Source organism: Phyllostomus hastatus, unplaced genomic scaffold, assembly GCF_019186645.2.
Source record: "Phyllostomus hastatus isolate PE091 unplaced genomic scaffold, TTU_PhHast_1.1 phas_scaffold_501, whole genome shotgun sequence".
In the NCBI taxonomy this organism is placed as follows: Eukaryota; Metazoa; Chordata; class Mammalia; order Chiroptera; family Phyllostomidae; genus Phyllostomus; species Phyllostomus hastatus.
This window is the reverse complement of record NW_025334033.1, coordinates 47947518-48054679: the sequence shown is the minus strand read 5'-3', so window position 1 is coordinate 48054679 and position 107162 is coordinate 47947518. Positions and strand designations below refer to the sequence as shown.

General features: G+C 46.8%; 2 protein-coding genes across 3 annotated transcripts; one reads left to right on the top strand and one right to left on the bottom strand.

Annotated features, from left to right (window-relative positions):
- Window positions 1–2047: 2047 nt before the first annotated feature.
- On the top strand, window positions 2048–79654 carry MAP3K9 (mitogen-activated protein kinase kinase kinase 9). 2 transcript variants are annotated; one of them, XM_045822557.1, is made up of 12 exons: window positions 2048–2801; window positions 8434–8847; window positions 47369–47549; window positions 55680–55828; window positions 56989–57164; window positions 60881–61121; window positions 63004–63126; window positions 64497–64650; window positions 67083–67151; window positions 68556–68668; window positions 69623–70426; window positions 71801–79654. In XM_045822557.1, exons 1-12 carry the CDS (start codon window positions 2402–2404, stop codon window positions 72283–72285), a joined length of 3309 nt encoding a protein of 1102 aa, XP_045678513.1. In that variant the 5' UTR covers window positions 2048–2401; the 3' UTR covers window positions 72286–79654. The 2 variants fall into 2 exon arrangements, with proteins under 2 accessions (XP_045678513.1, XP_045678514.1); XM_045822558.1 differs by lacking the exon at window positions 67083–67151.
- Window positions 79655–87657: 8003 nt separating this feature from the next.
- LOC123807901 lies at window positions 87658–99898 on the bottom strand. The gene is given in 6 exon segments (XM_045821955.1): window positions 87658–88733; window positions 90064–90267; window positions 90790–90992; window positions 91969–92103; window positions 99560–99859; window positions 99862–99898. Coding segments are annotated over 6 exon segments (1026 nt in total). The 3' UTR covers window positions 87658–88586.
- Between the last annotated feature and the right edge of the window lie 7264 nt (window positions 99899–107162).

Here is a 107162-nt window from a genome sequence, read left to right as displayed (position 1 = left end):
AAATTTTTCTCTATATCTTTCTAGTGGTTCTTTTTGTTTCTCTCTGTGTATGTCTACACCATTTTGTAAAATTCCTTTTACCTCCAAAATAAATTTTTATTAAGAAGTACTTTTCCTTATGGTCTTTTTAAAAGCACAAAAGACCTCTATCTCCATTATCTTCTTCTGTTCTTCTGGGGGTAGAAGAGTTTGTCTTAAACAAAACCTAGAGAATTGATTCAAAGACTCATCCATATCTTTCAGTTCACCAAACCTATGAGCAAGAAAAATTTAAACATTGTTTTAGGGCATCTACTCCGAGGTCCTTTCTCAAGACCTACTCTGGACACGTTTCAGGACAGCACTCAAACCTCTCTTCTTCAAGACCTCACATGTGTGGATATACAGTGCAGCCATACTCATGTGCAAACTGCAGAATGTCAGGCCTACAAGGACGCAGCAGACCTTCCAATCCACTCACTCACTCACTCGCTCTGTGGATGAGCACACTGCACTGTAACCTTAGTACTTCCCCAAGATCATGCTGCTGCTGACAGAGGAGCCAAAGACGCCAGCCCTGCTATCTCTATCTTTTCAAATCACCCCACTGTCTCCACAGTTTGTCCAAGAATTAACCCAAACTATTGATAACATTAAACAAAAAAATACTCGGTGAAGCACTAAATCTTGCTAAATAAATTGTATCTATTCTTACCACTAAAGGGGAAAGGGTAGGGCAGTTTGGCAGAGATTGGGCTAGATCCTGCAGCACTGAGTTGTTTTGAAATGCCAGAAAAGCCTTCTCATTGGAAACCTTCATGGTTATGATGGGACTAAAGCGCGGAAGAAATAGTAGGGACCACCTATCTCATTCTTTCTTAATGTTTGAGAAACGGAGGGTCACAAGAGGATGGAGAAAATGGTCAGCCCTCGCTCACGAACCGCAGCATTGTCTTGAACAGCAGTATCATCTTGTATGTATGTTCTACTTTGGTTCTTCTCCTTCACCTCCTTCTTCTTTTTTGTCTACTTTGGTTCTTAACCTGATTTCTATATAGGTCACCATGACCGGAGGTGCAGTTTACCCAGGTGAAAGAAACCCACGACTGTAAAATAGTTGTCTCTTCAGAGAGATCAAGGCGATTTCGCCATCGTTTTTCCGGCCTCAGTTTGAAGTCCCTGTAAGGTGGTGTCTCGTCTTTCTGAATTCTAAAAATCATTGTATTGGAATCTCTTCTTACAGGCACCCAGGAAAGGGAGGGCTGTGTGCCCTCTTCATAAAGGCGAGAACTGTGGTTTTAAGAGCTTCTAAAGAACATTCCAATGGGCCTTAAACTAGGAAATGAAAGGTTAAGGAGATGGGGTGGAAGGATGTAACTCAGTCCGGTGGGAGCTGAAGCTGATTCACCTGGGTGGACTAGGGCAAAGACAGATCCAAGAGGGAAGAATCCAACTGCAAGAGAGGGAGGTGGAAAACAAGCTCTCCCATGGGGTGCAGCTCAGCTCCCTTCTCTTTTGCTCACGTTCAAAAACTCAATGTAGGATGAAAAACACCGGTGCCGCCTAACAGCCCGTATCTGTCCACCGCAAACAAAGGGAAGAAGATTCTTCAGCCTTTTTGGAATGAATGAAGTCTTGGCTTTACCTTTTAGGATCCACCCATCCCTCCCATGCACCCAATGAGGCTGCAGCCTCTTCCAGCGAGGTGTTGAACTCTCCCAGGAAATGGACAGGTACATCGGGCCAATGGTTGGAGCTGCAGCTGTCCAATGGGAGAGAGAACTGCATGCCCTGGGATTTGAGAATGAGGGGGCCCGCAAAAGAGGGCGGAACGAGGGGGGCGGCCTACGTAGGCGCAGGGGGTGGAGAAGGGTGGGCCGGGTGGCTAGAGTGCGTGCTCCAACCACCGCGGGAGGGGCGGGGGGGGGAACCTTCGGACTGGTCGGCGGGCGGCCAACGGGAAGGCGGGTTGGAGCAGGGGCGGGTCCGGGTTCTGGGAAGCTCCGCCCTTGGGTTCCGCAGGGCTGAGGCGGAGCCAGGCCCGCGTCAGGTGGTCCTGGGCGGGTGGCCGGCTCTGGGGGCGGGGCGCGGCGCGGAGAGGGGAGCGGCCGCTGGCAGGCGGCGGGCACCAGCTGCGGGAGCAGGTAGTCTACGCGGAGGTGGGCAGGTGGCCCCCAGCGGGTGAGCGCGCAGGCCGGGGCTCCGACCCGCTGCTCCCCGATGCTGCGGTGAGCACACGCGCTGGTTGCACTTGCCGCGCTAGCCCCAGGCAGCCCACTCTCTCCGAGCAGCCATCCCGGGCCCTACCTGCGGCCGCCGTCGGGGGAGGGGGTCCCCCCAGCTCTGCGGAGCCGCATGAACAATAGGCGGCGGCGGCTCCTGCGGGCGGCGGCAGCCCCGCACCCTATGGATCGGCCGCTCCATGGAGCCCTCCAGAGCGCTTCTCGGCTGCCTGGCAAGCGCCGCCGCTGCCGCCCCGCCGGGGGAGGATGGAGCGGGGGCCGGGGCCGAGGAGGAGGAGGAAGAGGAGGAGGAAGCTACGGTGGCCCCCCGGGAGCTGGGCTCCGACGCGCCGCTGCCCTACTGGACCGCCGTGTTCGAGTACGAGGCGGCGGGCGAGGACGAACTGACCCTGCGGTTGGGCGACGTGGTGGAGGTGCTGTCCAAGGACTCGCAGGTGTCCGGCGACGAAGGCTGGTGGACGGGGCAGCTGAACCAGCGGGTGGGCATCTTCCCCAGCAACTATGTGACCCCGCGCAGCGCCTTCTCCAGCCGCTGCCAGCCCGGCGGCGAGGACCCCAGTTGCTACCCGCCCATTCAGTGTAAGGCGAAGGCGGGGCCCGGGACCCCGGCGGGGAGGAGGGAATGATTGAGGCCTGGGGGTGGGCGCAAAGAGATGGGAGCCTTCCTCAAGGGTTAGGTTGAGAGTGGAGAATGGTTCACCTGGGGGGTAGGTATGTGAGCGCGTGCGCTGGGGCCACAGGGGCTTTGGTGGGTGCTATGGGTAACAGAGGCGCCGCAGGCCTCGCCTGCAACCTCAAGCCCTTGGGCTTCTTAACCTTGATATGACCACCTCGGCAGCAACTGCTGATTCCACTTCCTGAAGCTCCAGCATGAGAATCTCCCCATTTCGCATCCCCCCGCCCACCCCCCCTCCCCACCCCGGCCCCGAAAAAAATCTGGAAGGATTTCAGGCTAGCTGGTAGTTTCTGTTGTAACCTTAGTCCCCAAGTCTGGGACCTCCCGGCCTCTTCTGTCGGCTGTCCCCGCCTCTTAAAGGCATTTGCTTTGAAGGAGATGGGGGTTGTCTCCCGCTGGGCTGGGTTGGCTCACAAGTCCCGGAAGCCTGTGTGAACTCAGGGCCGAAGTGTCTTTGAAATGTCGTGTGGATTTCTTGGATCCTAATCTTGTAACTCAGAAGTTGTACCTTCAGGAGTCTCACTGAATAATGTGCTAAAAAGGGTGTGTGTTGTGTGGAGGGGCAGGTGATGGGAGGAGAAATGATTAGAGAGGGAAAACTGTGTCATTCTCCCACGAGAGATCTGGAGGTCAGGATACAGTGGCTAAATCCTAGTCCCTTGGCACCCAGCATGTTAAGACAACACATTTCCCTTTTTCTTCTCACCCTAGATCCTTGCCTATATTTGGTATTTGCTAAATCCCGGGGGACCCATGCCCAGAGGTCCCTTCCAGGGCCTTTCTTGCAGTGTCCTGGTTTTCACGGATTTCCCAGGAGTCCCCCGTTCCACACCCTGTAATGAAATTTCCTTTGTTTTTTTTCAAAGGAGTTAAGTTGCTATTAAAGTCCCTTAACCAGTGATGCTAAGTGGTTTTAGCAGAAGGATGTAGACATCTCGTGGTACAGTTTGTACTATTTTGTATTTGAGGGTTTCTGTAATTTCTGTTAAAAAAGTATTGTTAATACATATTTATCTTTATTCCATATTCTGTACATTTTACATCTCAGTTGATTAAGAAACCATCACCAATGTCCAGCTTCAAACATTTAGTTTTAAAATTTCATTTCTGACAGTTAACCTTCTGGCCTTGTAACTTATTTTCACCTGAACAATCGTGTTATTATCTTACAGTATTTATTAAGTACTATCACTTAATATCAAATTCCTAATCGCTTACCCTGTTTTTCTACTCTTTTTTTATCAGCATTTTGACTGTCAAATTGATGTTCAAATTTTTAATTCTTTTCTTTTCTCTCTCCCTCTCATCCAGTTAAAAACTTTGTTTCTACATTTGGTAGTGCGTGGAGGCAACAGATCACTTTAAGTTGTTTCTGGGCGTTATATCCTTTCGGCACTAGTACCGGGAAGATGAAGACCAAGGGTCCCAGCATAATGTCTGAAATAGTGTTGAAGATGAACTTGGTCACCCATTGGAAGAAATGCTGGAAGGATGGCCTGGTGTGTTAGAAAACAGTGTAGTTTTAAACACAAGTCTGATTTTCAGGCGCTTTGTGAGCAAAGTTTGTGATTTCTTTTTGTTTTTCAGGAACAGCTAATGTCAGAGCAGAAGGCTGTGTGAGGCTCATGAGCAGGCATCAGTTCCCTTCCTGTCTGGGGCTCCCTGCTGTCAGAGCAGTCAGGAGTGAATACCATGTAGGCTGCAAGAACCCAGCCACAGAAAGCCAGACACGTCCAGTGTGCTACATTAGACGCTCCTCCTCCTTTAGGTGCCCAGGACTTAATCTTTGTGCCCAGGAACAAAAGTTACCTTTTGTAGATTCCTATACCTAGAACAGAGATGGTGAGAAAGTAGGAAGTACCTTGTGCTTATTGAAAGAACTGACTTGATGAACATACGGCTTTTGAAGGTTCTGAGAAGTTATTTAGCGTCACCAGGAGCTCTGATCTTGACTGGAATGAATTCTTGATAATTCAGAAAATGTAGTTCCAGTCAAAAACCAATCAGAGGGCCTAGTGAAAAGTGGAGACTGTTAATTACCCAGGGATAAAGAAATGAAAAGGTACGGAGGTGGTTATAAGTTACACATGAGGGAGGTTGGTGGTGTGAATATATACTTTCAGTGCAGCGCTTTGATAAAGATGAACGCTGGAAGTTGCTGACTGGTGTGTTTCTGATCTGTGTGCTGTGTCCGCCAGTTCGGTTAGTGTCACCGAGAAATTAAAGGTGATCGACAACCTTTCTCCAAAGATTTGGAATGAAAATGAGCCACTGGTAGCTTTTCCCCAGTTACCCTTTTGAACTTCCCCTCTGGGGCGTGAATAGTGATCTTAGATTGTGAACAGAAAACATTGAGTAATAATGTTCTGTTTTAGTTTTAAATACTGCTTTCAAAGTGAAAATTTTGTTTCACACTTTATTCAAAACGGAAGAGGAGGAAATGATTAAATCTTATGACAAAGAACAATAGTGATATTATAAATCAGCTGACATTAATATTATGCTTTTATCCCCTCCAAAGTAGGTATTAGAGTATAGCTCTCCATGAAGCTGGCAAATAAAAATAGCCCACGAGGTGCCCTGGCTCATGGGGTTCAGTTGTTAGGCGTCATCCTGCAAACCAAAAGGCTGCTGGTTCGATTCCCTGTCAGGACACATGTCTGGGTTGTGGGCCAGGACCCTGACTGGGGGTGAGCAAGAGGCAACTGATGGGTGTTTCTCTCACATATTGATGTTTCTCTCCTCCTTCCCTTCCTCTCTCTCTAGAAATAAATAAAATCATTTTTAAAAATAGCCTAGGAGCTCCCTCATCTTCCTTATTTTAGAAAAAGATAAAAAATATAATTCCAAATTTATCATCTTGGGAGATACATGCATAGTTTTAAAAGTTTCTCCTGTAGGAGAGTTGTATCTATTTTCAAGCAGAGCATGTGTTAAGGTTAACACAAATTTACTTTTTTTCTTGCACCCACTAGAAATATAAGGGTGCGTTTTCAGATGTACTTAAGATTTTTAAATGAATAAGATATGTACCACTTGCTAAAACCCACCAGAATATGCCTATACATTTCCAAGGATACTATTGAGAGGGAATAACATCCTGACTCCGAAAATGAAAGAAATAAGATTTTGTTCCGGATATTCCTGGAAATGTCCTTCCATAGAAACTGAGAAATCTGATGAATGCAACTTGACCTGATTCTTACTGAAAACCAGGTCTTGACTGGAGCAGGGAAGGGAAGGAGGGCCCCACATCCTGTCAGGTGCAGCTGAAGGTCTAGTTTGCACTCCAAGGGACTTCTTAGCAGGGAAGGGAAAAGAAAGAGCCGACCTTCCTTGCCCACATCCCCCTCTGTTCTGTGTTCTATCTGCTTGTAAGCTGTGTTGCACACTTTTCTTGAAGTCTGGTCATAATATTTTCTTAACTAAATAGCAAAAACCTGAGCATTTATGTTCTACCCAGAGCAAGACTATTGCTTCGCCTTCCCCACAGACGTTTTCCATCTTCTGCAAAATGCCGCCAGAGGAGCTGTCCTTTCAGCACCCTAGTTCAGAATCCCATCTTTGAAATCCTTATACATATAAATAAATATTTAATACCTCCTGTGTGTTCACAACTATGCTTGAGACCAAAGGGAAGAAGGCAGGGCATGAGAGAAAATACAACAGTTCATTCCCTTAAGAAGAATTCAGATACTTAGTTAAAGAAATAAGATGTATAAAAATTTTTAGAAAAAATGAATATTCCTTCCCTCCATGACCTAAGAGACTCCTAATGTAATGTATATTTCTTCAAGAGGGTTTCTAATCTCTCTTTAGTATAGGCATAGTTTTTTCTCATTCATATAGTTGCAATAAGGCAAATATCAGTAGTGTCGGATTTCATTTTAGGACCTAGAAACACTCAAGCTCTTTTAGCAGAAAGTGCTGGAGCTCAGGAAATTAGGAGTTTACAGAATTATTGGAAGGGTAGGAAGAAGGGAGGATCAGGTGGGTAAAACTCCCAGAACCTTGCAGACCTGGCTCACCGGGCAAGCTTCTACTTCTCTCATTGGGAAGGTACAGATCAGGAGTTGCCATTAAAGCTGTTGACTTCAAGAACACTCGGCTGTTGTTGCCGTCCAAGATGAGGCAACCGCTTGGCCTTGCAGCGTGCCTCTCCACATCGACAGAGCTAATGACTGGGCACGGGCGTGCTGCTGCGGAAAAACCCCACTTCCCCACAGCCATGCTTGCCAGGAGAAGCAGCAAGAAGATGGTCTCCATCTCAGTTCTGCCTTATAATCTTCTGCATCTAATTGGCAGAACCTAATCTGCATCCAGAAAGAACTCCAGCTGTCAGGGAGTCTGGGAAATGTAGTTTTCCGCTTTCTGGCATTTGTAGTCCTGAAAGGCATGCCAGAAGCATTTTCAAAAGGCTGCTGATTGCTAGTCTGCAGGACCTGCCATACCCGTATATCCTTAGGAAAAGTGCTGGATGGGGTGATATGCTTGAACACTTAGAACTTTTGGAGTCAGGATGGGCTATACTTTTTATATACCGGAAGACAGTCCAACTAACTTTTCCTAAGAGTTTTCTTCGTACAGACTGCCAGTCGCATTACAAAATACAAATGAATGTCAACCCTCGATAGGACAGAAGCACTGTAATTAAGCAAGAACGTAGTTTGGGGCACCACCAGCTGCCAAGTGGAGAATGGAATCATCATGCGGCTGGCTGTGGAAAGAAGCAGTGAGCAGTTCCTCTTTTGGTCTCGCCTAAAGTTCAGAAACATGTTTTTGTTTTCTCAGTTTTTTAGAAAGGTTTTTTTTTTTTTTTTTTGCTTTGTTTTGTATGTATGTGTGTGTGTTGCCAAAGTACATACTATTCTCTGTACTTGTTTTAGGAGGTCCAGTTTAATTTTTTCTTTCAGATCTAAGTTTGGTTTATTTCCTACTGAGGCATATAACCCTGCCTCCCCAACATCCATTTTACTTTACCTGCTGAATATTCAGCATGATGAGTATGGGGGTGAATAAGGCAGACAGAATCCACCCTTGTGGATCTCGCAATCTAGCGGCACAGCGGGCATTGAACAAGTAATTGTAACTGTGTTGAGTGTTGCCAAATAGAGACTGCTATAGAAGTGTTTGATGGGGCCTGATCTCATGTAGTTGGGGGTTAGGAAAAGGTCCTCTAGGGAAATGGACATTGAAGCTGAGACCTGAGAGATGCGCATGAGTCAGTCGGGTAAAGAGAGTGAGACTAAGAAGACAGAAAACAGGGTTTTCATGAGAAAAACATACAATCACACTTTGCTCACATGGCAGCACCATATGTAGCCCAAGGTTTATGTGCTAGTTACTGCGGATAACGCCACAGAGAGTAAGTTTATCTCACTTCCTGCCCACAGGAGTTTACCTTGTAGTGGGAAGACAGAAAAGCCACAGGAACAGACCACTTGCCATGTTTACTTGTCTGGGTAAATTGGTGATTAGACGGTGTTTTCAGAATGTTTTTGATTTGCTTTTTTTTTTTCTTCTTCTCTTTCTCAGTGTTAGAGATTGATTTTGCGGAGCTAACCCTGGAAGAGATTATTGGCATCGGGGGCTTTGGGAAAGTCTATCGTGCTTTCTGGGTAGGGGACGAGGTCGCCGTGAAAGCAGCTCGCCACGACCCCGACGAGGACATCAGCCAGACCATAGAGAACGTTCGCCAGGAGGCCAAGCTCTTCGCCATGCTGAAGCACCCCAACATCATTGCTCTTAGGGGGGTGTGTCTGAAGGAACCCAACCTCTGCTTGGTCATGGAGTTTGCTCGTGGAGGACCTTTGAATAGAGTGTTATCTGGGAAGAGGATCCCCCCAGACATCCTGGTGAACTGGGCTGTGCAGATTGCCAGAGGCATGAACTACTTACATGATGAGGCGATTGTCCCCATCATCCACCGCGACCTTAAGTCCAGCAACAGTGAGTATGGAGGGAGGGGGCTGGGGGGCTTCAGGGCACATTCCGACTCAGGCTGTGGTTTCAGCTGGAGTGGATTCCTAAAGGAATCTTAGTGGACAGTGAAACTCCTTGCTTAAAACCAATCCATCCTTGAGCTGAGATGTGGGGCTGGAGTGAGTGCCGGGAAAATTGGTTTAGGGAGAGAAGAACCAGACGCCTGAGGGGTTGGGGTAATTCTGAGCTCACATTAGCAGGCAGGTTCGGCAGTGTGTACTTCTGATGTGGTGTGCAAAAACACCGCACGACAGCATAGCTTTATTTTTCCCCTTCAGGGAGGTGTGTCTGTAATCACAAAAGGGGTTTTCCTCTTTCATGGAACATCAGGTGAAGCACACCTGTGCCACCTGTTTGCGTTTCTGTCCAAACACCCAACCCGAGGTGCCCACCAGAGAAGGGGCACTAGGGAAGAGGAGGCGTGTAGTTTAAGCTGCAAGGCCGAGTCAGGTGGCAGTGTCTGACTTGGAGAGCATGACCTGGCTGGTAGTATTACAGACTTCCTGATAGCCTAGGGGTAGTATTAATTAATTGTCATAATTACCCAGAGTTTAATAGCAGGGCACGGAGAAGGAACTGTTTATTAAACATCCATAATCCATCAAATGGGTTGTAAAGCGAGTGTTAGACATAATTAAGTGGTGAGTTGGTAGACACTTCCGTCTCTTTCCTTGGCTGAATCAGCAGGAACTGGAAATAGGCTTCTTTCGTGCAGCCATTTGTGTTTTCTCCTCATTATGCTGTGTGGTAAATGGTATATACTGAGAGCACCCTGTGCGGGGGTGTTAGGGGGGTGTTAGGACTGTGGGGGTTGCGTGGGCCCGGGAACTTCACTGTCTGTACCCCTTCAGCTTTGAACCCAGAAATCCTTCAGGCTTCGTTTTATTCTGGGCTATTCCAGGCTAAAGTCTTACTTTTCTGCTGATGCTAATGTGAATCTGTTTAAGGAAATGAGTTTAAAATTATGTAAGTAGTAAGTGTTTTTGTTGTACGAAAATTAGAAAGTGTAGATGAACAGAAAGGAAAGAAAAATAACCTGGAAGGTTTTCCCTCAGAGAGTACAATTTACATTTGGCATTTTTAGAGCATATATGGTTTTTAGGTATATAGATATACTTTCCAATTTAGTTTAAGTGGCTTTTGTTACCCTTGCCTCTTCCACCTGCACCCTCTTCCCCTTTAATTCATTCTTGAGAGAATACGGAACGTTAGGTGTGTATTTTAGATGTAATGCATGTGAAGGATTTAAGTTCCATAAAATAAAACCTGGTTTCTCTTTTCCTTCCATCGTTATTCTCTTTACCCTAGGATTACTCTCACATGGTTAAATGTATTAGGTAGATTAAAACTTTGGTGACCCCTTTTCAAAGTAATTTCTACCTAGAGATTGCTTTGGATGATGGGGTAATAATAAGATGTATTGTTACAAAAATGATATGGAAGCTGAATTGTCTTTATTTTCTTTTGTCTTACATCCTTATCATGCTGGGAGAACTGAGTCAAGTGCTTTAACCTTGTATATCGAGCCCCTAGAGACTTGGGCTAGGATGATGGAATTGTCATGGAGGAAACTTAATAATTTCCTCCATGAAGTTTTAAATTTAGGTGTAATTTCAAGCTATGAATACAAGGTTTTCCCTTTTATGAGATTTGTGTTTGAAAGCCTAAGCTCCTCTGAAGGAAACGCTAACTTGTCAAGGTTCTGCTGTCAGCAGGAGATGGCAAGAAATCTGAACGTCATTTTGTCACCCAGGAAACAAAGCCCTGATCCTTTCCGCATCCTTAAGTGAGTTTCAGGATTGCCAAGGGGGAAGCTTCAGGTGTGCCTTGTGGCGGGTGTTGGACTTACACATAGAGCGGTATTTTAAAGGACCTCATCAAGATCATTGATGTCCAGCAGCGTGTTGGAGCCACTGGGCAGCATGGTCAGTGTTGCTGGTGATGCCAGCTGTGAGTCTCACCCCGGGGGGGTGGGGGCCTCCTTGGCAGTTGTCTGTGGGTGGCTGTTCGCCTGGGATTGTATACAGCACGGCCAGTGTGAGCCTGGATGGCGCTGTTATGCTTATTTCATGGCTGCATGTACATGGCTTAGAAGTCATTTCAAAGATGTTATGGCTCTTTGTTGCCTCCAGTTGGAGAGTCATAACTTCGTTGTGCTTTGCAGACCTGGGGATACGGTCCTGTCTCCCTCAGTTTTGTTAGGGGGCTCCAGGGAGTTGGATTTTGGTCAGTATCATGTGAGGGCAGAATTCTGTGAATTACATGTATTAGCCGATTTTGAACCCCAAGAAAAGAGTATGTATATATGGGGGATGACTTTGTTGGAAAAAAAGTAGTCAGTGATAAACATCTAGCAGTTACAAAAGGTTCAATAAAAAAGCAATATTTTAAAAGATTTTATTTATTTATTTTTAGAGAGGGAAAGGAGGGAGAAAGAGAGAGACATCAATGTGCAGTTGCTGGGGGCCATGGCTTGCAACCCAGGCATGTGCCCTGACTGGGAATTGAACCTGTGATGCTTTGGTTCGCAGCCTGCACTCAATCCACTGAGCTACACCAGCCAGGGCAGTAAAAAAGCAATTTATTAAAATATTTTATCATCCTGGTCACCTACTTTAAAAAAGTTATATGTTGTTTAGTGGCAGTGAAATCTGTATAGCATATGGCATCCTATGTTGATATATAATCTGCAGTGTTTAGGTTTGACTGTACATAACCTAAAAAAAACCCCAAAATAACACTAGTGAAAACAAGGTACATGTTCATTTGTCTTTGAAAAGAAGTCTGGAGGTTTCGGGGCATCTCCACAGTGTTGTCAGGGACCCAGGTCCCTATTTTGCACTTTGTCATCCCAATCCATTGCTCGTATCCTTGGGGGTCACCTTACAGTCCAAGATGCTATTCTTTGGTCTAAGTCACGGGCCTGGAGGAAGAGGCGAGCAGACCTCAGAGGTGCTCCTGTAGCCGAGTTCTCTCCCACTAACTTCCCAGAAGTTCAGCACAGCACAGCTGCCTACATCGATTGGTCCGAATGTAATTGATCACATAGCTGTAGCTAGTGCAGAAGAGGCCTGGGAGATGGGGATTTTGTTCTGGGGGCAGTGGGTGCAGCTGATAATCAGGTCTGTTACCAAGAAAGGGGGAGAGAGTGGCTGGTGGGGAAGCAGCGTACCATGGAACCTCAGTGCAGGGCACGCATTGGGAAGAACCGTTGTGTTGGATACTTCGCCTCAGACAGCCAAACAAGGTGAGCCAGGCCCCGGGATGTGTGGCTCAGACCGGTGATCTAGCTAATGGTTTATACCGCTTTACCACGTTGCATCATTAACTTAAACATCACTTCTTGAAATGACCTGTTAAAGCGCTGGCTATAAAAATGGATTTATGTGTCCTTGCTCCATCAGACTGGGGAAAACCAGCTGCTTGGTTGTTAGCAACAGTATTAGTGAAAGATAGTCTCTTAGAGGAAAGACTTCCTTTATGGGGGTAGGTGGATGGATTTCAGGGTTTTGACTTACAGACATTTGGCAGAAGAGCAGTTGAAGAGTGGCCATTAAAAGTTACATTAGTGTAAAAACGAGATCATATGAAAAAGCTTTGGAAAATGGAAAGGCCTGCCCAAAGTGAAAGTAGTGTTATACTTTTATTTTATCATTAAATAACTTTTTTCCTCCTCTTAGGAAACAAAAAAACATAGAGGTGAAAGAGTGTGTTTTTTTCAGTTTTTGCATTTGTGCATATTTGTTTTCACTCCCAAATCATGCACCAGAAAGCTTGTTTAAAAGATTTTATTTATTTATTTTTAGAGTGAGGGGAAGGGAGGGAGAAAGAGAGGGAGAGAAACATGGATCTGTTGCCTCTAGTATGCGCCCGACTGTGGACCAAACCCACAACTTAGGCATGTCCTCCATTCAACTGGGAATCGAACGGAGACCTTCCGGCTTGCCGGACAACACCCAACCAACAGCCACGCCACTCAGGGCCTGCATAGGAAGTCTTAGTAAACATTGCTCATAGCATGCTTTCCCCTCTCCCACTTGTCAGTGTATTGTCGCCACTTTCTTATATAAGTAAATAATCTTTCACATTTACAGGTTGCCCAGTATTCCACTATTTAGATACAGTATTTTGTATCAACAAAGTTAAATCCCTATATAATAATAATAATATTAACAACAACAGCTAATGCATATTGAGTGCCCTCTCTGGGTCAGGCACTGTCTGAGCATTTTATGTGGATTCTCGTTTAATTCTCACAGCAAACGTACAGAGTAAAGACTGTGAGTGTCTTTACAGATGAGGAAAGTGAGGCTGAGAAGAGGTCAGCCATTTCTCTAGGCTGTCACTGCCAGTCCTACCACCAGACTTTGAGCCCAAGTCTGACTCCTCCGCTCGTGTTCCTAATCACCACGCCGTTGTGGGCACACTGCTCTTGGGCAGCTGGGGTGTTCCACTGCGTTATCCCATGCGGCCCTTCAGTACTTCAGTTTTACATACTTAGAGGTGATATTACTCTGCTCATAGAGCCAAACACCCACATTTCATTACTGTATGATTGCTGTGTCCTTAATTTCATGGTTGAAAGAACAGAGGTGAGCCGTGAACTGTATTTGGTTTGGGACCAGCCACACCTGCCTTCCTGTTTTTGGACGTCAGCTTAGTCTTGTCATGAGGTTTTTGTTGCCTTATTTCCCTCTTTTCCTCAAAGGTACTTTCACCTTAAGCCAGGCTGGTTCCCCTTTTCCCTGGAAAGTGTATCTCCTATACTTTCCAGCCACTAGGCTCTTATCACTCTGACCCCTGCTGTGGGAATAGCCATGCTTTCAGGATGCCTTCACCTCATCTCTCTGCCTTTTTAAGCCCTACCCATTTTTTTGTGCTCAGCTCAAAACTGGCTGCTGCTTCTTCCTGACAGCCCAACACTATCGTCAATGCTAAGTAGTTGTTTGGTGCTAAACACATATTACCTGACAGCTGTAGAAGAACATTAAGGTGACAGGGGACTGGAGCTGCTAGTCCAGTGGTTGGAAGCTCAGATGCCTTCCAGTCAAGATCAGTAAATTTGTGAAGCAGCTGGTGTGAAGATGTAGGGCTTGGTGGGAGTGATGGTGAAGTGAGTGTCTGCTCCACCCAACACAGGCCGTTGCAAAACAAAGCAAAACACTGTGCCGGCCTGCAGCTAGCTGGCTGCCAAACTGCATCCCTGGCCTCCTGTTTTTGGTGGATCTGACCTCAGGAGCACCCCCTATGTCTCTAAATAGATTTTGTGTCTTTAGGTCCCAGGCACTTGAATGAATGGGTGAATGAATGAAGTATCACTTCAACTGGCCTATTTGCAGGATCTCAAAATGTAAAAATTCCCCTTCTCTTGTTGGAGAAGGTTCCTCATGCCTCACTTGCATGGAATTTGCTTTTTATCCTCGTTATAATCTCAAGGTCCTTGATCCTCACTGACATCTGAGTTCATCAGCCTGTTCTGGGTGTCATGTGTGGCATTTTTATAGCATATTCGTTACCAACCTCCAATGCTTTGCCCTCTTCTTTCTGTGTGCGCCTCCCAGGTGCTAGCCCTGAGTAACTCTCACTGGCCGATGTCTCTGCTGCAGCCAGTTGCAGCCTGCCAGGCACTGCTGGAACAGGCCACTGTTCTGCACTGCCTGGATCCGCTGCCAGCCTGTCTTGTCCAACCTCAGCATTCCTTTTGTTTCCAACTTGTGACTTCCCTGTCATGTTCCTCACAGTGCCCGGTCCAGTTTTGTTGAGTCGTTTGATTGGCAGGTCCTCTTGCAACTGGAGGCCTACAAGGCATCCCCTGCCTCGTAGTTCTTTGCTCACAAGTGCTTTGTGCCCATCTCAGACCTTCTCTCGGTGCCCACAAGGCAAGGAAGAGGAAGACCTGCTTTCTCGCTGTGTGAGGAGGTTCCAGCTTGCCCTTGGCCTCTGGTCGGCTGTAATGTTCTATCCCTAGTGTGCATCTGGTTTGGAAACTGGCTTTAGCCCCCGCCTGAGGCCTGTGTAGGATTTCTTCACTCTGCGAGCTTGCTGGCTGCAAGGCTCGTGGAACCCATGACCCACTCACTGGATTCCACTTTCTATGTCCTTGTTTTTGCACACATTGCTTCTGAGGTAGAGTACATTTCTGACTCAGGGATGAAGCCACTGAGGCACAGGCATCCTGGCCAGCAGCAATGTGGCACAGACTTGCCTAGAAAACGGTGAGGAGTAGCCATAATAGTAGCCTTCCTATAGAAACCATAGCCCTGGCTGGTGTGTCTCAGTGGGTTGAGCATGGGCCTGTGAACCAAAAGGTCACCAGTTCGATTCCCAGTCAGGGCACATGCCTGGGTTGCGGGCCAGGTCCCCAGTTGGGGGCATGTGAAAGGCAGCTGATTGATGTATCTTTCGCACATCAATTTTTCTCTCCCTCTCTTCCTCCCTCCCTTCTTCCTTCTAAAAATAAATAAATAAAATCTTAAAAACAAAATAAAACCATAGAATATTCCCAGTGTGGATGGTGGGGGTGGGGGGCAGTCAGGTATCAGCTAGAGAACCCAATTCTTTGTCTTTTTGAGAGATTCATAAAATGACTTTCTATGCCCCATGAACACATCCCCAAATGAGATACTTCCAACAGTTCCTGGCTCTGGTATTTCTGAATTTTCTCTCTGTTATTCTTTCCATTTCTGGCCTTGAGGTTCTTTGCTACAAGTTCCCTCTTACAGAGAGTTTGAGGATGACAGATGTGTTTTTGAGGACTTTTCCTGATGAAAGCATACAAATGCTCAACGAATTGGATTTCTCGTTCAGTTGCAGGAGACTATACTTAACCGTCAGCTAGCAGCCACCAGCCCTGTCCCAGAGGATTGTGTTCAACTGACGGGTAGCATTTTCCGTGAATACAGAGACATGTTCTGCAAGTGAAAAGAAATGTGTAAGTGAATAAAGCTAAAATGAAGCAAGCAGCCAGCCAAGTGACATAATTCAACAGAAGGGGCCAAGAGGTCTGGCCTGCAGGTCACAGTGTGTCTTCAGTTCTTTACCTTTGTCCGGGAACCTTGCTTTTCCCTTTTCCCTTGGGTGTGACGATCTTCTGCACAATGGTGGTCCTCGTCTGTGTGTCCGTTTGAGCGCGTGGGTTTGGAATATAACAGTGAGCTACACCAGACACAGTCGTGAGGCTGGTGCGTGCAGTGGAGGGAAGATGTTGGTGCCATGAGAATGACTAATAGAGGGGCCTGCTGGGGGCTTTGCTGAGAGGGGACCTGAACCGGACAGAAGGAGTTAATGAGACAGAGTGTTGACGGTAGGTGGGGCGAGGAGCTTGGTCCCCGGGGACTCCATTCCCTGTGGAGTCTCCTGCCTCAATCCTTTCCTGTGGTTGGAGGGGCTTCATTAGGGAAATTGATCTCTTTGCGGGATGTTTTTCTTTATTTTCCCCAAGTTTGCTTGGGAGTGCCACCCGCTTTCCCTTCCTCTTTGCTAACTCTGTATGTAGCTCACTCAGTGGGGCAGGGGTGGCATGGGGCCCTGGGCTACGTTTAGGCACTTGTAAAGCCTGTGTCAGAGTTGGAGCAGAACACTGTGTTGTGTGGAGAATCTTAGTAGATATTCCTGGACTATGACTGAGCCATTAGCTTGGGGGAAATAGGCTCAGTGAAGGCTCAGGTCGGCTCAGAGTGAGCAGTGTGGGCTCTGATTTCTAAATATGGGGTGGGGCAAATGTAGGTTTATAATTGTTCATATGGAAAATAATATAGTAGTTAACAAACAATAATAATACAAGAATAAACTCTGTTTCATGTACTTACAACGGTAAGCCTAATTTTGCCCCACCCTCTATTTCTTTAGTCTCATCTCCTTGACCTCTGATTCTACTGATTCGAGCCATTGTTGCCTTGAGAATCAAATAAACTATTATGTCTTCCCTTCCTTGGCTCTCTTTCCAAGCAAACCTGGTAATAGCTAGGTAGTGACCTCCACCTTTCACAGGTGGCCTGTGGCGCTGCCATTGCTCACGGACAAGATCTGTGCTTTATGATTGCTAAGGAGACAAGACAGGAACCTGCCTGTCTCTCCTGACTTGGCGCTTTACCTCGTTTCCGAGAGGTGGCACAGGATCACTGTGGACAGGGAGCCTGAGACATAAAGTGGTGACGTCAGCAGTCTGGTTGAGACAAGAGAAAAATGTAGCTCTTCCCCCAGATTGCTTGTCTCTTTATATTGGACTCCCCTTCAGTACTCCCACCAGCTTCTTGGAGAATCACCATTGTTCTTTTTATTAAGGAAGGGTCGTTAACCTGGAGTCCGCTGGAATCTAGACAAAATGTGTGTTGGTTCATTTGGGGGGATAGGGTTAGAGCCTTTACCAGTCCAAGACTCAGATAAAGTTACGAACCAACACTGTTAGAAGGGTCTTTAACTGAGCACCTAGGTAGGAGGGTTGCTGCGGTGGAAGGGACAGAGGCCTGGGGCTGCCCTTGGCACTGACTGGCTGGGTGGCCCCAGGCATATCTTGTGCTTTCTCTGGGCCTCAGGTTCCTCATTTGTGAAATGAGAGGTTTGGATGGGATGGTCTCTGTCCCTCCCAGGACTGACATTATGTGACTGAAGTGTGAATGTGTGTGTTTTGGGAGTAGGTGACGACCACCTGGCCTTTCTGAATCTGTGTGCCCAGGCTCCCCCATTTCGTAGCTTCTTGTTGCAGGAGCAAAGCTCCTGGTGGGGAATCTTTGCCTAGTGAGAAAACAGTTGACAGGAGCCCACAGGTGCTCCCTTTCCCCTTTGCTGCCCAGGGCACGACAGATGGCCTTGCTGAGAGAAGATGCTCCGGTCACATGAATCTTAATGGGGATTCAGAATAAACCAAGGGCAGCCTGCATCTGCAATCAGGACGTAGTCAGACACCTCCACTGTCCTTGGCGCTGAGCGATGGGCATCCTCGTGTCTCAGGGCTTTGCTTCCTGGCCTCCCACCCACTTTTCTGAATGGACATAAGGCTTTTTCAGATGGGTCGCAAGACCCTTTAGGTATTATGTACCTCTCTGCTCTCTCACCAGTACACTTGTAGGGAGACTTTGCTCTGCAGGCCTTTGGGCTGTGACAGTGAGATACAGACATGAGAAATACTAAAGCTGTGGATTGCACATCCCTTTCCTTCCTACCTTCCTGGGGGCTTTTCATTCTCTGCAGGAATTTGAAGGTTTTGATTTCAGAAGAAAGCATTTCCCCCTTAAGCTTGATTTTTGGAACCAGTGTGCTCTAATGGAAGGGACACTGCCTTGGGTGTCAGAGAGACATGAATTTAAGCTATTTCTTGAGCCCCTGGCATTGGGCATGTGGCTAGGACTCTCATCTGTAAAATGTGGACAGTGCAGAAAAGAGCAGGGCTGTTTCAAGACGGTGCGTCCCCCAGGAACCACAGTCAGCAGTGGGGCTGTGTGCACTTTTTTCCTCTTTCCATGGAGCAGTAGAAACTTCTTTCTATGCCCTGTTGTTTTAGGTATATGCAGGACATAATGGGTTTTCCTTTTTAAAGCTGCATGAGGATTTTAGGTAGCCCCAAACTGCTGTCTTTCAAGTCAGCCAGGTGTAGTTTTACCACTTCCACTGAAATAGGCAGATTTATTTTCGCTGAAGCCACAGAAAGGTACTGATCCCACCAGCCCCTTCCAACTGTGCCTGGGCCTCTTGTGGACCCAGCTTAACTCGTGGTGGTTGGCCCCCTGAGAAATGCTGTCTCCTCTTGTTATGGCCTCTGGCCTGATTGAATGGGACAGCTGGCCAATTTTATGGCTCTGCTGGCCTCTCAGCTGATAATTAAAATGCTTTTGCCTCAGGAGAAAGGCCATATATTTCTCTCTCTCTCTCTCTCTCTCTCTCTCTCCCTCTCTCTCCCTCCCTCTCCCTCTTTCCCCCTTCTCTGCTGCCGAGGTCAAAGGGAATGTCATTTTTCAAACCATCCTGGCCTTCCCAAATCAAGTTAGCATTCTTGTTGCAGTCTCTTTTAAGCCTGGAATATTCAGGGAGGGTAGAAGAGATTTGGAGAATCAGGGTCTTCTTCTGGAAGGAAAATGGCGTGTGATTACCCCCTTTTTGTCTCTGTATAGCAACTCTTTACTTCCTACTGCTATTCCAAATCTGGTTGTGTCCAGTGCCTAGTGCGCCCTCAAGAAAGGTTTTTGGTTTTAATCATCACAGGTTCCAGTGCTGCGCCTTCTCCCATATATTAACTATGCCCCTCAAGACATTCTGCAAACAATGCCAGAACCCCCCTCCTTCAGATCCCCCTCCTTTAGTATGTGAACCCCCTACCCATTGGAGAGGAGCCCACGTGAGCTCTGGGTAAGACTGGGTTTGAGCCCTGGCTCTGCTCCTTGTTAGCTGGGACCTTGAACAAATGATAAACTCTGTGCCTTAGCTCCTGCAGATGTGAAATGGGAATAATTATAATCCCGTCTATCTCATTTTACAGGGTAAAGTGAGGATTACATAAAATAATCTAGGTGAAGCTCTTAGCTGTGCCTGGCATGTGGTAAAAACTCCATATATTGATCATTGTTATTGTAAGTCCAGCGCCTACATTTCTTCCCTCAGTATTTAGATCCACAATTTGTGATCTTGTACTTTTGAGTACACTGTGTCTTGTACCTGCATTTTCAGTGTTTGAGTCATACATATTCTTTCCAATTGCACTATGGATTTTTAAAATTCAAAATGTAATTAATACATGTACATGGTCAAAAATAGAGCAAAATTGAAATACAAAGAAAAGTCAGTCTTCTTCCTACCCCGGAGTTTACTTCTTAGAAGCAAATGGAGTTAAGGTTCTTAGAAGCAAATGGAGTTGGGTCTCCTTTGGTGGTTTTTTTCTATGAAAACAGGAATCCCAATAGGATTCTTGACAGCAGACGTACTGTGTTTTCTTCTTCCATCTTCCCCTGCTCCCTGTCTCCCCCTGCCTTGAATCATGCCTAATGTAGGACTTTGCATATGGCAGTCCAGATGCTTAGCCCCAATTCCAATTTTGCTATGAAATCTTGCTTTTCCTGTGCCTAGTCCTTTTTTGGATCGACTCAAAATCCTTTATTGAGTGAGCTGCGTTTGCTTCTGTCAAGTCCTTGCTTTTATGAGGTCTGTTCAGAAGGTATCCAGCTATGCACTATGAAAAATAGAGACATTTACTAAAGAAGATACCAGATACAAGAAACATTGTGTGTAGGACAATGATGCCTCAGTCCCCTTCAAAGTAGGCACCTTGGGACCTCACACAGTTCTCCTGACATCTCTTCCACTGTTCAGAACACTCTGCAAAATCCTTTGCTGGAATGCCATTGGCTGTCCCATTGTATTTTCCTGAATCTCATTGAAGGTCTGAAATCTTTTCCCCTTTTGGGAAAAGCCAGAAATCACAGGGCACCAAATCTGGGCCATAAGGGGGCTGAGTCACCTGGGTAATCGATGTTTTGCCAGAAACTCTGCACAAGACTTGATGCATGAGTGGGTGCATTGTTGTGATGAAACTGCCAATCACCAGTCGCCCATAGCTGCAGCTGTTTTTTGTCATATTGCATCTTTCACCTGATGAAAAACATAGAGGTAGTACTCCTTATTATTTGTTTGGCTCAGAGAGGCATTCTCAGGATGGACAACCCCTTCCTAGTCAAAAAACACAGTTAATATGGTCTTGATCTTGCTGTGACTTTGCTGCACCTTCTTCAGGTGGAGAACCAGGCGACTTCCATTGGGATGACTGGGTCTTTGTTTCCGAATCATACTCATAGCCATAGACCCATGATTCATCTCTGGTGATGACCTTGTTGAGGGAATTTGGTTCATTTGTAGCGGTTTGAATCAAGTCATTAGCAACTGCAGCACAGTGTTCCTTCTGCAGAAGGAACATTCACTCTGTAGCAGAAGGTGCAGAGTGAATTTTGCCATGGCACGTTTCATGCCAAGATCCTGCGTCAAAATCTCAGACATAGTAGTTTTTGGAATCCCCAGGTCAGCTTCTAGTTCTTGCACTGCCAGTCACTGATCCTTGTTGATTGCAGCCCATACACGTTCAACATTCTCAGGTGTTCTGCTTGTTGCAGCCCTTGTAGAACGTGGGTCACTTTCAATAGATTCTCGACCACCTTCAAAGTCTTTGTATCACACTTTTTTTTGCACTGCATTGTCCCTAAAAGCCTTCTGAATCATCTGAATAATTTCCATGGAGGAATGTTCAAGCTTAACACAAAATTTGATGCAGATTTATTGTTTTCTTCACTCAGCCATTTTGAATGTGATGGCCACACAGTACACATACTTACTCAACGGCGTCTACCGCCCCCACTGACTAGTACAGTGAAGTCGTCATTGTTCACACACGTGCATTCCAGTCCACTCGCCTTTGCTGCCAGGTTATATCAATATGGCACTAGCCATTCTCAGTATATTAACAATGGCTGGACTTTTTCTGGACAGACCTCACCATTTCATAAACTTTGCAGAAGGTTGGGACCCTGAAGGAAGGTGTTCCTTGGAATTGCTCAGAGAATTAAAAGCCTAATCTTTGTCTCTGGAGTTGCCTACCTGTAAAGGCTCTTGCTTCCCATCTCTGGGAGTGCGTTGGGGTCGGGTAGGGGTAGAGGTCAGGGCTGTCTCTATACCTGTGCAGCTGTGGGGTCCTGGCAGTGATGGATGTTGTATCTAAGACCTTTCCCTGCAATTTCTTGTGACTCTTTGCAACCTGATGTACCTTATGAGGCAATGTAACAGGAAAAATTGGCATTGAAAAATGAGAAAAATCATCCCAGATTTCACTGTGCAAATGTGACCATTTTTATTGTTATGTATGATTTGCCTATTCTTGTCTATATTCCTCATCATCTGCCATTTTAGTCATAATGTACATGCTGTCTGGACACATTATATGATTTTGTTTCTGCATCCTGTTAACCTTCAAAATCCAAGTGGAAGGAGAAAAGCTCGGTGGCTGGGGGAAATAGTGATAGTCTTCAATTTCCAGTCATTCTTAACTTTCTTTTGTGTTTATCGATAAGGTTAGAGCTTAAAGAAGCCTTGGAGTGGTGACCTGAGAGAGCTATGTGACTTGCCTAAAGCCGTGCCGTTGACAATTCTGAGTCTCAGGGCAGTGTTCTTTCTCCCAGCCACCCCCAGCCCCTGACTGTGGGGCCTGTGACTCTGCCAGGCTTTCCAGCCACGTCCAGCACATACTGTGGACGATGGTGGAATGAGGACGTGTACAGCGTCCGAGGAATGGGGATGGCCTGTGTAAAAGGCCCCGGGGTCAAAGCTTGGGAGTGAAGTCTGCCTCTTTCCTGCTCACCAACAGGAGTTCGGTCATTTTCTTCTCTGTGTTAGGCAGAAGAATAAGAGTGTCCTATGCTCTTCTAGGTGGGTTAATTTTCAGGAAGAAAAAAACCCAGTAAAAGCATTTAATTTTTCCCCCCCCAGCTGTATGGAGATGTAATCAACACATAACATTGTACAAATATAAGGTATACCAGGTGATGATTTGACAGACATATGTATTGCAAAATGATCGCCACAATAGGGCCAACCCCTCCATTGCCTCATAATTACCTTTCTTGTGTGGTGAGAATGTGCAAGGTCTGTTCTCTTAGCAACTTTCCAATACGTGGTGCAGTATTGGTAACTATAGTCCCCATGCTGTACCTTGGCCCCCGGAACTCACTCACTGTACAACTGGACATCTGTTCCCTCTGACCAATGTCTCCCCACTCCCCCACCCGCGGCCCTTGGCCACCACCACTCCATTCTCTGTCTCCGTGAGCTTGGCATTTTTAGCTCCCACATATACGTGATATCATACAGGTCTTGTCTCTTCTGCATCATGCCCTCAGGGTTCTCCCTGTTGTGGCAAATGGCAGGGTTTTCTTTTCGTGGCTGACTAATACTGCACGGTATATGTTTACATACCACATCTTCTTTATCCATTCCTCTGTAGATAACGCTTAGATTGTTGCTTTATCTGAACTATGCGAATGATGCTGCAGTGAACATGGGGGTGCAGATACTGCTTCCAGATAGTGATTTTATTTCCTCTGGGCGTGTACTCAGAAGTGGAACTGCTGGGTCATGTGCTAGTTCTCTTTGTTTTCCAGGGCTATCGCACTGATTCACATTCCCATCAACAGCATGCAAGGGTTTTCTTTTTCTCCCCATCCTGGACAACCTTGTTATTGCTTGACTTTGTTGACAATAGCCACTCTGACAGGTGTGAGGTGATTGCGCATTGTGGTCTTAATTGCATCTCCCGGATGATTAGTGATGTTGAGCATCTTTTCACATACCTGTTGACACTTTGTGTATCTCCTTTAGAAAAATGTTTATTTTGGTCTTCTGCCCATTTTTTAAGTAGGATTGAAAAACATTTTTATTTCTTAAGTAGTCAAGTCCTGGTACCTGTTCTTAGGGATAGGAATTCCGGGGTGGATCAGGAACAATCTCTCTGCCATTGGTATTTCTCTTTTCCCCTCCATAGAGAGCTACCCATTCTAATTATTTGGATTAAATTAATAATAAAATGAGCTCTTCTATCCCAAGTGTGTAGCAGCTGGTGACAAGGAAAGAGGCACCATCAAGGCCCATGGATGGCAGTGGGAAACCATCTTAAATTTTTCCCACAAGCTTTTTTCAGATGATTTAAGATTAGTCGTGTATTGTGACATTATCTGTTTTTTTTTTTCCCTTAGCCTGTTACGCACGGTGACAGCAAGAAATGAGCCTTCATCCCTCCCCACCCCCTATGCCATATTTCTAGAGATGGGACAAAGAATAATCACATTTTGGTTTTGGTACTATAGAATTTATTTGAAACAATATCTGTCTAATGTATTCCAGGCAGAGGTGATGCTAGCCCCATTTTACATTAGAGGAAACCAAGGCTCAGAGAGGTTTAGTGCCTTGCCCAGGAACCTGTAGCTAGAGAATGGTGGAGCCGGAACTTGAATCCCAGGCTGTCGAGTGCTTGTGTGCTGTTCTTTCTGCTCTGTTCCTTGGCAACAAGCTGTGGTAGGAGATTCTCTTCCAGCAGCTTGCCCTGTGGGGTGGCCCCTGAGACTCACCAGAGCCTGGGTGTGATGAGCTACTCCCTGACTTTAAACCTGGTCTTGGGGCCTTTGTGGGGCAGATCATCCCTGCATGGAACTGCAGGGGGCATAGCGTTCACTGCTCCAGCCAGGGCCTCTAACACCTCTGGACCCGATGGTCCTAAAATGCACAGGAGCTGAGGGCCAGTTTCTCATTTTCTCCTTCCCCAGAGACCCTCCCAAAGCACCACATGAACCTTAGCTTTCCTCCCGTAGCCTCAGCTCTGCTCTGTTCATGTTGGCCCTGAACCACCGTGGTGCTTACACACAGCCGTCCAGAAGTTGGGCCATACAGAAGTTTCCCTTTTATTGGACTCGTGTTTTCATTTGTGTTTGTGTTGTGGTTTTTTTTTTTGTTTTGTTTTTTTTTTAAAAAGGGAAGTATGTATAGATTTTAAAGTCATAGATGCTCCTTAATGGCATTTAAAAATTCTTAACCAGAAGAGTAATGTGAACATTCAAAAACGTTCGGACACATCTGTTAGTGGCAGAGCCCCATGTGGTTGTTCAGATCCCGTGGCTTTTAGCTCCCTTTCCTCTAGGAGGTGAGCAGGCCCCTGGGTATTTGCAACCAGAAGAACCATGTTGGACCAGCGTAGCGATTCCATTCCCTTGGAGGAGAGCTAGGCATGCTCTGTGGTGCCTCCTTACAGTTTCAGGTGAATATTATCAAAGAGAAAGTTGAAAGTTGATTTTTCACCATTCATTCTTTAACGCTTTAACTTGGATTGATCGCTGGTGGAACAGCCCCCAAACTATTATCAGTAAAGCTTCTCCACTGTTCCCTTCCCCCATGTCGCTGCAGAGATTTGACTTTTTTGCTACGAGTACTTTTGAGCTTTTGAGATGGGTGGGAGGAAGGGGGACAAGGACTAGAAGCCTCCAATTCAGCCTGGCAGAAACACTTCTTTTTTTTTTTTTTTAAGATTTTATTTATTTATTTTTAGAGAGGAAAGGGAGGAGAAAGAGAGAGAGAAAGAAACATCAATGCACGATTGCTGGGGGTCATGGCCTGCAACCCAGGCATGTACCCTGACTGAGAATCAAACCTGTGACACTTTGGTTCGCAGCCCACGCTCAATCCACTGAGCTACGCCAGCCAGGGCAGAAACACTTCTTAAAAAGGAATTTAAAATATAAATAAAAAGGAATTTTAAGCAGAAAATTTATGAGCCTCTCTGTGTAAGGGCAATGAGTGGGAGAAAAGGGCATTTGAAGAAGTGTGGCTGTGGGCCTTATGAACCCTCTGATGCCTGACGAAATAAGGAAACAGACCAACTAATTTTGATTTCCTTTAGGATGCTGCCCACTCCTCCCACTAGGTCCCCCACTGGCTACATCTTGCCCTGTGATTGTAACCGTGAGCCTGGCTTTATATGCATGGCTCCAGGTGGCATGGACCATGAATCTGGCCAATCTTAGGCTCCTCTAAGCTTCCTGGTGCTTGATTTGGTATGTAGTATATTGGAGGAGAGGCTGGGAATGGCAAGGTCACTGATAATGACCTTCCAGAAAGAGTAAGAGTGTCTCTGTTGAGGAAAAAAGAGATATTCTCAGACCATTCTTTACAGGGACTTTCCCAAGGGCAGGAAGTAAGACAATGGAATATTTTCCCAGCAGTTCCTGGTGTGCTCATGATGCCTGCCTTCCCAGGTAGCAGGGAAGAAGGGAACAGATAGACTGGCCTCTCCCTGGAAACTCAGGTGTATGCTCCCTGCTAGTTGAGTCTTCCATATGGAGATAGCTCTGGCCTGCAAGTGGCTGCAGAGCAGAGTGTGGGCCCCGAGTCAGGCAGATCTGCGCAAGGTCCTCCACCTCTGAGGCCATTTCCACTTTGTAAAATGGGGGTAACCTTAGTATTTCATTATAGCATTGTGATGAGTGTTAAATGAAACTGTGTGTATACCCCTTAGCATAACACCTGGCACAAAGTAAATGCTCAATAAAAGGGAGCCTTTTGTTTTACTTATTTGTTTGTTTTTTATTTATTTTAGTTGAATTTAATGGAGTTGACATTGGTTAATAAAATTATATAGGTTTCAAATGTACAATTCTATAATGAGCCTTTTCTTCTTAAAAAATACTATGGTGGCATCTCGGTGCTTGTCGTTAATTTGTTTTAGAACTCATGATGAGAGCCGAAACTGACGAGTACTGAACCTGAACGTGAAGAGTGTGCCTCCTACAAGTTTTAGCAAGTGCGGCGAGTCCTAAGCAAGCGCCGAGTGCTGAAACATTTTTTTTTCTTGTCAAAATGCGATGAGTACAGGGTTTGACGAGTTCTGAAGCGGACAAGTACTGAAGTGTGACCGTATTTGCTGCTTTGGTAGCAGCAGGCAGGAGAACACACTGATAAGTGTGTCACCAACTGTTCCATTACTGCGGCTCAGAACAAGCCACCCCGGATGAGAACCCGTTCATTGTGCTCACGGAGACTTTGGCAGGGGCGTGGTAGGAATGGCCGGTTCCTGCTCCTCAGTGTCTGGGGCCTCAGCTGGGAAGATTCGAAGGTTCAGGGTGAGGTCAGAGATGGAGGCAGGAATCGCCAGAAAGGCTTGTTCACACACATGTCTGACACCTGGGTTGGGAAGACTTGAAGGTTAGGGGTGCCAATGAGGTGCCCACCTCTATCGCCTCCACAAGTGTGGCTGACTCAGGGCTCTTGGCTTTCTCACAGGGTGGCTCAAGGCTTCAGGCATAAGTGAATATGGTAGAAGCTGCATCATCTTTCCTGGTCTGGCTTGGAAGCCACACAGTGTCACTTCTACTGCACTGTAGTAGCCAAAGTGAGTCTGCGGCCCACTCAGACTCAAGCAGAGGGGGCAGAGACCCCCCTCTCAGTGGGAGGAGTGTCCAGGCACATGGGAGAAAAGCATACAAGACAGGAGAGGTTGTGCCATTTGGAAAATGTCACCTGCCATGCCTGCCGAGGGAGTCCAGTGGCTAGTCTTGGGGATACAGGTCCTGAGAGCCTGTGCCTCAGCAGCACCCCTCGCCCACATGCCAGGAAAGAAGCACGACTTTTTATTGACAGCATCATCAAAGGTGTGATGTGCCACCTCTTTTTTGATTATTTTTATCCACTTGGTAGCTGCGTGTGTCCAAGGCACAACACGGATCTGGCAGCCCCACTCCACCCAGCTGAGCTGGCCGGGGGCAATATTCAGGGCAGACAGGTGTTTGGGGAGGTGTTCTTTCATGAGGAAACTGGCTGCACAGAAGCTTTGCCTCTGCCTTTCTGTTTCCTGCCGGTGGCATCTGTGGCTGAACGAGCACAGGGCTAGAGTACCAGCTGTGTAATCTGGGCTTAATTTGCACAAGATGGCAGTAGCTGCAGGGACCCCAGTTGACATCTTTTGAAATAGCCCTATTTTAGGATGTTGGAGAGAGCGAGGCATCCTGCAGACACATGCTGGGAGGTTTGGCTGGGCAGACGGTGCTGGCTTTTCTGTTTTAACCACAGGAGAACCTTAAGGCAGCAGCATGAGGAAGGTGGGAAGGGGATACAGCATCCAGGGAGGAGATGAAAGTGAAGTTCACATGGAAAGCTGGGGCTACTTAAAAGGGTCATTGAAAAATAGCATGAGAAAGGCTGGTGAATTGTGCTGTGCCTGCTAGAGACCAGCCATTACCAGTCTAGAAATATTGTACTTCCCGATCACGTCCACTACTATGCTACAGCCCAACATGGCAGCAGACACCCACCCCTCATGCCGTCGAATCATGTGGCAAGCACAGATGTGGGCACATTATGAAGGTTGGTCCATTCGAATGCATCTGATTTTCCCTTGTTCCTATGGTGTTTATTCCCTTGTCCCGCTGGCCAGAGCTGGGAGTGGCCTAGAACCCTGGGTATTCTCTGGGTTTGAATTGAGACCCCAGTTGCACAGCCTTATTAACTGACTAGCCTACCTGAACACTGTGCTTAAGGCCCAGGTGCCCGTCTGAGAACTGGCTCCCTTATCAGTCCTGTCCCCTCTGGCCTCATTCTTCGTTGTGCCATTCCCTGAGCTCTCTATTGCATGCCCTCAGCTGGCAATGTGAAGCTCAGTCCATTATTCCAGATGAATGCAGGACTGAGCTGCTTTGGCAAGTAGTGTCTGGTCTCAGAACATCAGGGAACTGCATGTGGTCCAGATGGGGGCAGTTAGTAATGCTCGCATTGGTGGTTCCAACTGGAAACAGAGGAACCATGTTCCTAAGGTGGTTGTGGAGCAGGTGGAGAGGGATGGGAAGCCCCAGTCACTGTTGGAAGGGAAGAGTGGGTGGGTGGGTGTTGGTGCAAAGGCAGGGGGAAGTGGACCTCGAAAAGCCCCTGTACTCACTGAACCCCCATGCCTTTCCATAAGAGTGGTGACATACAGGTACCCAGCCAGAAAAAATGAGTGATGTGAAGCCAGGAGATTCCGTAGGATTCGCTGGCCACTCTTGCTCCCTGTGCACGTAATTAATTACTCCATCTCTTGGTCCCATCATCCCCATCTCCGGGTTTATTAGTTTATTCTTTACTACCTTCCCCTGGATACTTACAATAGGTTGTTGTGTCCTCGCTGCCTGTTTGTACTTGCTGTCAGTCTGTCTCACTGCAGCCGTGCCGTTTTGCTAAAACACACATCTGCTCATACCACCTCCCTGCGTAAAAACTGCCTGGGACCCCAGGGTGGATGCCAGGCTCCTCCGTGTGGCCTGTATTCTTCCAGCCCCGCCCCTCCCTTTGCTCCAGCTCCATCTTCTCCCTCTTCCCTTCATGAAGGCTCTGCTCCAGCTACCAGGGACTTTTTCCTAGATGTGTCAGGGTTTTTATTTCCCTTTGGCCTGAAATCACATTGTTCCCCGTACTGAGAGTGGCCTTCTCCTGATTCTGTCCCCTGGCCCAAGCCCTTCTTTGCAAATCTAATAGCAGCTGTGCCCTATGACCCCTTCTGAGACGTCTCTTTCTCTCTGCATCTGTTATTTTCAGAGTTCTCCACAGTAGGTGTTCAAGTAAGATGGGTGGGTGGGGTGGAAGGAGGTCCTTGTTAAGAGCCTGGGAGCTGAAGCCCATTGTCCCAGCTGGGCCGCTGCCCGGCTGTGGAACTTTGAGGAGGATCCTCACTTCACTCAGCCACAGCATTTTCGTCTGTGAACAGAAATTAAAACGGTACCCAGTCTCATGAGGTTCTAAAATGAGATAATGCGTGTAAAGTGCTGAGCACAGTGCCTGGCACATAGTAAGTGCTCTGTAAACACTTGCAGTGATGATGATAGTGGTTTTAGGGGTAGACTTATGGCCAGAGTGAATTGAAGTGGAGATGTGAGGATGAGGAAAGTTCCATCCTATTTTTCTTTGTAGGATCAACTCTTTATCACTCTCTCTTTCCCTCCCTTTTGCTTATGTAGGTGACTGCTGACCTTGTCCAATCACCAAAGCCATTGGTAGTTTTTATTGGCCAAAGTCAGTAGATTCTCAGGTAGAAATGTTAGCCACGAGGACCCGATCTCTTGGAATGACAACCTGGATTCTCTCTTGTTTATAGTTCTGATCCTGGATGTTGGTTGTATTTTAGAGGCTTCTGCTAACCCCAACTCCCTTTCCACCCATGGGGGTGCCTCTTTCCCAGAGAGTAGGGTGGGTGCTGCAGTTTGTCAGGGTGGGGTCTTGTGGTTCGAGGACAAAGGTGGCATCTCAAGAGGTGACTTGCTGGGGCAGGGAGCATCTGGTGAGAGGCTGACCCTTGTGCTTCAGAAAGAACTCCACCCAGTGTACTCTCACTGCCTTTAACAGCACCGGCCTGGTCTTGTAGGGGAGACCTTCTGACCCAGGGCCTGTGATGGAGCAAGGTGAATACCCCTCTCTAAAATAACTTTCCCTCCACTTTAGAATGTGAAGGATGGTTCTTCCTGCGGGGAATGAGCAGTGAGTAATGTTCCTCCTGTTTCAGAGTTGACACTTTTTCTTTGCCTTTCTTAACACTCCCCGGAGGCCCTTTCTGCTGGCCTGGGGATGAATCCCGGGGTAGGGCACACAGCACGGGAAAGCACAAAGAGATGTGGATGGTGGCTTGGTGTGGGTGGGGCAGGAATGAAGATTCCGCTGAGAATGGGATAGTGAGATAGGCAGTGGGCCAAGCAACAGGGCCCCAGGGATGGGTAAAAAGTTAGAGGTCAGGCAATCAAGGGCGGGTCCTAGTCCTTTCCGCCTAGTGACTGAAGGGACGGTGGAAGAGGATTCTGCAAACCAAAGTGGAGATCCTGAATCGAGAACATTTCCGTTTGGGCTTTGCTGTATGGGGCCTACCTGCTGCTGTTCAGCACCACGTACATACTTGTCTTGAGGATGCAGGTCCAATGGTGGTATCAGAACTTCCAGATCCTAGGATTCCCCTGCTTTATCAGTTCTTATCCTCACAGTTTTGAACATGTAAGTTTTCTCTTCTCAGCTTTCCCACTGACCTTACGGGTGGTTTTGCTTCCATATACCACGTGGAGGTGTGTGCCTTGAAGATGATCAGTGGTATTGAGTTTACAGGGTCCAGTGTGCACGAGACCCTGTAAACTTCTAAAACGGCATCAGAGCTGGTGTAGGAGGGTTGCCTGCCCTGCCCCCAAGCTCATGTCCTGTCTCAGCCACGGTGCTTACAGTGCACATCTGCCCTAAACTGTGCCTGGTGAGGTGCTGCCCACCTGCAAGCTTTTGCCATCAGACTTTGCCAGGGCAGCCCTATGTGGGTGTCCAACCTTCCCAGCTCTTCACAGTCTTTACTTCTCTAAAGCACTCCTATTTAAATATAGAAGGCTGTTTCCCTTCCCTAGACAAATGCAGAGCAATCCTCCGGTGGTGGTTTGGGTTCAGAGGCCCCCCGAGTTCCAGTGGAAAGGACAGTGGGCTCAGGTAGAACTGGGTCTTACTCTGAGCTTTGGTGGCTTCTCTGCCAGTTCTCTTTTGTTCTAGATCTAGACAGTCATGCCCCCTTGTCCTGGCCAGTGAGAAGTAGCCATTGTCGAATTGCTGTGAGCAAACCATTCTTAGTGACGGCTCTGTCCACAGAGGACATAGGATCCGGTGAGGTGCCTGCCCAAGAAATTTACGATATGAGCCCATCCCAAGACAACAAATACAGTGAAGGCGTGGGATGCACTGTGGCGTAGGAGAGACCAGTCTTGTAGGGATGTGACTGCTACACTTGCAGCCACACGTGCAGGGGCCAGCGTGATATAGTGAGTGGAAGGAGCTTGGGCATAGAAGCCAGAGCAGGGGTTCAAACTTTGGTTCTGTCTCTTCTTAGATGTGGCAAAGTTACTTTACCACTGAGCCCCAGCTTTGCCGTCTGTAGAATGAGCCTGCCACTGCTCACCATGCAGGCTGGTCATGAGGATGAACGAGGGAACAGGTGTGAAGTTCTTCCTGTCATGCCTGGGACACAGTGGGCCTGCACACAAGACATGGTAGCTGCTGCTGTAATTAATGTCACTGTTGTTATTATTAAATGACTTACTGTTATATTAACAAAAATACATGTTTTAGATGATTTCACCTGTAGGTGAGTATAAAGAAAAATTTGTCACCTCAAACCCCAGTGCTCAGAACTACTGTTAGTATTCAGGTGTTTTCTCTGTGATAGATAGATAAATGGGCAGACAACACATCCTTTTTAAAAAATATATTTATTTATTTATTTTCCAAGAGAGGGGAAGGGAGGAGAAAGAGAGGGATAGAAACACTGATGTGCAAGAGAAACATTAATTGGTTGCCTCTCCCACGCCTCCACCCAGGAGCCTGGCCGGGAATTGAACCAGCAACCTTTTGTGCTGTGGGATGATGTTCAACCCACTGAGCTACGCTGGTCAGGGCCAGACAGCATATTCTTAACAAAAAGAAATATGATCAAACTATGTATTTTTGTATACTAGTGTTTTATTTTAACATAGTCACATATATTATTAATTGCCTGCTATATCTTTTTGACACGTATTTTTAAAGTAACACGTGTACAGCATTTAGTCTAGGCTTCAAGTTACAGCACAGGGTTTATAACAAAACAGACAAAAGTCTCCTGCTCCATCCTTTCTCACTCCCTGAATCTTTTTCCCAGTGATTTTCCTGAAGGGGAGGTACTGGTTTAATTTAAGCTCGAACACCCTGTACTTAGCACAGAGCACGTAGGTCCTCTACTAATGTGGACTCCTGTTTTTGAAATATTTAAGTCAACACCTATTATAAAGCATGACATACAACTTTAAAAATATGCAGTTGAAACGTGTTTCACGTTGATTTCATTTTATAGCAACTTGGAGAAGCCATCCAAATCTTTGGCTATATTGGGTAGAAATTAAAAAAAATTTTTTTTTAGTCTATCAAATTTGAGAGAGAGAGAGGGAGGGAGGGAGAAACATTGATTTGTGGGTCCACCCATCCATGTAATCATTGGTTGAATTCATGATTCACCCTGACCGGAGACCTCACCCACAACCTTGGTCAGTGGGGACAGCCCTCCAGCCACCCGAGCCACCTGACCATACCTTGGGAGGAGATTTTATTGGCTGAAATGTTACTTTGGGTTTAGATTTTCAGTTTTAGTATGTCTTTTTCTGTTTTGCTGTAAAGAGATTTTTGTGGTAGTAGAATTGAACTTGGTATTAGTTAGGTTAGGGCTAGCTATGAGAAGTGGACACTCAGAGTATCAGGGGCTGAAATAAGAAGTCTGTTTCTCTGGGACCTAAGGTCTGGTGAGAACGGTCCATGGCTGGTATGGCATCTCTGTTCTACGAGCCCTGAACTTTCCATTCACAGCTGTGCCAACTTTTAGGCACGATCTTATCCTCATGATCTTATCACACGCATGTTCCAGGCGCAGTGTAGGAAGGGTTGAAGAAGCGGGGCCAAAGGCCCCAAGCTGGTATCTTTTAAGGCAAATTACAGAAAGCAGCTACAGGAGACATCATAGTCACTTGGCTATAGCTAGGAACAGGGAGGCTGGGGGATGTAATGGATGTTATAGGTGGCCAGGTGCCCATCTTGAAATTGCGGGTTCTGTTACGGTGGGAGGAGGGGAGAGGAACCGCTGAAGGGCGACTAGCAGTCTGGGTCACAGATTTCAGGCTCTTTCCTCTCATTAATCCCTGTTAGTCCTTCCACAACATGTTGCCAGGATTGCTCATGTAGCAGTTCATTTCTGCTGTGTTTTCAATTTGTTTTCTCTTTCTCACAACCCTGCTGACTCTGTCCTTCTGTTTTAACCCCTTGGAGATTCTCTTCCATCCACTCCTCTGGAATCCGAGGCTTTGAGACACCTGCTTGGATGTGAGCTGAGGGCCGACAGGTGATGCTATCCTGGGTGGGGTGTCCTGCTGCTTTCTGCACCATGGGCTTCTAGTCCTTGAGCGCAGCGGTTCCCAGTGATGGGCTGTAGGCCCCTGGGGAGGGGACTGCGGCAAGGTGTCTTTGAATTTAAATGTGTTTGTAGAAAGTGCAAGTATCCATATTTCTGTTTTTCAGATGTGTGTGGGTGTTGCTGCGCTGATAAAATGTGAATTCACTTGCAAGCGTTTTTCTTCTTGGGTGGTGAATTTGGTCCAGCGGTCTGGCGCCCTGACGCCATTTCCTTCCGACCTGGCTTGTGTCCTGGCACGCGTCTTCCTGCTTGTGGACAGCCTCTCCGAGTCCCAGCCTCCACGTTTGAAAGTGCCTTCCAGCACTGTGGAGAGAATTCAATAAAAGTACGGGCAAATCACTTAGTCCAGTGATTAACTTAGTCCAGTGGCACACGTTAAGGCCCTCACAAACATTTGTTCTGGGTATTGTTTTCTTTTTTTAATTTAATTTAATTTTATTTATTTTTGTTTTTAAAGAGGGAAGGGAGGGAGATAGAGAGAGAGAGAGAAACATTAATGTGTGATTGCTGGGGGTCATGGCCTGCAACCCAGGCATGTACCCTGACTGGGAATTGAACCTGCGACACTTTGGTTCGCAGCCTGCGCTCAATCTGCTGAGCTACGCCAGCCAGGGATCCCCCCCCCACTTTTTTTTTTTAAGATTTTGTTTATTTATTTTAGACAGAGGGGAAGTGAGGGAGAAAAGAAAGAGAGAGAGAGAAACATTAGTGTGTTGTTGCCTTTCACGCCTCTGCTACTGGGGACCTGGCCCTCAGGCCAGCATTCAGCCCACTGAACCACGGTTTTCTAAAAAGTACATTCACCATCACAATGACTCTTTTTAAGGCTGAAAGGACACATTTTAAAAGGTTAGGAGCCACTGCTATAGTTTCTTTGGTGATTCTGATGTTGCCAGCCCTCAGGCAGATACATATTTGGGGACCATTGCCTTAGCCGAAGCAGCCAGAAGCCCCTGGGGTGGTTTGTATTCATTCATTCACTCAAGACAGATATTTGCTGGGTACTATGTGCCTCTTCAGGTTACAGGTACAGAGAGGGAGGCCATTATAGTTCAGCTTTGTTCTCGCCCCCGGTCACAGAAAGGGGCACTGTGCTGGGAGTTGGCTGGCCTTTCCAGAAGCACATTGCATACCTCCAGTAGTTTCCTTTTCTGTACCAAGAGGGGGCAGATCCTCAGTCCCCAAAGACCCAGTTCTCTCTACCTGCCTGTAGTTCTCCCGACAGTGACTTCTAGCTAATGGGTCCTGAACGTCTGTTGGGAAGCTCAGCCTTGCTGATAGTGCCAGTGGACTCGGTGCAGCTCTGCTGACCTTGCCGAACTCGGTCGGGGCCTTAGCTGCTGCTGGCATCTCCCTCCTGTCTCCAGCAGCACCACACCTCTGCTGAGCCAGAGAGTCAGGAGTCTAGGTGGTGAATCATTTGCCTCAGCAGGCAAGTCTGGCCTCTCTTGGCCTTGCCTGGAGGGACAGAGTGGGCCGAGGGCTGCGGCCAACAGAGTCTGGGGGTTGCATGCTGGCGTGTTCTCACTTTGCTGTAGTGGCCCATGAGTCACGCTCCTCCAGGTGGCTCTTGCTGAGTCAGCACAACCGGAGTCTGGCCTGTGGGGCTGGAGCCTGAGCGCTTCCTTCTTCCACTGGAGACGATGTGCTGCAGGAAGCACTGTCTCCCGTGCTGACTCAGGCACCTGGAGCCTGGCTCTGCCTATGGAGCTTTTCCCTGGGGTAGACTCCTCTTGCCTAACTTCTCTTTGCCCTTCGGTTTAGCTGTTCTTCAGCTCAGAGGGGTGGCAGAACTTGGCTGGGCCCAGGAAAGACTGACGTGACTTTCCGGGAATCACAGGGAATGCCAGAGGTGGGGACCGTCTGGTGATGGTCACACAGTGAGGAGCCCCCACCAGACATTCTGGGTCTTCATCTAGTGCTCTTTTCTTTCTTCCTTGCTGAAGCTCAGAAACTGTCCTTATTAAGGTGGGAGAGGATGCTGTGGCACAGACGTGGTGGCTGATCTGAGCTTTGGCAGGGGCAAGCAGGAGCCGATTTTGCATGTTGGGAGAGATGGAGGAACCAAGCCAAGGGAAGGGGGAAGCTCTGGCAGGGCACCTCTGGAGACGGACTACACTGGTTTCCTTCTCCCACTCAAGAAAACAAACAAACCGAAGGCAGGTTTCCAGGCTAAGAAGGGAGACTGAATACCTCCAGGTACCTCATCTGCTGTGCTCTCTTGAAACCCCACTGAAACTGCAGGAACTTGAAAGGCAAACAGGAGAGGAGACCATAGTAATAAAGTGTTGGAAGCTGGAAATCAGGTGGATGAGTGGTGACTGACTTAGGACATTTGGGAAAGACACTTTTAAGCTGATAGTGAGGAAACAAAGAATCAATCTGTTTATATCACAGGCTCATTAAAAGTCTAGGAGCTGGCAGCCCCAGGTACCTCAGGAAGCGGGGTGAAGTGAGCGCTAAATTAAAAACGACTGGGTAGCAGCTGTAGGAAGTGCATTTGGGCCCCTGGACCGCTTCCTTCTCCACTCCAGGCAGCCACTGGCTGCCTTTCCTTCTGGCAGGGGCGGGACAGTTCTGGACTGGTGGACACTGGGCATACGGAGAGTGTGGGTACTTTGTTTTAAACAACGGGAAGATGAAGTCACGGCTTCTGTCCTAAAGCCTATATTCTGGGACCGCCTCGCCCCGCTCATGACTTGATTCCCAGCACTCCCGCAGCCAGACCTTTACTTTCCCGGCAGTTTGGAAGAGTACTGCCCCCTGGGAGCTGACCAGCTGAAGGGAAATGGCTTCAGATAGATATTCTTTTTTAAAAAAAATATTTTATTTATTTATTCTTAGAGAGGGAAGGGAGGGAGATAGAGAGAGAGAGAGAGAAACATCAATGTGCGGTTGCTGGGGGCCATGGCCTGCAACCCAAGCATGTACCCTGACTGGGAATCGAACCTGCGACACTTTGGTTCGCAGACGGCGTTCAATCCACTGAGCTATACCAGCCAGGGCCAGATGGATATTCTTGTCTAGGCTCACCCGCATCTGCCCACAGTGAAGCTCGAAGCTGACAGATTGCTCCTATGTGCCTAGAGGTTCTACCCAGCTTTTGATGCCCCCTTGTTATTATGGAAAACATATACACAGGTGAGGGGAATGACATAATGAACTCCCAGGTACTCAAACAGTGTTAACAACCAGCTAGCTCACGGGTAATGTTATATCTTCTGTCACCCCGCTTGTTCTCCACCCGTGATTGTTTTGAAGGAAACCTGCAGTATCATACACAGGGTCCGGCAGAAGTGAGGCCTGCTTGAGTGTGGTTGGTATGGTAACATGGGTGTAACAATTTATAGTTTTAACTTGAACATTTCGCCTAAAATGTCACATGGTGTGCTTGAGTGTGATGTTATGTTACAGAATCACATGCTTATGATTTCATAATAAATGATTTTGTAATAAAACAGGGGTGTTATTTGTACCGGACCCTGTATATTTTTTGGTAAATATTTCAGTAGGTACCTGTAAAACCTAAAAGACTTCCTTTTTAAAACCTAAGCACAATCAGGTTCTTAATCATGAACAGACAACCCAGGATTACTATAACTTTGAGAAAAAGTGCATTAAAGACCCAAGCACAAGTAGAAAAAGGAGCTGGAACAAACAGCAGCGGGAGAAAACAAAGAAAGAAAAAGGACCCATCAGCGACACGCTCAGGTGAAAGGAAAGCTACTGCACCTGTGTGACAGAAACAGCTGTTACACGGCCACGTTGGTGCTTGCCACTCAATTTTTTAAAAAATTCAGTAAATAAAATGGAGCGGTCTTAAAATGAAAACCATAATAGGGAAATGGCAAACCCAACAGAAGAGTTAGAGGATAAAGTGATAATGCCTCAGAAAGAAGAGCAAAAAGAAAAAAAGCTGGAAAAAGTAGGAAAGAAAAGATAGGAAAATGGGAGGACCTTTCTAAAAAGCCCATTATCTGAAGAGAGGTTCTAGAGAAAGAGAAAACAGAGAAATACAGGGGAGGAAATTAACAGTAAAATAATTCAAGAAAATTCCCTGTAACTGAAGGACATGAATTGTCAGATTTGAAAGTAGTCGCTAAATTCCCACCCGCTGAGATTTCAGAACACTGGGGATGAAGAAGAGCCTAGACATTTCCCGAAAGAAAAAGAGGTCTCACATGCAGAGCAGCAGGAAGCAAAGTGGCTGGGGCTTCTTAACAACGGTGTTGGAATTAGGAATACAATGCATGATGCCTTCAGACTTCATGAAGGAACATGTCCAATCATGGGGATGGAGTATGTAATTGTCTAACAGAAAAAAAATGTTCATTCCATGCCTTCTTTCTAAGGAGCTACTGGGGAACACACCACCAAAGCAGGAGAAGAAACCAGTCAAAAGGGAAAGTGGGGTACAGGGCACAGGAGTAGGTGCGGGGAGGTCCCCGAGGACTGTGAAGGGAGACCCCAGGAGAGTGGCTGTGCACCAGACAGAGAGGGTGGGCAGTGAGACTCGGGCTGTCCTCAACTACTCACCTACTGCCCGTGTTCCATCACTTTAACCTGAGGACTGACTACTGGGGAGCCAGCTCCAGGTTCTCATCTGTACTTGGCTGTCTTGCTCACGTGCTGATGAAGCCCCTGCTCACCGCTCCTAGATCCACTGACGGGAGAGACGGAACGTCCCACCCTGAGAACCAGAGGCAGGTCATAGTGAACTTAGAAATAGAAAATTAGAGGCACTCGCTCCCTCAGCCATATTCCTGATGGATGTCCAGTGTCTGCACCTGGGCCCACGTCCCCACCGCCAGATGTCCCCACTGTGGCCACCTACCAATATCGTGGAGACTCGTTTATGATCTTGCTTATGGCTTTCCCAGAAAGGGCTCTTGGCAGTTCTCTGGAACCATGACCAAACACTCTGTTTAGCTTATTCCTTTCTGGGAGGCTTCCTCTAGCAAAGGCAATATTTTTATTGTTATGCTGCTTTGTGGGTAGATTGTGTTTCCCTAGAAAAGATATGTTGATTGCCTAATCTGTGAATGTGACACTGATTGGACATAGGATCTTTGTAGATGTGATCAAATGAAGATGAGGTCATGCTGGGTGAGGAGTGACCCTACTCCAATGATTGGTGTCTTTATACGAAGAGGGTAGTGTGGATGTAGACACACAGAGATGAAAACGTCATGTGAAGACGCAGACAGACACACACAGAGGGCAGAGGACCCAATGACGAGACTGGAGTTCCGCTGCCCTGAGGCAAGGAATGCCAAGAATTGCTGGCAGCTACCAGAGGCTGCAAGAGGCAAGGGCGGATCTTCCCTGGAGCTTCTAGAGAGAGCATAGCATGGCTCTGCCTGCACCTTGATTTCAGACTAGCATTCTGGCCTCCAGAACTGAGGGAATAACTTTCTGTTGCTTTCAGCCACCAACTTTGTGTTAATTTCTTATGGTGGCCCCAGGAGACTAGCACACACAGCTGCATTTGTGCTCGTCCTAGTCACTTATTCAGAACAAAACAATATCTTATTTAGGGATGTAGACATAGGAGGTAATAGTACAAAGAAAAGTAAGGGAATGAATGACAGAAGTCAAGATTGTGTGATGTCTGGGGAGGGGGCAGGGGATGTGACAGAAAGGGTCACGTGGAGCTTCCAAGAGACCAGATGGGGTCACGTGGGTTTTCGTCTTATTTTCTTTGAGCCATACTACATGTTTTATATATACTCTTCTATGTGTATATACATTTGACAATAAACTAAAAAAAAAACAAGATTAAATCAAGCAAAACATAATCCTCAAAACAAGAGTTAGACCGATTGCTTCATCTGGGAGAGATGATGCTGAATCATTGGAACCAAATGAAGGCCTTGATGCCCAGGTGAGCATTTAACAACCCAGAGCCCCCTGTGCTAATGGAGGGGAATAAGGAACAAGAAATCTCAGAGTGATAGCTCTCATTCACCATTGGGACTTCCGGGGGAGTCCTGAGAGCCTGGCCTCCAGCTAACTGAGATGGGGTCAGACGCAGGAAGCCCTTGTGACCATCCTTCTCGGCTCCTCTCTCCCTCTGATGCTCTGGCAGGGAATGGCCCTGAGGCCCTGTTGGGTGGTCTGTCTTAAATGCCATTGAATCCCATTGAAAGTCATTCAACCACTCTGTGTTCATAGAGGCTCAGGTTCATGTTGGTGCTAGCTTGCCTTTATTCCTAACATTTCTAATCTTTTATTTCTAACCAGGAAAGTAAGCCTTAGGCTCAGAACTTCAACCAGTAGCAGGATCTACTGAGACTTAATAAGTTATTTTCATTTTATTTATCTGTACCTATTATTAGAATAATTTTTTTTCATTTGTCATGATATAAAATTTCTTCTTGAGTTTATTAAAAAGTCAATTTAAAGAAAAATACTAAGTAAATGGTATATAGGTGGTGCCCTGATCTGGACATAATTGGGAATAATGTCCTTGAGTTACTGAGGTTTGGAAAACTGTGATTATCTTAAGTGATTGTAGCAAAACTTGAGCCCTTATTAGCGCACACTTTGTGCTGGCCTGCTATTCAGTTTTGTCATGTATCTTTCCACTTTTGGAAAGATACACCCTCTTGGTAGCTTTTGGAAGGTCCTTGGTGGCAGAGTCACCAGCTTACCCTTCCTCGTGTACCACCACCTCCACCCTCCCCACCACCCCGCCCCCCACCACCACCTGCACCAGCTGGATGTGTTAGTCACTAGTGAACCCTGGCCGAGGTATTGCTCTTTCTCCAGGGTCGTTATCCTCCCCACTGAGCACTCGGCTCCCCTTAGTTCCCCAGGGATTGGTAACTTTGGGAAGATGCCCACACCACCCGGCAAAATAGGATTGGGCAGTAGATAGTCTGAGAATGATGCACAGGTCCTCTGTCAGTGGAATAAGTGACCAGCGAGGGGGCAGTTCTCTTGGTTCCTGGAGTGGAGACAGCGTGCATTCCAGAAGAAAGAGAACCGGGTTTTTGCCTTCTAGGAGCGGCATTCCGTCACATTCCAGAGGAAATGAAGAGACACTCGCGTGCAGCAGTGGACGTGGTGAGAAGGAGTGCATGATGTAAAGTTACGTGGTATTGGTTTTGGGTGCTGAAGGAGTAATTCAGGAAAAGGGAGAGCAGTGCACACTAGTTAATCAATGATCGTTTTAGGGATCAAGCAGACATTGAAACAGGCCTTAAAGATACTTAGGATTTCTTTTAGTCCTCCGGATGGCACAGCCCGCGAGAGATCTGGCTTCGGACTTCATTCCCATCCCTCACTAACATAACTAACCTGTCTGTGCCTGTTTCAGCATGGGTTGTATGGGAAAAATAATGATGCCTGCTTCATAAGGGGTTGGTTTAATAATGAACTAAGGTGATATATGTCAGCCTCTGTCCATACATCATGTAAAGAGCAACATGTTGCTGCATAGTAAGCGCCCCATAATGGGCAGCTGTCATTATTATTTCATCAACCACTTCATTTATTGATGCGATAAGAATTTATTCCATGGTTATTATGTATCAGGGACTGCAGGCTTCCCACCTCAACACCTTGACTGCAGAGTCCTGTGGTTTTCAGTATGTGCAAGACACTTAACAGTAGTGATGACAGCTGCAGTGTCCTGAGTGCCTGTCCATGTGTTGGGCACCCTACTGATCTCATATTACCTATACTCTTTATCCCCACTGTGTAGAGGCAGGAGCAGAGGGGCCCGGTATATGAAACTTGTCCAGGGTCGCATGGAGAGTGTTGAGCCTGAGATTTTAGTTGTCTGCTATTTTTTTCTGTTGCGCACTGACTCTTGTTTCTGTCAACGTAAAAACCCTTATGTCCCAGATGGAACTTGGTTTCTTCAAATGAGCTTTGTTTCAGCTTCCCAGTCAGGCTCACCACCCTCCTACTTGTCACCCTTGTCTGAAAGACGGGAGACCTCTTCCTTCTCCATCGAGTCCCTGTATCTGGTTTATCACTAGGTTTTTAGTTCAAATGCATCCTTTCCTCTCTGTTCCTCTTGCCCTGGCCAGGTCCCCACTGACTTAGGCCTGGCCTGTTGGTTGTTCTCAGTATTTGTTCCACTGCCTCACGCATGAGATGTGAGGTTTACACGATAGACTTCTGTGGAATTTCTACATTTTAGTAAGGCATTCTTAAATTTTCCGTGAAGTACAGCACAATAATTCGTCACTGCTGCAGCTGTTTGTCGGTTGTAGAAGCTTACAGTGGGCTTCCTCCAGCAGTGCAGATGAATAAGCTGCTGTGAAGGTAGCCTTTCTTTCCCTCCTGGGAAAGCATCTTGGGAAAGAATTGTGCTCCATTCTGTTCTAAAAGGTGAGGCTTTCCTCTTTAACAAATGGTATGGGGACAGTTGAATATACCAAGCAAAAAAAATGAAGTCGGACCCCTATCTCAGAAAATGTACAAAAATTAACTAAGGATAGGTGAATGACTTATGTGTAATAGTTAAAACTATACAACTCTTAGAAGAAAACATTGAGGTGACTCTTCACAAATTGGGATTTGGCAATGAATTCTTTGATAGTAGTATCTTATGAAGATACTATCTTTGATAGTATCTTTAAAAGCATGAGCAACAGAAGGTAAAGTGGGCTTCATCCAAATTTAAAAAGTTTATGCATCAAGGATATTATTATGTAAGTGAAAAGACAGCCCACAGAAAGGGAAGAGTATTTGTGAATTATATATTTGGTAAGGGTCCAGTATCCAGAATATAAACAACTCTTACAACTCAAAACAAAAAGGCAAACGATAGACATTTCTCCAAAGAAGATATGCAAATGACCAACAAGCTTGTGAAAAGATGCTTAACATCATTAATCATTAGGGAAATGAAAGCCCAAACCAAGATGAGATACCATTTCACATCCACTAGAGAGACTATTAAAAGAAAAAGAAAAGAAAAAGAGAAATCAGTGTGGTGAGGATGTGGAGAAATTGGACCCCTCATACATTGCTGCTGGGAATGTAAATTGGTTCAACTACCTTGGAAAACAGTTGGGTGATTCCTCAAAAAGTTAAACAGAATTACCGTGTAACCTAGTAATTCTACTCCTAGGTATACACCCCTAGGTGTGCACATCCCTGGTGCTCAGACAAGTACATGTGCAGCCATGTTCATGGCACTATCCACAATAATCAAAATCTTCACAGTAATTAAAAGATGGAAGCAACCTCAGTGTCTATCAATGGACAGATGGATAGAGATACCGCGGTGTAGCCGCACCACAGAGTATTATTCACCCATAAAAGGGAACAAAGTACTGACACAGCCACTATATGGATGCAGCTTCAAAATATGCTCAGTGCAGTAGCCATGTGTGTCACTTACTTTATGATTCCATTTATGTGCAATATCCAGACTAGGTAAGTCCACAGAGAGAGAAAGCAGATTGGTGGTTGCCAGGAACTTGGAGGAGGGGAGAATGGGGAATGGTTGCTTAATGGGTATGGGGTTTTCTTGTAAGGGTGATGAAAATACAGGGTCTGGCAGATGTAGTGCCTGCTTGAGTGTGGTTGGTAGGGCAATAATATGGGTGTAATAATTTATAGTTTTAATTTGCACATTTCACCTAAAATGGCCTATGGTGTACTTGAGTGTGATATTGTTATGTTACAGAATTACATGCTAATGATTTTGTAATAAAAGATTGTGTGATAAAAAGGGGTGTTATTTGTGCTGGACCCTGTATTTTGAAACCAGATAGAGGTGGTGGTTGTACAACATTGTGAAGGTACTAAATACCACTGAATTGTTCCCTTTAAAAATGGTTAATTTTTATGTTACGTGAATTTCATCTCAATGGAAAAAAAAACTCTGGAAAACATAAAGCTTTCACAGACTTTATAACCATAATTATTACTAGTAATAGATGCTTGGTTGATACCAATATGTTGAGACACTGTTGTTGAGAATCATTGGCTGTAACCATCTCCTAAGATTACTAGCTGGCTTCTTTTTTTTTCTTTGCTTAATTTCTTCACCTTTTTCACCCAGCCCTCCAATCCCCTCCTTTGGACAGCTGTCAGTCTGTTCTCTGTCATTGAGTCTGTTTTGTTTGTTAGTTTATTTTGTTCATTAGATTCCACATATAAGTGAGATCATATGGTATTTATCTTTCTCTGTCTGGCTTATTTCACTTTGCATAATACTCTCCAGGTCTATCCATGCTGTTGCAAAAGGTAAGATTTCCTTTTTTACGGTGGAGTAGCATTCCATTGTGTAAATGTACCACAGGTTTTTTTTTTTATCCCATCTACTGATGGGCACTTGGGCTACTTTCTGATCTTTACTATTGTAAATAACACTGCAATGAACAAAGCAGTACATACATTCTTTCAAATTGGTGTTTTGGGTTTCTGTGGATATATTCTCAGAAGTGGAATTGCTAGATCATAAGGCAGTTCCATTTTTACTTTGAGGACATTCCATACTGTTTTCCACAGTGGCTTCACCTGCCTGCATTTCCACCAACGACAGTACACAAAGGTTCCCTTTTCTCTGTATCCTCACCAGCACTTGTTGTTTTTGATTTATTGATAACAGCCATCTGACTGGTGTGAGATGATGTCTCATTGTGGTTTTGATTTGCATTCCTCTGATGATTAGTGACATTGAGCATTTTTTCATATGTCTGTTGGTCATCTGTATGTCCTCTTTGGAGAAGTGTCTATTCAGGTCCTTTGCCCATTTTTTTAATTAGATTGTTTGTTTGTTTTGGTGTTGAATTTTATGTTTTTATAAATTTTGGAATTAACCCCTTATCAGATATACCATTGGCAAATATATTCTCCCATTCTGTGGGTTGTCTTTTCATTTTTTTGATGGTTTCTTTTGCTGTGCAAAAGCTTTTTAGTTTGATGTAGTCTTAACTCGTTTGATTTTGTTTGTTTGCTTGTTTCCTGTGCCTGAGGAGATATGTTAGAAAAATACTGCCATGAGAAATGTCTGAGATTTTACTGGCTGTGTTTTCTTCTAGGGTTCTTAAGGTTTCAAGTCTAACAGTTAAGTCTTTAATGTGTTTTGAGTCTATTCTTGTATGTGATGTAAGAAGGTATCTAGTTTCATTTTGGGGGGCACATCTCTAATTTTCCTAACACCATTTATTGACTAGACTGTCTTTACCCCATTGTATGTTTCTGCCTCCTTTGTCAAATATTAATTGACCGTACAGGCATGGGCTGATTTCTGAGCTCTCTGTTCTGTTTCATTGGTCTATATGTCTGTTTGTATGCCAGTACCATGCTGTTTTGATTACTGTGGTCTTGTAGTATAGTTTGTTATCAGGTAGCATGATTCCTCCAGTTTTGTTCTTCTTTCTCAAGATTGCTGTTGCTATTTGGGGTCTTTTGTGGTTCCATATACATTTTTGGAATATTTGTTCTAGTTCTGTGAAATACACCATTTGCCTCTTGATAGGAATTACATTGAATCTATAGATTGCTTTGGCTAGTATGGACATTTTAATGTTAGTTCTTCCTATCCATGAACATAGTATATACTTCCACTTGTATCCTTTTCAGTTTCTTTCTTCAGTATCTCAATTTTCTGATACAGGCCTTTCACATTCTTGGTTAAATTTATTGCTAGATATTTTTTTGATGCAGTTGTAAATGGAATTGTTTTCTTAGTTTCCCTTTCTGATAGTTCATTATTGTTTGTCATTATTAGTTGTATAAAAATGCAACTAATGTCTGGATATTTATTTTATAATCTGCTACTTTACTGAAATTATGTATTAGTTCTAGTAGCTTTTCAGTGGAATCTTTAGGGTTCTCGATCATACAGTATCGTGTCATCTGTAAAATTAGCTGGCTTCTGGTTACAGCTTCTCCTGTTGGCTGAGGGCAGGGATTTCTAACTCAGATGCCTTTAAGGGCCCACCCTGTTGGGATAAATGTTTGAGGTTGGCTGGGTGTAAGACAGCAGGGAGTGGTGGGGCTTAGGTGAAACTGAGCTGGACCTGCACTATTATAGGCCTTTACATTCGGACCCACTACTCCAGACTGATTCTTGCCCCATCTCCATCATTCTGCCATTTAAAAAAAAATCATCTTCAGTATGCCATTCAGTGGCTAAAAATCCATTTCCTGTAACAGAATCTAAACTTCTCTGCTTCCCTCTCCAGCATAGAGTATGAGGAAGTTCAGATGCTTCCATATGTACCTTGAAACTCTAACCTTCCTCCCCACTGCACCCCATCCCAGCCCACCTGGAGATTTGGTGGATTATGGAAGGGGGAGGGTTCCCTCTGAACCTTTGGTTCAAGGTCGGCTCAGAGAGAAATGGTCAGCAGCTGGTGGCCCCTTTATAGAGGGAACAGTGGGCTTCTTTAGTGTCATTGTCTTTTAGGGTCAGCAACCTGAGTGCATATTTGTCTGTGATCTCTGTTTGAGGAGAAGGGGAAAGAGACAGAAAGATCTGAAAAGATTTTTGTTAGATGACATGGAGAAAGGCTTGTTTTCTGTTGTTGTTGTTGTTGTTGTTGTTTTTATAATTTGCCCAAGCATTCAGAGGCTGGACCCTTTCAGGATGATGGAAGCTCAGGAGGGGTGTGTCGGAGGAGAGGGTGTGGAGGAGGGAGTCTTAGTCCATTAGATCTAGGGAGTGGCTGGCACTGTTTCCTTTTGTGCCTCCAGCTCCTTGGCTGCTTGTAATCCCTCTGTACTGATGGTTTCTGAGAAGCACCCAGGATTTAGAGATCCTTGGCCAATGTCCTTTCAGTATGGTAACAATTCAGTGGACATTTGCTGGGGGTGGGTGGGGGGCCGGTGGGCACAGCAGGAAGAGTACAGTTATGTGACTTGAGGGACCTGCCTAAGTCCCTTGCCCTAAAACTGACCCCCCTAACCCTCTCTGAGTGGCAAAGAGAATCTTCCTTTCTTCCCTGAAATCCTGTGTTCAGCACTCTGAATCCCACATGGCCCAGTGAGATTCAAGAGATTGAACTGATCCCAGGCCTTACATCCCTCTTGTGAAAACAGAGGCTCATCTTCCACAGATCCAGCGAGTTTGACAACTGCCCCCTTAGGCAGAGTTCCTTGGCGTAGCTTACAGCACTGTAGTCATTTAGTGTTTTTGCCCTTTCGGGGGAGATTGGCTCCCACAAGGCCACACACACTTGCCACTGGAACCGTCCTGGGTGAGGTGGCTGCCTTGGCTGCTCTCCTAGGAACGCCAAGATGGCTCCCGGACCACGGTGCTTTGGTGTTACTCCTTGGGAGACAGCGCAGCCCAGTGCACCAGTTCTTTCTTCCTGGGCCATGTTCACCGAGAACATCGTAGGTGTGAGCATGTGTGTGCCCTCTGACCCTGTCAGCCAGTTCTCGACAGGTAGGTTAAGTTCCTGGATTAAAGGGAAATCTCTTTGTCCCCAAATGTGTTTCCTTAAGGGTTTAAATAAACTTGACTAGTTCATGGAAACCGTTCAGACACTGAAACCTTGAAAATCTAACATGCGCTTCCATTCCTTGTGGTCTGAGAGTGGTCATAGCCCATGGGTGCCCTGGCAGACAGGGAGCCCAAGTAGCCCTCCGTAAGGAGGGTAAGCAGTGACCGCACAGCTCCTTTCCTAGGGCATGAATGGGCCGTATGGTTTCAATGTTAAGAGAGAAGGCTCTTGAGTTAGGCTGCCTGAGCTTCAGTCCTGGCTTATTAGTTGGTGGCCTTGGAAAATGTATTGAATGGTGCTATAGTTCAGTTTCCTCTGTAAAACAGAGATGGCAGTTGTATGTACCCCATAAGGCTCTTGTGAGGGTTGGAGATAATGCCTGTCAAAAACTTGGCATAAAAATGGATGTGTCGCAGGTGTGTAAGAGGTGGTGGCTCCTACCATCAGTCAGTCCATGGTAGCTGCGCGGTGGAGCCTGCAGGAGAGGACATGTGGATGTCAGGAGGGCTCTGTATTTTGTGGTTTCCCTGTGATTAATGCAGACTCTCTGGTTTCTTCTGTTATTCCTTTCCTTGCCTAGTATTGATCCTCCAGAAGGTGGAGAATGGAGACCTGAGCAACAAGATTCTGAAGATCACTGATTTTGGCCTGGCTCGGGAATGGCACCGAACCACCAAGATGAGCGCGGCAGGGACATATGCTTGGATGGCACCCGAAGTCATTCGTGCCTCCATGTTTTCCAAAGGCAGCGATGTGTGGAGGTAAGGTCCAGAAGGGCAGGGTCAGTGTCCCCCAGGTCTGTTTTGGCTGTGCACACGCTCAGGACTTGGAGAATTGAGGTTGCATAGATTCCCAGGAACCCCAAGTAGGTCTGAGTGACCCCTTCAGAGCAATCTACACTAATTTCCATGTTGCCAGGGGGCAGTTTCCAAAGTCTTCATCTCTCAGAAATCCCCTCCAGTGCTGTGGCAAGTACATATCTATGCAGGACCCTCTCTGTTGGTGATTGTTTCCCAGGGAAGATGCACACATTCCGGGGGCAAAGTGCACTCCCATCTCTGAGTGCAAGGTGGTGAGGGCACTCAGTCACTCCTGGAGACCTTCACCAGGGTCACCCTGGCTTGCTTAGCAATAGTAGCTCTTATTGCTGGATTGATAAGTAGCTCCTGGGCCGATAAGTGTTCTTTGTGCTGTCTCTTTTTTCTTGGTGGGCTGGAAATGATTACTTTCAGTTAGCTGGTTAACTTTTTTAGTCTGTTTGTTGAATATGGATATAGAATGGGAAAAGACAGGTCTCAAGCATGCTCCTAGAAATGCAGAGTCACAGACCAGCCATCCCCCTAGTAAATGTCAGCCCAAGAGGTCACAAGGACATGGATCTAAAATTCTTGTCCCTAGTGATGGGAGGAGCATCTACAGAGCGAGCAGGCATCGTCGTGGCTGTGAGACAGCGGCATCACCTTGGTGTGCAAGAGAGAGGACTACAGGTTATCACTGTACTTCAGTCTGTGAAGTTGTTGTTTCCTGTTGTGTTGTAAAGTAAACTTGGGTACTTGTGTGTATTATAAATAGCATTCTTGATACTATTATTCATGTACCATAAGGTTTACCCTTTTAAGAAGTATGTCAGTGGTTTTTAGTGAATTTACAAAGTTTTATACCAATCACCATTGTAACTAGTTTCCTAGGACTGCTGCAATAAACTACTACAAACCCGGTGGCTTAGAACGATGGAAATTTATAGTCTGGGGACCAGAAGTCTATAATGAGTGTCAGCAGGGCCACACTCCCGCCAGACACTCTAGAGGAGACTGTTCCAAATAAGGGCTCTGGGTATTAAGACATGGACATAATTTTCTAGGGCCACCACTCAACCTACTATAACCAATATCTATTTTCAGAGTATTTGTATTGCCCCAAAAAGAAACCTGACACCTGTTAGCAGTCATTCCCTAGCCCGTCCTGGCAACCACTAGCTTACTTTCTGCCTCTGTGCAGCCATTTTGGACATTTCATACAAATGGGTTCATATCATATGTGGTCTTTTTTGACTGGTTTCGTTTTTTAGTGTAATGTTTTCAAGGTCCATTCATGTTTTAGCGTGTGTCAGAACGTCATTCTTTTAATAGGTGAGTAATATTCTATTTATGGATATACCACAATTTGTTTATCTACTGTTCATCAGTTGATGGACATTTGGGTTGTTCCCACTTTTTGGCTGTGGACATTAGTGTACAGGCTTTTGTGTGAACATGTTATCAGTTCGCCTGAGTACATACTGAGGAGTGAAATTGCTGGGTCACGTGGTAGTTCTATGTTTAACTTTTTGAGAAACCGCCAAACTGTTTTTCACTTTGGCCGTACCATTTTGCATTTCCAGTAACAATGTATGAGAGTTCCAGTTTCTCCACATTCTTTTCACGCTAGTTATGGTCTGTCTTTTTTATTATAGCCATCCTAGTACATAGTAAGTCATACTTCGTTATGGTTTTGATTTGTATTTCCCTAGTAACTAATGATGTTGAACATCTTTTCATGTACTTGCTGGTCATTTTATATGTTTTCTGGATATATGTCTATTCAAATCTTTTGCCATTTAAGAAATTAGGATACATAAATTTTTATGTTGAAATACTTCTGAAATACTTTTATATATCCTGGACACAAGTCCCTTATCAGATATATGATTTGCAGTATTTTCTTCTATTCTGTGAGGGTTTTTTCCACTTTCTTGATGGTATCCTTTGAAACACACATTTGTAATTTTGATGAAGTCCAAGTTATTTTGTCTTCGATTGCTTATGCTTTTGGTGTCATATCTAAGAAACCATTGCCGAAGCCAAGGTCATGAAGACTTATGCCTATTTTCTTCTAAGGGCTTTATAATCTTAACTCTTAAATTTAGGTCTCTGTTCCATTTTGAGTTAATTTTGTATGTGGTGTGAGGTAGGGGTCCAACTGTATTTTCTTGCATATGGCTATCTAGTTGGAGAGTATTACTGTCTTAATGTTAAGTCTTTGAACAGTGAACAACGGATATCTGTCCATTTATTTAGGCCTCTAATTTGTTTCAATGATGTTTTATAGCTTCTGTATATTGAATCTTATTTCAACACACATTAAATACAGGGTGAAGTAGCCATTGTGAAGAAAAGAGTTTTCCTTTATTTAAAACCTCTGACCAGATCTCATTAGATTGATCTGTATACTGACACTCAACTGTTTTTGACCTATAAAAAACAGCAATATCATGTGCTTCAAGCTAATACTTTTCATTGCTTGTCCATAGGCTGATATGTGTAGTTAATATATTAACTAAACTAAGCTGCTATTACAAAAAGCCTACTGACATGGTGGCTTAAGTAAGGTAGAAGTGTATTCCCTTTAAGGAGTAGTCCAGTTAGTTCAGGCTGGTGGGGCAGCCGTACCCTGAGATCATTCGGGAACCCAGGATCTTTCAGGTCCCTCCATGCATTGCCCTTATCTGAATGTTTACATCTGCTTTACTGTTACTTCTACATAATAGTCTGCAAAAAAGAGGAAAGAGCGCTTATGCATGGCGAACAGTTTGTCTTTAATTTGGAGATGACCCAGAAGTTGGGCACATCTCCTCTGTGCACACCCCCATTGCCTGCTCTGGGTTATGTGGGCACACCTGGCCCCCAGGAGGCAGACGAGTGTCAGCTCCCGCTGGACACTGTGTGCCCAGCTAAACCTCTTGCTGTGGAAGAGGGAGAGAATGGATTCAGGGGACCACTCAGCCAACCACTTGCCACACTCGACTTCCTCTTACCTTTCTTCTTCATGGGAAAACATAACTTCTCAGTAATGTGATTGTTTTCTACTTTCTGTGTTCCTGCTAGCCTCTTCTCCCAGCCTGACCTTGAACTCATTCAAGTTTTCTTGTCATACATTCCAAAGCTTTCTGCTACTAAAGTGATTTGAGCAGAATTGCCTCCGGTATCCAGGTACATTCCTAGTGGGAAGGGAAAACTCAAATGCCTAATGTAGGACTTCTCACAGTGAGAGAAATGGCAGGCAAAGAAGGGCAAGGCCATTGCAGGGCTGTGCCCATTGTGGAGGGACAAGGCAGGACCTTTCAACTTTTACCCAAAGTGTCCTTGTTCCAAGATGGACCTCTCGGTCTTGCCCTTAAATTACAGATCCTGAAAGCAGGCTTGAGGGGCCTTGGGTGAGAGGATCTAATGTTATTCTACTATCTGAAGGGGGGAGTAGGTTAGAGGTAAATTTCAATCAACAAGACTTTGGATGAGATGTCTTAGAATTTGTCATGCAGTCTGCTCTGCTGGTTGGTCTCTAGGTTAGAATTATTCCCAGGACTTAAGCTTCCTGACTCAGATTGGTTGATGAATATGGTTTGAAAATATAACTCACCCTGTTCTGTTTCAGCTTTTTGAGCTTCCATGCTGCAGTATCTCTTTCTAGGACACCATCTGTTGAACCCATTAAATGAGCCTTTTATCCCTCCCTCCTCAAGCCTACTCACCCAAGTGGCTCCAAATGACCTTGCATCTTTACCAGAAGAAAACCTGTGTCTGTTGCTGTTCTCACAATGCACACACACTGGTAACAGTGTTTGCCGCCTGCAGATGCTTACTGGCCAGGCTCTATGCTGAGTGCTGTGTGTGTTTGATCTCATTTGCCTGTTACATGGGGGATGAAATGGGGACTCTTTTTGATCATTATAAATTTTTAAAATTACAGTGGTAAGCCCTGGCTGGTATTGCTCAGTGGATTGAGTGTGGGCTGAGAACCAAAGTGTTACCGGTTCGATTCCCAGTCAGGGCACGTACCTGGGTTGTGGACCATGTCCCCAGTAGGGGGCGCATGAGAGGCAACCACACATTGATGTTTCTCTCCTTCTCTTTCACCCTCCCTTCCCCTCTCTCTAAACTTAAATAAATAAAATCTTAAAAAAAAACTACAGTGGTAAAATGTGTTCATGATAGAAAAGAATTAGAAAATATAGATAAACAAATGAAAATCACCCACTTCTAAAGGTAACCTATATTGATATTTTGGTATGCTTATTCCTAATCACATGTTCATCCACCCATCCTTTAAAATGTGATCTGTTTATTAAGATACTTTTTGAATATAATATCATGTGAGCATATCAATAAATATTTATTGTCAGAAATATTAATATATGCATTACTTATATGTGTTATTAAATACATCATCATTTTGAAAGAGGTCTAGTTAACAACAAGAAGAATTGTAGGTTACTTTACTTTACAGTTTACAGTGTTTTCACATATGGAAAGTTCAGTTGTCTTTTCCAAAGAGAAACAGTGTGATTCCTGAATGTGGGGTCACAGCTGATTCTTAAGTGCAACAGCCCATTCAAGGGGCACCACTCCTTTCAGAGCATGGACCCCTGAGTTGACAGTTATCTCTAATAAACAGGTTATTTCTAATTTAGAGATAACACAGGTTCGTAAGAAAATAGTCCTGGTCCAATTCAGGTGTACAGTTGTTGTGCGTCTGATGCATTTCTGCTTCAAGTTGAAAAAAATATATCATCCCTCCCCCACCTTTGACCATACCAAACAGTGGAAAGGGTTACTGTACCTCTGGAGGTGGCTAATGAATGACACCCCGGTGAATTCCCCGAGGGCTTGGGGCTAGGCATGAGAACTGTTGGGAAATCACTGGCGGGGCTATGGGAGCTGCCAGTTCTCTGTGGGGGAGAGGCTCTGTGGCAGTGTTTTAGCTGGTACTTCCAGGCTGCTTGTAAATGGTCTTGAAAGGCCCTCGTGACCTTTTCTCAGTCCCAGGAGAGCAACAAAGTTGGATAAGCCTGAGGTAGAACTGAGGGCTCCTGCCCACTTCTCCCTGGGGCTCAGGCCCAGCTAATGTGTGTTTCTCCAGTGTCCTTCTTGGACTCTGTTTCTGTGAAAGGAATACCAAGACTGCATTTGTATTGCCTGCCTTCTGTTACAGAATTGAACAGGAACACTGGCAGAGGAAAACCTTCACTGGTTTAGTTCCCAGAAGGCCGGTGTCCTTCAACAAGGCTCTCTCTAGACACGGTGGGCTCTCCCCAAATCCCACCAGATACTTTCTCATTTCAAGTCTTCGCCAAGGGGAGACACAGTGTTTGTGAGCCATAGATGGTCACTTCTGGGTGAGGGGAAGCTGTTATATATCCTTTGCAGCTCTCCGTGAGGTGTAGGGATGGTTGTCTTCGTTGTACAGACGAGGGAACTGAGGTTGGGAGACGTGAACTTGCTTTCCCAAGGTCACACTGCTGGCAAGTGGTAAAGCAGGCATTTTGCTCCAGTCTGTCTCAATCTTTCTTGAGTGGCAGTCCTCTTATTTCACTTAGTTGTAGAGGCCTTCAAGTGGAGTGGAATGCTGAGGAGCAAAGAAGCAAGCCAGGTATGAGCAGAGCTGCCCTTGTTGACGCTGGGAGGGGTGGGGGCCTGGCTCCTTCCTTTCCCAGGTGGCCCGAGGCGTCTCTGTGGGTCACCTGGGGCTCCACGTGAAAACCATCACTGAAAACCTCTTTGTGCGAGGACACGAAGAGGATGCATGTTTGGACCTTGGAAGCACTCTACTGTCTTTCCAGCTGATTAGGTTTCAGACACCAGTCATCTTTGCTTGGAAGGGAGAAAGGGGTTCTTTGGGACTTGGGTTTTTGTGAACATCCCTCTAACCTAGGTATCTAATCAGCAGTGCTGAGAATTCTTAGAGGTCATTTGGTAGAAGCTGCCCAGCATGACCACTGTCTGGGTGGGTCACGAGAAAGCTTTGATAGGAAGTATAATAGTGCCATTCTTGGTGGCATTTGGGCTTACTCCGGGGCACCCAGTGCACCCTGCAGGACCATCTCACCACGTACTCCCACACCCATCCACCAACTCCCTCACTGTGTGAGGGCCTACTAGGTACCAGAGCCTGGGCAAGGCCCTGGGAATGCAGATTGAAAACTACTATCCCTGCCCTCTAGGAGCCCGTAGGTTGGTGAACAAACAGCTACAATATGTCAGCCCAAATGAAGTCTGAGTAACACCCGGGGGTGTTAGGGAAGGCTTCCTCGAGTGTCCAATTGTTTCCATCAGCCTCACTCTAAAATCTGACTCCTTGTCTAGACAGGACAAGACAAGACTTGCAACCGTCTACCAGGCTTTAATTCTGTCAAGATACATAAAGAAAACAATAGTATTTGGAGAGGGGTCACTGAGGTAAAGCCATTGCCCAAGGATACTGGCCAGGTCACACGGAGGGTCCCATGTATGGGAATGCCCATGTCCAGTGTATTGGTTGGCACACTGCTGCTCTTTGGAGCCGTGCCAGGCCACTTGGGCTTCTTTAAAGGCGAGTTCATGCCCTTGTACATGCTGATCCCTGTCTCTGGAGCACTGACTTTTCCTCCACTCGGCAGTCAAGGTTTAGCAATCTCCTGCCCTGTCCTCTTCTGGTTTGGATGACCTCCCCCCACCCTGCCCCTTAATGCCCTCATAGTGTCTCTGTTGTGACTCATTCTCTGCATTCTAACTGATGTTTTTTTCTATTCCTCTCACTAATCTCTTCATGGATTGATCTCTGTGTTCCATCCTGTATCCCAGTGCCTGGCATTGAGCTTGATGCCTATATATTTAGTAGATGTTTAAAATAAATGAATAAGTGGTGGTACATTTGAATTGAATCTTGAAAGGCTATTAGACTATTAGAGTGAAGGACTATTACCAGGCGGAGAAATGGTGGAAGGGCATTCTAGAGAGAAAGAATTGAGAGTTAATCCAGGGTCCGCCATGACTGACTTCACGTATACCCTTAATGCGGTGCTGCTGAGCCTGTCTGAAACTCGCTTTTCTCATCTGCAAAATGGTGATGAAACATCTTGCAGGTTTGTTGTAGGGTTTCGGGATGATGTTTGTAAATGGCATAGCACCCTGCATGTGCAAGTTACCGTGATACAATAGATACTGTTTTGTTTTTTTTTTTAATTAATATGACTTTTTGTTGGTTGTGAACTACTGATGAGTATTCAAATTTCTGAGGCTTGTGTTAAAAATATAAGGAGAGACACTGTTCCAATTGTTCACGGTCTCACATTTTCTTGTCCTGACTTATTCCTGGAAGGATTGACAGCTCTGTAATTTTGTCTGGTTCTGATTATGAATTGGTAAAAGTAATTACTCCGTTAAGCTTTGTGCTCCTCATTCTGTGACTCCTAGGACCTGTGGATTTGCAGGGGCGGGAAGGGACTCTGAAGGCTCACAGCCAACGATCTGCACTGTCCCAGTGCAGGCCACCTTGGTGACCCTGTCCTCTTTGACTTAGACAGAGGTGTCGATAAAGGACTCACTGATGGGGGCAAGAATCTGTTCAACCCAGTGAGCAGTAAAGAAGTTTTTCACAAGAAAAAAAATCTGTTTGTTTGGCATGGTCAGCACTCTGCTTTTCTAAAGCTAAAAAAATGTATATTTGAGACTGAAGCTGAAGTTTTTTTAAAACAGAAAAAATGTGTTTTGGGCAGGCTCCCCCTTGTCCCAGTTCATTACATTAATAATAACAACGACAAACTAGCTGTGGCCCTTGAGCACTGATTTAAACACTAGAGTAGCTCACTTAATTTCATGACGGTCTTGAGAGGCTACCAGTGTCATTGGCCCTTTACAGGTGAGGAATCTGAGGAACGGACTTTGAAACAGTGTGCCTGACACCAGAGGTGTTGCTTTCAGCCTGTAGGCCGTGTGGTCGCCGTGTGGTCTCCCTTTTATAACACATGAGTATGTCTGTTTTGTTAGTCTCCCTACATGCCGGAGAGAATGTGGGATGCTCAGCCAGGCCCCCTGAGCTATTTCAGAGAAGTTGCACCTGTGGGGATTACGGGGCTCCTGTCTTCTTCCTCTCCTTAGCTATGGGGTGCTGCTTTGGGAGCTCCTAACCGGCGAGGTGCCCTTCCGAGGAATCGATGGCTTAGCAGTCGCTTATGGAGTGGCCATGAACAAGCTCGCCCTTCCCATCCCTTCTACATGCCCAGAACCTTTTGCCAAACTCATGGAAGGTAAGTGAGCCCTGGCCGGAACAAAACTGGAAGCAGTTCACCTTCCCATTAGCGCTCGATGGATTCTGGCCAGATCTGCAGGATCCGTCACTGAAAGAGGAGATGAAGTGTCAGTCACTCGGGGAGGAATGCTGTAGGCAGTTGGAAGAGCTGCTCCAGGATGATGTCCACACCCTGAAACATTGATGTCTTAGATGTCATGTCCCTTCTGCCCATCCCCAGTGACTGTCGATCTCGACTTAGTAACTAAAGCCTGCCATCCAGCACTAAAGTGCTTTCAACCGGTGTGCCTCAAGAATTTTTAAAACGTGCAATACCTGCTACTTAGTCAGGGGCACTGACCTCCTTTCCCTTAAATTGTCAGATAAAACAATGACAACAGCCAACACAATAGCCATCCAGTGTGAATTAATCAAAATTGTACCTATATATTTTGTCAGATAGGCAAAAAAATATGTTTTGATGTGCCACAGAATTTTAGTAACTAGTGTATATGTGCCATGAGATGAAGAAGGTTGAAAATCACTGTAATATTTTTTATATTAGTACTTAATACACATTAAGGACATATAGCAGTTTTTGCCATAGAACCTCTGAGTGTCTTACATATAGAAATAAAGAGCACTTGAGAAGAAAGGAACTCTAAAAGACATGTAGTCAGATCCTATGCTTTTGCAAGTGAGAAACCCTAAGTTGAGAGAGGCAAAGGGGATAGCATAGGCAACTAAAGTCCATTGGTTAGGGCTGAGCTGAGAGTAGAAAGAATTCACTTTTCCCGACTCCTGCTCCAGTGCTTGGGGAAATTGAGGCCCAAGGTGTTACCCATTGTGAGGACTGGAATCATGAGTAACTTGTTAAATTGTGGTAATGAACTTCACCCAAGGGAATTTTGGACTTGCTTTTCTTGTGCCAAATCCACAGTAACTGTCGGATGGGTACAGAAGTGCTGCATTTTCTTTTCAAATTCACTCATGACAATCATGATGTGGAGCACCTTGCTTTACTTCCTAAGTCCAGTTTGTGGACCCAAACCCCAGTCTCTGTTTCCTGAAGGTAAAAAATGAGAGGTAGTTTTTTTGGAAATGATGTCACTCAGTATCCTAATCTTAAGTTCACCTCTGTCCGTTTATGCTTTTTGTCTGCTCACGTGTTCCATGAAGATTGCTGGAACCCCGACCCCCATTCACGACCACCCTTCACAAATATCCTGGACCAGCTGACTACCATAGAGGAGTCTGGTTTCTTTGAAATGCCCAAGGACTCCTTCCACTGCCTGCAGGATGACTGGAAACATGAGATTCAGGAGATGTTTGACCAACTCAGGGCCAAAGAAAAGGTAAGAAAAAAGATAAAGGCATGCACTGAGTCAGTGAACCTTCTCTAGTGGGGCCTCTGGACAGAGCCTGGCACGACCAACCTTCCTGCTTGGTTTGTGCTAACAGGGCAGTTCTTTCCTTCCTGGCTCTGCGCGGAAAGAATTCTCCAGGCCTCAAGTGTGACCGGAAGTGGTATAGAATTTTTCTTTCTTTTGGGGATGTGGCAGGGATAAGTAGGGGGAGTCATTGGTCAAAGCTCTCCTTGAGCATAATGTCTTCATTGTCCAAACCGCAGGGACAGCACCACTGGGCAAGTACCAGCGTGGTGTCTCACCTTCCCAGCTGAAAATACGGTAGGGTTCTAGAAACATTTCTTGGTTTTGCAAGGGACTTCTAGAGGTTAACCTGATACAGGGACACTTCAACACTGAGAACATTTATCAGAACATCTTGCCAGTGTCTTTTGGTATCAGAATCAGAACTAGCACGTGGGCTAAAAACACCATGGGCTTGGAAATGTTTGGCATTTTTCATGTTTTTTTATGAAAAGGGCCGAAAGCCCAAACCGACCGGGGAGTTCAGAGATGGAGCCAAGTAGATATCCATCTTCTTGTTTGGTGGCCGTTCCTTAAAGGGCCCCTCTCTGGGCCCTTGGCGCAGCGAGTGTCCACCCAGGTGCAGCGAATCAAAGCAGCTGCGCTGCAGAGGCAGGACTAAATCAAAGGGCTGCGGCGCGGGGCAGAGGGATGTCTATACACAGACTTGGCTAATTTCTTTCTCCCTTTCCACTCCCCACCATGGGAATTCGGGAAGCGATATGATAACAATAGTAACTAAAATTATACATGTCTTCGTGACTTCCCAGTTCTTTCACTTGAAAGGTCTGATGAGACTTTTTCTTGCGTTTTATCCAGGAGTCTTATGGCCCCTGCCACCAGCACGTGGGGTAGGTGTTGTCTTTTTCTGTTCAGAGCCGAGGGTCAGTGACTCATCTAGTAAGTAGGGGAACAGAATCTTCAGCCTGGGTCTTCTGATTCCAAAACTGTCCTCTTTCCCTAATGTCCTCGTTAATGTCCTGTCCAATAATGTCCTCGTTATTGTTTCCCTAAACAAATGACTTAAACGTAATTTCTGGAGCTGATTTAAAAAGACGAAGTCTTTATTCAACATAGCAATCCTAAACTTGGTGCTGTTTGAGAAGTCAACAAGCCTTCTGCAGGGGAATGGAGTGAGCTTGTGACGCATGCTGAGGGATCCAGGGGGAGAGAGGGTGGACCTGCAGTGGCCAGTGAGCAGGATGATTGAAACAGGCCGTTCCTAGTACAAATGCTATTCGAAATAGAAGACCCGCAGAGTTGCTGGCCTTTTTTTAGATTGCGGAATCACGGACTCTTGGTTATTTCTTTTGATTGATGAGATTATAAGGGTACCAGCCAGTAAGAAAAATGAAAGTTGGATTTTGTCAATAAGTAGTTACTAGGAAAAGTCAAACCCGTTCCCCTAAGAGCTAACATTTGTAGAGCGTGTTCTATGTGCCATGGCCTATTATAAGTCACTTATATGAATTCTTACATAATCTTACATAATAAGATAATAATTATCTTATGTAATACAACCCTGTGATGTCGGCGCTCTTAACTCCATATCACAGATGAGGCCCGTATTAAATTGCCCGAGGCCACAATTCAGGCAGCCTGTTCCGGAGTTCTTGCTCTTAACCACCATGCTGTGGTGCCTCTCAATACAAGGCTCATAGTTGGGCAAGTGAGGATAAGATGAATAATGAGCTCTCTCTCTGGAGGGATTCCTCTTACGTTATTGTATGTGGGAAATGTGAATTGCATGCTGTGAAGTTGATCCCTAAATAGGTGTTTCACAAGAAGGGGATTTACCATGTGTGAGGGTCTTCCAGGTATGTGGTGCCATAGGCGAGTACTCTGTAAATGTCCTGGTTTCCTGTGTGATTCAAGTTATTCCTCGGTTGACTCAACCTGCTGCTTCTAGGTTCTGTGACCATGGATTGGTCTCTGGACTGGGGTTTGAGTTCCTTTAAAGGAAAGGGCTTAGACTCAAACCATCCCTTAGACAGGAGCATGCAGGAGAACAGACTTAGCAAGGCTGATATTGTCTTGAACTGTTCAGTTTTCCCAGTTAGCAGCAAAATCAACCAATCAGCAATAACTTTTCTGGATCTTCCATGCAGTTTTGTTTTCCTGACAGTGAAAACAAAGTAGTGGACCAGGGAAGCCAAGGATCTGGAAGGTGCACAGTTAATCTCTTTGGAGCTTACTTAGTTCCTCAAGCTCAAAAGTTCAAGCTTATCTTGTAGATACTTAGGATGAATCTATGTTCCATAAAGAAGGGTTGCATTTATAAAAGTGTCTTCTATCTCCTCCTTTCTCATTTATTCATTCATTGACTCGACAGTTATTCGGCAACTACTGAGCACTTCCCGTGTACCAGACAGTCTTTTAGATGCAAAGCTTCTTCTCATTTCTCTTCTTTCTGTTACTTTTATGGTTATTTTGATACTCTCTTGAGAATGGAGGACAAGCCAAATGAAAAGCTCCTACCTGCAGAATATTTTATTCCCATCACCGTTCTCTCTTCTGCTCTCTACCTGCTGCTCAGCTTCCCCAATCTGAGTTCACATACTTTTTTAAAATATAGCTCTAGGTTCCTTATCTACAGTATTTTGTTTTAGTCCAGAATGACTTCTAGTGCAGCATGTCATTAAGAATTTTAAGTTTTGACCACAGAAGTGTTGCTCTGGTTTCTTTATTGAAGAAGCTTCCCACTTTTTTAGACATGATTCTTTCAGGTTATTGACATGAAAGCTTCTTAAATTTTCTCCTTTCCCCACCCCACTTTAGTCCTAGGCCCAGAGTACCCAGTGTTAACAGTTTAGGGTTCATATTTTAAAATTGTATACACATGCTTTGCTCTGTTTCCTGTTTTCTCTCCTGTTTTCCGAGTCCATAGCTCCCACCCCTTCCCAGGAGTCCATGCTGGGTTCGTTGATGACCTCACAGAGAGGGGTAGCGGGGAGGCAGGGAAGAGGTTCTGCCCACCTGACGTGGCGCGGTCGGAGAGCAAGTGCCTGGCACAGACGTCAGGAAATGTTCTCCTTTCTCTCTGCTGCGCTCTCACCATCTTCCCAGGGCAGATGGTTCTCCTTTAAGATAAGCTGAGAGCTCCCAGCACATGCCTCGGTGGATTCACTCACCCAGTGCACCGCACGTGCCATTTGAACAGCCACGCTGGAAGTCTGTTTACTTTTATTTGAATGCTAGGTGATGTCTGGAGGGTGATTTGTTTACAGTGGGCACATTTTAAGCTGGATCACATTAAGTTACTTCTGGTTTAAAAATAATTCTCTTATTTGATGGAAAAAATGAAAATAGAACCAAGTCTGTAAAATTTAACTACATGTTATATTTTCTACCCAAACCCCCATTTTTTCCCTAAGTCACAGGAGAGTTTAATCAATAATCAAGGAGCAACCGGGAACTATCAGTCCCGGCGTGGCCTGCGGCTACTCGAGCTGTATCCTCAGTGTGGCTGTTCTGAGCCTTACTTTCCCACCAGCCAGGTGGTCAGGGGTCCATTTACCAGCTAACTATTGTGCAGCCCTCTCCGTGGGGCACTTGATGTGTGGGCACTGTGGGAGCCTCTCCAGGTTGGACCTCGCCCCTGGCCCCCGGGCCCTGACAGATAGATGGTCCTGCCCCCGCAGGAGCTCCGCACCTGGGAGGAGGAGCTGACGCGGGCAGCACTGCAGCAGAAGACGCAGGAGGAGCTGCTGCGGCGCCGCGAGCAGGAGCTGGCGGAGCGGGAGATCGACATCCTGGAACGGGAGCTCAACATCATCATCCACCAGCTGTGCCAAGAGAAGCCCCGGGTGAAGAAACGCAAGGGCAAGTTCCGGAAGAACCGGCTGAAGCTCAAGGATGGAAACCGCATCAGCCTCCCTTCCGGTGAGTGCCCAGGGGCTGCAGGGAGGCGGGAGCCTGGCATGGGCTGGAGTGGCGGGGTGCTGGGAGCCCGGGGCTGTGCTTGGAAAAAGGGACCCTGCGATTCAACAGGGAGCCAGTTTGGAAAGGGCCATTCTATTCAGTGAGGAGACTGGCCTACTGGACGCTACCCAACTCCAGGGGAATTTTTGAGACTACACGCAGAATATGAAGGGAAGACAAACTGGTGATGGACTTGACAGGCAAGCATGGGCCAGGCTGCTAGAAGCATGGTCGGTGGCTAGTCACACCAGGAGAAGGAAGCAAGTGATTGGGGGCAACACAAACTCCAGACTATGGACGTGTGAAGCAAGAGAACTCTTGTCTCTGCAAAATAATTCATCTCAAGAAGGATTAATGTGTAAGAATGTGATTTACACATACCTTTTCAGAAACACATCAACTGAATACAAGTACATTTGTGATAGGCACACCCTTGGGAAAATGCAAAAAAATATGAAACCGTGAATTAGAATCTTGTGGGGCACAGTGTAGCCATGAAAGGAGATGGGTGCTCAAGTGTGCATGTAGATTGAAGTCCTTAAGGCCCCAGGAAGCAAGCTTAATAGAAGTTAAGGAACCAACCCTGGCCAGGGAGCTCAGTTGGTTAGAGCATCATCCCTATATGCCAAGGTTGCAGGTTTGATCCCTGGTCAGGGCACATACAAGAATCAACCAGTAAGTATGCATCAGTCAGTGGATACAACAAATCGATGTTTCTCTCACCCTCCTTTCCTCTCTCTCTCTCAAATCAATTTTTAAAAATTAAAAAAAAATGGCTTAAGTACAGACAAGGGAATTATTTAGTGGAAGTCAGTGAATGTGTTCAGGGGACCCGTTTACTGGTGCCCTTGTCGTACTTTTATTTTTCTTTTCAGAAAACAGAGTCTCGAAACACCTCTTGAGCATCCGGCATGTGCCAGCATACTGCTGTGTGCCGGGAAAGTGATAGTTCCCATCCTCAGGGAGATCACAGTCTAGGGCACAGGTTGCAAACACAAGGCCCGCGGGCTGAATTGGGCCCTCCACCTTGTTTTAATCGGGCCTGGTCCCTTGTTTCTACCTGGCTGCAATGCCAAGCTCCTTGCCCCTAGTTAAGGACTAGTTACATGTATTCAGTCCTAAAATTACATTGGGCCCTTTGGAGGCAACTGCGAGGCTGATGTGGCCCCCGGTGAAAATGAGTTTGACACCCCTGGTCTAGGGGGAAACTTAGGTGCCAACATGCAGCTGTAATTATTGTACCTCTCTGATGGGGGAGGAGAATGATACTCAGACATTCAGAGCTGTAAGCTGTACATTGCTTGGGCCGCACCACAACTGCCTCTGGAATGCCTCAGAATTTGGCCCATTAGCCCCATGTCCCTTACTTCCCTAGGTTCCCACCAAGGATTAGTTCTTACTACTCACCCTGCTGCCTACACTTAGTGAGAAGCATTCGTCTGCCTGCTTTGGTTCCCGAGAAGAGGGGGTGTGCACTAATAGGTTATATAAAGAGGAGGATTTAAAGTTAGATTTCCTAGAACAATCAACTACTCTCATGATCTAAAAAAGACTATTCTAAATATGTAATCGCTACACACGTACGCATTTATGGAAACTGCCTAATGACTTTCACTCAGATAAGGAATTTTCCTTCTCTTTGTACGTTCATCTTGCCTCCTGCCATCTTTTGGGGAAAAGAGATGAGGATTCTGAAAGAGACCATTTCCTGGGTGAGCAAGGAGTTTCTCAGGAAAAGAGGGCCTGTCCCTCCAGCCTGCCAGGAAGGGTCAGTTTTCTTGGAGTAATTTGATTGTGGGAAAATTCTAATGCAAATGCATATGTTTCATCTTTCCCCAAGCAGATTTCCAGCACAAGTTCACGGTCCAGGCCTCCCCGACCATGGATAAAAGGAAGAGTCTCATCAACAGTCGCTCCAGTCCTCCTGCAAGCCCCACCATCATTCCTCGCCTTCGAGCCATCCAGTGTGAGACTGTTTCCCAGATTAGTTGGGGCCAGAACACACCAGGGGCACCTGTCCCCTACTCTGTCCAGCCAGCGACTGGTCCAGGCTTGCGCCATCCATAACTTCTGCCACCTCTCCTCGACAATGCGTATATATACATGCACATATGTACGCGAACCTTAGCCCTCCCCCTTGTCTCCCTTCATTAGCTTTACTACTGCCTCCTCTACCTCCTGCTCCTAGCCAGATACCAGCAAAGGGGTCTGTAGGTATTGTGGGTACAAAGCGGTTTAGAAACTGGTGTGTGATGTGGATACAGTTTGGTGCTGTAGCCTGGACACCTCTTATGCTCTGCCATATTTGGGGCATCGTCGTTTTTCTTTCGTTCGTGCTTCCCGGGGAAGGGTGTTTTCAAAGTGTAGGTTCTAAGAAAACTTGCCAAGTATTTTGCCATAGGTCAAATCTGGACCAATTTTACTTTTACAGAGGTATTTACTAAAAAGAACTTATACATACACAAACACACACATGTACATATGTGTGTGTGTGTGTTTATGAATGAGTTAGTTTCCCTGATTTAAAGATAGAGAGATTTCATCAAAAAATTCTGAGTTTCTGGCTTTCCTTGGAAAATCAAATCAAATCAGTGGATTCCCTTGTGCGTGTGGCCATGGTTGGCTGGAACTCAGGGCACACATATGCTCTGTATTTTGCCTCAGTTCCTTCAACTCCCTATTTTTTGGTAGCTGAGTCACTTCACTCACTTATGGTATAAGCCAAGTCTCTGAAGCATTTGGGTTTCAGCCCATGCTCTAAAGTACCAATTTCAGAAGAATGTGCTTCCCCTCTTATCTGTTATGTTTCTCTAGGCCTGTGCCTTCCCCCTGCCCTCCTACTCCTGACTTCCTTCCCTGCAGTCTCGAAACCCTCATTTTCTTCCTTTCCAACACTTTTCTTACCAAAATTTCTGCACTCCCACATCTTCCTTTTTTCCTCTTACCTTTTTTCTCTACCACCCACCCCACAATCCAGTTCCACCCAACGAAACAAATTCTTTAAATCAGGTCTGTTCGGAGGTCTGAGCTCTGGCTGGCCCAAGCTCCACCTTTATATTGGATTCACGGGGAGCTAGGAAATGTTTCCATGTCTGGTACTTGGAGAATGCTCAATAGTTGGTGGCTGAGAATCCATTACTTTGCTGAGAGGCTCCACCTAGACACAGAGTTTTTGAAGAAGCCTAACTTCTTCCCAGGAGCTCCAAGTGTGTGTGTATGTGTGTGTCTGGTTGGGTGGAGGCTGGTTTGGGAGGGCGGGGGTGGGAATGGGGGTTGGTGGGGGCCAGACAGAGTGCTGTCTGTTTCCAGATCCCAGCTAACCTTTCTTATTCACAGTGACACCAGGTGAAAGCAGCAAAACCTGGGGCCGGAGCTCAGTCATCCCAAAGGAGGAAGGGGAGGAGGAGGAGAAAAGGGCTTCCAAGAAGAAGGGACGGACGTGGGGGCCAGGCACGCTTGGTCAGAAGGAGCTTGGCTCAGGAGACGAAGGGTAAGAGCCAGGGGATGGGAAGTTCTCATTTAAAGACGGGACACCCTTTTAAAACTGTGATGTGAAATACCTTGTTCTCTGTTGTGTTTGACTTCTTTCTGAGAAATTCTAAGTTTCTTGATCTTGACAACCGAGTTTGCCCATCTCCTTTCCCCTGGAACCTCCTAGGACAGGGGTTGGCAAACTTTATCCATAAAGAGCCAGATAATAAATAAATATTTTAGGCTTTGTGGGCCTACTCAGCTTCAGGGTGGCAATGCAGAAGCAGCCTCAGACCGTGGATGAGATGCAAAAGCAAAATAGGTAGTGGGCAGAATCTAGCCCACGGTGAGTTTACCGACCCCTGGAGGTGTCCTTCTCAGAGCAGCAAGTACCTGAAGCATGAACTACATGTGACGTGTTCCGCCTGAGTATCGTACTTATATCTGGCTCTCCCCCTTAAAACGTCTGCTTGGAGGAAAGAGAAGTAAGAGTGGATTATGGGTCTCTCTTGACTGGAAGCTCATGCTGAAGCTGGGGCAGGTAGGATAATCCAGCCTTGGTGAAGCAGTTCGAACTCCAGGACCACAGGAACTTCTTCTAGACCCCACCCCATGGCCACACTGACAGGTGTGAGCGCCCCTCTGGGCAAAGCACAGAGCAAATCTAGGTGCCTTAGATGTGCTTTGTGTTATCTCTGTGGCCTTGTAGCCTCTGACTCAAATTCTCCTGGTGTTTGACCTTCAGAGGCCAGTCACTGTGGTACAGCAGTGAAGAACTTGGATGCTGACCCTGGCCTGCCTGGGTTTGAATCCTGGCTCCCCATGACTAGCTGTGGGACTCTATGTTTTCTTTTTTTTTTTTTTTTAAGATTTTATTTATTTATTTTCAGAGAGGGAAGGGAGGGAGAAAGAGAGAGAGAGAAACAGCAATGTGTGGTTGCTGGGGGCCGTGTCCTGCAACCCAGGCATGTACCCTGACTGGGAATCGAGCCTGCGACACTTTGGTTTGCAGCCCACGCTCAATCCACTGAGCTACGCCAGCCAGGGTGGGACTTTATGTTTTTTTATAAATGGAGATTATATCCATACCCATCTCATGGAGTTGGAGGAATAAATAAGTTCTTCTTTGTGAAGTGCCAGAGAAGATTAGCTGGCTCATAGTAAGCATGTGTAAGTATTCGCTATGCTTCTTCCATGCTTCTAATGCAATTCAGTTTCATACCTGGAGAGCAAACATAATATTTATACTTCTTACTCTTGGTGTTAGAATCTAGGACCATGGTTTTTTTTTTTTTACTTTTCCTTGTGTGAATATAAGCAGCATCCTGCTTCTTTCTAGTGGCTTTCCGAAGAGCTTCTAAGTTGAATGTTAGGCTTATAGGTGCCCTGAACCTATCGTTGTCCTTGGCATTCCTCTGAACACTAAGATTTCATGTCCAATTCTGTTTCCCTATGTCTGATGTGAGCCGAAGGTGAGAATAACTGTTTGCTTCCTAAAGGATTGACTGTTTGAAGCCAGGCTTTGGAAATTGCTAGAGACCGTGGGATAGAAAATTTAGCTATGCAGGGCAAACTACCTAAGCTGTGTAAGGGTCCACTGGTCGAGCCCTCTGGGGACGGCAGGCTGCTCTGCTGTGCTAAGTTCTGCAGGAGCCCTAGGCTGCCGTAGCGGTGAGCTGGCGCCAACAAGGAGCTCAGTCGCCCTGAATCCGTGGTATTTCTGACATTAGTGTGATTACAGATGAGACTTAGCAGGTTGGCTGTGGATCCCAATAGTTTCTGTGGTTCAGCCTCAGTTAAAGATTTTTTTTTGTCTTGCTAATAAATTTAAGTTTATTTTGCATTATAAAATATGAACTTTGGTATTTTCTTCCTTTTTACATGGATTTGCCCTCAAAACTTTTGAAGCAGTTCAAAATATGTGACATGATTCTCAATTTCCTCTTGAAGAAATAAAATGTATTCCACCCAGTCTCAGCTGAAAGACCTCTTTAATGTCAGGAGTTTTTGAGCGCTTCTATGTGACAGTATTTCTAAATTTAGTCCCTATTGGCTAAATAAAATATGTAATGACATAAAGCTGTGTTGAACGTAGTAATGTTAAGTGAATTTGGCTCTTCATACTTAAAAAAAAATTGTCCACATTTGTAGGAAACATGCACTTGTCTGCAGACAGCTCGGGTATCTGTGAGTTCAAAGGCTCCTTCCTGGAATTATGCTGTCGCTGCCCCGGGACTTTTGTCCCAGAGACTGGGAGGCCCTGCCTGGTCTGTAGCAACTCCAGCAGGGCCATCTGGTAACGATCCCTTCATGGTGTGAGCTTTGCTGACCGGGCAGGGGGAGGGCAGCTGGTCGTGCAGTTCGAGTCCAGCCTTGAGGGGTCTCGTGTGGGAGAGGCTGAGCTGGATGCCCCCGCTGCTGCCGACTGCTGATCCTTTTTATTCATTGAAGATCCCCTCAGAGACGTGAGAAAGCTAATGGTTTAAGTACCCCGTCAGAATCTCCACATTTCCACTTGGGGTGAGTCGAATTTGCACCCTTTCAGATGTGTTGGCAATACGCGCCCTTCCATTTCCTTGTTCTCACAGCACACCCCGCAGCATCAAGCCTCGTTATTGCCAGGCTGTGCTAACCTTTTTTTTTCCAGCAGTACCGTTGTGCACCTTGGGAAAATTCCTGTGTTGGCCTGACTTTACCTTGTTCACTTCTCTGGCCCCTCCTATTGTTGGGGTTCTCCTGGTATCCTTAGTTTTAGGAAGATAGTGCTGGGCTATTTCTCCTTTGGTCTGTAGCGCTGGCTCTGACTTTGCTAATCTGGATTTCCTTGGATCCGGAGCTGGAGGCACTGTTATAAGATTACCAGTTAGAAGTCCCAGGCCAGGGATTTAGCAGCATGCTTATCTCTCTGGCTGTGTATTTTGGTTTACACCACTGGAGTTTGGAATGTATTTTAATTCTTTGGTATTTGTGATAGCACTTGAAACAGAGATCTGAAGTCCAGGAAAAAGTTGGTCCTTCTCTGGCCCTCAAGATAGGCTAGGAAGAGAGGACTTTAGGTGAATGGCTCTTTCCAGCCCTAAAATGAGAGCCACCTCTGGTTATGATCCTGGTATCTCTAAGGCAGCCATAGCATAGATTCCTGTCCTTCCTCTTGTTGTTCTCAAGGGAAAAGACCAGTGCTTCGGGCCCCTGATTCCTTCAGTTTATAAGGGGGTTAGTGGGCTTCCCAGTCTGTGTCCCGGAGTTGCCGGCTTGCTAGTGTGAGCTGATTACAGGGATTCGAAAGTGAGCTCCTGTCCTTTTGCCCTCCAGCCCCAGACAAACCGAGGGCTCAAATGCAGCCTTACCTGCTCCCCACATAGGTCTGACCCCAAGTGCACTGGGTGGGTGCAGCTTTGTTGGCTGATTTTTGTTTTTGAAAGTTGCCTAAGCATGCTATAAGCTTGGAAGGAGAAAGCAAGAAATGATGTGAATGGAGTGACCTGGTGCATCTCTGCTGGCTCGTCCACCCGGTGCTTGGCTTGCATTGCGAGTTTCTGCATTGCAGTGTTTCTGATGTCACCAGTGTGCTGTATTTGGTGTCTGTGTATTGATGGCCTCTCCCTCACGATGGGCTCAGCCAAGACCCTGGCAGGTGCTGGGCGCCTCTTCCTCTTTCCCTCCTCTTTCCAGCCCGCCCATCAGATCCTTCCACAGCCCCAAGCAGCATGCGAGGGGGTGGGTCCTGCCACTGCTTCGGTCTCTCTGCAGCATGTGCACTTTTGTTAATGAAGCAGGTGGGCTCAGGAAGGTTTGTTGCCTGTACCCCAGGACTCTTGGGCTTTGATGTAATTAAGGTAGACACATTTTCACAGACTCCTAAAACTGAGGGTGGAGTAAGGGAAGTAGCCAATATTAACAGTTCTCTCATTTCCCCTTATTTAGCCTCAAGTCCCTGGTAGATGGATACAAACAGTGGTCATCCAGTGCCCCCAACCTGGGAAAGGGCCCGAGGAGTAGCCCGGCTCTGCCGGGATTCACCAGCCTTATGGAGATGGGTAAGCATTGCCCTTGTCTTGACTCTGTCCCCATTCTCTCAGAGAGCTGTTGGCCAAGCTTCTAGGACTGTTTAAGGCCCTCATATAACTTCATGGGGGTCGTCTCCTCTTTTACTCAGATTTCCACCCCCTACCTTACTTCCTTTTCGTTTGTCCCATTCCCATTTCATTGAATCTTCCCAAAGCACTCCTGTTGCCATGGAGCCTGCCCTTGACTTTCTATCCCAAGGGGCCAGTTATAGGCTCCTTAGGGCAATGCAGAAGGGTGAGGCCTTGAATTAGGCATTTCCCTATTCTGGGTCTGTTTCCTGGAATTTTAGTGGGGAGTCCATAAAACAAGAGATGCTGGTAGAAGATGCTACAGTCTTCCTCTTAAGGAAACTTTGTAAGGTTGCCCCTGATTACTGAATGGGTAAGGTCTTCCCCAGGCTCACTCTCAGATAGTCCTCTTATTTCTCTCTGTAGATTTCCAGGGTCGGAGTAGGTCAGTCTATGGAGTAAATTGGCCTTCACTCGTGTAGGGAATTCCAATCCTTTGCAGGAGTCTAGTCCTAAGACAAATAAATGTCTAGGCTGTCATTCTACAAGTCCAAGGTCCCTTGTGCTTCCAAGGTGCAGAGAAATCAGGGATGTTTCTGTTCTGTCCAATGCTCTAAAAAACTCACTGTGCTTCTTGTGTCAAGGGTCCCTGTGAAAGAAGTAGCAAGTCAGCAGCCCCCTTTCCGCAAATAGGGAAGCAGGCTCTGGAATGCAGGGTGATTTCTCATTGGCCACAGTTGCATATTGGCGGGTAAAGCCCTGTTGGTTCAGTGCCCAGTCCTTGGTCCCACCTATCAGACTTAGTGTACCTGACACTAAGCCAGGAGGCCTGGGTCTGGGAAGAAGGACCAGAATCTTCTTCTTGCTGCTACATTCCCATTTTTCATTTCCTGCCCACTCATCTCATCTTTACAGAGGATGAGGATAGCGAAGGCCCAGGGAGTGAGGAGAATCGTCTACAGCATTCATCCAACCAGTCCTACCTCTGTATCCCATTCCCTCGTGGGGAAGACGGGGATGGCCCCTCCAGTGACGGAGCCCACGAGGAGCCCACTCCTGTCAACTCAACCACTAGTACCCCTCAGCTGACGCCAACCAACAGCCTCAAGCGGGGCGGCGCCCACCACCGCCGCTGTGAGGTGGCTCTGCTCGGCTGTGGGGCTGTTCTCGCAGCCACAGGCCTAGGGTTTGACCTGCTGGAAGCTGGCAAGTGCCAGCTGCCTCTCCCAGAGGAGCCTGAGCCACCAGCCCGGGAGGAGAAGAAGAGGCGTGAAGGTCTTTTTCAGAGGGCCAGCCGTCCTCGTCGGAGCACCAGCCCCCCATCCCGGAAGCTCTTCAAGAAGGAAGAGCCCATGCTGTTGCTCGGAGACCCCTCCGCCTCCCTCACACTGCTGTCTCTCTCCTCCATCTCCGAGTGCAACTCCACCCGCTCCCTGCTGCGTTCGGACAGCGACGAGATCGTGGTCTACGAGATGCCTGTCAGCCCAGTGGAGGCCCCACCCCTGACGCCCTGCACCCACAACCCCTTGGTCAACGTCCGAGTGGAGCGCTTCAAACGAGACCCCAACCAATCCCTGACTCCCACCCACGTCACCCTTACGGCCCCCACGCAGCCCAGTGGTCACCGGCGGACTCCTTCTGATGGGGCCCTCAAGCCAGCGGCCCTCGTAGCCAGCAGAAGCCCTTCTAGCAACGGGTTGAGCCCCAGCCCCGGAGCAGGTGAGTCCTGCCCCCTCCTCTGTTCTCTCTCCGGCCTCTGTGCCTCCCCCAGAAGGAGAGATGTTGGAGTGAGCTCCATTCCCCCTCTGACTCAGCTGAGCACAACAGGCTGATCCGGGGTGGAGGAAGCGGCCAACTTCCGCCTGTCCTCTGTGTCAGGGGGTCTTCCCTGAGGAGCAGAAGGGGACTGGCAGGTGTTAGGAAGGATCAGAGCCGGGACTCCTCTGGACGTTCAGGCCCTAGGTCTTGGAACGCACGGTGCAGTGCTTCTGGCCCCGGGCGCAGAGGGCCGGTCAGGGTACAGGAGGGGCAGGGGTCTAGCTCTGCTTGTTCCTGGCAGAGGAGACCGAAGTGACTGGAAGGAATCCTGTCCTGCACCTAGGAGGGGTATTTTGTGCCACGTAGCTGTGCTCTTTCCTGTCATTATAGCATTAGCGCGGGCACACCCGTAAGACAAGCCCGCCCATGTCTCATGCCCTTCATCACTCACCCCTTACTCACGGCTGACTGTTCGGAAGTGGAGTATGTCCCGGTAAATTGCTGTGCTTGTACATAGGCCTGCCATCTCCATGTGACGCCTGTGATGCCTGGGCGTGCATACGCCCGTCCTAGGTTTTTCCCATCACTGTCCCTTCCTCCCTGGGAGACCTGGGTCTGACTTGGAAACCACCTCTAATCTAGTGGGAGAGGGGTTGGCCATATCCTTCCAGCAAGATTTGCCTGTAAATGATCATTGTATTTGACCATTCAGCTGTCCTTCCCCTCTTTAGATTTTGTTGTTGTTGTTAAACACAAATATGTGACCTCTTTGAAGGCAGAGACCTCTGTACCACTCATCTATTTTAAATTTCTGATACCTAGCTCTGTTCCCATCGCATGTTTGTAAAGGGATGAGATGTGAGTGAACAGACATTTTCTTAAGTGTGGGTGGGCGAAGGTTTTTGGAAAAGGGCCAGGCAATAAATACTTCAGGCTTTGTGGGTCCTACGGTTTCTGTTGTCACTGCTCCACGCTGCCGCTGCAGTGGGACAGGAGGCCGTGGGTGTGGCTGTGGGCCAGTCAACTGCATTCACAAACACGGGTGAGTGGCCTGTGAGTTGTAGTTTGCCAACATCTGTGCTAAGTAATTTGATTACAGACATAACCCCCATGTGTCCCATTATCATTATCAGATATAGTGACCATGACCTTCTAGTTCACTATTGTGTAGTATCTCCAGTGCCTCCCAACACACAGTAGGTGCTCATGGAATACCTGTTGTTCGTGTCGTCCCTAGTAGGCAGGGCTGTGGCAGGGTGGGGATGGAGAAGCGTGTGCCCGGCCCAGAAACCAGCTGCCCTCATCTGATGCCTCTCTGCTTGTCTCTTTGACCAGGAATGTTGAAAACCCCCAGCCCCAGCCGAGACCCCGGTGAATTCCCCCGTCTCCCTGACCCCAATGTCGTCTTTCCCCCCACCCCGAGGCGCTGGAACACACAGCAGAACTCGACCTTGGAGAGACCCAAGACCCTGGAGTTTCTGCCTCGGCCCCGGCCCTCTGCCAACCGGCAGCGGCTGGACCCTTGGTGGTTCGTGTCCCCCAGCCATGCCCGCAGCACCTCCCCAGCTAACAGCTCCAGCACAGAGACCCCCAGCAACCTGGACTCCTGCTTGGCCAGCAGCAGCAGCACTGTGGAGGAGCGGCCCGGGCTGCCAGCCTTGCTCCCGTTCCAGGCGGGGCCGCTGCCCCCCGCCGAGCGGACACTCCTGGACCTGGACGCAGAGGGCCAGAGTCAGGACAGCACTGTGCCACTGTGTCGCGCTGAACTGAACACACACAGGCCTGCCTCTTACGAGATCCAGCAAGAATTCTGGTCTTAGCGTGAAAAGCGTCAGGGGTGGGCTGGGGGATGCAGGGGGAGATAGGGGAGCTGGCTGGCACAGCCCTTTCTCAGAGTCGGACCCCCTGGGATCCAGTCCTACTTCTTGCACTGAAAATGCACTTTGAAGATGGAAGGGATGGAGGCAGGGCCACTTCAGAGGGTCTCGGGCCCTGCAGACCCATGTCCACTGGAGGGGCTGTGGCTCTCAGCTCTGGCTGTGTAGGGGAGGGAGGGGTGCATGCACGTCCCCCGTCCTCCACAGTCTTCCTCGCCTTTAGGGTGACCCTGCAGCGTCACTCAGCCAAATCTGTCTGCTGCTCCCTCCCCTCAGCCCCCTGTGTGCGCCCAGAGCCAGGCCCGGGGTCCCTCAGTTAGCCCTGAGTTCAACCTTCCCAAACACACCAGTATTGGATGTTCTGTGATTGATTTTGTTCCTCTGCCATGTTCTTCCCTCGTACCCGTGAATCAGAATTTTGTTTGATGTGAGATACGAGCTTTTCTGTGCCCTAAGCCCTTACGTGCCAGCTGGAGGAGTGAAGGCAAGGTGCCCCAGCACGGGGTGTGGGAGGTGATGGGCCCGGTACGACCTACCTGCACTTCCCAGCAGCCCCGCTTATTGATTTGGGCCTACCAGCGAGGGGCAGGGGGGGCTGCCTCAGTGAGAACTGGTGGGAGGGGAGGGAGTTAGGGAAAATACAGTTGAGTTGCAGTCAAGAGGGTAACAGAGTCTGTCTGTCCTTGTTCCTTTTGGAAAAACTCGAAGGAGGGAAGAATCCAGCACCTGTTGACGGCACCCATCTCCTACCTGGGGTCCCGATGCGGTCAGACCGGTTCTGATACAAACATATGCTCATCCCATGATGAAGTTTCTTGGGATGCCAGAGGCAAAGTTCCTCTGTCTGTCCCTTTTGTTGTCTGTTCTTCCTATGTTCTTCCCTCCCCTTGATCTTTCCTCCAGTCCCTGGAAATAGTGGACTTTGGGTTATGTGATTGGTTGGTAGACATCTCTGTCAGGGGTGGGGTCCTGGACCCTGGGGTTGGAACTGGGTGGGGATGTTCCCCAGCCAGGCCGTCCATTCTGTAATTCCTTGAAATAAAACGGAGCTGTGAGTGGTACCTCCTGTAAATGGATGTAGTGAGGCGATGATGTCTGTAAGGTGCTTCATGAGCCACCAGCGTACAGTAACCTTCAAGTCCCAACCTGGAGCCCGACCTCGGCCTCTAGTCTCTGGGCCCAGGTAGCCCCTAATGCTGGGCTCTGGACCACGAGCTGGGTAGAAAGGACAACAGTGGCCAACCTTGACTTTTCTGGAATTTGTTTCCTTGACTTGAATGTTGCCCTGCTTCTGGAGCTTTCTCATGCGTGTCCTCACTATTTCGCCCACTCTGAGAGCTCCTATCAACTGTATCAAGTGTGAACAGTTGCCTTTGTGGGAAAATAACTACTTGATTGGGAGTAGAGTCCTTAGGTCCTGCTCCTCCCGCCTCAAGACTAAATGTTGCTCCACTGTTGTCTCGTGGCATATTCCTCTGCAGATACTGGGGGCCAACCTGCTCCCGAGGCCTGAGTGCCAGAGTGGGGAGAGCAGGAAGCTGGTCCAGGTGGTAAACACAGTCACTGCTCTCTCTCTCTCTCTCTCTCTCTGCAACTGTGATAGACATCCTGCCTTGGCGACTGTGAGGGGTGACCTTGGTTTTCCAATTGTTCCTTGTTTTATGAGCCCAGTGGGCACTTTGGTTCGGGGCCCACCTCGTCGTCGGCGGAGAGTCGCTGTTGGTTTTGGGTCCTGGGGTCCGCCGTTGCATCTCACCCTCTACTTCTGTTTGTTCAGGGAGGCCCACGGGTAAGAAAGACATCGTGTGGGCCCCGATTCCCCGCTCCTCAGGTTGGAGGGATACAATGTGAATCCTGTCAGCAGTTCAGCCAGCCAAGTGATCCTTCTTCATTCTCGGTGGGGAGAGGGGCACGGGTGGTCTGTTCTGTGGCCTCCCCTGGACTCTCTGTCTGTCTCCCCAGTCTGAGCCACTAACACATCTGTAAACCACTTAACGGCCCCCCGGTGGGGTGCAGCTCACAGCCTAATCCAAACCCTGCTGGCTCCGGGCAGTGCTCTGGGGTATGAGGCAGGGGTTTTTCCCTTGCTTCTTTTCTACTTCTTGTCATTTTGTTAGGTTGTAGCCATCTTTCTTGGAAGTGGTAGTGTAACTGATGTAGCATAAACCGAATGGCAGCTACTTGCCATTGAGTGACAGCTTGAACCCAGTTCTTACTCATCCATCCAGGGGGAGACGGGAAGGCTGGGTCTCTGCTAAGGGAAGAATTGGATCTGCCAGAGCAGAAGCAGAGTTATTCTGAAAATGCTTCTGTGAGTTCCCACGCAGATGGAGGAGTTACCATCTCTTTCTGATGAGCCCCTGCCTCCCACACTCTCCCTGTAGGGCGTGGCTGGGAGAAGGATCCTGTATAGTAACAGGTTTGAGTTGCTTTCTGTCCACTCAGGTCCCCTTGGTCATGGTCAGGATCGGGCCTTGAACCTGGGGCTCAAGCCTCTGCAGTGGCAATAGCGGCCCCCCTTTTCCCTCTTCCTCACTTTCCTCTGAGACTTTTCCTCACTCTTGGCAGGTGCTCTCTAGATGGAAGATGGGGATGGGAAACAGATCTTGCCCCCAGCCCTTTCTCCTTGGATCTGTGGGCCCCTTCTCTGATGCTGAACAGGACTGTCCTTTGTTTACAGCCTCGGGCATCCAGATCACTTCCAGGGCTGAGCAGATGTCCCAGATAGCTCATGGGTTATTTCTAAGAGGCTTTGATGGGTGCTCTTAACACACCATCCTTCAGTATCCCCAGGGTCTGGTAGTGGTGATGCTGATGGCGATATGGCGGTGATGATATCTTACATTTGCATGACTCGGAATAACGCTATCCTTTCCTCCTGACCTCTACAAAATCACATTGTTTTCCTTCTACATTTGGTGTCCTTGCTGACAGAGAAGGGGAAATGCTTAAAAACAAAGATCCAAGTGAAGAGAAATTAAAAAGCCACTCCGACTGATGGCTAAGTCGGGCACCAGGCCCGGAGGCCTGAGCAAACTGGCTCTGCCCCCTGTTCTGCTTTTGCCGGCTGACCTCGGGCTTGTCTTTTCGCCTGTCTCAGATTTCCTTCCTGAAAAAGCCGCTCCCCCCTCAAGGGCACTGAGAGTCAGTGTCAGCAGGTTACCGAGGCATGTGGCTCCGGCTCTGGCGGGAGACTAGGACAAACTCCCCAGGTTGACAGTGTGGTTCTCACCCCCTTTGTTTCTAGAGGACTCACCTGATGTGTCTTCCTTTGTCTTCCGGAAAAGGAGTGATTGGCAGTTGGCTTTGCATGACCCACGGGAACTGTGGTCAGGCATGTGCTCTTCTGCATGTATGTAGCACCTGATGTTTACGAGCAGCCTTCCAAATCCCCCCACTTATCAGGCAGTCATGCCCGTCTTACAGAGCAGCCAGTAGTTGGAGCGGCATCAGAATGATAGTTTGGGGTCTCTGACTTCTTGGAGGCATTCCTAGAGTCTTGTTTCTTTAGAGACTGGAATCCACCCAGTTCCTGGAAGAATCTTTGGGAAGGGGTCTGCTGGCCCTTGGGATATGGGTCATGGTATGGATGTCCTCACAAAACCCTTTTCCCTCAGACCACGCATGCTCAGGGACATGGTGAGACACCCCCAAGGGCAGTTGGGCCTGACCTTGTCAACACTCTTTCTTGCTCTGCAATCCCCTTGCTGGGACCTCAGCCCCTCACCCCCCACAAGGAGGGGAACACCTCCTGAGCATTCCTAACTCTTCAAGCTCGCTTTTAACAAAGCCCAGAACAGTGGGTACTGAAGCTGGGTGGCTGTGAATAATGGTGCGCGTCAGGGGTGAAGCGTCCGTGTGGCAGGCCCCTCTGAATGCAGAACCTGACCTTTTCCTTTCATTAAGCCTTTGACTCAGGAATGTGCTGATCTGAGCTGCCCACCTACTAGTTGTGCAACGTCGCAAATGTCTCTTCCTGTCTGGGGACCTCAGCCCACCTGTGAACTGAGGACGATGCTGCCTTCCCTACTGGAAGCATGAGGTCCTTCTGGCTTTAAAACATATGGTCCTGGAGCCCCTGGGCCAGCCTCATCTTGCTAGATCACTTCTCTTTGTGGACAAAAATCGTGTGTATGTGTGGGGTAGGGCAAGGGGTTGTAGGTAAAAACCACTGGGAGAAAAGCAATTTCACGGGGTTCAGCCTACTAGACCATGGGCCTCTCCTCGGCTTCAGGCCTGCGAACAGTTTCCTGTTATGCCAGTTTTGTAGGAACACATTCCCAAATGCACCCCTCTCCCTTCAGACAAATCATCGTTTCCTTAGATCAGGAATTCGGATGAATAAAGATCCGCCTCAGAAAGGAAAACCCTCTGCTGCTTCTGGGGGGGGTGGTCCTCAGTCCCTGCTTTTTCCTGGCCTGGCCGCCTGCGCACTCCCCACTTCAGGCGCCTGCGTTGGAAGGCAGGAGGTGGAAACTGGAGTCCTGGCTGATTAAGGCTAATTAACCTTAGGTGCCTAATTAACCTGACCCAGCCCTGGGCTTCTGGTTGGCTGTGCAGGCCAGGTGAGCGTCTCCTAGGCCTCTCAGACTGGACTGAGTATTTTACACTCATCTTGATGGGATACTGACAGTCCCCACCCTCTCCTTCGTCCATGATCCATGTCCAGTGTTGGAAGCACCCTGGCCTCGCTAGGCTTCTAGGGAGCCCTGGCATTTGCTCTTGCAAAGAGAGGTTGGGCTCCCTTCCTTAATGTGGAGGCAGTAGGACTGGTCCTTCCTGATTCTTACTGTCTGCGGTTCCGCGCACCCCTGCCGCAGCCTTGCCTTGGGCCTTCGGCTCACAGCTGCAGCCAGAGATAAAGAAATGGAGAAGGGCCCAGTGGGTTACCAGAGCCAGGAGTTTTTCCACACCTCTCGATGTTTCTCTCGGAAACAGACCCGCCTTTCTGCTGACCCGTCTTCCCTCCTGACTGGTCTGACCCACCCTCCCTGCAAACAGCCACAACCTAGTTTTAACTAGATCGATTGGCAGGTGGGGACCTGACAACTAGATAGGCGTTTCAGGACGGGACACTGGAAACAATTCCAGAGGCCAGATGGGTTTCCCCAGGAGCCGGGGGGAGTGTTGGTGCTACAGTGTTGCTTGTCCGCACTTACCGAAGGGCAAGACCGCACTGGCACTGCAGAAGTAATGTGTTGCCCACGTTCCTGAACTTCACACCCAGATACCTGCATTGACAGATCCTGACTTTATTTCAAATTCTAATATGATGTTCAATGTGGATGTTTTCATTAATTTTAATTTTTTAAAATACTGCATTGAAATACGATTCTTCTTGATGACTGAGTCTTTTGGGTGCCCCCTTCAATTTTTCATCTGAGGTGAGCCCTCCACCCCCACCTCACCCTAGCGTGGGTCCTGTCTGCCTCTCACCTGGATGTGGGGTGGTGCGCGGACAGAATCGGGAAGTAGATCGTAAGTGTTTTTGTCTGATTGCCCTTGCCCACAAGTCCCGAGTGAGGGGGTCGTTTTCTGGGAGTGTCTGCATTTAAATGGGAATGTGTCAACTTACAACAGTGAAGCACCTTAGGACAGTTTTCATCTTTGGACCTGTAACTGGGGTGACTTTTCCTTGAAGTTCTCTAGCTTCCTTTCAGCCTCCTCGAAGCCACTTAGAGGGGCGTGCGCGAGAGTGTGTGTGTGTGTGTGTGTGTGTGTGTGTGTGTGTGTGTGTGTGGTTTAGGGTGAGAAGTAAGTGATTATATTAGAGAGGACCTTTCTGATTCTCATCTTAAGCTTCTTTGGGACATCTTTGAACTCCAGGAACGTTGTGCTCCTTCTCCCCGCCAGGTTGCAGATAGGGCTGGAGAGGGTGGGGGCTGTTCCCCAGCACCGTGCCTGGCCCTGTGCGTCTCCGTGCTGTCAGCCGTCACTCTCGTCTCATCTTTGTTCCACTCGTCCTTTATCTCTGCCTCCAGCCCCGGAGGCCATGCTGGCTGTGGCTCTTCGTCACTGTCAGCGCAAGGCATGGGTTTACCCGGGCCTGGGTGTGTGGACTAACCAGAAATCGTAAGAAACCATTACATTTCCTCTGTGTGGAAGGTGCTGCCCTAGAGGTTTATTATTGTTCTTAATTACTGTTATTTCGACTCAACAATAATCCTGGGAGGGGACGTGTGACCCCCGTCTGAGGATGTGGGACCCGAGGCTCGGATAATGATCAGACATGCCCAAGGTCACACAGCTAGGAGGCAACACTACTGCTCTGCTTGGCCCCGAACTTGTCTCTCATTTTCCTCTGAGCACATTGTAGGCCACTGTTTAGAAGCCCCGGGATAAATTCAGCCTGGCCTGGGCCCACCTAAGCTTGGGGACGGCTCTTCGTCCAAGAAGCATTGTGTCCCATGGCTAACCCACCTGCCTCCATCACTGGATTCAGCCGGCACGACCTGCGACTCCAGCGTTCAGCCGACGTCCTCTCTGCTCCTGGCTGCTCTCTCTGCTACCGTTTCCACAGCTGTTCAGGGATTTGTTCCACACAGGGATCGAACGTAGGTTCCGCAGCTCCTCTCCCAGCTCCCCTGAAGGCCCACGGGCCCTGGTCCTCCGTGTCCAGCCCCAGCGGCCCCGTTACTGCTCTCTGCCTCAGCTGCCACCCACGTCCCTCCCAGTCTCTCGAGCTTGGAAGCCTTATTGCAGCTCCTTGGGAAGTTGAAGTCAGGCTTTTGCCTTTTTGTTGTGTCGAGGAGCCATGCGCCCTCTGTGCCCGGTTGTCGCAAAGAAGGGAGCTGATGAACTTGCCAACTTTCTCCTCATCACCCATCCTCACATGCTCACGCAAAAATTTGGTCTAAGACTGTATCGGTGTCTTCTAGAGGATAAAGAAAAGGGGTTGGAGGTGGGTTTTATCTAGTTCACAGAAAAAGTTTTCTTTGGGATTTTCCTCCCTGTTCAAGCCTTTGAGTCTCGGCAAGAAGAAGGTTTGCGCATGTGTTCATTCTGCTCCTCTGTAATTAGCTCCCACTTTTCATCCCCAGGTCTTCCCTGCTCCCGTGTCCTGTCCACGTGTCCTTGAGTTCCCACTTTGCTTTGGGATATAAGTTATTGTAATTTGTCAACAATATTTAAAAATAGAAAAGTCCTGAAGGAAATTTTTCAGGTTCTTTGGCTTTTTTTTTTTTTCCAAGGTACTGTAAACGGTTGGCTGGGGGTGCCAAGCAGGCTTGGTTCAATGCTAAACCTCTTATCGTGTTACAGTGGGACGCTGATCTCAGCCTGGTCTCGCCACCAGAGCACACACAAACTTGAATAAAACCGTTACAACAATGACTTCTGGTCCGCCGCCGTGCTTTATAAACGTGTTCTTTCCCCTCTTTTCTTTTTAATTAAATTAGATGTCCAAGGACCTGGCTGTTTCTGGGGGAATTTCTTTATGTAGGAAAAAATAACCGGAGAGAGAGAGGGATATGGTGCAGGATAGAGGTGGGTGAGGAGCCCCCGCGAAGGTCCTTGCACCCTCACCGGGACCACGCGGCCTTCTGAAGCGTGGTGCTGAACGACACCTGTGCGGAGGATCCTGGTCTTCGCCCAGCTGACTTGGGCACACGTCACGGGTTTTGGCTCCAGAGCCCCTGGTGAACGAACGTGTGTTGTCTTCCGCTCCCTGTCATTATCCACCAGGACATCGCTGGTGACGTTGCGGGTGGGGGTAAGAGCACAAACACAAATGGAGGTTCATACTTGTAGACCAGGCTGGTTGGCTGTGAGTCACGGATTCCTTGCGGTCTTGACACTCCTAATGGCACTCGTTAGCTGTGTGACCTGGGGCAAGACACTTCACCTCTCTGGGCCACTTTTGCAGCAAGCTGATCATAACACAGTGCTGTGCCCTTACTTTGAATGATTGTGTGTTGGGTGGGGATGAGGGTATAAGCAAATGGGAAGAATCTGGCTTGGAGCCATTCTCTGCCTTTTTAGTCCCCTATTTCACCATTTAGGTGCATGTGGGAAAACGGCTTTTGTTCTATGTTGACACCATCATGCCCTAATGCCGTGACCTTTCGTTTCCCGCCATGCTTGTCCTCTGCAACCCCAGGGCAGTGTGACAGTGAGGTGGGGTTCTCTGCCGGATGCTTAGATTGTGAGCAGAGAGATGACATTCTGCTGAATTTCAAGGTAGGTTTGTCCAGGGCCCACATACACTTTGTGAAGTAGATTGGATGATGGTGATAAATTGACCAAACTCCTTGCTGAGAAAGACGGAAGGTGCCCCGTGCTGTGCGCATGTACCGTATGTAAGTTGTTCCACGTTTCTGGGAAGCAGCATGGTCACGTGGCATTAACTTGATAACATGGGCCCAGAAATTCCATTCAGTAGTAAAAAGCAGATACAGTGTGCTAGGACCCGACCTACATGATCCCATTTACAACATCTTAACATCCCTAAGAGTAGATGTCGTGATTATCCTCGTTTCATTATTGAGGGAAAGGAGGATGAGAGTCAGGTGACATGCCCAAGGCCACGCTGTCACATCGCAGGGCTGGGACTAGTCTGACTCCAGCATGTGCACTTGCATCATCTAAATGAGTTGGATACAGACAGACTCATTTACCAATCATCCCAACGTTATTTACAGGAGGGTTCAAGTGTGTACAGATGACCCAAACAAGATTTTGGGGGGCTTCCTCCACCCTCTTCCTCACCCAACAGAGAATCCAATCAACTGAGCACATGAAGGCTCTTTACATGTCAGAAACCATCTAAACCGGTGATTTTCAACCAGTGTGCCACCGTACAGCGGTAAGAGGCACAACGGTGTGCTGCGAGAATTTCTAAAACATGCAGCACCTGGCAATCTAGTCAGGGGCACTGACGTCTTTTCCCTGAGATTGTCAAATTAAAATCAAATGACAACAGCCAACACAACTATAGCCATCCAGCATGGATGAATCAAAATTATGCCTATTTTTCTGTCAGATCAGCAAAAAGTGTATTTTTGGGTGTGCTGCAGCATTTTAGTAGTTAGTTTCTGTGGGCCGTGAGATGAAAAAGGTTGAGAATGGCTGGCCCACATGCCTAGCAACAGGAGGCTGCTTACACTCTGCTTCCTCGCAGGGCATGTGTTATCTTCCAGGGCCAGGCGCCAGCTGGACCCTGGAGAGGCACAGCTGGTTCGGATGGAGCCCAGTTCTCAGAGACCCTGTGGTGTGATGGGCGAGATGGAAACATAAGGACATCTGTTTAACGTAATGTGGTCAGTGCCATGGCGGTGCCGGGCGAGCACCGTGGACTGGTGTAGCCTGAGCTGGAGATTCACAGGCTTCCTGGAGGCCACACCACCTGGGCTGCGTCCTACGGGACCGAGAGCGCACAGGCCCTCAGAGCAAGCAGCACGCTCTGTCTCTCTTTTGGAAGTGACTACCTGTGATACCTCGTGCTAGGTTCCTATTTCTGACTTTTCAAGAATAATTATGGAAATAGGGAAACGTTCATAAGTTAAAAGGCAGGATAACAAAAACTTCAAAAATAATGCTATTCTAATTATGTACAGAAAATATATTTCCTTTTCTTTCCAACTTTTGAAAAATATACATTTGCCCTGGCCGAATAACTTCGGTTGGTTGGAACATCATCCCGATGCACCAAGGCTGTGGGTTCAATTCCCAGTCAGGCCACATACAAGGGTCGAGCAATGAATGCATAAATAAGTAGAATAACAAATTGATAGCTCTCTCTCTCTCTTCCTCTCTGTCTCCCTTTCTCTCTCAAAATCAATAAAAATATGTAAATACACTTGACAGGCATAAAGAAAAAGAGAGTCAGTAATTATTATTACAGAATAGTATTATGGATGATCTAAAAATTTTTTGCTTTTGGAATTTTTAAGCCTTTATAAAGAATAAACATGTTACTTTGACCTTTGGCAAAACAAAGGTGAATGCAGTACTTTGGGGTTACTTCCCAATGACACCAGGTTTCTCTGCAGACGTTCCAGGAGCCCAGGCCACTGACTTCAAGGCTGCCTGCGCCCCCCCGCGCCCCCCCCCCCCCAGCAATATAGCAAGAGACTGCTGAAGCCCTGCTCATAGAAGGTAGCATTGGGGCCCGGTCCAGGTCCCGCTTCCAGTCCTAGTGAAATCTTCCCCTTCCCCCCTCCTCATCTCTTCCTCCCCACTGATAGATGCTGTTGGAATGGTGAGTCACCTGCAGAATGCAAGCAGAAACTAGTGAGGGCTCAGGAGCAGAGAAGTTCTAAGAGAGGAAGTACCAAGGAGGTCTCCTAGAGGGCAACACACACACACACACACACACACACACACACACACGCTCCTCTGAGCTGCGCTGGGACTCTGCAGCCACACCCTGTTTACTCCACTGTGGAATGTGCTCCATTCAGGCCGGGACTGCTGTGCTAATCCTCTGAGCCCTCCAGTTCCCACCCAACCTAGTCGGACCAGCTCAGGTTGGAGAATGTGTTTTGGCTCACGGGAGTGGGGTGGTGGCGAAGGGTGGGCCTCTGCTGCTCTGCCCTGCCCGTCTCAGACACTGGTCACACTGCAGCCGCCCAAGCAGGAGGGCTGCTCCTGCAGGCTCAGTGGCAGGCTCTGGAGACTTCTTTGTGATAAGGGGGAAAGAGGAGGGTTGGGGTCGAAGATTAGCCCTTCATGGAACACTGGTCTGTTCCTGTTACACCCAGTGTCTAAAGGAAAAGATCTGCTTCCTTTAGCCTGTCCTTGAGGGCCCATTGTGCTCAGGTCCCTTCCCCAGCTCCTGCCACAATTTCCCTGCCCTTCCCTCCCATAAGACTGCACACTTACTTCCCGGTTTCCTGGAAGACTCGATCTTTCGAGAACAGAGGCCTCCTGCTAGAGAGAGCATTTCTTTTTTATGAACAGACACTCTGCTACCTACCCAGGTGTCTAAACTGACTGTAACCTGATTAAGGGGTTGGCACATTAAGTGGTTGGTTGAACTGGGGTAGGAGGAGGCGAAGGAGAAGTAAGCAGGAGAAAGAGGGGAAGAGAGGCAGAGAGACTCGGGTTCTGCCCTCGGGGAGGCCACAGGTGCTCTGCTGAGATGAACCTCCCGGGAAGGCACAGGAGCAGCTGACCGTGCACAAAGGGACTCCCATAAATACAGCCTGGGGAAGGGTGGCTGGTCAGAGAAGCACAGACTCCTGTCGTGTCATGCTTTACCCAACCTGAAAAGAAAAGAATCATCCCTCCGATAAATACTTCTGGAGGGCCTGCTCGGGTCCTGGGTGTGTAAATATCTCAGGCAAATTCCAGTTCCTTCATGGCCAGGCAGGCTCATGAGTGATGCCTTCTTACAACAGTGAGGTGTGGTGGGAGACAGTGGTGAATGGAGAGGCATGCCCCATCTAGAGGTAGGTGCTTAAAAAATGCATAAAAATGTGGTAAAGCATAACTTCCCCCCCCCGTGCCCATTTAAAAACACCTGAGAATGATCAAGACAGAAAATGACTACTGCCTTTTTGAAGTTTACCATCTAGTGGGGAGAATCAGGTAAGGCAACAGACAACTGCAGCACCAGAGACGATATGTATGCATCTATGCAGCTACATGTACAGCCTGCAGGTGACTTGCCCACATTACAGCACCATCTGTATCTACAAATGGGTGGAAAGTGGGGGAGGGAGAGGGAGAGAGAGAGAGAGAGAGAGAGGGAGAGGGAGAGAGAGAAGAAAGAAAGAAAGAAAGAAAGAAAGAAAGAAAGAAAGAAAGAGAAAGAAAGAAAGAAAGAAAGAAAGAAAAGAGAAGAGAAGAAAAGAAAAAGAAAAGAAAAGAGAAAAAAGAAAAGACAAGACATCAAAGTTGAGACCTGAAAGATGAGGAAGACAGAAACAGTCACAGGGTGTTAATGGTTGTAGGGATTCCAAGCATTACAAGCAGCCTACATAAAGGGGATTTTTATCCTCTGCCAGATTGCTTATCTTGCATTCCTCGCCTCACAGGATGCTTTGTTCTTGAAGCCTTATTCTTTATCTGAAGTGGTAGGGTCAGGTGATAACTGGGAGAGAAATAGAGAAGATGGATTTTAGCCTGGGTGGGAGGTGGAGCGGGTGCTTCGGCCTGGGTTCCACCCCTGCTGTTTCGTGGGTGCTGGGCTGAGAGAGGCAATGTGTCTGTCAGGAGACTTTCCACGGGGAATCAGGAGAGGGTATGAGCAATGGAAACAAACCTGTCGGGTGAAGGTTTAGGAGATGGGCCCTGGGTATGGGGATCTTTTTCTTTGACCCCCCACCTCTGAGCAAGTGATATTAATGACAATATAACAGTCCCTCCCACCTTCCTTTTGCAGCCACATTTGGAGGTTTGTCCCCGTAGGGCGATAAAGTGTGGTCCATAAACCCCTTAGGCTTCTGTGAGGTTGAAACTCTATTTTTCCAATAGTATTAATTAGTTGTTTGCTTGTTAACTGTGTTGATATCTGCCCCAGGGGCACGAGAAAGCAACGGCGGGTAAAACTCCTGGCACCTTAGCACATGTCACAGCAGTGACAGCAACCTGGACAGTGCCCTTGTTACTCAACACCACCATGCACTCGCAGTAACACACGGACTCATGAGCTCACTTTGCAACATTCTGTGTGATGAGATGTGAAGTTCGCATAAGGCACTTCTGCTGCTTAGGTTAGTATGAGGGTTGTCATGAGGAAAAGCACAGATATGACTGAGTTCCTGGCTGAATTAGCTGCTGCTTTTCATAGCTCATCATTTTTACTCGAGACGACGATTGTCAAACAAGCTGTGCTTATTCAGGCTTGTGTGTGTGGCAGATGTTTTCTTGAAAATAAATAAAGTAAGACTGTTACTTCAAGAAAATCAACTGACAGTATTTGTTCCCAAGGATGAAATTTGAGCTTCCAAGTGAAAATTAGGATTTCGGAATATGTGAGTCTGTCAGGAGCTTGACAGCTTTTCAGTACTTTTTGGGTTGGTTTTTCCGATAAGATTGGTAATGTTACTAATGAACGATTTTTTGATGTCGTATAATGAAATGTGACAACATTTGGAAATTTTGCATAATTCAGTGAGCCAGTATTTTCCATATGACAGCAAATGAAGTTACAAAATCATACGTTCAAAAATCCATCCATTTAAAGTCCCACATAGGCCAATGAATTTTAATGTCACATAGTACAAAAAGTTCATGACTATGATTTCAGATTCCACATTCCAACTAACCTTTAAGAAACTGTAGCTTGTTGAGTTTTGGTATAGTATGAAAGAGAAAAGCCCACAATTATCCAAAAAGGCTATTAAATACTCCTCCATCTCCCAATTACATAAGTGTGTGAGGCCACATTTTCTTCACATGTTTCAACTAAGAACAAGATGTTGAAACGGATTGAGTGCAGAAACAGATATGAGAATTTCTCTGTCTTTTATTAAAACAGACATTAGAGAGATGTGCAAAAATGTAAAATAATGACACTTTTTTCATATATTTTTTGTTTTGGAACATATAGTTATTTTTCATTAAAATGTTTGTTAAACATTTAATGGACTTATTATTATTATCATTAGATGAACCAATAAATTTTCTAAATTACTGAGTTTTATTTTTGAATATGATAGGTACATACAATAGATACAATATGCACACTTCCAAGGTCTGCAAATGTGTTTTTGTTTTTGTTTATACACTTGTCTGTTCCACCAGGTTAGAGACCAAGTACGTCTTGTTGTCATGTTCAGCTTTGTTGCCTCAGCACTTGCCACTTGGTAGATCATTAATAAATATTCGTGGAAGAAAGAAGGGCAGGAAGGGAGTTGAAAGAAGTGAAGGAGAAAAGGGAGAAGAAAATATTGAAGACTCCTTTGGAGAGGATTGGAATTACCACCAGATGGCGCTGGTGAGAATAAAGAGCGCCTGAGGAGGTGTGGTATCTAGAGAGATAATAAAAGTAGAATTTGCAGTAGTGAGTTTTATGGTGTGAGATTTCCTAACAGCAATGCTATTTGCAGGCTCCATAGGAGAGAGATGATAGGCCCAGGGCTTAATCAATTGGGTTTTCACAATCTAAATTAGATAGGCAGATTTATGCCGAATAAAATGTTGGACTTCTTCCCCCTCTTCCTCTAACAAAAGCCGAGCACATTCCTTGGAGAAGCTCCCTGCAGCCGCGGCAACTAAGCAGATTACACTGAAAGAGCCCAGTCTTTTCCATTTTGTGTTGCTAATAAGATAACATTAATCTCTGGGGTTTAGGAGTGAAATTTAGGCAGATTTATTCCGGTAAGGAGTGCACTGTAGAAACCTCGCAGCCAGCAGCTTACTCCCACAGGTCCCTGGAAGCCGCGAGTGGGGGAGGAGGAAGCTGGGGCGGAGTTGTTGGATGGGGGTGGGGAGGGGGTTACCTTCCAGAGAGGTGGCTACTTACTGGATGACAGAACAGTGTCAATGTCTGGGCTTTGTGTGAGGATCTAGACGTGGGCGTTGGGAACACTGGAAGCCCAAGCTTATTTTTTTCTTCAAGGGCATTCTGCAAAACTGACGAGAGAAGTCTTTTCCAGAAGTGAAGTTTTTATTGGCAATGCTTGTTTGAAGGGCCAGCAATAAAAGGAGCTAGATCCTAAAAAGGTGGGGGTGAAGCAGCTGGTTCTCTGAATGGGTTTAGGAGGTGCTAGAGAAGTGGGTGTAATGAGGCTGGGAGCTTGCCTGTGTCCCCCTCTGATATTTATTCATTCATTCACTGACTTGTACACGTTTTTGGAGCCTGCTGTCTGTGTGCTAGGCGCTGTGCAGGGTGCTGGGTCTGCACCGGGGACTGAAGTTGGCCTGCTGCCTACCCTCGGGGGACTTGTTTGAGGAAAGCAGTCTGTGCTGAAGAAGCCTAGACATCTTCAGGCCACCCCCTTGCCATCGACTTTCAAAACTGTTTCAGAGTCCACTGAGCTTATTCTCTAGTAACACTACCAGTGCAACTGGCCAAGTTGAAGGGCAAATTTTCCACATGAAGATGAAGGTGGGAATGATACCACCAGAGGCTCAAAAGAGTGGGCAGGGATGCCGTTTGCCCTTGATGGCCCTTCCTCCTTCCCTACTTCCCTTACCTCCTGCTCTTCTTGTTTCCATGAATATTTATTTATTTTTCATTACAACATTTTTATTATATTTTTTACATTACCTTTTAGTCCCCTTATACCTCCCTCCCCCCAGCAATCACCACACTGTTGTCCATGTCCATGAGTCCTTTTTCTTTTTTGCTCAATCCCTCCACCCCCTAACCTGCCCCTCCCACTGGCTGTCAGACTGCTCTCCCTCCATGAGTCTGCCCCATTTTCCTTGTTAGTTCAGTTTGTTCACTAGATTCCACATATGAGTGAGATCACATGGTCCACGAATATGTATTGATCACCTACTAAGTGACAGGTGCTAAAGCAACAAAGCTGAAGAAGACATACTTGGTCTCCGACCTGGTGGAACATGCAAGTGTGTGAAAAAGAACAAAAACACATTTACAGACTGGTTAGCAAGGTGAAGGATGAGGGACCTGGGAACCAACTTTTGATAAAGATGCTCAGGGAAGACGTTTCTGAGGAAACGAATTAAGCCAAGATTCGTCAACTTTGGCGCTATTGACATTTTGGGTCAGGCAATTCTTTTGTTGTGGGGACTGTTCTGCACACTGTCCAATGTCCAGCAGCATCCCTGGCCTCTGCCCCCTAGATGCAAGTAGCACCCTCCACCTCCCCCCCATGACAACCAACTACATCTCCAGATATTGTCAAATGTCCCTTGGGGGCCAAAATTGCTCCCAGTCGAGAACCACATATTTAGGCTGAGTCCTGAAAGGTGAGATGATGGATGGCCAGAGAGAACAGAATTGCCCTGGGGGTCCTTGAGGCCACAGGAAGGAGTTTGGATCTTCTAAACTGAAAGAAATTATTGATTTTCATCATGGGTGACGTGATTGACTTTGAATTTTGAAAAGATCATTCCGGCTGTGGAGAGGAGAAAGGTTTGACGGGAGTCGTAGAGAAAGTCATCGCCGTCAAAGGAGGCAGGCGTCTGCCCGACACCCAGGACGTGATGTTGGCCGGGACTGGGGCGAAGAGGAGATAAATGGTCACCCTTGTTTGAATTTGAACACCCAGGTCTTGCTAAGTGATTTGATGTGGAGATTCCATCCCTAAGCATATCTGATGGTGCCCCCTTTGCTCCCTGGTCTAGGGGTAGCATTTGCTGGGAGGAGGGGGTGGCGTGGGTCAACTTTAAGCCCCATCACGTAGCTGCCATCCAGCGTAGCTCTCAGAAGAACATGTGTTGGGGCTAATGTTTGTCTGAGATGAGGTATAGAAATGAGTAACTGGGGATTCTGGCTGACAGTGTCTCTTGGGCCCCAATTTCTGCTCATAAACCTAGAAAGGCAGAAAATACAGAGCTGATTAACGAGTGAAGGCTAATTGAGGCTCAATGCTAAAGTCTTAATTTTCAAAGACCCTAATGAAGCAAAATCCACTCAGCGTCCCCAGCTGGGCAAAATGGAAGCACAGTGACCTGGAAATCAGGCCGGGGATGAGTAAAACTGTTGGTTTGACTGGAACCTGACCTTGGGCCTCCTGACTGGGGTTGAAGAGGGATCAGCAGGCGTTAGGGAACAGGGGACTGAGGCTGTGTGGCGAAGAGCATTACGTGTTACCAGGGGAGTGGGAGAACAGCAGGGCCCAACTCTAATAAAATATTAGGGGCTCAAGGAAGGCCTGTTTGTTAGTTTGTTTTTAATTGCATAGAACATGGTTGCCAGGATTTTAAATTACAGTGCTCTAGGCATGTAATTAAGCGAGAGGGCTTAGGAGGGCTTAGTTGGCACCAACTGGGATACCGAGTTGTTGATGCAGCTTATGAGAGTGATCTTCTGATATTAAAATTCAGGGGCTGAGTGTTTGTGTGTCCCTCACCCTGTTTGTGTGTTTTTCTTCTGGGCCTCCAAGCTCCAAGTGAAAATAACCAGCCCCTGCCATCCCCCCTTAATTTTTTTGGGGGGGGGGTGCTCCCTGTGTGAAAATCCCCATCCAGGCCTGAGTCTGGCCTGCAGCAACAGTGTCCAGTGGAAGGGGCTTCTGGGCCTAAAACAAGGGTGGATCATTCAGCTCAATTGTGAGCCATCCCAATCCTTCCAAATGCCCCAGAGCAAATCTCTTCTGCTTAAAATCACAGAATTTTAGAGCTGTATATAAACTTTACAAGAACCTTTCCATTGTATATACGAGAAATCTGAGAGCCCAAGTCATGAACTGAGTTGCTCAAGGTCACTCAGCTGGTGGGTGGTGTCAGGAAATGACCAGGACTGGAACCTGGGCCCCAGGTGCCCTCTGGTATAACCCGGAGGCCCCCAGGTGGCTATGGAACCGTCTCTTCTCCGCCCACCCCACCTTCAACATGAATTGCCATTCTCTCTGGAATACCTGCCGTTTTCCCAGTCTCTTCGCCAGAAGTCTGGGGACTCTGCTGCAGAGGTTTCATGGATGGAGAAGAGCAATGTCATAGCCCAGGTAACTGGAGTGCTTTATGAAATAGTAGAGGATAGTTCACTTTTCAAGTCACGAGGGAACCATTTCACCTCGGCAGAGGCAACTCCCTCAGTGAACCCTAATGGCCTGGAAGAGCTCCTGCCCCTCCCCAAAGTGAGCAATTTCCTCTGCTCTGCCAGCACAGGCCCATTACATCATGGAGACGCTCTGTATTTACCTGGCGATTATCTGGAACGGGAGCAGGCCCTCTCAAGAGGTTCTCTTTGATCCTTCCTGGCAGTGCCCTCAGAGGTGGGGAGATGGGGCTGGGAAGCAGATGAAGGTCCTCAGTGGTTCCCGAGAATGACCAGAAGTCAGGACCAGATCTCCAGGCTTCTGGGCCCCCGGACCCTGCACTGTGCCCTTGGGGACCTTGCTGCTGCTGCAGCAAACAGAGGATTTTAGGGTCCCAGTTTCCCCTCCCCCCAGGTCAGTGAAGGAGTTGCACAGGCGGATGAAGGTGAAGGGCCTGTGAATCTTCAGGATGGAAGCCTATGCGCTTGTTTCAGGTGACCGCGTCCCGCATGTCTGCGATGCCTTGATTTCAGGTATCCTGTCCTACCCTCTTTTTAAGTTCAGGTGCTTACTAAAATTCATATTCTGAGTTTTGGTTCTGAAGACAGAGATATTTATTCAGAAAAGGCATTCTTCACCCCTTTCCTGGTAGTTGGCTTTGAACCTCACAAAACCCTCTGTGGGAAGAAAGGAATTAACACCCCTGCCCCTCCCTGCCCATCACACCAGCCAATCATCTAGAGAACCTGTGTCTGGGGCCCAGCAAGGGGGTGTGTGTGTGTGTGTGTGTGTGTGTGTGTGTGTGTGTGTGGGTTTGGGAATCAGTTCTGTGTTCAAATGCCCGTTCCAGCACTGCCATGATTTACAGCATCCCGGTCGTCTCTCGTACCTGGAGCCCAGCCCAGGGCCTCGCACCGGTGCTTCCCTTCCTCTGGAATGTTCTCCTCCCACATGCCTGCACCCCTTCCTTCTTCAAGCCTTCCAGGGCCCCCTCCACTTCGCAGTCCTCCTCACCCTTGCACCATCTTCTTCCTTGCTTTGTTTCTCCGGAGCTCCCATCACGCTCCAGCCCGGCGATTTTCAACTGGGATGCTGCAAGGATTTTTAAAACATGCGTGACCTGGCCACTTAGTCAGAGGCACTGACCTCTGCTTCCTCAGACTGTCACATAAACACAATGACAACAGCCAACATGACAACAGCCACCCGGTGTGAATGAATTAAAAGAATACCTACTTTTTTTGTCAGATTGGCAAAAAATCTATTTTTTGGAGTGCCGCAATATTTTACTAATAAATTTATGTGAGCCATGAGGTGGACAAGGTTGAAAATCGCTGCTCTAGCTATTGTCATACAACTCATGTATTTTGTTCATTACCTGTCTTCCCCAAATGCAGTGTAGGTGCCACCAGGGCAGGGGCTGTTGTTGTCTCTGCTCACTGAGGTGTCCCCACGTCGAGAGCAGTGTGCCCGGCTCTGGGCACGAGGTCAAGGCATCTGAATGGATACATGAATCTGAGCAAGTAACGCACCTCTCTGAGCCTCTGTCCTCCCTCTCTCAAAAGGAATTAGAGCAGACAACTGCTGTAGATAAAAATGAGGGCCAACACAGATCAAGTTCTTATTCAGTGCCAGTCCTCAAATGTTCTAAGGGCCTTACCTGGATTTTATTTTTTAAAATCCTCTCCCAAATCCTATGAGATATTCTTTTTATCTTCATTTTACAGAAAAGGAACCCGAGGCTTAGAGATGCTGAGTCACCCATCCGGGGTCACACAAAATTCAAGCCTGTATTTGTCTGAGCCCAGAGCCGGCACTCTGAACCCCCACAGTGCAGCGCACAGCGACTGCAGCCACAGCTCTGCCAGGGCCTCTCCGGGTCACACAGCACAAGGCCCTTGTGGTCTGTTGGCCCCTTCTCTCGTGGGAGCCCATCCCTCCCACTGAAGCCTGGCATTTTGGAAGCGTGTCCTGTCCTCAGGAGTGAGTGTGGCGTGTCCAGCAGTGAGATGGATGGTTTAATCCCTGGGAGACCTCAGTTCTGACACCCCCTCTGCCAGTCACTTACCGTGTGATCGTGGGCAATCCCTTCCTCTCCCTGGGCCCCACGTGCTGCTGGTGTGATGAGTGCTGAGGTCTCTCCCAGCTCGATGGGCCCTCAGACAGTGGGAGGACCTCACAGGGCTACGGCCTTGACCCTGCTCTGCTCAGTAACATTGTCCATCCTGCTTGGAAGACCACAGCAACAGTGACAGACTCTGACACAGCTTTTCCAACTTGGTTCCTTCTCCATTTCCTGTTTGCAGGGTGGATTAAAAACTTGGACTAGGATTTTCATAAAGACAGACCCATGGCTCCTGGGAGTGCCCTGAGGGAATTTATGACATGCCAGAGGAGGAAGGAAATCCTTTGTCTCACTGCTGCTGTTTTATCTGGAGTGATTCCAAAGGACACTGGCCTGTTGACAATGCCTCCTGAGGGCCCTGCGGTGGCCCTCCCTCTCCTCGCCCCTGGCCTGTGCCTATCCTGGCCGCCTGTGGACTGCTTCAGGGCCAGCACCACCGGGCATGCTCCGACTGACCCTGCCAGCAGAAGCAGTAGGTAGTGCCTGGTCTCCCTTTTGGCCTCCCTGGCCCCCTCTTCCCAGAACCTGGGGCACCCTGTGGAGAGGCCACCGGCATCTCATGCCTTTGGAAAAACTTGGCCAAGAGGCAGCTAGCAGTGATGAAATGATTGCTTTCAGGCCTTAGAATCAAAGCTGGCGACTGCCTGGGTGGGCCCTGAGTCAGCCATCCGGACCTGGGGTCCCCACCTCCCCGGGTTCTGCTTCCCCACCCTCCTCCCCTCCTATTGTGCTTCCTTGATGTGCGCATCTACCTCACCACTTCTCTCGGTCCCAGCCGCGTGCATTCCTTGACTCCAGGTGCCCTCTGCTCACTTACTCTCTTTCCACTTCCTTAGTTCCCCCCCCTCCTCACTCCCACCCACACAGCACACTTCATGAGAACCAGCTCCTGGAGAACTGGGAGAGCGAGTCCCAGGTCCTCTGTGGCCTTTGGCTCCAGTCCCCTCTCTGCATTCTTTCCTCTCCATCTTTCAGGTACCTGCCCCCTCCAAGTGCGCTTCCCCACCCATCACCGCCTGTGCTGAGGACAGGACCGGGTATCAGTCCTGTGTCCCTCGGGTGGCCCCATGGCATGACGTTCTGGGAAAGGCCTGCGCTCTGGAGGTTAATAGCATGGGGTGGAATCTGGGCTCTGTTCCTTACATGCAGCTTCGGGTATGTCACCCGCTGTTTATGCTCCAGTTCCCTCAGTCTGTCAGCCGGGGCTGACAATAGTGTAGACCTCGTGGAATTGTGAGGATTAAATGACTAATGTGTGTAAACACTTTGGACAGTGCCTGACACTTGAGAAGTTTTATAGAAATTAGGTGTTGTTATCCATGGAAGTAGGAATCGGTGGAGTGTAGCTAAGAGTTCCTCTGCATGTAGGACAGGGCCCCTTTCAGCCATGGCAAGCTGACTGAAGAGCCATCATGGGCTGACCAGGCTACAAGGGTGGCCAGGCCAATGTTGGCGATGCCCAGGAAGGGCTAAAACAAGTTCCCAAATCAACCCGAGTCAGCTTGAGGCTTGGGAGCCGCTGCAGAGAGGAGGAGCCGCTGTAGAGAGGAGGAGTTGAGGCAGAGAATGGAAGGTGGTTTCCATGCAGAAGGGATGACATCACTCTTGCACTCCCTGGACCCTGGGTGAGCATCAGGCCAGGGCAGGTGGGAGGACAGAGAGCACTTGCTGTTGCAGGGGAGGTTTGGACGGCCAAGATGAACAACACGTATGCGTCCCTAGGAACATACTGAGGATGGGTTGGTGGGACCCGCTCACTGCATGTGGAGGGCTGACATGCCAACCAAGGCCATTTAAATCGTCACAACCCATCCCCCACATTTCCTTCACCCCTTCTCCCCTCTTCAGGCTCTCAGGGCCATTCATGGGGTCCCTTTTCCTTCCCAGGAGAGACCCCTTGGAAAAGCCTCTGCCAGCAGCCACACCGAGGGTGAAAGAGTTAAGGTCTCTCAGATGTCTTCTAAGTTTTCCCCACGTGGGAGGGACGGCAGGCCCTGACTTTTATTAGAGAATCACTATCTCACCAAGCAAGAGGGCAGATGGTAGAGTCCGACACCTCCTTCCTACTGCTCCCTGGCTCAAGGGTTGTCCTGTCTTCCCAAGTGAGGAGCAGCACCTGGCACACGGAGCGTGGGCCTCTGTTCCTCCTAGAGCGCTGCTCACACTGGACCTCTGCAGTTGCCCGTGGACCTCACCAGCCTAATCGTGGACCCTGCCTCAGGATCCCTTCCTCCCCATTCTTGGCTGTCTTTTATGAAGGGCTGCAGGTAGGAGGGAGGTGACTGTGAGGAGTGGGAGTAATCAGATTGAAATGCAGGGCTGAGCAGGACCAGTCCTTGGGGCAGGAGGAGAAGGCTGCAGCCGCAGGGACAGCAGGCCCCAAGCATTGCCTCCTGTTCCCTCCTGTCACCGCGGAGGGAGCTGTGCCGTCTCACAGATGATGAATTGGGAGCTGGGCAGGAGCGATCCGGTACCCATAGATCCAGCGCTCCGCTGGTTCATTAGGAAGAGAAATGACTGAGCCAAAGCTGCCAAGAGCCACCCCATTAGGATTGTTTTTTCCTGGCACTTTCCACAGCATTGCCAAGCTAATGGAGGGATCAGGGTATCTGATGCTAGGAGCAACGGGAAAACCAGGTGTCCACTGGGTAGGCAGTCAGGTGTGTGCCTGGCCTGGTGGCAGTGCCCGGTGTCCTGACAGGGACTCTTACGGTCTCCCTGGGCTCAGAAAGGGACCGTCTCCAGGTCTGTACCTCCAGGTTCCCACGTTAACAGGCTGCTGGCTGGGCAGGGCTGCCCCCCAGTGACTCAGCAGGAAGAGAGTTCCAGGCAATGCGTTGTCTCCTCTGAAGGATCTTGCCTGAGAAATAGCTGAGGCCAGAGTGCAGTGGTTGGGTCTGTTTGCTGTTTCAACATTCTTCAGCAGCCGCTCTGCCCGCCTCCCCCATTCATTGACACATACAATTGTTGTGTTTTTCCATCTTCAGAAAAATGCTGTGCAAACTCATCTTCCAGCAAGTCCCTTAGCCCCAGGGGTGATGTTCAAAATAGTGCCAGGCATTAATGCTTTTATAGCAGGATGCCAAGGAGGTCCAGGGCCCTGACAACAAGGGGACTTGGGTGGCTCAGGGCACAGCCATTGACCAGGTGGATGGAAAGCACTTTAATATATTGGAGGGGAACAGGGATTCACTTTTTCTTTACTTTATTGTAAAAAACACACAACATTAAATTGACCCCCTTAATCATTTTTAAGAGCTTGTTTCAGTAGTGTTAAGTATATTTACACTGTTGGGCAACAGGTCTCTAGAACTTTTCCATCTTGCAAAACTGAAAGTCTGTACCCACTAAACACTAAGTTTCCCTTCTTTCTCCCCTCAGCCCCTGGCAACAGCCTTCCTACTTTTTGCGTCTACGATTTTGACTACTCTGGATACTTTATGTGAGTGGAAGCATGCAACTGTTGTCCTTTTGTGACTGGCTTGTTTCACTCAGCATCATGTCCCTGAGGTTCAAAACACGTCAGTATTTTAACAGCTCAGGTTTGCGCTCATGTATTGGCTGAATGTCAGCCCTGTGTTGCCTTCCACCTCAAACTTGAGCCCTGTTGCACAGTTGTGGAAATTATTCTTGCTTGAATATTAAGGAAATCCCCTTCCTCATCCCCAAACCCTTATAATGGCTCTTTCCCCAGTGTGTTTAGGAGACTTTTGGAGCATGGGAAATCTTTCTACTTTGGTCAGTGTTTTGGTCAAGAGCTCATGAACCAACACTTTCTAGTTCCTTCCCAACTATTTCCTTCAATATACTACATATTACCTAAATGGAGTATCTTGTTGTTTTTTTTGTTTGTTTTTTTTATTTTAAACACACGCTAAACATTCACATCTTCATGCCTTGGCTTATGCAATTTTCTCTATAAGGAGAGCCTTCTTTTGTTGACAAAAATTCCCAAAGCGATATGGAAAAAGGAGAAACTTTATCCAGGTGAGCAGTTTGCAAACTGGGGAAACACAGTCTCCAAAGGCAACAAAAAATGCATTTCACCAAGACAACAGGGAGGCCACCTTTTATAGCAAAAGTTCCACCCAGGTTCCTGATTGGTTCAATTTTATGCAAATGAGGTTTCCAAATTTGTACAGTTCAGATTGGTCTGAATTGTGCAGTTCTGATTGGTCAGTATTGTGTGTTCTAACTAGTCGTTATAGAGCAGTTCTGACTGGTCAGTCTAGATGCAGTAAGGATAAAATTGTGTACTTCTGATCGGACAGGGCAGGTATCAGTCTGCTGGTCAAATGACAAATCAGAAACTGCCTTATAATGGTTGGCTCAGATGGCAGGAGCATACAACAGGAGGTTGAAAGCTCAGTCTGTGGCTTTTCCTGGAATGCAGAGTGTGTGAGAAGCCTCTGTCAGCAATGGCCACTAGATCCTGGTTACAAATTTGGGCCCAGTTTGTTACGAAAAGTTCACTTTGACAGATGTATTTCCTCTCAGGGTTCACAGTCTTCTCACTGAGTCCAACTCACACTCAGCTGCTAAGGCCTACTCAAACTGCACCTTCTCCATGGAAGTCTCCAACTATTCCTCTATTCAGAAATGATCTCCCTTTCCTCTGATACCCTAAAATGCTTTTTTCTAAAACTTCAGTACGATGCCTACAATTTTGTCATCACCATCATCATCATTTGGTAGTATTTACTGAGAATCTACTCTGTCATGAAAATAGTATGCACTTTACAGTCTCATTTGCATTTCTATCTTGTAAAATAGTTACTTATGCATGTTCTTTTTTTTCCTTTCTAGGTCATAATAATAAAAACTGAGATTTGCCATCAAACAGACATGGGCTTGGACTCTAGTTCCATTATTGGCTGAAGTACTTTGGGCAAATGACGTGTCCTGTTAAACCTCAGCTTTCTTGCTGATAAAACAAACACAGATAATAATGCTTCAGGTCATGTTGTGTTGCATGAAGTAATAGTAATAGGTAGTATTTACTGCTACTGAAGAGTAGTAGTAGTAGTAGTAGTATTTACTGCTACTGAATACTACTGCATTTACTGAATGCCTATTATGTGCTAAGCAATGCTCCAACTACCTCTTCTTTATTATCATCTTATTTACCATAATAAATTAAAACCTTATAACAACTCCAGAAGGTAAGTTTACAAAGGGAGATTATAATGCAAAGAAGTTTAAGCCAGTAAGTGGAAAAGCCAGCATAAAAACTTCAGAATTCTTACTTTTTAAAATATATTTTATTGATTATGCTATTACATTTGTCCCATTTTTTCTCCCCTTTTTTCCCCACTGCCCTGCACTCCCTCCCTCCAGTACTCCCCTCCACCCTTAGTTCATGTCCATGGGTCATACATGTAAGTTCTTTGGCTCCTCCATTTCCCATACTATTCTTAACCTCCCCCTGTCTATTTTGTATCAACCCTTTATGCTTCTTATTCCCTGTACACTTTCCCCCCATTCTCCCCCTTCCCCTCCCCATCGATCTCCATGAGGTCTCCACTTCTGTGATTCTATTCCTGTTCTAGTTGTTTGCCTAGTTTTAGTTTTTATTTTTTAGGTTCAGTTGTTGATAGATGTGAGTTTGTTGTCATTTTATTGTTCATAGTTTTGATCTTCTTTTCCTTAGATAAGTCCCTTTAACATTTCATATAATAAGGACTTGGTGATGATGAACCCCTTTTACTTGACCTTACCTGAGAAGCACTTTATCTGCCCTTCCATTCTAAATGATAGCTTTGCTGGATAGAGTAATCTTGGATGTAGGTCCCTGCCTTTCTTGACCTTGAATACTTCTTTCCAGCCCCTTCTTGCCTGTAAGATTTTTTTTGAGAAATCAGCTGAAAGTCTTATGGACACTCCTTTGTAGATAATTCTCTCCTTTCTTCTTGCTGCTTTTAAGATTCTCTCCTTATCTTTAATCCTGGGTAATTTAATTATGATGTGCCTTGCTGTGTTTCTTCTTGGACCCAACTTCTTTGGGACCCTCTGCGTGTCCTGGACTTGCATGTCTAGTTCCTTTGCCAGATTAGGGACGTTTTCCTTCATTACTTTTTCAAATAAGTTTTCAGTTTCTTGCTCTTCCTCTTCTCCTTCTGGCACCCCTATGATTTGGATGTTGAAACATTTAAAGCTGTCCCAGAGGTTTCTCAGCCTCTCCTCATTTCTTTGAATTTTTGTTTCTTCATTCTGTTACAGTTGGATGTTTATTTCTTCCTTTTGTTCCAAGTTGTTGATTTGAATGCCAGTTTCCTTCCCTTCACTATTGGTTCCCTGAATATTTTGCTTTATTTCACTTTGGGTAGCCTTCATTTCCTCCTTATTTTGTGATCAGACTCACCCATTTCTGTGAGTACCCTGATTATCAGTGTTTTGAACTCTGCATCCAGTAAGTTGGCTATCTCCTTGCTTAGCTCTTTTTCTGGAGTTTGATTTGTTCTTTCATTTAGGTCGTATTTCTTTGTTTTGGCTCACTGGTCTGCATGAATGTTTCTTCTTTAACTCCTTGGTTGTCAAACTTCCATATAGTTTGATTTTCTGGCAGTTCTGGTTGTTTTTGTTTTTAAATTGGTTGTTATCCTTCTTATGGGTTGTGTGAGGAAGTAAAGCATATCTACACCTCCATCCTGGCAGGAGCTCCCAGAATTCTTACTCTTAATCATTACCAACAGTTACCTCCCTACGGTGTATAATCTTCAGCACCTGCTGGACAGTATCTGCTTAATACTTAGCCCAGCACAGGCAAGTAGAAGCTGCTATTTTTTTTTTCATTTTAATCAAGAACTTTGTTTAAACAACCAGATGCTTGACTTGAAGGGAATACTACCTAGGATTCATTTCTTTTTTTTTTTTAAGATTTTGTTTACTTTATTTTTAGAGAGGGAAGGGAGGGAGAGAGAGAGAGAGAGAGAGAGAGAGAGAAACATCAATGTGTGGTTGCTGGGGGTTGTGGCCTGCAGCCCAGGCATGTGTCCTGACTGGGAATCGAACCTGTGATGCTTTGGTTCGCAGCCCGTGCTCAATCCACTGAGCTATGCCAGCCAGGGCGGATTCATTTCTTTAGAGTAATTTATCCCTACTTAAAGACAGATTGCTCTACATGTAACAGCTATGTACAAAAAGTTATAAAGTTGTCTTTGTCTTACAATGATAAATAAAAAACCTCAAAATTCTCCAATCAAGCAAGGTATGCAATAATTTTTTGTGTTGTTCTCTTTTTTCTTAAACAGCAAGAGCAAAATAACTTACTGGAATATAAAAATAAGAGCTGAATGAGCATGCCACTGATGGAGAAGGGGGTATCTTCAGAGAACCAGTATTTTCCCCATCCTATCTCCATGTGATGTCAATCAAAATATACCATTGGCCATTTAGTTAAAAAATGCAAACGCTTGTGCACATACATCAGTTACTTTACATACAATAAAGGAATAGGGAAAGGGAAAATGAAAAAATAGAGGACACTATATTGTAGTATTCAAGATGTGATGGAACCGAGTTGCAGTTTTCTAACTGAGAATGTCTTCTTGGTCTGGAAGAATGGAGTTCTGAAGTGAAGTAGCAGGTTCCCTTTTTAGTAGACCCCCTGTTGGCTGCTGGAACACCTCAATTGTATCTTCATCCTCCATTTCCAACTGTGCAGGTGTGTCTGTTTCATTGATTGGCTGCCCATCAATTCGGAATCTGATCTGCCTCATCGACAGACCCTGTTGTTCACAATAGGCTTTCATGAGTTTACTACGTGGCGTGTGCCTCTTAATCTGAAACAGCACCACGCAACCATCCTCCTCCACCACCTTCAAACTAATGTGATCTCAGTCTTGACTCCTTCCTTGGGCTTTTCATCGGCCATGGCGAGCGCCAGAGTCTCTTTAGCTGCCTCTTCACAAAAGAGGTATCAGGTCTGTTGGAAGCTGCTATTCTTATTCCTACTCTAGCCATTGAAGGCTGGAGTCTTCCCTGTGCATCTTTGTTTCCCCACAGCACCTCATGGTAGGAATAGCTTGCAGTTGTTAAGCATTTGCCACGAATTTGCATTTGCCAGGAATTGTGGCAAGTCCCTCACCCTATCACAATTAATGAATCATTGAATAAATGCATGGATGAAAAGAGGGGACAAAAACTCTTGAACAATGGGCAAAAATGGTCTGAAAAGAAGAGTCATCCCTGCTAGGTTGTTAGCCAGGCAAGAAGAGGTGGTAATGGAGGAGAGGCCTCCCAGGGATCTGACTTATGCCCAGTATTCATCAGTGTTTTCATTAATGACTGCAAAGATGGAGTGCAGAGTATGCTAATCAAATTGGTGAAGCCTGCAAGGCGGGATAGAAGCTGAGCACTTAGGAGGCCAGCTCGAGCTTGCAGACAGTACTTGACAAATTAGATAAATAAACAGAGTCAATAAACGGAGCTCCAGGAGCTGCAGACTTCAAGTGGCTCCGAGGGAGCAGACAATTCTCATGGCTCTGCCCAGAGAAGCTTTGACCCACTTTTCTTCAGGCTTCACCTGGCTTGACTGCACATTTGGGGCAAATCTGAGTGCAGTTCCCTTGAGGAACGTGGGCCTGGAGGCTTCACGGTCCAAGCCCCTATTCCAAAGGCTAAGCTGTCCCCATTCCATCCTGCCCCACCCCTTCTCGCCCTAGCCATCTGCTTAGCTGGGTCTCACAGGGAAAGGAGATGGCTCCACTTGCCCCTGCAAAGACCGGAGACTTGGCAAAGACAGGAGACTTGGCAAAGACAGGAACTTGCCCCATGATGCCCCACTCCTGCCCACCAAAATGGTGCTGCCCTTCTCTCTTCCTAGATAGTCTCATCATTAAGCAACTTGTTTTCCCATTTGATGCTGTGCTGGGGGTTCCTTGGGAAAGTGTGTTGGGTGTGAAAGAAGGGACAAGGACACAGTGTGATCTGGCAGGGAATGCCCTCTGCCTGCCCTGCCAGCCTCTGGGAGGGAGACAACGTCTGAGCAATTTGTCAGTTACAAACCTGTGTGGGCTTTGTAGCTCCTGTCTCGTTCTTCTGGAGCTATGTGGCATCAGGTAAGTTACTTAACTTCTCTGAGTCAGGTCCCTCTGGTTACCAATAATTGAAAAGCCACTCTATTTATCTTAATCAAAACAGAGTACTTGATTTGAAGAATAAGAGAGATTCTCAGGAAACCTGAGAGCTGGTGAGAGGGTCTCAGTGGACCGTGGTGTGGCCTCTTTCTTCCTCTTCTCTGCAGTTACAAAGTTCTCTGCTCCTGTTTTTACCCAGCACACCTGATTCTTTCTCCTTTCTCAGTCGGCCTTCACGGTACACCTGGCTACACACCTGGGGCCGGTGTTACAGCCCCATCTTTACGGAGGGCCTAACAGTGAGGACATATGCCTCTATATTCAAATGTACATTTCTGGTAAAAGGAAACTGCACTGGGGTTAAGCTCCTACCCTGGCCTGAGGAAGTGTGGTATGTGCTTGGTGCTAACATGCCAGTAGCAACCCATTTTGGTGGCAGGGTGGCAGGTTCTCAGAGAAGAGGCAAGAATGGGGAATCACCCAATCAGGTGTCCAGTGCATGCCTAAGCTTCAATTTGCCCATGTGAAAATGGGAATCCTATTACCTACCTCACAAGAATAAATAAAATACTCTACGGAGAGTGTTTGACATAGTGGCTGATACACAGTAAGTGCTGTCACTTGTGAGCAATTGCTCTCATTCAAGATAAGGTTCACTAGACTCGGTGAGAGGATCCCTGAGGTGAGAAGGGCCCACGTGGGGAAAGGAGCTCCGAAGAGACAGGCCTAAGGAAGGTGACTATGTGGAATGTGTCTGCATTTGTCAGCTGTTGGTTGCAAGGAGTAAATGGGGAAAGGAGGAAGCTGGAGAATTTGGCTTTTCTACAAGCTCAGTGACAGCTCCAATGGCACCTAAGAGCCCTGTTGACCTCCTGCTCTAAGGTTACATAGTTTGATCCACTGCGGATGAGGTGTCAGTACCTTCTTACCCTGAAGTGTGTGCCAACTGGGGCACTGGCATGTCTTTTTAATCTTTTTATTTCCTTATCATAGAAGTTGACGTTAAAAGTCAGTCTACCATTAACTCATAGCCATGCTAGATGGTCAGACACTCCATCCCCATTGTCTTTATTTCTATCCCTCCATCTTCTCTAAAGCTCCTCTGTAAGAAAACAAAAACAAAACAAATAAAACCCAACAACAACAAAACTTTCTCCAGTTTGACCAGTATGCATATGAATTCATGCAGATAAATGAAATCAATGCCTGGACCAGAAAGGACCAGATTTGTTTGGAGTCAAGTAAGATACTCTACCACATATTATAGAAAATTAGAACTATAAGAGACCTTACCAGTAGTTTAGTGATTTTTAAATACCAGTCTGTGAACCAGTATCAAAATTTAGCTTCTAAACAAATGCAGTTTCCGGATGCCCACCAACTGTCTGGCTCTGACACCCAGGCAGATTTTGGACTCGCTCTCACCCGTGTTTAGATGAGGACAAGGTCAATGAGATCTGCCACAGGTTCTGGGTCCCACAGACAATGACGGCACATCGTGGTTCAGGTTTCCTCAGTCATAGGTCGTGTGCTTATCTGTACTTCTAAGCCCACATGCATGTCAGAGAAACAGAAGCCCTATAATACTGAATCCAAAAGTAAAAATTTAAGGAACATTTTGATAAAGTGAGCTTTACCTTACCAGAGCTGACTCCAACATGTTGCAAACATCCTCCCCCTACCCCCCACCCCTCAGCCTGCACTCAGCCTCTCCCCAAAAGCTTGCTGCTTTGAGGTTGGGGGAGTGAGGGGAGAGACTAAGAGCCCTCCATGATTTTAACAATTTCAGTACGTTCTAAATCTAAGAAAATAATTTTCCATGTAAGCTGCCAGACTCCACTCAGAACTTACCAAAACAAGCAAAACAAAACATAAAACCAGACCAAACAGTAACTGTAGCTCAGGACTCCTGTGATGACTTTGGAAACCTTTATGACCTTCTAAGTTTGGGTGACTAATTGGTCCTTAGTTCTTCCCCTTAGGAGCTCTCTACCTCCTTCTCCCTCAGTGTTTATGTCTATGCATGTGACTCTCAGACTTTCCCCTGCAGCCCTTAGCCTCTCCCCAGCACACATCCCTTCTGGGACTGCCTGTCACCACCTTCCTCTTTCAATGCAATCCAGATGGACCTCAGTCCTCTCCATCGAGGAGATTTTTCTTCCTCCATCCCCCACCCGCCTCTTTTGCCCAGCACCTCCACAATGCTTCTCATCTCCTAAGCTTGGAAGGGAGGGTTCCACCTAAGTACCGCTGGACTCCATCTTTGTTGTTGTTTTATGTTGGATTAAATACAGAAAGAATGCTTAAGTCTGTTGACGGCACGAAGTTGGGGAAATTAGCAAATATGGGTGATGGAATCAAGATGAAAATGCTCCCAATGAGCTGTAAGGAAAGATGGAAATCAATATGATTAAATTTAATAGGAATAAAATTGTGCATTAAGATAGAAATATTTATAATGTTACAGTGCTAGGCTATTCCATTTATATGAGTTTCAAAAACAATTTTGTTTTTGAAAAATTATTCTACAGAGCTAGAAATCAGAATAGTAGTTACCTCTAGGATTTCATGGTGGAGATTGGCTGGACAGGGGGCATGAGAAAACTCTGGAGTGAGGGCAATGTTCTGTGTTCTGATGTTGTGTTGGTTGCAGGAGCATATTCATTTTTAGGATTTATCCATTGACACTTGAGATCCATGCATTTTATAGTACATAATTCTAAATCACATGGGTCATAAGGTAATTCTGTGTTTAACTATTTGAGAAACTGCCAGAGTGCATAAGGAGTGTATGAAGGGTCCAATTTCTCTCCATCCTCACCAACACTTGTTATCTGTCTTTTTTTTTAAAGATTTTATTGGACTATATCCAATTGGATATCCTATTGGTTTTTATTGGACCTAAGAACACTAAAACACCAATACAAAAGAACCTTTGCACCCCGATGTTCATAGCAGCACAATTTACAATAGCTAGGTGCTGGAAGCAACCTAGATGCCCATCAGTAAATGAATGGATCAAAAACTATGGTACATTTACATGATGGAATTCTATGCAGCAGAAAGAAAGAAGGAGCTCCTACCCTTTGCAACAGCTTGGATGAAACTGGAAAGCATTATGCTAGGCGAAATAAGCCAGGCAGTGAAAGACAAATACCGTATGATCTCACCTTTAACAGGAACCTAAACAACAAAACAAAGAAACAAGCAAAATATAGTCAAAGACACTGAAGTAGAGGACAGGCTGACAATGACCAGAAGGGAGAGGGGAGGGAATTTCAGGGGAGAATGGGAAGGGTTTACAGGAACAAATATAAAGGACACATGGACAAAAACAAGGGGGAGGGTGGTGATGGGAGGGAAGTGGGGAGGATTGGGTGGGTGGGCTGGAATGGGAGTAAAAGGGAGAAAACTGTACTTGAACAATGATTAAATAAAAAAAGAAAAATTTTATTTATTTACTTTTAGAGAGGGAAGGGAGAAAGAGAGAGAGAAGCATCAATCTGCAGTTGCTGGGGGCTGTGGCATGCAACCCAGGCATGTGCCCTTACTGGGAATTGAACCTTTGACACTTTGGTTCACAGCCTGAATGCAATCCACTGAGCTATGCCAGCCAGGGTTCATTATCTCTCTTTTTGTTGATAGCCACTCTACTGAGTGAGAAGTGGTATCTCATTTTGGTTTCTGATTTGCATTTCTTTAGTGGCTAAGGATGTTGAGCCTCTGTTAATGTATTTAGTGATCATTTGCATATCTTCTTTGGAAAAATATTTATTCACAGGCTCTGCCCATCTTTAAAGTGGCTTATTTGTCTTTTATTAGTGAGTTATAATTATTCTTTATATATTCTAGACACAAAGATTAGATATATGACTACAATTTTTCCCTATTCTGTGAGCTGTCATTTTGCTTTCTTGTCAGTGTCCTTTGAAAAACAAAAGTTTTAAAATTTAAAGAAAAAAAACCCAGATGATCTACTATTTTCTTCTGTTGCTTATGCTTTTGGCGTCATATCCAGATGTCCACCACCTACCAAGACCATACAGATTTACATGTTCTAAGAGTTTTATAGTTTTAGCTCTTATTTTTTAAGTCTTTAATCCGTTTTGAGTAAATTTTTGTATATGGTGTGCAGTGGTGGTCCAACTTCATTTTTTTCATGTGGCTATCCAGTTGTCTGAGCAAGTTTGTTGAAAAGACTCATTCCCCCATTGAATTCTCTTAGTATTTTTGTCAAAAATCAATTTCCCATAAATCCAAGCGTTTATTTCTGGATTACATTTCTGTTCCATTGATATATTGCTTATCTTCATGTCAGTACCATACTGTCTTGATTATTGCAGCTTTGTATTAAGTTTTGAAATCAAGAAGTGTCAGTCCTCCAACTTTGCTCTTCTTTTTCAAGATTGTTTTGGCTACTCTGGGTCCCTTGAATTTCCACAGGAGGTTTAAGATCAGTTTGTGAGTTTCTTCAAGGAAATCAGTTGGGATATTGATAGAGACTGTGTTGCATCTGTATTGCTATCTTTACAATATTGTCTTCCATTTCATGAATGTTGGCTATCCATTAATTTAGGTCTTCTTTAATTTCTTTCAACAATGTTTTCGTATTCTTCAGAGTATAAGTTTTCCCCTTCTGCTAAATTTATTCCACCATATTTTATTCTTTTATTGTTTTTCCTCTTTTATTTTTTGTTTAGAGTATATTATTAAACTAATTTTGTTTACTTTTACCTTTTAAATGTGGCTACTAGAAAATTTTAAATTACATAGGTGGCTCACATTATATTTCTACTTGACAGTGCTGTTCTAGAATAGCAAAACTGAGATTAGACAAAACAAGGAACATAGAACAATGGGAGATGTTCAGGATGCTCATGGGATTATGACTCTGGCATCATGTTTGTGAAACCTGGTCTAGAAGTTTTGCTTATTATGGAAATCAGAAGTCTTGGAGAGCATCTGATGGCACTCAGAGACATGTGTTGCCACTCATCCCTGTTCTACGCAGAGGGAATTTAATCAGATGTGACTTTCAGAGTCCATGGTGACTTGTCAGCCCTTGGGTCTACAGGGTAGTAAAAGTGACATTGCCTGAGCTCAGGCATGAAAAAACCAGGAGAAAAAAGATAAGAAAAGACAGTTCTTGATCTCAAGACCTCAAATCTTTACACATTACAACTAGGAAAAGTAATAGCAGAGCATTGCTGTCCACCCTGGACCCAAGCTGACTCATCTCTCACCACTTCTGCTCTGCCAGTTGGCACCCTCTCAGGGAAACCTCCCCTGGTCCTCCAGAATTGGTATTGATGCTACCTCAATGTGTGCCCTTGGTGTTTTTGTTACACAGATTTGGAGTTTCCTGCTTACTTTTCTTCCTTCCCCATAGACTGTAAGCTTGTCAAGAAGAGAAAATATCTTGTTAACCATTGACCCATCTATACAGAAGGGATTGGAATGATAATATTTAGTGAAGGAATGAATGAATGACTACCATCTTCCTTCTTTCATATATGTATATCTATCTATCTATCTGTCTATCTATCTATATCTATATATCTATATCTATATCTATATCTATATCTATATCTATATCTATATATCTCTCCAGTTTAAAAGGGATTTGGAGCTGCCATTCTAGAGGAACAGTCTTGCATGACTTATGTCTCATGTCTCAAACCTTTGGCATGTTAAAACAGCAAAATAACCTTTGGATTGGACCTAAGGCAACATTGTGTTCCACAGAACTGTTTGCAAGGAAAACAAGAAAGCAGATATGACTCCTGGACTGATGACAACTGTACTGAAAATTAAAAACATTGTTTTGAATTTACATCACTATGTAAGCTTATCTGAACCAATAAAAATGCCTTCCTTCAACAGATGTAATCTTCCCTTTCTCATGCATAACCCTTGCCTTTGTCTCCTAATCCAAGGAGTTTGGATTTGGGTTTCTGCCCAAATCTGAGTTTGGGTTTCTGTCTGAATCAGTGCTTCCTGAATAGCTATTCTTTTCTGATCTCAAATGAATGTGGTTGCTTCTTACTTTGGTCTTTATTT

What these genes read in the sequence shown, in the direction of transcription:
- MAP3K9 (XM_045822557.1), top strand. Translation starts at nt 2,402, where the DNA reads ATGGAGCCCTCCAGAGCGCTTCTCGGCTGCCTGGCAAGCGCCGCCGCT. An exon ending in AAAGGCAGCGATGTGTGGAG is followed by an intron (nt 47,550 to 55,679) that starts GTAAGGTCCAGA and finishes TCCTCTCCTTAG; the next exon opens with CTATGGGGTGCTGCTTTGGG. An exon ending in TCGCCTTCGAGCCATCCAGT is followed by an intron (nt 63,127 to 64,496) that starts GTGAGACTGTTT and finishes TCTTATTCACAG; the next exon opens with TGACACCAGGTGAAAGCAGC.